At 33.4% G+C, this 144,179-nt stretch overlaps 4 protein-coding genes across 20 annotated transcripts; 2 read left to right on the top strand and 2 right to left on the bottom strand.

Moving 5' to 3' along the window:
- Positions 1-35,737: 35,737 nt before the first annotated feature.
- Positions 35,738-52,849, top strand: LOC143223590 (SET domain-containing protein 4). 6 transcript variants are annotated; one of them, XM_076451737.1, is made up of 8 exons: positions 35,738-35,952; positions 38,783-38,972; positions 39,132-39,258; positions 44,224-44,641; positions 45,759-45,933; positions 47,236-47,323; positions 51,219-51,299; positions 52,017-52,849. In XM_076451737.1, exons 2-8 carry the CDS (start codon positions 38,825-38,827, stop codon positions 52,252-52,254), a joined length of 1,275 nt encoding a protein of 424 aa, XP_076307852.1. In that variant the 5' UTR covers positions 35,738-35,952; positions 38,783-38,824; the 3' UTR covers positions 52,255-52,849. The 6 variants fall into 6 exon arrangements, with proteins under 6 accessions (XP_076307852.1, XP_076307853.1, XP_076307848.1 ...); XM_076451738.1 differs by lacking the exon at positions 35,738-35,952 and adding an exon at positions 36,593-36,611; XM_076451733.1 differs by lacking the exon at positions 35,738-35,952 and adding an exon at positions 36,810-37,031.
- A 2,495-nt stretch (positions 52,850-55,344) lies between these two features.
- LOC143223591 (superoxide dismutase [Mn], mitochondrial-like) lies at positions 55,345-71,391 on the bottom strand. The gene is made up of 5 exons (XM_076451740.1): positions 71,232-71,391; positions 66,161-66,357; positions 62,621-62,737; positions 61,477-61,656; positions 55,345-55,719 (listed from the first exon to the last, which is right to left on the bottom strand). Exons 1-5 carry the CDS (start codon positions 71,264-71,266, stop codon positions 55,577-55,579), a joined length of 672 nt encoding a protein of 223 aa, XP_076307855.1. The 5' UTR covers positions 71,267-71,391; the 3' UTR covers positions 55,345-55,576.
- A 10,378-nt stretch (positions 71,392-81,769) lies between these two features.
- LOC143223589 (uncharacterized) lies at positions 81,770-124,014 on the bottom strand. 11 transcript variants are annotated; one of them, XM_076451723.1, is made up of 7 exons: positions 123,778-124,014; positions 121,868-122,364; positions 120,241-120,523; positions 118,208-118,332; positions 99,248-99,348; positions 93,845-93,968; positions 81,770-82,822 (listed from the first exon to the last, which is right to left on the bottom strand). In XM_076451723.1, the coding sequence occupies exons 3-7, from the start codon at positions 120,309-120,311 to the stop codon at positions 81,855-81,857; spliced, it is 1,389 nt and encodes a 462-aa protein (XP_076307838.1). In that variant the 5' UTR covers positions 120,312-120,523; positions 121,868-122,364; positions 123,778-124,014; the 3' UTR covers positions 81,770-81,854. The 11 variants fall into 11 exon arrangements, with proteins under 11 accessions (XP_076307838.1, XP_076307843.1, XP_076307847.1 ...); XM_076451728.1 differs by lacking the exons at positions 121,868-122,364; positions 123,778-124,014 and adding exons at positions 107,749-107,887; positions 123,534-123,757; XM_076451732.1 differs by lacking the exons at positions 121,868-122,364; positions 123,778-124,014 and adding exons at positions 107,749-107,887; positions 123,534-123,755 and having other exon boundaries at positions 81,770-82,819.
- Positions 124,015-126,516: 2,502 nt separating this feature from the next.
- LOC143223588 (uncharacterized) lies at positions 126,517-142,672 on the top strand. 2 transcript variants are annotated; one of them, XM_076451719.1, is made up of 6 exons: positions 126,518-126,829; positions 130,300-131,202; positions 134,148-134,358; positions 135,876-135,997; positions 138,239-138,445; positions 141,731-142,672. In XM_076451719.1, exons 1-6 carry the CDS (start codon positions 126,675-126,677, stop codon positions 141,945-141,947), a joined length of 1,815 nt encoding a protein of 604 aa, XP_076307834.1. In that variant the 5' UTR covers positions 126,518-126,674; the 3' UTR covers positions 141,948-142,672. The 2 variants fall into 2 exon arrangements, with proteins under 2 accessions (XP_076307835.1, XP_076307834.1); XM_076451720.1 differs by lacking the exons at positions 134,148-134,358; positions 135,876-135,997 and having other exon boundaries at positions 126,517-126,829.
- Positions 142,673-144,179: the final 1,507 nt, after the last annotated feature.

The raw sequence follows: 144,179 nt of genomic DNA, 5'->3' as shown, positions 1-144,179 counted from the left end.
CGTAGGGACGTTATAATGTGATGGTCATTCTCACTATTCCTTGGTAAAAGAGAAACCAAAGAGTTGGCGGTGATGACTAGCTGCCTTCTCTCTAGTTTTCCACTGCTAAATTAGGGACGGCTAGCGCAGATAGCCCTCGTACAGCTTTGCACGAAATTCAAAACAAACCAAAGCAATTCCAAAATGTCACTTCCCAAAGCTCTAGGGGTATATACGAAAATTTGTAACAACGTATCCAGCGGTTTGTCAGTTATTATAAGTGAAAACAATGCAAGGAGACATAAGAGAATGCGAACCTTCACTCTCAAATTACTTCTCAGTAGTCCTATAGTTACATGCTATTGTTTGGTGATAATCGATTCAGCCGTTCTCCAGCTATTGAACAAATAATTGTTTAGATTATAACCACACTGACTTTGACCAAAAGTAAGGTCACAATCGAAGTTTAAAAAACGTTTATTTTAAATAGCTTAGAAGTTATCAACTTACACTTCTTGTCATTTAAAAAGTATTTCAAGTAAGTGAGCTAATTCATTAACGCGTGAAATCTTTCTTATGTTTATAAACCACTAAAACTTGTCAAGAATTTAACCAAATTATACCAACCGAAGTAGTTGCAACCGATTTCGTTTTCCATGTGTGTGTGTGTGAAAAATATCGCTCAGAGATACAGTTTATTTCTTTACAAATTTATAGACCTTTTTTCGAGATATCATGAGCTCTCAGTGCTCCACTAATTCCTAAAATGCACTTCGAAGTATCGTTCTAATGGCGACAGCTTATTTTGTAGACCTTAAATACAAATATTTCTGAGATGGAGACGTCGAGCCAGCAGGAGGAAGTGATTTATACTTCGAATAAATTATTGAGTTCGCTGCTAACATTATTCTCCGGGATATTTTTTTTCCTTTTCAAAATACGTTTCTGAATATGTATGTACAGGTTTTGCTTCATATCTAGGGCCCGGCATGGCCAAGCGTGTTAAGGCGTTCGACTCGTAATCCGAGGGTCGCGGGTTCGAATCCCCGTCGCGCCGAACATGCTCGCCCTTTCAGCCGTGTGGGCGTTATAATGTAACGGTCAATCCCATTATTCATTGGTAAAAGAGTAGCCCAAGAATTGGCGATGGATGGTGATGACTAGCTGCCTTCCTACTAGTCTTACACTGCTAAATTAGGGACGGCTAGCGCAGATAGCCCTCAAGTAGCTTTGCGCGAAATTCAAAACAAACTAAATCAAACTCTCGCTGTGTTATTATTCTGTCACGAGTTTTATTTTTTGATAAGTACAAAGCTACACAATTGGTTATCTGTGCTCTGCCCACCACAGATATCGTAACCGGTGTTTAGAGGTGTGAGTCCGCAGACATACCGCTGTGCCACTGGGATGGGGTTCTAAGAGTTTCACTTATTGACTATAAGTTTAGATGAACAACCTTCTCCATTAAATTACGAGATCCACTTCACAGATCAACTAAAATTTATAATATTTTAAATATTGTAACTCAAAACCACTGTTATAAAATAATTCCAATCTCTGTCCACCAATTCATTTATATACTACAGATGAGACATTTCATACTTCGTCCAAATAAATGTTCTTCCAATTTACAGCCATAGATTAACATCTGGTAGAGATGGCTTTGCATCTTTACAGTTAATGGCGTTTCACTTCAACTTGGAACAAGCGCACACCAAAGGGGAAGAGTTGCCTTATGGAAGCATTTGTTAAAACCAGATTGTCGATATGTTCCTGGGTCAACATCGACTCCTCCTCTGAAAGAAACGTTTCCAGGACATTTTTAGTTGCTGGAGTCACTTAATATAGTATGGCGCATTTGTCAAGAGCATTTCATATATGCTCGATGTCACTGAGGTCTGTATGCCACATACTAATGTGATTGATCCTAACTTCAACTAGTGGGATGATAATACTTATTTCCATCTTGACAAACTGGTCAATATATTAAAAAATAAGGGAGTGACTTCCATTAACGTAAAACATTAATGGTACTATTTCGAAAGATGTAAGGGTCGGCATGTTCACAAGTGCTTATTCCTATCCACAAAATATTTCCACCACGTGCCTATATAAAGGATGTTACATTATAACGCCCCCACGGCTTAAAGGGCGAGCATATTTGGTGTGACGGGGATTCGAACCCGCGACCTTCGGATTACGAGTACAGTGCCTCAACCCACCTGGCCACGCCGAGCCCTAAACGCGTAAGAAAGATATTGGAATCCCAAGGGAGCTAAACCTGAATTCCAATTCCCAAGGCCCGGCAAGTTTTGCGCGAAATTATAAAAACAAAACAAACAAACAGATCTTATGTTTTCAATGAATACGCAGCTGGTTTTCTTTAAGCTGAGTTTTATGTTCCAGTGAAGCTTACACAGATAACTTTTGAGTATCTGTGGTTGGATAATTTGTGTGGTCCTGTTACAATCTTACTTTTGGTAAAATATTTTTGGAACTATTATACCATGAATGGGATCGAGTGCTTCTTGTGGATCCTAAATAGATGACTTCCTGGTCGTAAAAAGCGTAAAATTTATTAATTTCTTGGGGTTATTTCTTGTACTTTCGCAGTGAAACTTAAAACTCTGGTAGGAGGTTCCTTGAGAAAAAATTATTGGTTAGAGCGACGTTACTTGCACGAGCAAAAATAGGAACACCAATTTGAATTTCAGGGTCTATTTCCTCCTAAAAGAAACGAGTATAGACTATGTGTGTGTGTGTGTGTGCGTGCTACGTCTTCGGTTATTCTAATGGAAAGACTGTTTTGTTTTTTTTTCAAATAACGTTATTCTCTAAAGACGACGATTTGAGTCTTTGATTATCACCATTTCTCCAATAATCACTCGATAACGGCCATTATTTACTCGTGTATGAAGTCTTTTGTTTAAACGCAGAGAACATCTGGAAGTTCCAAATATTCTTGATTAAAAACTTCATCAAATACAGTCAAGTAAATATTGAAACTGTTTTCTTTGCTTGCGGAATTATAACTCTAAGATAAATAGATGCAGGATGTTTCTCATGGTGGTATCCTCACTATAGAAATTGGCTACCTTTTCTTGTGAGATTTAATATTCCCTATAGGAATTACGCAGACACTCATTCTATTGTTATTACCACAAAAAACAAATAATGAACTTAGATTGCCCACTGTGTAGCTTAACAACAGCTTCCAAACTATTCTATTATTTAACATTTATTATGGTAATCCTATATTTTTGAATCCATGGTTATTAATTAGCAGTGTTAAATGATTTTTTTATTAGAAATTTAGCCCCCTAGTGGCACAGCGGTATGTCTGCGGACTTACAACGCTAAAAACCGGGTTTCGATACCCGTGGTGGGTAGAGCACAGATAGCCCACTGTGTAGCTTTGTGCTTAATTCCAAACAATAACAAATTAAAAAATTAACAAGGAGACACCCGTGCTGTAATTGCTTTTGACGTTAAATTGTTATACGCTTTATATTGCGCCCCAGTGATACAGGGGCATGGCTGCGGACAACACCACGAGAAATATGGTTTCGATACCTGCGGTGGGCAAAGCAAAGATAGCCCATTTTGTAGCTATGTGTTTAATTCCAAACAAACACTTTATATTTTTCACTAAGGAGTTTACATGAAATTTTGTGACAGACAAAAACAGAAAATTACTCAAAGTGATGTAATACGTTTAACACTCCTACGAAAAGACGTTTCTTGTCCTGATTTCTCCAAGCCCGTTCCCCTGGCTGTGGTTTCGCTAGATAGTAGATAGGGACAGTGGGAATCTCGTTAATCCATTCATTGATGGATTTAAATGGCAATTTCATTTAAATACAAAATTATTAGCCTAATATTAATAACCTTTCAAGTTGCTCTGGGGCCTATTAGGCCCCACTTTTCGTAGGAGTGTTAATTCACGTTTGTGCACGAGACGTAAACAAGTCGATTTTACGAGGGTTGAGAATTTCATAAAATATCAACGAGTTGGGTACAAGTAATTAAACTGCTGTTTCGTTTGGAACGTAGTTTAATTTTTAATGTCTTGCTGTGAAACAGACAAAAGTAAATTGGTTTCATTTGCATTTTGAATATATTATTTAACACCAAGCTTGGTGTATACAAATAAGTGAATAAACAAACGAAATAATATAATTGAAAAATAAAAACACAGCCACAAAACAGATATCCAACACCGGGACACAAATTATAGGGTGAGTCGTAATGTACTGTGGCCTGTTTTGTTTTTGTTATACCCTGTTATTAAATATACTTTATAAACTAAAATAAATTATTATTGCTACCTCATATTTTACCCTAAGCCTAAACCACCATTTATAGGCAACGTAAGTTTCATTTCTCGTGGCTCGACTGACTGAAAGCATAATGGAATAAAAGAACTGATAAGTGTGATATATATATATCATTTTGCACATTCACATGGAAATCAGACTTACCGACTTTGATCACTTCTGGTAAGGAGTTACTACCAAGAAAGAAGGATATCCAGAGAGAGAACGCAGCTACCAAGTTAGCACACATGTTAGTTGGGACATTTGACACTGGTCTTGTTAGTTACAGAAACAACTCGAAGCTTCAGCGTGGCATTCTCAGCCTCACTTTGGCCCTCTGACGTTTAAACGCTGTAGTTTTGTTCTACTGCTTTTGCCATTATTTGTAGGTATATCACGTGGATGGAACTGCGCACCAGGAACGATAGTACGGTAGAGATCGGTGTTGTTCAACAGCAGCCGAACAATAAATTTCACGTGCATGCGAGGCACGCGAGTTCTTTGCCCCAACTGCGCGAGAAACGAACCGCGAGTCAGCACAGCAGTCACTTTCAACACGCGCGGAAAACTGAAACGTGGATTCGTGCAGACTTCACATCCGAAAAGGAAAGCGGCAAAGAATGACGGTAAACTGGGGCATTCCGTTTATACTGTCTGTGAAAACTGAAAAAATATTAGCATGCTTATACAAATTGAATTTGTAATTCAAAAATGTAAACAAAGTTTATTGATGTATTATAGAACATTCTTTTCTCACACATTTAGTTCTACTTTACATTTCTTCTAATTTTTGCAAGTAGAATTACACGTTTCTTTTCTTTGATTTTGTAGCAATATAATTTAAAATAACAGCAACAAACCATTTCATTGACGTGACAGAAAAAAAAATGCGTCGGTTATCATGGTAATATAATAATTTTCATCTCAAAGTTTGTTTGTTTGTAATTAGTCATAAAGCTACAGCTAAGTATATTTTTGATAATATTAGTTTCATTCTAAACAGCCACGTTTTTACACCGTTACTGGAAAATCATTTATCGTGTTTGTATCAAAATCATACTTGATTGGGTTAGGCCTCGTAATAATAATTGTTTGTTTTTGAATTTCGCGCAAAGTTACACGAGGGCTATCTGCGCTAGCCGTCCCTAATTTAGCAGTGTAAGACTAGAGGGAAGGCAGCTAGTCATCACCACCCACCGTCAACTCTTGGGTTACTCTTTTACCAACAAATAGTTGGGATTGACCGTCAAATTATAACGTCCCCACGACTGAAAATGCGAGCATGTTTGGCGCGGCGGGGATACGAACCCGCGACCCTCAGATTATGAGTCGCACGCCTTAACACACCTGGCCATGCCGGGCCTTTACTAACAAATAGAGGGATTGAGCATCACTTTATAACGCACCCACGGCTGAAAGGGCGAGCATATTTGGTATGACACGGATTACAAGTCATGCGCCCTAAGTACCTGGCTAATAAAAATAATAATAAACTAATAAGAAAATTAAACATTTTCCCTCATGCATCAATCAGATTTTCCTACTGTTTTTGCTGTAATTTTCTCACCCTTCTCGTGGCGCTTAGCTTATTGTGATAAAGAAACTCTGCACTCAAAAGTGAGACATGCCTACAAAGACATTAATTTTGTCACTAAACACTTAACAAGTCCCACTTACATGTATAACATAACAGCTGGCGACAGTGTAATGAAATCAGTTTCTCATTACAAAGTAAACTGGTATTTATTAATCTCTGTCAATCCCATACAATTGAGAATCATAGTCTTCCATGGTGATGTTATCTGATGGTTGAAGAAGCCGATCTGAGATCGACAGACTCAGTTTCCAAGTGTAATTAGTAATCTGATCAACGACACGCTGTTTCTGTCGATCGCGATTTTTCTTCTCCGTTTGTCGTCGTGCGGTTTTGAAATTCTTAGATCCTTGCAACAGACTCTTCCCCTTATACAATTCGACTCTGAGCAACAGTTTTTCCAATTTTCCCCATGTAATACAACCCAAGACAGCAGTAGTCTCCCAAAAATTAATGTCGGTCTTATCTGTGTGTCTGTTTTTCTTATAGCAAACCCACATCGGGATATCTGCTGAGTCCATCGAAGGGAATCGAACCCCTGATTTTAGCATTGTAAACCCGTAGGTTTACCGCGGTAATCGCGTGGGACCAGTCTTATGTGACCACAAAGCTAAAAACAGAGAACAGAGCCCATCACAACAACTGTGTTGTTAGAGTAAGGAACGAGTAATAAGATAAAGTCCCTCGCTGGTAGAGCGGTAAGTCTATGGATTTACAATGCTAAAATGAGGAGTTCAATTCCCCTCGGTGGACACAGCAGATAGCCCCCTATAGCTTTACTGTAAGAGAACACAAACAAAAAACGAAGAAAAATAAAATACTGTTTGTATTATTAGGTTTTCCAGAATCTTTAGCAATTGAGGGATGCTAAAACAGAAATGTTACGTATGTTTGGTTTGTTTTGAATTTCGCGCAAAGCTACTAGAGGGCTATCTGCGCTAGCCGTCTCTAATTTAGCAGTGTAAGACAAGATGGAAGGCAACTAGTTATCACCGCCCGCCGTAAAATTTTGGGCTACTCTTTCATCAACGAATAGTGGGATTGACTGTCACATTATGACACCCCCACAGCTGAAAGGGCGAGCGCGTTTGGTGTGACGGGGATTCGAACCCTCGATCCTCGGATAACGAGTCGAATTCGTTAACCATCTTCCCGTCCCAGGCCTGTTGCATATGTATAAATCTGCAATTCTATAAAACATTTCACCCATACCTAGAGCCATTTTGTTTTGTGTTGACACAGATTAATTATAATTTATGTAACCCAAAGTAAAATCACACCTTATGCTCCTTATGAGACCAATCAGAACGTTGCTAAACATAAACAATTTGTCCACTGCCTTAAGAGACCAATCAGAACATTGCTGAGAACAAACAATTAGTCTACTGTCCTAACAAACCAATGAAAATGTTGCTGAAGACAAACAAAACAATTAGTCCACTGCTTTAAGAGACCGATCAGAACATTGCTGAGTAAAACAATCAGGCCACTGCTCTAACAGACCAATCATAACGTTGCTGAAGACAAGCAATGAGTTCAATGCCCTAACAGAACAATCAGAACGTTGCTGAAAACAAACAATTTAGGTCACTTGTCCAATAAACAGCCTAAGTCACCGTTTATAAGTATACAGGGCGGAAAAATTACAAACTTCTAACCTGAAACACTACGAATATCAAGGATTATATTCATACCAACAATCTGAGATTAGCTCACTACAATCAGTCAGACAGTTTTAATAGATACTAGTAGTACTTTTATTGGCACTGACCAATAAAAACCTGAGATCCTGCTCAATGCAAAAAAAGAAAAAAAAACAACTGAGGCCCTGGTGCGCTGCTCAATGAAACAAACCTAGGATCAGGACAAAAGCCAACAGTAATTAGATATTAATGGCCAATGTTCAATTGTATTTAGAGTTATTTGTTTATACTTAGAAAACATCTGTAAGTTTTAGATTCTCGGTTGACAACTTCTTTGAACATAATTAAACAAATGTCACAATCATGTTCATTTCCTTCTTCTGATAGAATCATAACTCTGACTAACACAGATACAAGACTTCATTTTTTCTTCAGCATTATGTACAGAAAGGCAGTTTATTGTGATTTCTACAAATAACCTCAAATTTTTAAATATTTATTGTTTTATTCTAATCCTGTGATTACAGATTAGCTTGTGAGAAGCTTTTCTTGAACTGTGGGCCTATTTTATGCAGCAAATTAGTGTTTTAACGGATTATTTTCGGTCACTTCTTTGTGAATTTTTTCAATATGATGCAGAACGCGGACCTGGTGTACAGCTCAATACAAAAAAAAATCTGGGATAATGTTTAATAGAAATAATTTGAAACATTTCAGAGTACAATAAATCTGAGGTAATGTTTAATACGAATAATCTGAAACACTTCGTAGTACAAGAAATCTGAGATAACGTTTAATACAGATAATTTGGAACAGTTTGTAGTACAAGAAATCTGAAATAATGTTTAATAGAAATAATATGGAACATTTCATAATACAAGAAATCTGAGATAACGTTTAATACAAATAATTTAGAACGGTGCTCAATACAAAAGGTTTGGGATCACGTTAAATGCAATTAATTTGGGAAACTTCTTGGTATACGAAATGTGAAATCTTGCTCAGTTAACACAGTATATATATACATATATATACTTTGAAAAAATATAAAATAATACATCTTTTTTAATGAATCAAGGAATGAGGTGCATCTGTATAAATACAATAAGGAGACACTAACGTAGTAGTATTTTAATGTATTAGTATGATTAAGTGTAAGATGGTTTTGATACCACCCCTGTGTATCAAACTTTAATGACATAAAAGAACAAGAAAAGAAACACTGATTTAGTGCGTCAGATAAAAGATTGTGAATGCTAGAAAGAGCATCTGACATAATCTAAAAATTCATGATGTAGATGTAGAGAAAATAGAAAGAAGGAAAAAGAAAAGGCTTTTTAAGATAACAGACGTTGCTGATTTATGATTGGTTCAATCTGTAATTAATAGCGGAAGAAAGATGTGACCCTTAACAACATTCAACGATAACTGACGAGCACAAAGATCTGATAGCTCATTTCTTTTACCTTTATAATATTTCTTTTGATTAAGTTAAATTACAAAATCAAAGAATAGAATTTTAATGGTTTTCAACATATTTATCTAGCACTAGATGGTGCTTAAAACTAAAATTAAATAGAGTTTATTTTTGAATTTCGCACAAAGCTACTCGAGGACTATCTGTGCTAGCCGTCCCTAATTTTGTAGTGTAAGACTAGTGGGAAGGCAGTTAGTCATCCCCACCCACCGCCAACTCTTGGGCTACTCTTTTACCAACGAATAATGGGATTGACCGTCACATTATAATGCCCCCACGGCTGAAAGGGTGAGCATGTTTGGCGCGACGGGGATGCGAACCCGCGACCCTCGGATTACGAGTCGCACGTCTTAACGCGCTTGGCCATGCCGGGCCTATTAAATAGAGAAGGTAGGGTCAATTATTTGTATGTTGTTAAGCACAAATATACATAATGAGCTATCTGTGTTCTTCCTATAGCAGAAATAGAAACCCGATTAGTAGTGCTATACGCCCTCTGACACATCGCCGAGATACCAAGGAGGGGCATTTATTAATTTATTTGAAGTTATTAAAACTGTCATTTTCTTTTAGTGTGTGGACACAAAAGGCAAAAAAAATCACAATAAAGGTTATTATGAGACACGATTTAACTAAGTTAACCAGGAAATATAAATCAAGTATTAAAATGTCAACTGCCCTATAACTAGATCAATATTTAAGCCAAAGTACAAATATTTTTCATATGACAGATATTTTATAATTACGTCGCTGAATTTTCAAACTAAATAATCTTACTTGAGGTGTTAGGACTAGCTTAACTGAACATTACCTAACTAAATTTCTCGTTGAAATTTTTTGTTGTTTTGAATTAAGCACAAAGCTACACAATAGGCTATCTGTGCCTTCTCGTTGAAACATACAAGCTCCTTGTCTCTCATATTTCAATAAGAACAGGTGTTGTTACTTATAATTTAATTCACCTTGAAAACACTAAGATGTTAAAACGTTTCACACGATCCACATGCAAAAACCATAGCATTTCATGTGTGCCCAACAGTCTGCACAGAGAACCCTGGAAGTCAGTATATAGCCATCACTAATTGTGAACTATTGGCCAGAGATAAAACAACCACTTATTATCACCTGCCACTACAAGAGCTTCGTCGATTTATTGAACTGACTGTTGAAAGTGCGAAATCATGTTCTGTCAATAGCTCTAAACCTCACGATCAGCAGCCTAAAACGTAAACCACCAGACCACACCCATTCTCATGTTATCAAGCTCTCCGATATGTAAGTGCGTGTATAAACTAACTTCTTAATGTCACTTAACAAAAACAAAAACTGTGTGTGATAATCAAATATATATTTATTTAACCGTAGCTCATTGAAGGACTTCACACCCCTAACAAAAAAATTCGACATGGATCATTAAGTTAAGCTAACCTACATGTCGTCATAATATTGTAACATGTTAAGCTAAATACTTCTGTCGTTTTTGTTTATCGATCATATAATGATGATTTAATAGTTGTAATTCAGTAAAAATTTACCACTTTTCAGCAGTTGTAAAGTTCATGTTAATAAATATCACTGAAAACAAAACGGCTGAACAAACACGTGATTCAGACATTAATCATTAATTTTTGTGGAGCTAATAAAGTACAAACAGTGAAGAAAACAATTCAACAAATACACAGTTTACAAATAAATGATTCTTTTTGTGGGTATAATAAAATTTAAAGTTGTAAAATCAAAACCTGTTTTTATACTTTTATCAACATTTTATATAACATTTTGCTGGGCGTGTGATCCCACAGTATTAAGTAGTTTCTTAATATTCTATACATAATACCCACACACACACAGACACCCAGGGGCTAAGCGGCAAGCCTGAAGACTTCCAACGCGTGGCTTTGCTCAACAACAACAGAAGATACGAACAAAACACGCCATTGGCTGTAAAGCTTCTGTGAAGAACCTAAAACACGATTTTAAAAAATCAAAAGAAGGCGCAACTTCATATGTTGTTTTTGGTTTTTGAATTAAGCATAAAGCTACACAATGGGCTATCTGTGCTCTGCCCACCACGGGTACCGAAACCCGGATTTTAGCGTGTAAGTCCGCAGACATACCGCTGAGCCACTGGGGGGGCGCAGGTTCATATGCGAATCTCGTTTGAAAGATTAGATATTTAGCTATTTGCACGTGAATACATTTAATACCTGGAATGTATTATGCTGCCAGAAACTTGTGACGAGCTACAAAATACAGTAGAGTATAATCACAGTATTGCTCCGAACTGAATTAATTAAAACTATGAACCTTAATGTTTCTTTCACTGCGAAAGTTGATTATTTCATTTCGTTAACTTACCACAAATGGCATTTGTTTGCTATTAGGTATTCGTTACTATAACTGTAAACGTTCATTGCTGGTAACATTTATTTTATTTTCCCAGACTAATGAAACTCGGAATAAGTTATACAGAAAATATTAATACTGAGGGGAAGATGTTATGAATGTCCAGCGTTAAGCTAACTGGGTCGGTCATGGCCGAATGGTTGCATCTTTCACTGCGCATTCAAGTGTCCATGGATCGTGTCACATTGTCGTGAAATCTCGCACTACATTATGAGGCACTGGTGCATTATACCAATGACAGTCAAATCTCGCTTAAGGTCTGTTTGTTTGAATTTCGCGCAAAGCTGCACGAGGGCTATCTGCGCTAGCCATCCCTAATTTAGCAGTGTAAGACTAGAGGGAAGGCAACTAGTCATCCCCACCCACCGCCAACTCTTGGGATACTTTTTCACCAACGAATAGTGGGATTGACCGTCACATAATAAGGCACCCATGGTTGAAAGGGCATGTTTGGTGTTATTGTGATTCGAACCCGCGGCCCTCAGATTACGAGTCGAGTGCTTTAACCACCTGGCCATGCCAAACCTCTTTGGGTCTGAGTAGCTCAACTGTTGTGAGTGGGTGCCGCTAACTAGCTACCTTTTCTCTAGTCTATTAGTTCAAAACTGGAGACGGCTATGTGAGATATCAGTTGTGAAGCTATGCGCGAAAAACAGCAACAAGTTACCTTAATTTATTACTTATTTTGTTTGGTTTGTTTGGAATTTCGCGCAAAGCTATACGAGAACTATCCGTGTTAGCCGTCCCTAATTTAGCAGTGTAAGACTAGAGAGAAGAGAGTTAGTCATCACCACTCACTTCAAACTCTTGGGTTACTCTTTTACCATCGAATAGTGAGATCGGCTACACAATATAACGCCCCCAGGGCTGAAAGGGCGAGCATGTTTGGTGAGACGGGAATTTGAAACCTGCAACCCTAAGATTGCCTGTCAAACGTTCTAATAACCTGCTCGTAATTGCTTCCTTAAAGGATTCAAGAAATACGTTAATTTCCGATTCTTAGATCTAACTGTTCACCTGGTTCTTTTCTAAAGCTTGAAGAATATTTATCTCGGATAATATATATAGTTCCATTTTCTTACACTACGTCACTGTTTTAAACGCCTGTTATTTAAACACATAGTGCTGTATACTTACATTAAAACGATCTTGAATATATAAATCAGACAGTCACATGACAGCTAAAGTTCATGTGGAGTCTCGGTGGACCGGTGTGTTTTATAACTACATTTTGACAGGGTTTTATATTACGTGAGACGTGTAATGCCCCCGTAAAACTAATCGTTTTTTTGTAGGGATTTGTAACAGTTCTTTTCAAAGTAAAATATCATAAAAGATCAGATCATAAAAATGTATTCAGATTGAGGATTTAGAATTTTTGAGACAGCTATATCCGTTGTACTTAATAGCACTGTTGAACAAAAGAATATGAATCAACTTCGGTCACTATAACCACCCAGAACGAGACTTGCAACAAGTCATAACCTTAGCCATGGTAAGCAAAATGTGGTATTCTCTAACGTGTGAAAATCCACGAACACAGAAGCAAGTTTCGAAATCCTGCCATGCGCCATAGGCAATGGTATGTAACATGATCGAGAACTGTTTCCATCTGGAAACAAAAAGAAGTCTGTTCAATCATTCCAAACCTAAAGCAGCTGGAGAATGAAACAGGTATTTGCGCTATTCCATATGACGACACACTGGTGAACTGTTAGATAGCATCACATAGATTTCTATGCTATTGTACTGTTGAAATGAATGCTAGGAACCGTCATCCTCGTACACTAGATGGTTAGTGGAAAGCAAGCAAGGAGAAACGGGGTGCTTTGGACATGCCAGGCTTACGACGGAGCTTTCTGTAGTACAAGCTGTTCTGCACGCTTGTTGTTCGGTCGTCAGACAGAGCATCGTCGGTCGCGGTAACATGAATAATAACGACACGGTTAGGCTTCAAAAGAGTTCCAATACCACGTAATCAAATTTGTTGCGATAACGAACATTAAAAACTCCCTTTAATTTGTTAATTGTTCATACGAGATTTAAGTAATTCTCTGTATAAGGACCAAAACTGTTTACCACTTTTGTTATACGGGTTCTGCTGTTATTACAACTACCGGGTAGAACATATCATTCTTTCAAGACCGTATATTTTAATTTGCCTCTAGGCATAAAATAAAACTGTTCAATTATACCCTTCTTATTTCTATCATTAATGCCCCTGCTAATATAAGTCTCCAAATTTACAACGCTAAAATCAGAGGTTCGATTCCCCTCGGTGGGCTCAGCAGATAGCCAGATGTGACTTTGCTATAAGAAAAATACACGCACAATCATTAAAACAAAAACAATACCAGGTTTTTTTTCTGACTATTTAGTGATAACGAAACGGATTCTTGTTAAAAATTTAAATAAACACTGACAATTTCCTTTGAAACTTATCTTTCAGGGCTAAAATCCGTGATCTTTGTAAACGTACGATATTTATTTCAACAAATATAGGTAGAGAAATGAAAATGTTTTACTTTTTTTGAGGTATTACTAATAATATAGTTAAGTTTTTTTTTACCAAATCCCTTGAAATATTAACTTTTTTTAAAAATATATTTTTAATGATCTGCAAAAGGAATAAGACTGTAATTACTTCGTTTTTTGTCAAACTTTCAAATATAAGTTTTGGTTTGTTTTGAATTTCGCGCAGAGCTACGCGAGGGCTATCTGCGCTAGCCGTCCCTAATTTAGCAGTGTAAGACTAGAGGGAAGGCAGCTAATCATCACCACCCACCGCCAGCTCTTGGGCTACTCTTTTACCAACGAATAGTGGGATTGACCGTAACATTATAACGCCCCCATGACTGAAAGGGTGAGCATGTTTGGTGCGACCTGGATTCGAACCCGCAACCCTCGGATTACGAGTCGAACTCCTTAACGCAGTTGGTCATGCCGGGCCCTTTTTGTTAATCTCAAACGCCGTATTGTTTATTACTTGTGCTAAAACCATCACTAGGGTTAAAATGTAAATTTCAATATTGAAAGAAAAATCCCTTCAGCCTACCTTAAAACCAAGAACGGCACAAATTATGCTAACTTTAAAGACAGTAGTTGCCTGTTGTTGACAATTTAATTAATCTAACGTTATGAATTATCTTACAATAAAGAGAAATAATTTTATAGGAATAACAGCAAATGTAATCTAATACAATTTGATTATTTAATCTTAAAATGAATGGAAATTCAACCTAGTTTTTCATGTTTTTCTGTAACAGTATATCTTACGAAGAAATTAGCTGCGAATACATGGGCCTCTATACGATATAATTAAACAAGCCACATTATTTATGTATAGGTTAGAACTTCAGTTCTTGTTTACTGCCCTTCGCTATACAGCGGTAAATCTACGGATTTACAACCCTAAAATCAGGGATTTGAGTCCCCTTCGGTGCGCTCAGCAGGTAGCCCAATGTGGCTTTGCTTTAAGAAAACACACACACTGTTGCTTACTTCCTCGCTGATATAGAAGTGTAATTGTCCAACTTCGAATCTGCTCATTACCACGTTGATTTATCGATGTTCCAAATTACATTTAATGTCTTTCAAAGTAACAGAAAATCAAAGTTGTTATTATGAACCCAATATAAATTATTCTGTGAAGTATATTATACAAATTAAATTTTAAAATATCCGGGTTAAAGAGGTGTGATAAACTTTAATATAAATATTTGGAATAATTTCAAAATCGTGGTTCGAAAACATCATATTATCATGATTACAATAACGAGGCTAATCAAAGGTTATAAAAAATATTTATTTTAGGTTAACTGATTTACTTCTGTATAAATCCGAGGAACTGCGGGTTCGAATCCCCGTCAGCTATCCGGGCGTTATAATGTGACGATCAATCTCACTATTCGTTGGTAAAAGAGTAGCCTAAGAGTGTGAAGTGTGTGATGATGACTAGCTGTCTTCTCTCTAGTCTTACACTGCTAAATTAGGGACGGCTAGCGCAGACAGCCCTCGTGTAGCTGCGCGCGAAATTTGAAAACCAAACCAATCTGTATAACTATATGTGTGTGTGTGTTTTACGTAGTGAAATATTTTATTATTGAGTTAAACATTTAGCTTTCAAAGAAAATCTCCAATAATAACTTAGAATACATTTCCGAACGAAATAAAATATAAACCAAGAACTATTCCCTAAGTCCTGGCAGGACAAGATTAAGGCGTTTGACCTGCGACCTAAGAGTTGAGGATTCAAATCCCCGTCGCACCAAACATGTTCTGCTGTAGGGACATTCTAACGTTACCGTCAATTCCACTATTCGTTAGTAAAAAAATATCACGAGAGTTGGTGACGGCTGATGATGGCCTGCTGTCTTTCCTCTCGTCATTCGCTGATAAATTCGGGACAATTAGTGCAGATAGGCCTCGTGTAACTTTGCGCGAAATAAAAACAACAAAAACAAAACAAACCACTCCCACAATAGTTAAGTAAGTGTTTTTAAATGAAATCTTCTCAAATTGTTGGAATACGTATTTTAAAGTACAACAAGCCCAAAATGATTAAGTAATTGGTTTTAAGTGAAACATATACAAAGTTGTACATAATCAATGATGTTGAGAAAACCCACTTGTAGAGAAATATTTATGCAAAAACGGTTCGTTTGGGTTGAGAAAATATTTTACATCGAACAACGTTTCGATCTTCTTCGGTTATGTACTTGTAAATGTATTTAGTTCTTTTTTTTTCGCCAGGTAGGTTAAAGTTTTCGACACGTAATCTGAGGGTCTCGGTTCGAATCCCAGTCGCATCAAACATGCTCGCTCTTTCAGCCGTAGGGGCGTTATAATGTGACGGTCAATCCTACTAGTCGTTGGTAAAAAGAGTAGCCCAAGAGTTGGCGGTAGGTGGTGATAACTAGCTGCCTTCCCTCTAGTCTTACAGTGCTAAATTAGCGCAGATAGCCCTCGAGTAGCATTGCGCGAAATTCAAAAACAAAACTTTTTTTTTAACTATGTGCACTAACTAGTAAAATACATTTATCAAACATGAATCATTATTCGCATCAAACGTCTCACGACAATCTCAATTTCTCGTCTAATATTTTAGTAAATAGATATATTTTTCCTTACTCAGATCGAGTATAGGATCAGACTGTCACTCTTATAACGTACAAACGACCTCAAAGGTAGAAGAACGACTACTCTTGATACCTCAAGCGGGAATCACATAGCATGGGATACCTACATCAGTGCGCCCTCACTGTAAACCTAATGATTCATGTTTTATGTCGCGTTGTGTATTCAATAATTCTTTATTGTTTTTATATGGGCAAAAATGTTTAAGTGTAAAACAAAACGTATTCATGGATGTAATTTTCTGTTAAGCTGACAATAGTTAAATCAGATTTTAGAATAAGAATAGTTTGTGGTTGGTAATAATTTCCTTATTTCTCATTATTTATGTTGATGTTTCCAATCTTAATGGCGCCTTATATTGACATATATTTAAGCTGAACGACCTGGTTGGAGATACAGTTCAGCTATAACCATCTCTGATTTAGTACTGCTGATCAGAGTAAGAAAGAGCACACAACGTTTATCGTTGTCTATAAAATAACTGTTAACAGAATAGTGGAATCAGCTGTCACAGTTGTAACAAACCGGACACTGTTTCTGTAAAGCATACTGAGCGATATATTTTTAATAGAACCTTCGACCTTCTAGTAGGTAGCCCGAACCACTCTTGACCCTTTATTGTATTTAGAACATTCGATACTAGAATAATTTAACTGGCTTTTTTTTTTTTTCAGGGGGTGGGGATACTTGTTTGTTTTGAATTTCGCACAAAGCTACTCGAGGGCTATCTGCGCTAGGCGCCCCTAATTTAGCAGTGTAAGACTAGAGAGAAGGCAGCTAGTCATCATCACTCACCACCAACTCTTGGGCTACTCTTTCACCAACGAATAGTGGGATTGACCGTCATATTATAACGCCCCACGGCTGAAAGGGCGAGCATGTTTGGTGAGACCGCGATTCGAACCCGCGACCCTCGGATTACGAGTCAAACGCCTTAACCCACGTGGCTATGCCAGGGCAGGGGGGATACAGTACATGTTTAACTGTGTAACTGTTAAAATAAACTGCAAGACTAATCTAAATTAAATTGAAAGGTTAGACATGTTATTGAATTGCACGATGCCAAGACATTCTTCGGTTATCTATCTTACAGTAAGTAAAATAAGGGTTGAATATACTTTGGGATATATTACAAGAAACTACACAGAAAAAAAATCCAAAAACCTCAACTAGACCCATACTCTTTTTATTCAAGTCGGTAAACAACACTTGTGTGTGTTTTTCTCATAGCAAAGCGACATCGGGCTATCTGCTCAGCCCACCGAGGGGAATCGAATCCCTGATTTTAGCGTTGTAATCCGGAGACATACCGCTGTACTAGCGGGGGGCAAACATAATTTTCATAGTGTTACGAAAGTTCTAAAAGCAATAAAAATGAACCTAGACTTCAGTTAATACGTGTTATTCACAAGATTATATTGATACTTTGTGGCTTGAAATTGTTTTAAATCAGCTAGAAAGAGAGCCTAGGTAACGCCACTGAACTGACGTAAAAAACAAGAAAAATATTAAAAATCCAATAGACTATTCAGTAGTAAAAGGTGAGGCTAGAAGCGAGAATGAGGTGTATACAAGCTAAGGAATAATTCCTGCAGTCAGACCTTAAACTTAAACCTATTGCCGTTCGTATTTTCCCAGCGATAGGCAGTGAGCAGATAGTCGTTTGTGTAAAACAACAACAAAAATTGTATTTTCTTGCTTATTAAGACAAATTTGTCTCAGGTTTGTCGTTGTGACCTTTATATTTTCTCTTTAAGAGTCCTTGGCTCTTCAAAGCGAGAATCTAAATTATACTTTTTTCCAGTTCATAATAACATTAACGATGTGGATTTCATTCAACCACTTTTTTAAAAAGAATACAAGGTCATAATAAATACAGGTGAGAGAGAAGAAAATAACCAATAACATCCTTATTTTAACAATTAACAAGGTTTTAAGTTCAAATTTATCTAACTGTTAGCGCCATCTCTATTCATTTTTTACTGATGATGACGTCACATTCAATTTAAGGTAACAAAGCTCAATTAATGGAAGGGAAGTTTTGGTATCGTTTTGTTTTGTTTTTTATTCAATCTGCAGTTTGCCGGTTGATGTCTCAGTTCCCATTGTATTTGCTCTCATTTCAACCCTAGTGATAAGTAAAGCGACATCTCTTAGCAATATCTATCATTATCATAGTGAAAATTATAAAGTACAATCTATGTTTCATTTTCCCTAGCGGGAGAGAATATTTGCATTTTAAATTAAAGTTACGCTACTATAAACTTATACCTATCTCCTAATAGTTTTAACTATCGTTTCTTTAAAATAAGTTAAAATGTTTTATTTGCAAATTGATGTGTTTTTGTTGGGTTTTTTTGGCTATTTAAATAAAATGACGTATTATTAGTAACAATTGACATGACAACTGGCTAACAAATTTTAAACTTAACATGCTTTATCCTATTTACAAATGTGGATGTTTTAATAAAAAAAAAAACAGTTTCATATCAGTCGGTAACTCATGCACAATATGTTATATAAAATCAATGCAGGAAATCGAAGGCTTAAAGTTAAAGATCGGTTACAGTTAATCATGATTTAGCTATCAATATTACAATACAAGAAATCTATACAATGAAATCTGACATAAGTAATTTATTGCAATGAATTTAGGCTGCACAGTGGCCATTTTCCAGCGGAATGAAAACAACAGTTGCAACGAATTACTTCGAATACATTACTTTAAATAAATTATTGACAGTTTAATCACACTCAGTTAAAGTTCTCTATCGCTAGACAGTCTATTTAGTTCTGGCTTTAAATTTCTCATAGCAAAAATCTCTGTAATTCGTAATGATAAATCATTTTCTGCTGTACCAATCATTTCAAACTACCCAACAGTTACAGGATTGTTACTACAAATGCATGTTTTAAAACATCTGATCCTTCCATAAACCTCTTTAAGCTATGGTTTTTTACTCTAATCGCCAGTCTTCTAAATATATGTACTTTAGAACAATCAGTTGGTTTGCAACATCTACAAAGTACAGTCATAGTTCTAAGGATATTTTAAACCAGATATGTGAATTGCATCTGGTTGAATTATATTTAAACTGGGGGTTTATCAAATAGGGAAAGCTTATCATTATATAATTATGTCTCTGCTGAGAGCCATACTAGTTTTCTACTGTTTTTTTTTCTTCTCCTTCGAAGCACGTTTAAATCGACTACCATTCTATCATTTTCAACGGATTAACTTAAAGCTTGGTAGGTTATACTGTGGTCCAATTTACTTATACAGTTATTTTTTTAAATTTAAGACTTTTCAACTATTTTCTGGGATCAGGGGTCAAATAAACCAAAAATGTATAGTTTGGACTCATGTGCGACTACATTTACAGTAATCAAAAAGAAAACTGCCACAAATATAAATTTTCATGCGCTCAACACAATGGCGTACAAAAACAAAGCTGTATTTGCCCATGTGGAGTCTTTCTAAATTTTTAGGGGAGCTCAGAGCTCATACAAATGATATGATTGAGGGTTTTCATCAATTATTTCTCCCCGTTGGTACAGCGGTAAGTCTACAGATTTACAACGCTAAAATCAGGGATTCGATTCCCCTCAGTGGACTCAGCAGATAGCCCGATGTGAGTTTGCTATAACAAAACACACACACACTCGTTAAATATTCAGATATATTTCGATGAATTTACATGGGATTTATTATAAATGGTGTACATGTACATTTTCAGTAATTGCAGTGAATAAAATGTTATAAAAAAGAATGATTTTTAGGTTTAGGAAATTTCGTTTAATTTATATCGTGTTTAGTAAAAAGACATTTTTTACACGTCCCATATACATAACCATAAAAATATAGCGTATGCTTAATTTTTAATCATTTTAGTATGTCAATAAATTAAACAAACTCGTAATTTTAAGGGTTAGGGTTAATTTCTTAGTCTTGTTTCAAAGAGCTTATATGGAATTTGATACAAATATACGTTTTTTTAAAGGCAACACAATCTGACAAACAAAAATGTTGAACTTACTCATTTTTAGTATTTACAGGGGATACCACAAAAGGCATAATTTTCGTGTTTTTTTGTTTGACAATTACTTCACCGTATTTCGGTCAACTAACTTACTTAATATTTGGTCCCAAGTAGTGATACACTTTTCAATTTTTCTGCGTTTTCTTCAAGATATTTCTGGTGTTCAAACTGTCCATGTTGGAACTGCTTGGAAGATAAATATTCCATTCGCCCAGAAGTGTTAGCCTCTTCAATCAATATTTAAATTCTTATCTAATTTGAGATTTCGAAAAACAAATCTGTAATTAGTGTTATCAATGATAAATATGGTAAAATATATTAAAGGGATTTTGGAGATGATGAAAATCTACATTAATTTTTTAAGAATGTAACGAAGTTTAAATGTTTTGTTTTGAATTTCTTTACATACAGGGTGGGCCGTAAGTCCCTTCCCATCCATATATCTTATGTATCCAGTGCATCTGTGTGCTGTCCCTCATTCTCGCTGCATAATATTATGCGACACCATGTCACAATACGCTCTTCAAATGTAAATGGGCTTACATTGGCCATATTTCTCTGAAAAAAAAAAACAAATTTATAATACATGCGTAATTTAATATAACATAATAACATATGGATGGGTAGGGACTTTCGGCCGCCCTGTATATATAAGAAAAGTTTTGTTTCTAATTTTGAACTGTTCAATAGATCAAACTTGGAAAACTTAATTTTAAATAGTGAAATAAATGATAAAGCAAATATAATTTGCCGTATCTTAGATAAAACACATTCGAGTTTGTAATTACACATTTTATTATTATTGTTATTTACCGATAAGACGGTATTTCCTGTATACGTTTTGTGAAATGTTGTTTAGCCTAACAAAATATTTCTACGTGAAACTACGCACACTCACACACAAGGCATCGCAGCAGTACAATTTTGGATAAGTGATATTATTATGATCATATTACATTGTTCTAATTTTATTCTTTCGTTTGCACATTATTTAAAACTATCTGGTGAACATAATTTGCAGGAAATTTCTACAGAAATGATAACATATTAGTTCATTTCGTCCTTGAACTTTATACAAGTACACTGTTGAAACTTGTGTTAGGCCTTCTAAATTTACAAATGTCTCCAACTAAATTACAGTAAAGTGTAAACCAACTCTTGCATTTCCCAACTGGGAACAAACTCTGGATGGTTCACTCTGTAATCTTTCTATCTCTCTGTCTCTCTTAACTATCTCTCAGTTACTTTCTTAATGCTTCGCTGATTCCGAATTTATAATCTACACTCAAATGTACAAGAAAATCTGACGTCAATATTTAGAGATTTCTAGGCCTAATTTAACTTCATCATTATGATACGCATTTTCCTCGAGTTAACTAATTAACCAACAAATTACAACATTAAAAGTTTAGTTCATAACAATACATTGCCATTTGATAATAGATATAAAGTATTTAGGTTTAACTGAAATATTTCTCTAAGTTTTTATATAGGTCTTCTGTACGCAGTTAGTGTTTCCTTAGTGAATGGGATATACAAAGTCATAGAATTGTACTAATCCTATTGTCCTTTATGGAACAGTTTTATATATATATATATATTATAGTAGTCATTCTGTAGAATCTTACTCTTACTTGTCCCTGTTTCTGTATCTTTCCTCTGATATAATGTAAGTTAATTTAAAGAGTAATACGAATCTCGTACATCTTAGTATATCCAATGAGGTTTTGTGTGTTTGAGTGTTTACTGGGAACAACCGTTAATACCGTAAAGAACAGTGGGATACTGCACTGGTACTACTAGCTGACATAAACATTAAAGTAGAATATATGTTGTTCTTAGTTCACTCTTGGTCTTGCTTTTCGTTCTTCCTCTGACATAGTGAGAAGTTCACAGCAAAATGTATAAGGCAGCTAGAGAGTTGATTTGCACTGTGAATAGGTAGTGTTTATTTGTTATCTTGTGCTTTTGTTTTCAGACCCGGCATGGCCAGGTGATTAAGGCATTCAACTCATAATCTGAGGATCGCGGGTTCGTATTAACGTCACACCAAACAAGCTCACCCTTTCAGCCGTGGGGGCGTTATAATGTGATGGTCAATTACAATTCGTTGGTAAAAGAGTAGCCCAATAGTTGACGGTGGGTGATGATGAATAGCTGTAATCCCTTTAGTCTAACACTGCTAATTTAGTGACGGCTAGCGCAGATAGCTCTCGTGTAGCTTTGCGCGATTCAAAACAATCCAAACCAAACCAAATCAATTATTGTTTTTGCTATGTTTACAGCAACATTACGTCAGCATCAACCACTGTATGTTGATTAATATTTTTATTGTCTTTAGGTCTTGACTTACCAACTTTAATCTTACGTTTCTTTGCTCTTCAAAGGCTGGGTAACGAATTCATAAGTCATGCTGGATCGTGCAGAAGAGCTGTTTTTCTCCAGAACTGTGAACGTTTTGTGAATCCAGGTGTAAAGTTTAGTAACACATTTTAATTCGATTTGTGATAAAGCCTAAACATAATTGCATTCAGTTTTTTTTCTGACTTGTATGTAACGAACGCTAATATCTGGTAGAGTATTGTTGTAAACAATGGAATATTTTCGAGATTACGCTTAACTGTGAAATAGTAGAATGTTGTTTTACAATTTTCTCAGCATGAGATTTGATAAACATTTCGTAAAACAACTTATTTTCAAAACTGATGTTAAGTTATTCCTTTCTTGTTGGAAAAGCTCAAAGTGTTGGTAATATTGTAAGCACCGTGTACAAGACATCTGATTAACCCTTATGATGAAAACCTTAGTATGAAGCTATTGAAATGTGAGCAAAATCCATTGAAAGTTTATGATACATTCATATGTTAAACTTCCTACGTTTGTTAAAAACAAACAAAATTGCAAAATGTATCATGTTGATAATGTATATCATGGACAACCATTATCAAATGCTTTTCATTTTAAACACAGTAAATATCATTTACATAACGTGGTAAACAAGTGGTTTAAAAGGAAAAGACATTAAACATATTTCCCTTTATAGGAGATAACCAAGAAACTACAGTCATGTGAAAAAGTTAGGACACCCTATGAAAGCCTGTGTATTTTTGTAATATTTTTGGATATATAGATATATAATCTCAATTTTAACAATACTGAGAGATTATAGGAATATAACTAAACAAATAAAGCTGAAGAAAAGACTTCAAGATTTTCTGTAAATGTAATTCTACAAAAATGCATATTCTAACTGAGGAAAAAGTTAGAACACCCCCACATTTATTCCCACTTAAAATGGCTCAACTCACACACAGGTGTATCACACCAGGTGCACATGATTAGAAGATCGTTACTCAGCATTTTGAATGAGGCTTGCCCTATTTAAACCTCAGACATTTAGTTTGGTGTGCTCCTGACTGTTGAAGTGAGAGTGAGCACCATGATGAGAGCAAAAGAGCTGTCTGAGGCCTTCAGAAAGAAAATTGTAGCAGCTTATGAGTCTGGTAAGGGATTTAAAAATATCTCAAAAGATTTTGAAATCAGCCATTCCACTGTCCGGAAAATAGTTAACAAGTGGAGGGCTTTCAAAACAACTGCCAACATGTCCAGATCTGGTCGTCCAAGCAAGTTCACCCCGAGAGCAGACCGCAAGATGCTAAATGAGGTCTCCAAAAACCATAAAATGTTATCACGGGACCTACAGCAGGTTTTGACTACTGTTGATGTGAAAGTGCATGCCTCTACAATCAGAAAGATACTGCACAAGTGTAACTTGCACAGGAGGTGTGCAAGGAGGAAACCTTTGCTCTCTAAGAGAAACACCAAGGCCAGACTGAAATTTGCCAGAAAGAATGTAGACAAAGACCAAGACTTCTGCAATTATGTTCTTTGGACAGATGAGTCCAAAATTGAATTATTTGGACACCAGAACAGAGGACATGTTTGGCATAAACCAAATACAGCATTCCAGGAAAAGAACCTCATACTAACTGTGAAGCATGGAGGTGGAAGTGTCATGGTTTGGGGCTGCTTTGCTTCAGCAGGACCTGGACAGCTCATAATCATAGAATCCACCATGAATTCTACTGTGTATCAGAGGGTGTTTGAGGATCATGTGAGACCATCTGTAAGAAAATTAAAGCTGAAGCGGAACTGGAACCTGCAAAACGACAATGACCCAAAACATACCAGTAAATCCACCAAGGACTAGCTGAAAACTAAGAAATGGAGAGTCCTGGAATGGCCGAGTCAAAGTCCATATCTTAATCCCATTGAGATGATGTGGGGTGACTTGAAACGGGCTGTACATGCAAGAAACCCCTGAAACATCTCACAGCTGAAAGAATTCTGCATTGAGGAGTGTGGCAAACTTCCTTCAGACCGATGTCAGAGACTGGTAGATGGCTACAAGAAGCGTCTCACTGCAGTTATTTCAGCCAAAGTGGGAACACTAGCTATTAGAGGGTAGGGTGTCCTAACTTTTTCCTCAGTTAGAATATGCATTTTTGTAGAATTATATTTGCAGAAGATCTTGAAAGGTCTTTTCTTCAGCTTTAATTGTTTAGTTATATTTCTATAATCTCTCAGTATTGTTGAAATTGAGGTTATATATCTATATATCCAAAAATGTTACAAAAATACACAGGCTTTCATAAGGTGTCCTAACATGTATATATGTATATATAGTTGAGAATTCGATTAATTTCTTAAACGTATGCCTATTTAGTTCAGTTTTTGATTAATTGATTTTGGTCAAATATAGTTTCCAGATATTGATCTATAGTTTTATGCACGTTCGTTAATAAAGACACGGTATCTAGGTTAGCTATATGCTTTCTTAAATATTTATTAACCATTTTCTCTGAAAATTCTAACAAGCTGTCTCGTAATGTTTAAATGATAAAAGCGAATTCATTAAAAAAAATTTCGTGAGAATTTGGCTAAATTAATGTTGGAACGGTATGTATTTAATACAATGAGTGGAACATCACAAATAGGTTTGTGAATCTTTGTAAATCCGTAGAGAAGCCCTGTGCGAGACACAAGTGGTATAATATTGTCGTATGTTCTGTTATCAACGCAGAATTTTAAAAGTTTTACAAATATCAAATTAACTAATTTTCTTTTGTGAATGCAAGATCATTAGTTAATTTTAAGAACTTAAATGTCACTGACAATACGTTTAACCTTTTCAACAGTCTCTTTACAACACTGTTACCTTTATCCGGATTACAATCTGTTTGTTAGGTTATAAGTTATCCAAAGCTTATTTCTCCTTCTTCCTGATGTTGATAGCTTTCATTTTTTCAAAATTGTACTGGTACAGATAACTAGCTCCCCAGAGGCACAGTTGTATATCCGTGAGCTTACAACAATAGAAACCGAGTTTCGATATCTATGGTGCGCAGAGCAAAGATAGCCCTTTATGTAGCTTTGGGCTTAACTCCAAGAAACCAAACATGTATGTGAAGCCAGTGCTATTTATATGGGCTTTTATATTGCTAAAAGTTTCACCACTAAGCAGTAGTTGAAATGAAGTGAGGTAATGATAAGATTTTATTTCTTAGAGGTTAAAGGAAACTTAAGATCTTTGATAATACTCTCCGTGTTGACATAAATCTACACAATTTAATAACAACTTTGTCAGGTATTGTTCCCTTTGGTGTGATTTTCTGTGATGGTTAAGTCTGCATTTTTTAATTTTTTTTTTTTTTATGGTTACCCTCAATAAACCAAACCAAACATATAAAATCCACATGAATAACAACTACTCGTAGCTCATCGTAGTTGTGAAATATTCTTTATGCAAATCTTTTCTAAGTTATATTGGATAGACATTTCAGCTTTAAGAAATCTAAATTGAGTTTTGAGACAATGCGTATTGTTCTTTAAGCCTAACTCTGTCAATTGTTAAATTGAAAAGTATTGGAACAATATCGAACTTTTGTAAGTATTGGAACAATATCGATGCTCGCCCTCCCAGCCGTGGGGTGTATAAATGACGGTCAATCCCACTATTTTAAAGAGTATTGGCCTTTAGAAAAGATTGTTTGTTTGTTTGTTTTTGAATTTCGCACAAAGCTACTCGAGGGCTATCTGTGCTAGCCGTCCCTAATTTAGCAGTGTAAGCACAAAGAGGGAAGGCAGCTAGTCATCACCACCCACCGCCAACTCTTGGGCAATTCTTTTACCAACAAATAGTGGGATTGACCGTCACATTATACCGCCCCCACGGCTGGGAGGGCGAGCATGTTTGGCGCGACGGGGATGCGAACCCGCGACCCTCAGATTACGAGTCGCACGCCCTAACACGCTTGGCCATGCTGGGCCTTTAAGAAAGAAGGATGAGGTTTAATGTTTTGTTGCTACATATGCTCAATTTAACTTGCGGAAAATCCCAAAAGCGTGAATTCGATATCTGTCTTTTAAAGTAGTAACAGCTGGTTTGTGTTTGGGGAATCTTCATAAAATCAAGGCCCTGAAACCAAACAAATAATAGTCAATATGAAGGCTAAAGTGTAAATTTACGGAACATGATAAAACATTTTTTTCTTTCTTTCTAATCAATAATACAATAATGAAGATTTATACAATAGAGCAACAAATATTTTATTAAGCTCATATAATTGTTTAACTTAAGGTGTTGAGAGATGAGGATTCTTTAAAATACTACTTAAAAGTAAGCCTAAACTTTTCTTATGGTGTGAACCTCTTTCCAACTTGGCAAATCATGATTATAATAAGTTTATACTTTTTTAAAAGACATTAATTAGCATTAGGCCTATTATATTTTACCTCTAGTTTTTATCCGTTCCCTTAAGGATTTTGAAGAATTAAAAGAGTGTATAATAATAGTATTTCAACCACACTATGTACGTCATATCCATTGCCAACGGGGCCCGGCATGGCCAAGCGCGTTAAGGTGTGCGACTCGTAATCTGAGGGTCGCGGGTTCGCATTCCCGTCGCGCCAAACATGCTTGCCCTTTCAGTCGTGGAGGCGTTATAATGTGACGGTCAATCCCACTATTCGTTGGTAAAAGAGTAGCCCAAGAGTTGGCGGTGGGTGGTGATGACTAGCTGCCTTCCCTCTAGTCTTACACTGCTAAATTAGGGACGGCTAGCACAGATAGCCCTCGAGTAGCTTTGTGCGAAGTTCAAAAACAAACAAACAAAAATATAGTGCGGTTGAAATACTATTATTAGACACTTTTTATTTCTTAAAGATCCCTAAGAGAATCGAGAAAGAAAGTAGTGTTAAAAATATAATCGGCTAAACACTGAAGTATTAAAACAAATATTATTAGGCACAAGCTTGAACATTGTCACACGTCAAGCGTGTATAGTTATTAAATAGAGAAATAAAATAATTTTTATCACAATATTCCTCCTTCTAAAATATTATGTATTAGGATTCCATGTATAGTCGTTGTGGTCGAATGTTTTTATTTATATCTTTATTTCACTTTATGGATATTACTTAGCTAGTATAATTAATTGCAATTTTGTTTTGTTTTAGTTTACTTACTGAGAATAACTATTTTTATAACTTATAATTTTACAATGGATTTTACTTTTCAAAGTTTTCGTAATACTATGATTTTTACGCTTAACAAGAAGCCCCCATATATGAGGAATTATAGTACAGGATCGTACGAAGTGAGTTCTACCCCCTTAGTTAGAGGTAATTTTTGGAAATTATTGTGCTTTTTTTTCTGTACTCCCAGTTTGAAAGTAGAGAACTATCCAAGAAACATTTTATTTTTTATTGTTTTGGGTTCATACAATATGTGTCTTCACTAATTGACAATTAGCTGACTATCTTGCAAGGAAGACTGCATATAACATCCAGAAAGAGAAAGCTGTATTTCCTATTGGTGAAACAAATAAGAATCAGTGAACAACACCCTAAAATTTCACCCCTACAGAATATAGATAATAGGTGCGAGGTGCGTTCGTGAGCAAATCTGACTTTGTTAATTTGTTCATATAAAGAAGAATGTGTCCCAGGGAATTAGATTCTAGTTCATTATATTTTGTGATTTTGTTGGTAGTTTTGTTTGTTTTGGAATTAAGCACAAAGCTCCACAATGGACATTCTGTGCTCTGCTCATCACAGGTATCGAAACCTGGTTTCTAACAGTTTGAGTTCGCAGACATACCGATAAGAGTTTTATAATAAAGGTTTATCCATCACAATGTTGATTCGATATACAACACCAGACATTTGTCTTTGAATTAGTTGTTTCTTTGTTTGTATTATGTTGTTATTTTGAATCCACGAACAACAATTCCTCGTTCGTCTATCAATATTGAGCCTTTCTTTTAGAGAATCTGAGTAGAAGAGCTGGAATACCAGTTAAACTACATGGTGTGTATTTGCAGAACCTCCACTTAGTGTGCTTAACTGACTGCTCTGTGGAAAAATTGTTGCATAGAATATAACACTGCAACAAAAGGATTAGATCCAGCTTTGGTACCACTGTCTGTTTTACATATGTATTAAAGTTAAGAAGGAATTTCTTTTCAAACGAAATAAAACTGGGGTCGTCGCGGTTCCTTTTCCTCTAGATGGCGTTTTTCCTATACCCATAAATATGCCCCCATTTCTAAAATATCAGAACAAGTAGTTTCAGTTTCGTTACGTATGTTTTAAGAGTAATTAAGAACATTATTTTAAAACAAAATAAAATCGGTGTTACCATAGTCCTTTATCTTCAAGAGAGCATTTTGTCCATGCCGATAGATAAGCCCCTATAATAGGCATCAAAACGAGTATCTCTCTAAATAAGTTATTCTTTCTCAAAAGGTCCGGCACGGCCAGGTGGGTTAAGACGTTCGACTCGTAATCGAGGGTCGCGGGTTCGAATCCCGGTCGCACCAAACATGTTCGCCCTTTTAGCCTTGGGGACGTTATAATGTGACGGTCAATCCCACTATTCGTTGGTAAAAGAGTAGCCCAAGAGTTGGCGGTGGGTGGTGATGATTAGCTGTCTTCCCTCTAGTCTTACACTGCTAAATTAGGAACGGCTAGCGCAGATAGCCCTCGAGTAGCTTTGCGCGAAATTCAAAAAATAAAACAGACAAACTTTCTCAAAATATACTATTAAAGCTGTAATTTATAAACATTGCCTGAAACTTGCCCTTTATTGATTCTCCTGTTTGTTATAAGTTTTGTGATATTCAGGTTATGTCCCGAGGTGCCAGTGTTTTGTATTGGGATGCAATTTTTTCTAACGTTGAATTTATTGTGCTTATTACCTCAGCCACCGAAAGTGAATGATGGTTATGTTTTACCTTTGTGTGTGTTTATTTGTGTGCTTACCAGCAATATTTCTCAAAAACTACAAAACTGGTATTCATTTGGACTACGACTCAACTTAGAAGTTTGGATGATAAAAGTCAACGTCACAAAACTAATAAAATAAATCCCTATCTGGTAACACGAGGACCTATTTTTCCCACTACGTTTACTCTGTAACTCACTCAAAAACGATCGGGTTCTGATGAAACATAGTGGACATATGGTTCTCGTGAGGACTAAAACTAAAGAGAAAGATAACAGTATCGAGGAAGCGCAGAATTGAGAGAAAAGGAAAAAAAAAAACGGAAAGAACTCTTTCATACGTTTGGTTTGAGCTTTGCACATAGCTTGTGAAGGGTTATTTGTATTAGCTGTCCATAATTTAGCAGAGTAAGACTACAGGGAAGGCAGTTAATGAACACTATCTACCTCCAAGTTTATGGACTACTCTTACTAACGAATTCTTGGATTGATCATATATTATAAACCCCCAAAGCGAACACATGACGCCCAGATTATGAGTCGAAAGCCCATACAATCAGGTATCTTAGTGATGATAAAACGGAGAAATAAAAAAGGTGATGAGTTAATAAAGGAAAAACCACATGAAATTCAGTGATAAGTAAATAAGTGAGAAAGAATAACGATATGAGTTCAGGGTTGAGGTGACGGAGAAATAGCAAAACCAAAACTTACTCCAGTAAAATAAGATGTTGGGGTATCATTTCCTATTAAAAAAACACATACTGGAAAAACACGACGTATAAATGCGTGTAAAGAAGGGATAATTTTCGAAAGGTTAAATTTGACAAAAAATCCTCACAGAAAACTGGACCAGCGTATTATAGGACTAGTGCAAAAAAATATAATACGAGGTTTTCACTGAACCTCAAATAAAATGGTGTTGAGAATTATGAATAAAGTAGACCTAGCCACTTATCTTAGTATCTTTTTGTTTGGTTTGTTTTGAATTTTGCGCATTGTTACACGAAGGCTATCTGCGCTAGCCGTCCCTAAATTAGCAGTGTTAGACTAAAGGGATTACAGCTACTCATCACCACCCACCGCCAACTCGGGGATTTTCGAAAGGTGGATTTTATACTTCTGTGGGAAAATAGGAATGACCGTGTAAAACAAAGAGCGAGTTAAAGTGACGTCATATAGAACGGCTGGTATGGGTATTAACACTTTTACTAATAAAGCAGAGAACAACGTTTCGACCTTGCTAGGCCTCTCTTTGTTAACCTGAAGATGACCTAGGAAGGTCGAAACGTTGTTCTCTACTTTATTAGTAAAAGTGTTAATACCCATACCAGCCGTTCTGAGATACGTTTTTATTTCAAATGGGTTTCTCGTCATCAAGAATGACGTCATATACGTTACCATGGAAACAGTAAGTGTTTTCTGTAGCTTTTAATCAATTGTTATAAGAGTTTGTTATTTTTGGTGCAAGACTAACGGAAACAAAAACGTTTGGTGTAAACAAGTGTTAGGTGTAAACAAGTTGAATGTTTGGTGTAAACAAATTGAATGATTGGTGTAAACAAGTTGAATGTTAGGTGTAAACAAGTTGATGGCTGTTTTACAAATGCTCAAGAAAAAAATACACTGAGTAAATAAAGTAACCTAAAAGCGAAGTATGAACATTAATTAAAAAAGAAAACTTAAACAGATATAATTAAAAAATAATTGTTGTTTATAATTAACCACAAAGCTATCCAATGTGATTTCCATACTCTGCCCACCACGGGTAGCAAAACCCATATTCTACTTAGTCCGTAGAATACCGTTGTGCCAGAGGGGATCTTAAAAATAATTCACAAATTATTATAAATAGATAATAGGTATTATTAAGATTATGGGTATAACAGAAGGATGCAGATAACATAAACAAGAAGTTTTATTTTCCTGACAAAGAACAAACTAATGATCGGATATCACTGATTCCAAATTTACCTCATTAGGTTCAACAGTGTTTAAAGTTATAATCCGTTAAACTTCTTTTATCTCCCTATGACCTTTAGGTTTCAATCCGGTTTCAGTGTTAATGAGGGTAGTATCGTTAATGGAATGTTCTGGTTGGTTAGAGTTGAGCAACAGGAAAATTCTTTTTTTTTGCGATGTTAATGGAACTCGTGTGGTTCTTGAAACGTTCTCTACGAATCGTTTGGGTCTGTTTCGCATACTCATAATTCCATTTTTTAGACTGTATGAGGTAAATGGTGTTGTGTGCTGTGCAAGTAGTTTATTTAGAAAATTTAAATTGTTTATTGTCATACGTGTTATAAAAATAGTCGGTGGTTTTCACAATTAGACTCGTAATCCGAGGGTCTCGGGTTCGAATCGCCGTCACACCAAAAATGCTCGCCCTTTCAGCCGTGGGGACGTTATAACGTCGATCAACCCCATTATTCATTGGTAAAAGAGTAGTCCAAGAGTTGACGGTAGGTGGTGATGACTAGCTGCCTTCTCTCTAGTCTTAGATAGCTCTCGTGTAGCATTACGTGAAATTCAAAACAACCCAAACCAGTCTAGGTTTTGCTTGCGTTTTTCTCTTCTCTTAATCGGTGTTTAGTTCTTACAGGCTTGGGAGGGTCAGGTGCAGATGACCTCTACTCCCGCCCCGTTAGATAGTATCTGTTCCAGGTAAATACAAATTTAACTACTACATAAGAGTCAGAGTATTTCGTACTTACTCATGTAATAATTGATAAAGAACTTTTGACATTTTTTGAAAAGATTATTCCTAATGTAGATGACACTATGAGTGCAAATTTTGTGTATCTGGGTTTTAAAAAAGCTTTGACAAGGTGTCATATAAAAGACCTGTAACAATGTTATCTCTACACGCGTGCGGGATAAGTTAGCTGAAAATTAAATCAGACTGGATTAATGTTACAAGTAGTGTACCTCAGGGCTCAGTCTTAGAACATTTGCTCTTTTTTATTTATATCAACGACATAGATGAAGAAACGGCCAATAAGTTACTTACATTTCCTGATGACATTAAGGTTGTGGGTGTTGATAGCTGTGAAGAGAGTGCTGCTGTTTTTCAAACGGGTCTAGATCATTTATTGAGTTGAGAAAATAAATGACAGATGGGTTTTAATTTAATAAGTGAAAGATAATGGATTTGGGTTATTATAATTTGGATGGAAATAACCTTAACAGTGTCCTAAAAGAAAGGAATCTTGATGTAATGGTTGATCATTCTCGTAAACCATCCAAGCAGTGTGGTGTTGATAGTGATAGGGCAAATAGGATTTTACATTTTATCTGCAGAAATGTTTAAGACAAGTCTAAAGAGTTTATAATTTTATTCTATAGGTGGCTGGTTTGACGACATTAGCCTGGCATGGCCAGGTGGGTTAAGGCGGTTGACTCGTCATCTGAGGGTTGCGGGTTCGAATTCCCATCACTCCAAAAATGCTTGCCCTTTAAAAGTGGGGACGTTATAATGTACGATCAATCCCATTATTCGTTGGTAAAAGAGTAGCCCAAGATTTGGCAGTGGGTGGTGATGACTAGCTACCTTCCCTCTAGCCTTACACTGCTAAATTAGGGACAGCTAGCGCAGATAACCCTCGTGTAGCTTTGAGCGAAATTCAAAAAATCATAGTTTGATCACATTTGGACTATTTTATTCAGGCTTAAGCTCTTTACCTTAGAAAGGACATTAAACTGTTGGAAAGGGTTTAGAGAAGAGTTACTTGTATAGTTCCTGGAATGGATGGGTTGCCACACGAGGAAAAGGTGAGATCGCTGACAATTTATTTCGAAAAAAAAAAAAAAAAAGATAGATAGGCAATGATTAAGATGTTTAAGATTTTAAAATAAATTGATAATGTTGATACATCTTTTACCATATTTAACGGCTGAAATCAAATGGGCTTTCTTTGTTCATTTTTAGTGACAAGTTTTGAAGTAAAGATCATGTTTCGGATGATCGTACTTTAGTTCTACAAAGATCAATCCTGATGAAGTGAAAAACGCCATCTAATAGACAAGAAACTGCGAAAATACGTATGCTGTTGTATATGTATGTATCCATAGATTATGTTTGTTTTATTCAAAACATGTATAGTCTCAATATTTTTCACACTAGAGAACTCAGTCAAATTTTCAAATACAGACTACTCCATAGAGTTGCTGATTTGCCTCGCTTTTATCCATGGATCAATTTGATACTTATGTAGAAATCAGTTTCATCTGAAAATTTCGTAAGAAATGGAAAATTTATGAAGGTTAAAAATTGAGATTTTTAGTGATATCTGGAAAGAAAGTGTAGTATAAATGAGAGAATCAATGAGTGATTTAGTTCGGTGTTGATAATGAAATTTATTGTGTCTATTTAGTTATCCAGAGAGAGTTAGAATGTTTGTTTATTAATCGAGTAATTTTGTGATATAATTTTAAAAGCAAGATAAACATACGTACCATTAGTCTTATAATTCCAAGTGGAATTGTGTTTGAAGTTAATCATATATTATCCTTGGAATTTTTGTTGAAACGTTTAATTATAAAATTATTCCCACAAGTAAATGTAGCTGTAATAAACATTTATTGAAGAAATAAATTAATTCGTTGCTGTTAGATATACCAAATTTTGCATTATTTTCACCTAATAATATAAAAAAAAAACCAACCAAATGATACATATATTACAACACTCTGCAGTTTTGGTATAAATATATAGTCCATAAAACAGATGCAGTTGCCTTGTTTATTTTCTCTTTATAGCAGGAAATATATATTCTACCTGTGGAGATGTTGTAGTCTACATCACTTAAGTGTTAGAAGTGTCAAGAGTACAATATACTCTGTTGCCCAAATGGATCATATCCGTCTAATAAACCCAGGAAATTCTGTTTGAAAACAACAGTTATGTGTAGACAATCTTGCAAACAAAAAACAAGGAAACGAATAAAACGCTCGATAGCTGCGGAACGTGAAATTACTTTAGGCGGGATTAGAGTAAATTTATCAGAGAGACATGTTTCTTCTATTTTGTTAGCTATATTTTTGTGTGCCAGGAATATCAAAGGTAGGGCATTAATCAGAATTAATATTCCTAATTCGATGTTATTATTCATCTAGATCTCTACTGTAACGGACTCACTGATATACATTGTATTTTATAAATACCTATTTATTTATTTATATACCTATAAATACCTATTTATTTATTTATAAAATACAATGTAATAACTGTCACGACTTCTATATCGGAGAAGCAAGTAGAAAAACGGAAATCACTGTTATATATTTATTTTAATATCTGCGTTTGCTTCAATTTGACGCATCTGACGTATATTATTGGATGTGTAGTGCACAAGTCCCGTCTGTTGTCTAAGTTTGTAGAAGATTCTCGAGTGTAAGAATCAGCAATATATGTTTAACGAAAGCACTAGCTATATTTGAATATTGTTGAACGTTTGAGAACCTCGTCTTAAAGTATATAAACCGACGCGCCAAGACACAGATTATTGTTGGTTAGCTACAGTCGGTATATTATAAACCTCAGGAGCTTTGATTGTGATTAACGCTTTATTAATCGGAAAACGACATAATTTGATCAGCAAACTGTTCAACTTCAGTGAATTAATTTCGGACGTTAGTATTTATATAAGGATATTAAATATCTTCGCTGTAAAAAGTCAGCTTATAAACAATGTGAGGCCAGCCAATCTTGATAGTTTAAGCGAGATGTAACAATATCAACTCAGAATTAAATTGCTCGTCGTGGACCTGGACCATCGATAAAATATTCAGTTCTAGTCTGTTTTTTTTTGTTTTTTTTAATTTTGCGCAAAGATACACTAGCCGTCTGTGCTAGCCGCTACTAATTTAGCAGCGTAAGACAAGAGGAAAGGCGTCTAGTTATTACCACTCATCGCCAACTCTTGGGCTACTCTTTTACCAACGAATAGTATGAGTGAGCATGTTTGGTGTGACGGGGACTCAAAACCGTGACTCTCAGATTACGAATCGAGTGTCTTAACCACCTGGCCATGCCAGGCCTTCAGTTCTAAACCAGATATAAGAATCAGTATTGTCTGTAAGTTTGTAAAACTTGTATGTAAACCATCATTTGTAATGACCGTCATAATAAATTATGTTTGCATATTAAAATATATTTATGTTTAGGTAGAAAATTGTATCAATCTTGTTGGTAAATATCATAAATTTGATACATATTAACATTTGATGAACTTCTAAATGAAAACTAAAATTTCCGGATATACTTGAAATATTATTACCTAGTGTACGTAACATAATAAATCTGAAACTCGTCCGAGATAAATTATAATACGTAACACTACCAGCCTAACCTCAAATTATAACTTATTTTGGCAGAATTAGAGTAAGTAATCTACGGAGACCTTGAGTATGGTCAAATACATATACCAAAAAGCTTTATTCACCTGAGTCCAAAACTTAAATTAGATTTTAAGTTGGTCAAGAGATGACGGAACTATGAGCTAAAAGTTTGTACTTGAAAAAACCCAAAAGAACTCAGAGACGTTTTATTAACCGTTATGCTGTGGTTACAAACATGTTTTGTTTTGTTTTTCAAATTAGAAGCAGCTATTCCTTCCCAGTTCTTCAATATTTTGATCGCGACTAGTTCGCCACAAATTTATCTTGAAAGACAAATAGCTGACGAGTTAGTCAACGATCGCACAGAATCAAGTGACAGTTTGTTTGTCCAAGCATGTATGCTGTATTTTATTTTTAAGTGTAATAAAAATTTTATTAATTTTATATAAATCGTTTAGTCATTTCTTAGTTTGTTGGGTTTTGTTTTCACAAAGAAAATTTAGCCGAGTTCTCAAATTCGGATCATTAATAAATTTCATGATTATTTAATACTTGTGTGGAATTAAGTTTTACCTTAAAATATCACATATCCATAAGGAAAACGTCCTCTGTAGAAGGAATGGACCCTCTGAGCACAAAACATAAGATTATTTTGTTTTGAAATACCTTCTATAGTTATTTTTACATGTATAAAACAGATAGTGGCACAAAATTTTTTAACACGTTTATTCATTTTTTTAATTTAATTTATATTTCCATATATTGTAGTCTGAAGTACCAGTAAATAATATAAATTTAAGAAAAAAATATGTTCAGGTACGTGAGGCGTATAGTTAGGGGATTCTTTTTTTCACTCTTTATTTCTTGAAACAACGTGTTTGTTCTCATCGTAATTAGGGTTTGGGATGTATACAAATATAGTGAAAATCGCGAAGTTTTAAGCATATCTTAACCCTCATTTTTCGTTTAATGACAATCTGAGAGTATTACAGTTGTTTGGCAAATTGGCATTTGTTCTATTCTAATGTTTAATATTTACAAATCTTACCGTAATGACACAGTTGCATAATTTGTATTGATAATAAAAAGATATATTGATGACATTAAAATTTCATGTTAAAATAACTTGCAGAGCGTAAACTAGGGCTGTACTGCTTTGTTTATTGTGAGTATAAAAATAGTGAAAAGGTGCCTACTGTTAGTATTAATGTTGGTAATGTGATAAAGGATTATTGGTCTTTCTTCGATATTAACATACAACTGTATTAAGGTAACCTTCAAGCAACTTATCTACTGATAAGTAAAATATCACAATCATTTGTAAGTTACTGTCTCTGCTACAATTATTATGAATTTCACATCATACTGTTCAAATATTTCATGTGTAACTTAATATATTATTTACCTAATTTATGAACAGGATGAGAAGTTATATTATGCATTCTCATAAAGTCAGTCATTAAAATGGTTTGTCCCATAATGTAACAGTAATAATAACATAATTGTTAATTCTTATCTGCTGGTCGATAGAGTTGATTCCTTCTTTTGAAAAAAAGGAGATAAAAGAGAGATTATACAGCTAACATGATTTATGTTTGCATCTGTTATTTGAATAACATGTTAGTGAAGTTCTGTGTAGAATAAGTAACCTGATGATTGATGTGCGATTACTATTAGGTGCTAGACAAAAATATATCAGTCATAATGAAAAATATGACTTGTGCCAAAAGTACCAGTACAAAACGTATGTGCATTGTAACAATAGACAATGGGTTACTAGAACTTGAGTCTATACATTTCCAATTTTGTTTGTCATTTAAAGAGATTGTTTAGTAAGAGATTTTTTTTTAAAATGCTAAAACTTTTAAACATCTGAATCAAGTTTTCATTAATCATATATTTATGTTCCACAAATTTTATAAAACATAGGTAAACAAGTATACCTTCTTATTAGGCAAGGTATACAGTAATATGTGTATTACTAGTATCATTCAATACTGTACATTACCCATAAATTTTTCTTGTGTTGGATTGCAAATCAGTGCCTGCAAATTGTACTGTTTAGTCAATTCTCCCTCATCAGTTAGGAGACCGGTAGAATGAAGAATAGCAAAATACAAATAATCTAATTGGCTCACCAGGGCATATTAGAATTTTAATAATTTTTCCTATTTTATTTTGTCATCAAACATTTACTTCTACACTTTTTCCTAAAACCATAGTTGCATTTTCTTCTCCTAAACGTTTTTTATATCCATTTATTAAATAAAGTATCTAGCTTGGAATCTCAGGCTTATTTTATAAACATTATGGGAAATCTCTGTGATGTCTGATATGAAAAGGAGTTTGCTGAAATATGGGAAGGGTAGGGTTGATCCAAAAGAAGTTGATGAATATTAATATCTTAATGGGAAATAAGTATCTTAATTTTTAGTTAGCACTAAAACAAATAGCAATGTCATCGCATATTTGTATGTGCGTGCGTTAGTATTTTGAATAATATAAAGATTATGTGCATTCCATGTGTGAAAAGGTTAAAGTAAATAATTTCATGTTTTCATTTGCAGGCTGGATCTTATATAATAAATATCAGCTTGGCTTGGTTCTTAATGGGAAGGACTTTAAGAAGAAGGAAACAATTAAAAGCCCACCAGTCCTGTACAGGTCAACACAAGAAGTCATATCACCAACTTTTCAGCTGGTTAGGGTCAAATGGATTTACCATGATAACAAAACTAAAACCAGCAATTTTTAAAGGTAAAATATAAAGGTGCTTGTTTACTTTGCAAGTAATAAGAATTTGTCACTCATTATCAAGCAGATCTGATCTGAATAGGTGGAGGTGCCTATAATTTTAAAATGCTCATTGTTGTAATAACTACCAACACCATTTATTTTTTTGGTTTCCTGTATTAGATACTGGGCGAGGATTAATGGCATGTGAGTCTGTAAGTGCTGGCCAAGTGATTGTTTCTCTTCCAAGTAACTTGCTTATAACATCAGAGACAGTAAAAAGAAGTTACCTTCTTCCATTTCTTCAGTTGTGAGTATTTCACCATAAAAATGTATGTTATGTTAGAATTGTGAACAGTTTGGAGATTACAAAACAGTTCTTTTTTACATGTTATTGCTGTTATGCCAGAAACATGCAAGTTCAAAAGCCCAATTTTAAAGATTCATAGATACATGTTTTCAAAACTACAAAGAAACTAGTTGCGTGAACTGTAAGGTTTTGATGATACCAGTTTTAATTGGAAGACATACACAGTTTTGACAAAATGTGGAGAGATATATTCTGAGAACACTTTCACATGAAACATCGACTGAAAAAAAAATGGACTTGATGTTGTTTTTATATGACTGTGGTGATATGCAGTGATTTAAGTGTTTTAAAAAAACAATTACAGTCATTTTCTGAGGTGACTTTGTAAAATTATAATTAATTTTATAAAATTTATGACTTGTATAATATGAGTAAATGACAGTATGTTGTTCTATATATTTTTACAGGTGGAAAGTTAGTGGAATTTGGTAATTGTCTAAATGTTGGGCTCTAATTTATTACATTCATATAATAATTATTTTTGGTACAAGTAAAAAAAACAAACGACTAAAATGGTATGGGTTAACAAAACTTATAACATGTTTTGATACCTGCAGTGGGCAAAAGCAGAGATAGCTTGCTGTGTAAATCTACAGTTAGCAGCAAACAAATGTAATGTTTGTATTACAATTACTGGATAGTTAGTGTAATAAGTAACATTAATTTAAATTAATTTATTATTTCTGTGGCATTAATTGTCCTTTAAATTATTCGATAGTTTGAATAATTAGAAACATCTTAGTATTTTTATGAAATTAATTGGTTTAATCATAATTTTGATTAATTGATAACTTTATGTGATACTAATCAATGTAATAGATGCTCAAATGTAATTGATCATTTGAATCAATTACCCAGCTGTATACACTTTGTTCTAAACTTGAAATGGAACATCTGAAATTGTCAAAATTTATAAAAATTGTATGTGAATAATCTTAAATACACTGCCTAAGTTTTGTTCTGTCATTGAATATTTGTTTAGTTGTTTGCAGCAGGGGTGTAGATCCTGGGGTTGGGGGATATATCCCCCTTCATTTTAGGTGGGGGGTATGGTGCATACATTCATTTCCCCCTACAGTTTGGTCTGATGAATTGTTTTATTGCATCACAGGCCTACAAATTGTGTGTTTGTTCTTGTGATTCTCGTGTTCTTACCAGTTGAATTACATAATTACGCCTTAGATGTAGGCTTCTTCAGTAGCCGAAATGTACAGCTTTAATATAGGTGTGATTTTAAGCTTTTCGATCTAAGCAATAGTTTGTAAGTATCAGTCAGTAGGCCTAAGTATACATGCAAGGCTTGCAAGAACTATCACAGAATCTACCTACGTCTTGTACGTAGTGTAAGATTAAGTAAAATTTTCATCATAACAGATTGAACAGAGCATGAAATTCGAAAATATTAATCCTAAGTGTAAACTCCTGTGATCTACATCTGGCAGGCCATTTGTAGCTTGTAGCTGCATCAATCTTATGTATATATTGTGTGGTTTTCTGACACCATTTGTTCTTATGTATGTCTAGCCGGTTTTATTGTTGAATGCCTTACTCTCCGTAGCTGCTGAATCTGCTGACCAAAGTGTTCGTTTAGTGTACAGTTAATGACAGGTTTGGGCCACTCGGATCCAGACGTGCCCTACATCACCCCCCTCCACTCCCTTTAGTCTGAGCCTCAAAAGGAGTGATTTCAATGGCCTGAAGCCTCTACTAGAATTGTATTGCTAGTTTTTGTTTAGGTGTTTTTATTTAATAGAGGTGCTTACAGACATTATATCACAACGTGTTTGCCTTTTGATGAGCTTTAACAGGAATATAATACATTTGTGATTGTTTAAGTATTTTTCAAGAAACTTGCAATTACTTGTGTTGTAACTAGCACACATTATTGTCCCAGCGATGCCCAGGTGGTCAGTCGGCTAGGTAGTCACTGTGAGGTTCGCATGTTTAACTTAAATACATTGTACAGTTCAGTCTTACTTCCATTCTGTTCTTTCAATAAAGACTGTATTTTAGCCTGTTGAGTCATCTGGGAAACAGATTCCAATTATGACAAGCAAGCATCTGAAACTTTCCGATATCAGACAGTTCTGCAAGCCAGTTACTGGTACTAAGTGACAATGCAGATGCAGATAATCCAACAGCCTAAAGCAAAGGAATAGAAACTTGCCATACAGAGGAAATACTATGTTCATTAGAGAGACGAGTCTGAAAATGCTTGTGCAACTATTGCACATCATGAACCACCAGATAGTTGTGAAACAAGTTTGTGCAGTAATGAAAAATCTGACACTCTAAGGATACAGTGTGGAAAGCCATATCATCCAGACGCACAACTAATACCACTATAGAAAGCAAAATATCAAAATATCAACTTCCAGGGCAAGTGGTTTGATGAGTTCCCATGGCTGCACTTCGACAATCAGACTCAAAAAGTCATATGCTTTCATTGTGCCAAGGTGGAAAATACAGTCCTTTTTACAGGAAATTTGGAGAGGCCAGTGGAGTATACCTTCACATCCACCAGTTTTTGCAACTGGAAAAAGGCAAAACAGAAATTCAATGAACACCAGTCCTCTCTCAGCATAGATTCACTATATCTCTAGAAGGTTCACTTGATGTAACTCCAGTGACTGTCCAGCTACATGATGGGAAAAAGAAGCAGCTGGAAGAATGCAAAAGAAGTCTAGCCAAAATATTCAGAAACTTACTTTTCTTACTGCGTCAAGGTTTAGCATTACGTGGACAAACTGATACGGAGGGGAACTTCCTGAGTTGATGGCCTACTTGTCAAAGAAAACCACATTCACATCACTCCAGGCTCAGAATGAAATAATGATGTTCAGCCATCGAATACTGAGGAACATAGCACATGAAGTGCAGCAAAGTAAAATCTTTGCATTAATGGTTGATGACACTCAAGATGTTACAGGTGCCGAACAGGAAGCAATATGTGTACGGTACATAGATGAGAACCTTGACATCTATGAGACATTTCTTGGTTTTTACAGTGTTTCCAATACAACTGGTGAAACAATATCCTCGACTATACTTGATGTACTGACTAGACTCAATTTAACACTGTCAGGATTAAGAGTACAAACTTATGATGGAGCCACTAACATGAGTGGTGCGTACAGTGGGTGCCAGGCAAAAATAAAAGAGAAGCAACCATGAGCTTTGTTTTTTCACTGCGGAGCACACAAGGCCAATTTAATAATGCAACATCGAGTTGAAACTTGTGAATGTGTTCGAGATTCTATACAGTGGGTACATGAACTTGGTGTCTTACTTCAGAGGTAAGACAAATACATGACAATCTTTGAAAATATTGTATCATCAGACAGCCACAATGGTCCAGGTAAATACATCTGCCCACTGTGTCCAACACACTGGTTGTGCTGCCTATCTGCAATTATATGTGCTAATGATAACTACAGTGACATTGTTGATTCTTTGTCTGAATTAGGAAATGAAAAATCAAATGTAGCAGTGAAAGCTCGAGGTCTGCTGGACAGATTTGACAAAGAAATCTCTGCACAACGGCTCGAGTTTCAGTTGCCCATGTTCAAAGGAACAACAAAAGCAGTATCTCTGTAAGATGCTAAGGATGCTTACTGTAAAATGCATGAAACAAGCCAGCAGATGTTTAGTGAAGTGTTTTTTCTCATGAAACTTTTGTTTGTATGTCCAGTATCCAGCTGCGGATGTGAATGCATCTTATCTGCATTAAGACGGTTGAAGACGTGGTTAAGGTCAACTATGTCTCAGTGCCGACCCAACCATGTAACAGTTTGTTACACTCACAAAGATGAGGTCGATGAGATAAATATAGAAGTGCTTATGAAAGAATTCACAAAGGAGGTCTACGTTTGGGAACATGTAGACTAGAGGACTAAATGAATCTTACTTCAATGAAAAGTATGAATAATTATGTGCTACATTGTATTGATGTGTAATTTTCAATAGTTCGTAAAGACATTTTAATTATTTTTTATCATACAACATGAACAGTTTTTCAGTATATATAAACTTATCAAGAGTAGTTACTAATTTTATTAATACTTGAAAATGTAATTCATGCAATGAAAGTTATTAGTAACCTTGTCAAGTATAATGGCCATCTTTTATACTGTGCAGTGTGCAGGAATGAATTCATATGGCAGTTAATTTATGACACATTTGTCTTTATTCTATGAACATTTTGAAAACTGTTCACAACACCTCACTTATACAAACCTACATGGAAACCTTGAAGTATTGTGGCAACAAGATTACTCTGTGACTGCATGTTTACAGCTTTCAGGTTCATGTAATCAGAGATTACTAATTTGCAAAATTGAACAGTCCACATAAGTGGTTGCAGAAATCATCTCCCCCATCGGGTGAAAAAAGTCTATGCCCCTGGTTTGCAATTATGATTATATAGTTTGAAAGTTTGTAATTTATCTGAGATGTTGGTTTCTGTATGCTTGAGTTTACAGAATAAAGAGAGTATTGTAATTATTTGATATGTAGAATTTCTGTTAGAACAGTGTTTATTAGGCAAACAAATGTTTATATGCAAGTGCTATTGTTAGAAATTTTATTATGTGTTATACTCTGAAAAAAACATATATACATGCACTTAAACAATAATAAGCAATACCAGTAAATAAACAATACCAAAAGAAAAAAAAAGAACATTGTCTTATTTGTTTTCAGTTTTAACATGTAAAATCTAAAAACAGTCCTTATAAGTAACACATAGATGCATTGATTATAAAAGAAGTGTATTGTATCAGACATACTTCTATGACCTGATATATAATGTAGCATTTTTCTCTTGGAAATGTTATTTCTTTAACTATGAGTAAGTTGTGTTTTTCCTACTTGCATAAAATTTTAACACTTTGGGTTCAATGTTAGGTATAACCAGGAACTAACACCTGAAGAAACCTTGTCTGTTTTTGTAATGTGTGAAAAGGCCAGAGGACAAAAGTCACCATGGCTACCGTACATTGATATTATCCCAGAGATTTATTCAACTCCAGTGTACTTCAACCAAGAAGCTATCAAAGAACTTCCACACAGTCTTCAAGAAAACGTCCAAATACAGATGTGCTGCTTGCAAAAGTCTTACCAGAAACTAAAGGGATTGTTGTTACAGATAGAAAATTGCTTTCCAGACATGAAGGGACATCTGACATTTAAAGATTACAAGTGGGCATGGTTCACAGTAAACACAAGGTGCGTGTATCTGAGGGCTGCTGACAAGGCTGCAAATGAAGGAAACTTTGCCTTAGCTCCATTTCTTGATTTGCTAAATCACTCCAGTCATGTTCAGGTAGATGTAACTTTATGATGACATTGAAAATTAGGCTAAGTCATTCCAACCATGTGTTGGTAGATGTACCTTTATGGTGACGTTGAGAATTAGGCTAAATCACTCCATTCATGTTCAGGTAGATGACAGAATTTGTCTTATGATACAATTTACCAACTCACCTAATTAAATGTTCTATACATGAATTTGTATTTCTTGTTCATCAAGTATATGAGTCATGCAGGCTTTCTTAACTCACAATTAAAACTTAAATTTTCTGTGAACAATGATTCAATACACATAATTCTAATTTGCTCACACTGGTTAAGTAGTAAATAGAGTTTAACAAAATTTAAATTCTGATGGTGCAGACTGGAGTGTTTCTGGTGCAACAGGTTATATATATTTTTTTTAATGGTGAATGGAATGTTTAAAAGTCATTTGGTAATTTCTGTAATCTGAATGGCATTTGGTCCCTTATTAGGTACTGTATAGTTCTTAACTTTATGTTGTTATGAAAATCTGTTAATGATATATGAATTTATTGTTAAAATAAGTACTGAGTAATAAATTTGTAAAGTTTTCTGTAGTTCCTACAGTGGGCTTTTTATTATTATCAGAAAAAATTATCAAATATAGAAGAAAACTTTGGTAAACAAGGTAGTTTTAAAAGAAATTCAAACATAAAATTAGTATCATTTTATGTAATGTGTCTTTCAGTCTCTCAATCAGTACAGCTTGTGTCACATTTAGATTGGGCCACTGTATACAGTGGGATAAGATTAAAAACAAGGTAAACTTTTAAATGCAAAATAAGTACCTGAAGTAGATCTTAGTACATGACTACTGGTTGAATTGGTATATTTTTCTTTGTGAAAGTATTTTCAAGTTTCAGTTCTTTCAGGCAAAATTAAATTATATGTTATGTGTAAATGAGTTACTATAATCACATGGTTCTTAAAGATTTGTAGTAATCTGAGTACATAGAAATGGGTAAAAGTTCATACATTATGGGAAGTTCATGTATATTTTTTGAGTCTTTATTTTAAGAGGAAAATTGCAATTGAGAAACTTTTTGCAACATCATCACAGTTTTTTATAAATTTGAAATATTTATAATTGTTTTAACTTTTGACAGGTTAAGGCAGGTATGAATCAAGGAAACAACTGCTATGAGATTGTGACTTTAACACCAGTTAACAAGTACAGTCAAGTGTTTATTAACTATGGTAACCATGACAACAGACGATTGTTATTAGAGTATGGTTTTATTGTCCCGTCAAATCCAAATGACATAATCCAGATTTCTTCAGGTAGGTATAAAATGAAGCCAATTTACAAATTCAGGTATTTTCAAGATAGACAATCTAGAACTGCATACATAGAATATATACAAGTAGCATATACTTTTTATTTTCTCAAAAATGCTACTTTAGGAACTGTTTTTTAATTCTTAAATAAATCTAATGAAAATTACACACAAATATTGGTTTTCTCTTCTCTCATTATCAAAATAAAAGATCTCAGTGAAATTTAAAATATGGTATTGAAATAAGAAAATCAAAAAAATAAGTACAAGTGCAGTATTATATTTACTACTATAAAAGCTTGTCAAAAGTGATGGGCAAACAATGCCTACAAAATTTGAAAACACTAAAATATGAATCTGTAACTTCACCACCCATAAACAGACATAATAAAAATAAGGACATTCTAACGTTGGGAAATTAAAACCTATATGGGTGATATCTTTTTTACCTGAAGAGTCTCTCAAATGGGGACATTGCAAGAAGTATTATAGGAGAGAACAACTGATTGACAGACAGGCTTTTATGATTACACTATGTAACAAAATTTTTACTTGTTTCTTTTTTTTAAGCAGAGAATGTTATTTCTCAATTGCTTATGCCTAAAGTAAATGGAAAAGACCTATTTTTTCTTCAAACTTTGCTTTTGTGACCTGGGAGTGTATAACGAAAACATTGTTGTATAACTTTAATATAAATACATGTAAATCTTGATTCATATGTTGTTTTATTCACACCTTATGTAAATGAAAACTTGCAAATTTGCCTGTTTTTACATAGAAAATAGGTTAATTTCTAAGTTTCATTATCCAGGTCACAAAAGCAAAGTTTGAAGGGAATAATGGCCATTTTCTATACTTTTACAACATAAGCAATTAAGAAATAACACATACTATCCAGGAACAAAATTTGTGTTACATAGTGTTATTGCAATAAAAATGATACTTTAAGAGAGACTTTATCATATAGTTTAGATTTATTAAACATGTGGGTTTTAAGGCTTACTAATTTTTGTATTGACAAAAAATGTGATTTGTAAATTGTAGCCAGTGTTTCTTTGTCCCATATCAACATGCTGTGTGTATTTGTTACTCAATTTGCATTCAATATTTCACTGTCTTTATAATACTTTAAATGAAGTGAACAAACAGAACTTGTGTTAGCTTTTGGATTGATGAAGTATACTAATAGATTTCAAATTTCATTCATTTATTTCATGTATTATGTAACTACTTGAACTATGTTGTTGTGGATGAATCATATGCTGAGTTTATTTTTTGTTTTGCTTACTGATTTGCTCTCTTCTAGAGGAAATCAAATGTGCCTTTGAAAAATATGACCAAGTCTCTGTTACTGATGAAAAATTGTCATTTCTAAGGAAGAAGAGACTACTCAGGTATAACTGTGAAGCCCATAAGATAAAAAAAAAATTTTTTTTGTTGATATGCTCAGTTAAAAATGGATAATTATATAATACACAGCAACTCTTCTTGTTAAGAATTAGTAAATAAGCGTAAATATGTTTAAATTTTTCCATACAGTACCTTTCATTTGTTTGTCTTCAAGTCAGTTTTTGTTTGGTTTGTTTTAAATATTGTGCAAAGTTACATGAGGATAATATTTGAAAGGTATATAACAAAAAAATCCTCACAGAAAATTGGACTGGCATATTATAGGACTAGTGCAAAAAATATAATACAAGGTTTACACTGAAGCTCCTATATAATGGTGTTGAGAAATATGAATATAGTAGATCCATTCACTTATCTTAATATCTTTATGTTTGGTTTGTTTTGAAGAAATTCTTGGGATGAAATCAAATGAGAGAAAATTGTGTAGACAAATATATTTTTGTATGTTTTCATTTTGGTTTTTAATTTTGCTGAAAGCTTCACGAGGGCTATCTAGGCAAGCCATCCCTAATTTAGCAGTGTATGACTAGAGGGAAGGCAGCTAGTCATCACCACCCACTGCCAACTCTTGGATTACTCTTTTACCAACAAATAGTGGGATAGATCATCACATTATAACACCTCCACGGCTGAAAGTGCAAGCATGTTTCAAGTGATGGGGATTCAAACCCGTGACCCTCAGACTACAAGTTGAGTGCTTTAACCACCTGGCCACGTGTCTTCAACTCAGAGTTCAAAACATAACTCATTATTGTGTATTACAGTTTATCTTGGATGAGCCTCAAATGTTATTATATCACATTGTATAATTTAAATTTAGAAGTGAATTAAAAGTAGAGATGTGTAAAATTATTTATGTTTGCCAACAGGATTGATACACAGTTTTTTTTTTTAACAGAAGTATATTTTAATATACACATAATAATAAAATTTATAGTAATAGTTATTACAAATAATGATTTATACATAAAAGTTTTACAAAAATTACATACAATATTGAGCCTGCTATCTGATCCAGAACTTACTTGGCATTTTATTGAGAGTTCATGATGATCATATTAATTCTGAGTTGATGTCAGTACAGTCACTCGATGGGAAACTAGCTGGCCCTTTGCTGATCACACATGAACTGTTATCACTGAAGTTAAATGATTTATAATGTTTAAAAACTATAAATGATCTTGCTCAAATGTCTGTACTTTCCTGATCAATAAATATTAATCACAGTTATAGCTTCAGAGATTTTTAGCATACCAGCAGTAATACACCAACAATATATACTGTCTCTTAGCTCATTTGTTTATAAACGTTAGGCCTGGTTCTTGAAATTTCAGCTAGCAACAGTAGTGACAATCACTATTATTTACATACACAAATAGTACATTGTTGATTCTCACACTCAAGAATCTTCTACAGTTTAGTGAATAGGCAGAAGTTCACAATACTGATTTAATAGTACAAGTTGCATGCATTCATAAACATATTTAACTGCAACAGACACTGATGTTAAAATAAGTACATAATAGTAAATCTATAACACTGGGTAATGAATAACAACTAATGTTTGTGATCATTAATTATCAGGTTTCTTTACATTATGCATGATAGGTTTTCTTGGATTTCTTTTTGTCCCTAAGGCTGTTGTTGTAAAATAATTTATAGATACATGTAGAAGTGCTTAAAATAACAACTGTCATGCAAAGATGTTAATCAACACAAGTTATTGGGCACATAACACTGCTCATGTTAACAATTATTAATGCTGCTGTATATCTGGAATATTTAATTTCCAACTAAAATTGATTTAAAACTTACTTTATAACATGAAAACATGACTAAACCCTTGCAGTAAGTATATGTTTTAGCAGTTTTTGAAATACAGAAAATGTTGACGTGTATATTAACCCTTTCACAACAGTTCATTGGTCAAATCCATGTGATCATGTTTGTTGACTTGCATTCAAAGTTTTATTGAACTACTATTTTATGAATTTATGTCAGTAAGTTTGGAATCAAATTGTAGATTATAATTCAAATTTTAATATTGTATGTGACATAAGTTCTTAATTTAAAAGTAAATATTAAAAGAATACATCTAAATATAGATTTTAGTGAGTCATGTGGTATGTTAAATTCAGCAGTTTAAAATTAGATGTTTGTGACGACCTGTAGTTTCATACAAATTAGGAATTCGAATTACTAACATTTACAATCTAGGATATAAAATAAAAACCTTGTTTTGTTTTGTTTTTTTAATTGTGCTGAAATATGGCACTGAATCAAACATGGGGCCCCATTCAACTCTCCATTTTCTGAAACAGCTCCTCATATACTCTTACTACAGTATATGATGTGTAAATAATCGGTAAATGGTTTAGAATGTCTCTAGAGTAGTTTCCAGCCATTTTAGTCTGTCAAAAGGCTACCATATTTGTTCAATCCAAGATTTCAAGGAGGTAGCTTGTGTTTTTAGTCTGCTCGAAATTTCATATTTTTAAAAATCTAAATACATCTTAGTTACTAAGCTTAATAAATTATAGTGAAACTCTAAGGTATCAATATAGTTATTTATTATTTATATAAAACCAAACAAATTTTTTTCTTTGATATCCTCCACATGTGAAATTTTAAAAAGTTTAACAATCTATGTCCAGCAACAACCAAGTACAAAAGTCATAGTGAAAAGAGATAATTGTTTGCTTTACTTCTTGATTCACCATTCTATATCTTAAAAAAAAAAATAAGTTCAATAATTTATTTCTAAATAGTAATAATCTATACACATATATACAATATAAAATAACTTAAATGTGACTAAAACATAGCCAAGACAGGGAAGACTAATGGTCAGTTTCATGTTACTGGATATGTAACAATGGGTGCATGTGCACCTCATCAGTGCAAGTTATGTAATGTTAGCTAGGCATGACTAGAAGGTCAATATAGTGATAGATATATATGTAAATATATAGTGTTATGAAGCTTAAGCTACTTAGACTAAACATACATATTTTCATGTTATAATATGTAGTCATTCTAGCATGAAAAAACATAATTTATATTTAATTTTTGTTTTATGATGGTTACAAAGTTGGTCAAAATGACAGACTCTACACAGAGTATAGAAAATAACAAAATATAAAGTCTTACTGAAAACAAATGTTTAAAATGTATTTAGGAAGTCATATAGATTACGTAAAAATAATTTTTGGGATTAAGAACGGTTTTTTAGGTCATAACATGAAATCACTTTCATGCATTCAGTAATGAAACAGACTCTGTTTTTACAAACAAATCTTTAATAAAAAAATTTCATTAAAAACCTGATTTTGTTTATACAAAATACTTGTAATTTTTACTAAAGGTTTACAAAATTTTTTGAAGATACACATGTTGTGTTAAAAGTTGTAGTGTAAATACACATGTAAATGTGGAGACGAACTTGTGTATGTCATACTGAGTCTGTAACAAGAGAGTTAATGCTAAAGTGAACTGATGTAAAGTAATCAATAAACTTCTGTGATTGACTGAATACAGAAATAGTCCCAATATCACTCTATCAACAAAAAATACATACTTGTAAGTTTCTGTATGTGTGTTTATATTAACATAGAGCATTTTGTAAGGTAATTAACATTTGTCAGTTTTTGTGAAGTCACAATGTAATTGTCCAGAAAAAAAATGTAACTTAAATTGGCATAGTTTTATATTTGTCATAAAGAATTGCTACCAGTGTTTTTTCAGGTTACTTGTATACAAATGTTCTGTATCAATGAATAAAAAAAGTATGAAAAAATGTTTTACAGTTTTTAAGAGTAATAAGTGTTATTTCAGTAACTAATTTTTAAAGTATTGTTATTCATGTTGTTTTTTTTTCAGCAATATCGGATGTTCTCAAGAAGGAATGACATGGAATCTTGTAGTTGCCTTGAAACTTCTGAGTGTATGTAAACTTAGCAGGTATGTATTTAGATGTACTACTTATATTGAGTGATAATTTAAAAATAGTGTAATGACTGATATGGTTTCACTCTTACAATCTTAGATGGTTTAAATATTGGTGACTTTATCTTCTTTATAAAAGCCATATAAAAGGATTGGTACATCAAACATTGTAAATCACTCTCATTAATACGATTTGCTTAAATGTAATTAATGCAATGGAATCTAACTTTGATAAATATAACAAGTGGTTAACTTTTACAATAACTCGCATTTTACAGGAAAATTCAACTAATACATTTGTTTCATACAAAGATATGTTATAAAAAATCGTAAAATGTTCCATAGGAGAAGTATGATGACAAATTCAACTTTGTTTTTAATAAAATAATTTAGGCTTAGTTGTGTGTTGAAACTTCACAAGATGTGATTCTAATGTGAAACAGGTTTTACTGGTTCCTTTGAAATCTCAATTTCTTGCATGTATCAGTCTTCAGATTGGAACCAGAACTTAGACCTATAAACACACTGAAATATGCCTTTAATGAATCTGTAGAAACTGTGTGTGGAAACATTTTTATAAAATACTCTGTAAATATACACATGGATGCCATATTTCATCTGTCTCATAAATACAGTTATAATACATGTTTTGGTTTTTACAGTGATAATAGTCTTTGATACAAATCCTGGTGTTTCTATATTTACTATCTTAATTAGTTTTCATATTTCTAGGGAATTCTGGGACCTGGTAGTATATGAGGAGGTTGAACTCTCTCGGCAAGAACAGAAGAAAGTTGCAGAATGTGCCAGATTTATATTAGTTAAAAAACTTAAAGAGTATGAAAAAAAAGCCATTACAAACAAAAAAGGTTACGAAAATCTGAGAGAAAGTTTTCACGTCAGAGTGGCTCAAGCTCTGTGTTGGGAGGAACAAAGCATCCTTCTGAAAACACTGAAGGAACTGGATTGAAGGACCAATAAGGCCATTGATGAGATAATGTGTTAATTGTAATATTGGTCCTGTTGTGAAATCAAGTATTTTCTTCATGCTAAAGTGGGAGCTTGTTGTTATTTTATGTATTAAAGATAGGCATATTCTATTAGCAACTGTTTTAAGCAACTTTAAGTGAAGTATCCATACGAAACTTGTTGCAGTATCAATTAATGGCAATAACATAAATATGGTGCTTTCAGTACTGAACTAGTGGTCTTCTTTTACTGGAGTGGTGTACAAGTTTATAAATAATGTTTCTTAGCATTTTGTAAAGATAACATAGTTGAATTAACACAGTATTATGGACCGTACAAACACTGAGTTCAGAAATTGAAGTATACAGTTGTTTCTTTTAATTGTTTGTGTTGTTATACAAGTTTTTAAGAAACAGCAGTATATAGAATACAGGGACAAACCACCACAGTATGTCTTCAGAATACATATAGATAAGGATAATGTGATTTCTCAAATAACTAATTAGTTCTCAGTTTTTTTGTGCATGTATGCAGAATAGCAGAAAAGGTGACTGATGTACATATATTTTAAAACTTGAAATAAAATTAGAGACTGACTTCTGGTTCATACAGTTTTTTGATTAATGTAATAATAAAAAAATATGACTGAAAAATGATTTGTTAAATTCTTTTACAGTGAAAGATTGAGCTGCTTTAATGATTTGAGAAAATTGCAAAGTTCTGTTTAAAAAGTGACTTGAAGCCATGCAGTATCCAACATTTACCTACCAGTATTAAGTCTTCTTTTGACTGTTTATGGTGTTAGAAAATTTTAGTATTCAATTGTTATATTAAATTCAATTAAAATGACAGTTTAGAAATAGTGAGATACGTTGAAAGCACTTTACAACATAATTACTTGTATAAAGTAAACCAGTCTGCAGTCTGTAAAAACATCAGTTATTGTGAGATGCCAGATGGTACTGCACCCAAGTCATTGTTACATAGTGGATATCTACCAAAGTTGTGAATTTAAAACATTTAATTTGAATGTACTAGTCAAATTATGAAGGTCAACAAATGCTATTTTGACTAAAGAAAAGCAACATGGTATAGCCACACTGGCTAACAAGTACCTACAAAATGTTTATTTTACAAGCATATTTAAGTTAGTTTAGAAAATGCAAAACAATAACTGAAGTAGTTTTGGTAAACAAGTACCTGCAATTTTTGTCTCATTTTGACAACAATACTGCTAGTTTAAAATATACAGTGTGCTGTTCAATTAAAGAAGTTGCTATATTGGTTAATTATAGGTGAAGTGTATCTAATGGATGTGTGCAAACTGATAACTAGGGTTGTTTACTTTCAGTGGAGAAACTTAATACAAGGAATTGTTTATTTCAAGGACCATCATAATAACTTTAGCTTCTTGAAATTATATATAAAACAAAAACTGCTACTTTATGGAGTTAGAAAGGCTGGAAATTAATTTTTGGAAGAGAAAGACCACTGGTGGGACTCTGTATCTGTAAAGCCCAGGAGTAAGACGTGTAAACAGTCTCTTAACATCCATAATGCAGTTCCAAGATAGACTGCAACAAATATTTTCACATCTAGGAACCAGTCCAATAACTAAGGTCAAGCACATATCTACCAACTTCACTTCTGTCTGTACTGGGAACAGGGGGCTGCACTAGTAACTTGATTATATGCACCTCCATTATCTGAAGGTTTTTTCTTTTCACCAGATGTTCTCAAAATAATTGTGCCACCACAATTCTAAAGGATAATTTACACTTTTTGGAGAAATGGTCCCTCAGAAATTAATCTAGATTATAAAAGTTCATGTGTTGCTTGATAATCTGGGTTTTTCATGTACAGAATTTGGAGGACATTTAAATCATAAGTTAGCTGGTGTGAGCCTAGCCTTGCTTCTGTTATCTCTAGCTGTTAAAACAGGAATACAAAATATTTGTAGCTTTATTAACTTCATTTGATTTGTGATTAAATCACACAAAATACACATTAAGATGTCTTAAAAGGTTTCACTCAACTTCAGTCATTGTCCACCATTTTACAATTCACAGTGGGCATTCTTTAACCACAGGTGCATGGAGTGTCGCCCGAGTTATGCATATCTTCTTCCCTTGAGGTAATTGGTGTCTTCAGTCTGTTTCAACAAAAGCTTTTCCTGTGATAATTCCCAAGCATATATTTGTGCTAGTTTTTTAGATATTTTACAAAGTCAATGATAGGGTAATATATACAACTAGTTTGTAATATTGTCTGAACTAATTGCCTTTAGCCCCATATAGATCTCAATACATGCACCAATTGAGAAAAAAGTGCTAAATCTATGCCTCTAAAATCCTGGAAACATAGTTTGATTCAGGACTCAAAGGATGTGAAAATAGTTTTGGACTTTGAAGAGTCCAGAACTGTTCTAGGTCCAAGTTCTATTTAGCAAAGCCCAATGCACAAATCCCAGGCACCATGGTGCCCTGAATTTGTTGAGCCCTGTTGTAAGAAGAAGCTTTTTTTTTTTACTATAGAAGCCATATGATTGTTGCTTATATTACATTGATGATTTAAATATTTATTACTGAAGATACTTGGGCTCAGCAGTTCTTGTGGGCTTCATGTGCACGAGGAACAAAATGTGAACACTAAGACATGGCAGCAGAGGCAAATTGATATGACTGTCATAACAATAAACATGTTTTAGAATCTTTCTATGGCATGCCCAAAAATCTCTGAATGTCTTGATGATGATTTGAAGTTCAGGAGTTGCAAATTTTTTATCATGTACAGATAAATGTTGGAAAATGCTCCCTTGTTAGATTTCTTTATATTTCATAATTTGTGAAACCTTCACAATTTTGAAAAACTATAATCCATCTGAGTAGGAATGTATATTACTTACAAATCAGAAACTGCAATTCCACTGTCTGAAATACGAGCGACACGATATGAACTCCTATTTAACGAGAACATGGAGGCACACAGAATCCAGCAAATATCTTCATGTTGTCAAAATATCCTGGTAATTTGTTAATGTTCTTGTTTCAGTGAAAATTCCTTTTTAACATTCATGACACAACACACACTATAAGCGTTCACAAACAAAACTGATTTATTTACGTAGCTCAAGAAAAAAAAACGATTGTTTAGTCCTGTTAAAAAACTACCTCTCAAAATTTGGAAATTTCATTCGACTTACAAGGCTATAATGATCATCATATATTCAGCAGCAGTATTAGACAGAAGAATAAATCTACATTCAACAATCTGAAAAATACTGATATCTAAATTTCTTGTTTATGTTTTCACGTCTCACTACTTTATTTGGCTGCTTCCAACCTTTCAGACACATCCTTCCAATTAACAATATTCCACACAGCTTTCACATAATCAGGTCTCACATTCTTATACTGCAGGTAGTAAGCATGTTCCCATACGTCTATCCCAAGTAGAGGGATTAGGCCTAGAAAATAAAATGTAAGTATTTTACTCATCTTCTGAAACACACATTTTCACACTTAAGGTAGTTCAACATATATAACTATAAAAACTTGTATAACAAGGTATTAAAAATGTCAAATTGAGTTCCAGATTTAACGTTTAACAAAATTGTGCTGGTTAATGAAGAAAACTAAACAGTATATAAATTCTAGGGTTTCCCTTATACAAAAATACAATATAGCAAAACTTTCAGATATATGTCAACTCTTATATACAAACCAACAAGATAAGTGAGAGATGTCAGTTCTAGTTTATAAGATATAGAAGTTTAAGTAAAAATAAAGACTTTCAAATCTGAAAACTTTGCAAGTTTAATTACAACTGTTTATCTATATTATATTTTAATTCTGAAAAAATTCAGTAACTGGAACATATCAAAATTAACATTTTCTGAAACTGAAAATGTATTTTTGATAAATAGGTACCTCACTTTTTTTTTTTTACTTATACTGCCCTCTATTGGTGCAAACGTTTGCTAAAACTAGCCCTTATACTTCCACTTATCTCCCCACAGTAACATGCAAATGATTATGCAGCAGTCCACCACCAACACAAAAAAACACTACCTCTGTTATAACTAGTGCTATCTCTTAATCTTGCAGCTGTTAATCACTTCAAGATTTGTCAGATCACACCACGTCAGAGCATGGAGGATGAGTGGGAAATGTGTGAAGAGGTAGGAAAGTATGTATTAGAAATACAGTTTCAGTTTAACAAAATGTTAATTTCCTATACAATATTTTACATCTTCTCACAAAAATCTAAAATCCCCTTGAGAACACACCTAAAGAAAAACCATGTAAGAAAGAACTGAAAACAGCATACGCACAGGAAACCACTTCTGAGCCAAATATACTTGTACACATTATTAGTATATTACTAAAAGGGTGACAAAAAAGGAAGAACCCCAAGAAAAGTTGCAGGAATAATGATACCTCCCCAGTGTAGAATGGCTAGGATGCAACAGACTGTTAGAATATGACAACAACCAACAATTGGTGGTATCTGAAATTGTGCATCAATTCTGTAGTAGGAAGAGGGTCCTCTACCTATCACTTCAGGAACAGGTACCAAGAAGGAAGAGGAATTTCTGTAACAAGAACCCACCTCCACAGGTATGCACCTCTGACACAAGCAACAGAAAATCCACCACGAAGTTGGAGAGCTCAGGTGGGTGTACATCCCCAGTCCAAACCTTGGCAGCATTGGGGATTTATTATCAAGTCTGTAGTAGGAGGAGGGTAGCCACCGAAATACATGTGAGGACTTATGATGCTGGTCTAGCTCTAACCAACATCTAATTCTGGAAATTGACATCTAACATATGGTACAAGAACCACACAGAGGTGCTAATCAGGAAGGAAAGCAGAAGCAACAAAAAACAATATGTACATGACTGGCAACTGAGACACACAAATAAAATTGGGAAAATGAAACATGACACATAACACCACCCTACAGCCCACAACAGAAACTGAAAGACCTGTCCAAAAAGCCAATGTGAGGAATCCCAGGATGAGAAGGATAATAACCCCCTAGAGAGACCAACAGTGGTATATATATATATATATATATATATATATATACATACCACATACACTGGTAAATTGCCAAGAAAGAAGGATAAATAGAACAGGAAACAAAGGAAGTTAAATGCAAAAGTCTGACCTTCACACAAGGGACTGGATGAAGCCACATGTGAAGACAGAGAACAGGTATGGATGGATGATGCACATCAGTGTGTGGCAATTGGGGAGTGTTGGAGATAAAGGAATAGAAAGGGAGGCAACACCAAAAGCCAGTGCTGCAGTGGATTTTACCTGTAAGCCAGCCAACACAGTCACCAGCAGAAAACTACATGGAGTGACCTGAAATATGGCAAGGACTTGTAGACAAAAAGGAGGATATACAAACAGATAACAGCAGACTGAAAGCATTGACTGCTTATGCTAAAGGATGAAGAACAAGATATCAAAATTTGAAAAGAATGGCAAAAATGTCAAAATCTGGAACACCCCACAGATCACATAAAACCCAAAAAACATAAGGATCTGAAGACCACTCCATAAAGAGAATCTTGTTAAGACAGAATAATCAACCTGTGGCCAGGATTCAGGGCACTCAGAGTATAACATACCAACATAAATATCAGAGTGTACCATCACCAGTCAGCCCCAAAGAGACCACTGGAAGTGATGGAGAGACTAGAAAACATAAAAAGTTCCAATAGATTGACCTGGAGGGAGGACATTGAAAGAGATCACCATCCCACAACCCCTCAAGTGTTGAGATGCACCCTCCAGCCAGAAAAAGAGGCATCTGTGAAGTATTAAATTCAGACAAGAAGGAGGAAGAGAAAATAATATCCACAGTAGTACAGTGGAGCACCGTTAAGCCACGGTATTTGGGGGGTCAACCTGCTTAACCGCGGCTTAAACCTTTGTGACTGAAAAGCCGAAGTCGCCAACAGCTCCACCGAAGAGCCTCATCCAGGCCATTGCGTGATCATTATAATATTAATGTATAGACTATTCAGATACAATTGAAAAGTGCCATTTTAACACAAACAAGCAATGCATTGCGATGGTTCGCTTTTCCCCTCTTTTACTTGCAATATGCCATGTCGCTGTTTCCACCTTCTTAACCAACCACTTGAAACAGTAAACTCTGGATCTGCATCCATGAAGTTCCTTGTGTAGTTTCTCTGCTTGAATAACTGGTCCAGATATGGGAATTCCATTGTTTCTGGCTTCACAAAATGCATTGAACATTGCCTTGTCTAACTCAGGATCTTGTGCTGCTCTAGCTCTTTTGCGTTTCAAACCACCCTCATCAAGTTCATCAAGAAATGCTCTTAATTTATTCTCATCTTTAATCCACCCACGCAATGTAAACTCAGGTATGCCTAACTCTCTACTAACTTCAGCACGAGTTTCGCTGTTTCGTATTCTTTCTATGACATTTAGCTTTTGCTGAATGTCATACGATGCATGTTTACGTTTGGTACTCATGGGGTAGGAATTTGTCAATATGATATGCTCACTATTAATTCAGAAACTGAAGTGATTTCTATTGGATTTGTGGCCAATATTTATACAATTCCATAAAAATATCGGATTATTGAATTAAAAATAATACTTTAATTATTTATCACTTTTTTCACGGATTTACCGCGGATTAACTTTAATGTATGGAGAGGTGTGATTCGGTAACAATGGCGACCTCCAAAAAGCTGACATAGAGAGCAGATAAGGTAGATTAACGGTCAATTTCTATTGTAATATATTTTATTTATTTCCTATATTAAAGCAAATCCTTTTTAAATATCCCCTTGAAGTTATAGAGCCAGGATTAAATTCGTAAGCCGCGTTTTTACCCGTTCTTAAATTAAAGGTGAGCAGCGATAATCCTCGCTCACAAGAATTGCTACAGCGGCTTAAGCGACTTCGCGGTTTACTGGTCTGCGGCTTAATGGCGCTCCACTGTATTGTTCTGCTGCAATTGCCAACTGAAATTGGTTTGTAAGGGAGGTGGAAGGGTAAGAGGGGAATCTAAAGGGTCCTGAAAAAGGCTTCATTAGGCTATCAAAACCAACTGACTATAAGGCATGAGAGCTTGATAAAGATAAATAAAAGCATCAAGAGAAGTTCATGTCCCAAAAAAAGAAATATCCTCTCATACAGTAGGATAAGTAGAGGATGAGGTGCTACATATGAAACATTCCATGTCTCACAACTGAAGTGGAGCAGGTAGGGTCTGATGGAGGAGAGAGTTTCAAACACTCTGATATGGACCACACATTATGTGGGTGTGAGTAAAGACCTTTTCACTTGTAAAGCCAACCCACAATGACAACATCTTGGAGAAAAAAATGAGCATTTACTGAGTTATCTTGTAAGGAGACAAAAGGCAGCCAGATGTCCATGATGGAAACAAAAGCCCCTGGAATGATATAGGTAGGGAAAAATAAATGGGACCCCAAGGATAAACAAAAGAAATGGGATTGCAAACAACAGGGAAGACAAATGGAAGTAGAGGATCAGACTTACTAAAACAACTGTCAAAAGCCTTAGATTAACAGTCAAGGTCCTCAAAACACAAGACAAATTGAAGGAATCTGGTCACCACTTGCCTTGATGCAAGAAGTTTGGTAAGAGTAAGACGAATATGGGAAAAGCCTAACAAATTACTGAGGTCTGATTCCCACTAAGGGAGAAGCAACATCAAATCAGGAAAGTTGGAATTATGATAAGCAAAAGCACGATAATTCACAATACGTGAGGGTCAAGGCATACTGACCCACATATGAAAATGCTCAAAGTGACTTGCCTGAACCCCAATAACTGGGGAAGTAAGAAAACTAAACAATGACCCAAAGGTTTGTTCCTGACAAAAGTAGAGATGAAACATAAGAAACAGGAAATAAAGATAGAACATGAAATACCTGAATAATCTAATCCACTACAAGAGAAAGAGGTGTGGGCATAATGAAATGTAACAGGTAGGCATAATCAGAAAGGGGGTGGAAAAATGGTTATCCAAATCCAAAACTTCCTGGTCACTGAAAACCATGACAAACAGTTATCATTTTGTCCTGATTGTCACATGAAACAGGTCAGCTCTTGATGGTCTAGAGCCATTACACTGTGGCTAAAACCCAATGGATGTGGTCAGTAATTCCACTGCCACAGTAACAGAAGTTATAGTCATGACCACCCAAAAATGTGAGTGCATAACTCACAAAATTGAAAGAGGGTAGTTGATAAATAACTCATAACTTTTCACAAAAGTTAATAAAAATGGTAAAGAACAATTTCACCAAGGCAGTGAAATTAAGAAGGTAAAGCTTGTGAACAAGTGAATCAAATGCATAAAACGAAAACACGTCTGTTCAGTAAGGCTGCTAATGAGGTAGTTAACAGCTGAAACATTATAGAGGGCACTAGTTATGACATGGGTAACATCCTACTCCTGTTGGTGGAGGGTTGCTGCATAGTCATTTGCATGTTATTATGCTCAGATAAGTAAGAGTATCAAGGTTATTGGCATGCAGAAAATTGCACCAATAGAGGGCAGTATAATTCAAGAAAGCTTTTTGTAAGAGGATGTATAATATCATATCGGAATTTGTAATTATCATCCTCTCCACACAGGTAAATACAATTAAAACTTTCCCACAAAGCACATAAAAGCATTACTTTACGGTATCGATTAAACCTAAAAACAGTTCTCTTTCAGAAACATGAAAGTGTGCTGTTATATATTTCACTCTTATAGTTTGACTTTAGATGCAGATTTGTCACAATAAACATATCAAAAACTCAACTACAATATTTTTGTAATGTAGTGAGTTTGATGGACACTGTTAGTTGAAAAAAAAAGTCTGACAATCACAACTAGAGATGTTTTATTAAAACTTAAATTTCCTACACCACAAATAAACTAGCATGTGACGTGTCATTATCAGCAAATAATAAATTACTTTGATGATCCAAGTAAGAATTTCACAATCATTACAAGTTAAGCAAAAAATCTTTAAGCCTCACTAACATTATACACATAGTTTTAATAATTTTGAACTCTATTCTTTTCTGATGTTTAACTATTTAAATTATTTTATATTTTACAGATTCATGTATAAAATGAATGTCAACTACAAGGATATGCAATTTTAAATTTGCTGAGTGCAACTGTGCATTTCTAAAACTTCACACCCTACCAAAGGTAGCCTCAAGTGGATCTTGATTAGCACAAGTTGCAACTTGTAACCTGTTAGTTGTTCTGTTGAAGCCGAGCCAAGCCCATCCTGACCCTTGAACACCCACAGCTGCAGTAGACAGCTGGGTCTTCATGTTTTCAAAACTTCCAAAATCAGCCTTTATTAACTGCATTAAATCACCTAAAAAAATCACCGAGAACAACAGAAAGTAATACATCATGTTGGCGGTTAGAACTACAGTTACTAATCATAATATTCTGAAGTATTTAACATTTAATTTTGAAAATTATTTGCATCAAACAATTTTTGTTTTTACCTCAGAAATACATTAATACACCTATTAAACATATTTTCAGACAGGGTGAGTTATATCATAAGTGATATTCAAAAACCATTGCAACATATAGCTCTACTTGAAAAGGTGGATTTCTTACAGAACTAATCAAATCATTATTGTGGTTATATTCTTTTACCCAATAATACAAGGTGGTTTAAATGGGTGAAAACATTACAAAAAATTTAGATAATGTTTTATTTACACTTGTAGATTATTACTACAAAATTAACAATAAAAGGATATGCTTTGTTTAAAGTAAATGTTGATATAACAGCAACTTCTGACTGAAGTAAAACGAGAAATCAACCTAGCAATCAGTAAAGCTAATTATATATACATTTCTACTTGTAAATATTAGAAGAAAGTGTTTTATCAATTAGATATCCTTGCTGTAAACCTAATACAATTTCACATGGATTGCAAGGGACTTGGGTTAATCCCAAACAAAAAGTTAAAGTTAGAAAAGCACAACAACCTTTAAAAAAGGTTTAATAATAAATAAATGAAAATATAATAACAGTTGATATATTAACTAGTATAAACATTATAATTAAGGAAAGCTATAATAAAGAAAACAGCATACTAAACTTATAAAAATGTACAAACATTAGTTCTTGTCTTGAATCAGTCATTCATATTAGTTTGGACTCTTTTCTCTCTAACTCTGCACTTTACCAAAGAAAACACATTAGAAAATAGTGGAAACAAACAGAGAAAACTTTTTCTTATCAAACTCACAACTTGCATTTGAGACACAAATTAGGAAATTATGTATCTGCTGTATATATATGAAATAAACACCCTCACCATCTGGTTCACCTCCTCCATCTGGTGACAAATTTTTCCAGAAGATGGAGTGGTTTATGTGTCCTCCTCCATTAAATTTCAAAGCAGGTTGTAAAGCAATTATACTCGATATATCATCTACAAGACAAAAAATATTACCATTAATATGCAACTTCTTTTGTTCCTACATGTAAAGTTTTAACCAAAATTACATGGAACTGTCAGAAGTTTATTATATACATTTTAAAGTGAAGGCTTCATCATTATCAATAGACAAAAAATAAATAGCAGCACCTATGATAAAAATAGAGTATTTTAAAACATGAGGTGCATTATATGTACAAAAGTTAATTTATGTATATAAAGTAACTAAACACAATCACCGGAAATTTTTTTTCCAAAAACCACAGATTTTTAACATCCATTCAACAATCTTAAAAATTCTTCCCTAACTTTTCCCCATCTGACCAACTGACAACAGTGTCATTGTAGCTAGGCTTTAATTACAAACCCTAACAGTTATTTCAGTTTCTCTTCCTTATTTGTTTATTTTCCATTTTAATTCCTTTCCAGTTTTTATCCTGTTCCTTTTGTATCTTTTTTCATAACCCAAAATTTCTTACAAATTTCAATATTTCAAACATTTGTTTAGACAAAAGGTTTACTCCCTCAGGATGTGAATCCAAAGTTGAAATGATGATCAAAGATAGAAAAATGACAATAAACATACAAGCAAATCTTCATCACATATTACAGTCATATAAGAAAATAATCATACTTTATTCCCTAACACTTACCACATAAAAGTGTAAGATGCACAAACTTAATTGCTTCAGTAAAGTTTAGTTTCAACAGTTTAATTTCAGTTAAATATTGTGAAACGTTAAACAAAAAACATGAGAAGTTGGTCTAAATCTTAAAACCATGTTCTATAAGTTTTGATATCAAGTTTACAGCATACTTTTATAAGTTACCATAATGAAGATACTCAAGAAAATTTTATAAATCTCGTATATCACTGGATGCTTGCTCTGTGAGATTGCCATGTTTAAAAAGAGAAATACAGGGATGATGGAAATTGATCAGCCTAATAGTTTATTCTATGTTGGAATCTATCATCTTAAGAAAAGCAACTGGAAAATTGGCAAAACATTTCAGTAAATGTTTAACACCAACAATTTGTTAGGATTTTCATACTTTGTAAGACTCTGTTTTTGTTCTTGGATGAGAAAGCAGTTAGATTTGTGCATTGAAACTTCCAGCCTGTCTCTGATAAGGTGTCACATAAAAAAATTAATTAGAAAGTATTATGCAATTTATTTTCTTATAGTGATTCAAAAATGTGGTTTGGGGTAAAGAAGGTAATATCTTTTTTCAGAAGAAATTAATTTTGATACCTTTCTCATACATTTGCTAAGTTGATGAACTAAATGTGTCCTTGAGTATATTATTTTAAAATACACTTATCATACTGAAATGCAAAGGAAGACAGATTCTATGAAAAATATTTAATCAAGTACTTAGTCTAGAGTAAGCACTAATATGAAAAGGAATTTCAAAATTGAGAATGCAAAATACTGAACTTGTTTGCTGTAACCTGACCAACTGACTGAAACTGGGGCTAAGAGATTTTTTTTGACATTATGACTTGGTAAATTTTTATTTTTACCAGTTTCTGCCACATTATGGTTAGAATATTTTTTCTTTGAAATTTATGTAGCCTACAAAAATTTGAGGGGATATCTTTCGATTACCAATTGACAGCCCAATGCTGATTGGCTGATGCATTGAAGTTTGATAACATGGCTTATCTAATGCCCAGAATGCCTCATGCTAAACTAATAAATATGTGACCCAGCAGAGGAGAATTTACTACTGATGGGCATGTACCACAACATGGTTAAAAAAGTCAGTTCAGTGTATCTGTCTCCAAAAAATGTTTTTAAGGATTACGATAAAAAAAAAGACAGTTTTCACTGGAAACTTATCCAGATTGGGGAAGCACTTGTAGATTTATTTGACAGATGAGATGAACAGAAGAACCAATCATAAAACTGTGAGTAACAGTAAATTCAACTTTGTCTATCAAGGTTGTGAAATAATTTGTAATTCTCTTCATAGAACAAATGTTGCTATTAATTATATATGTGGTTTAACACATTATGTTTTAGGTGCTAACAGAACTAGTGGAATTTCCAAAATATATTTTTTGCCAATCCATTTGATGAAAAAAACAACAGAAAAACAAAACCTTCCTTCCTATCAAAATTTTAAATGAGTTTAGGTTTAGAGAAATAAAAATACTTTAGAGGCTGGCCTTAAGTGTTATGTAGAACAAAAACATACAAATGTAATTCTTTGTAAACATCTCTAAAGTTACTCTGAACAATTGGCTGCAGTAAAAAAAATGTTAAAATGTTTATGATTTATCTATAAAATCGTAACTTATAAACAGCAAAATCAAATTAATTTAAAGTGAGTTTATGAATGTCACAAATAATACTCAGTGAACCAGTATGATTAGTTTATATAGTTTATAATGAAAAGAAGTAAAAAAAAAAGACTGAATTTGTTTACTCTGAATTGTTAACAACTAGAAGAGACTTGGTTCAGTTGTTTAACTCCTTAAACCTGAGCAGACACTGCCAGCATCTGGCCAAAAATCCTAATTTACCCATAAGACAAGACAGTGACAATGTCCAATGATGTTTGTTTCTTTAGCTTAAAGCTAGTCAAAATTATGTAATTATCCATAAAATGAGTAAACATTTTCTAAGGTATGAGGATAATTATCAGGAAATAATGAAATTAATTTCAATTGAAGGAACCAAACATTCTGGGTTTAATAGGAGTTAAAACTGTCAGAGACTCAACACACCACCTGAGTATGATCTATTGAGTGATGGTTGAAAGTGGACACTCAAAAATTTGGGTAACAAGGTTAAGCTTTAAGATTTCCTCTTTTGAAAAACTATTTCTGTGTTAATTGTAAACTTGTGAAATGGTTTATATGATGAAGCAAGTTAGTTCCTATAGGCTTGCTTCACTATTTAAAGAACTAACAACAATAATGTAACAATGTGTCTTTTTGATTTCCCAATCAGCATCATCTGTGGTCTGTAGCCAAACAAACAAATCACTAAGATCCTGTTAAAATGATTTTTTATATTACATAAGTACTTTATATTGTATTTACCTATTGACAATTCATCATAAATTCAGTTACTTTTTTTATCTCAACATCCTACAAGTAGCCTTTAGTGCATATGGAACACTTTTAAATAAAAATCTTGCATGTGTCTAATATTAGACCTAATGACTCACAACTGCACCATTTTATTTGAAACATACCAATTATTTATGTAGTGAATGTTATGAAAAGAACCATTTCAGTTGATATGTGGCAAAAAAACTGTTTTGATTGGATGTTGCAATTAGTTGCTTTGATGGCCTTCTGACACTTTGTTTATTCTTGCAAAAATGAACACATATTTCTATTAGACCAACAAGAAACTACAAATATATAATTATTTTGAATTAATATTCAAAACAACTGCTTACTTTTAGCCTGAGCTTCAGCCAGTTTCTCCTCTGCTGCATTAAAATTGTTTACATATGTTGCATGATGCTTTCGATGATGAAGCTGCATTATTTCAGCAGAAATCACTGGCTCCAGTGCATTGTAGTCATATGGAAGATCTGGAAGTGTGTGTTTTGCACATTGTTGACTACAGCCAGTTGCTACCAATCGAAAGCCACTGAGAAATAAAACATTCACAAAGTATATGATTGACAAGATATGTTTCAGCGAGTTTCTAGTTTGAAAGTGTGTTTTGATACTCATAGCTCAATAAATTAGAGTACTCCAATGAGAACACTTATTCTCCACATCTAGAGCAATAATGTTTTTAAATAAGTTATTCTGTGGCAGTTTCTCATGTGCATCCTGAAAGTCAATATATATCAAATCCACCCCTCTATATTCATAACGTAAGCAACAACCTTTTCAAAAAAAGTTTAAAACATTAGTTAGCAAAGATTTTGCTATACTGAAACGATGTTAATTATCCAACAAAACTTTATATGTATTTTCAAAGCATTTTTATGAGACTTTCAAATAATTTCCCACCTCTGATTTAAAACTAGCCAATAATTACCAGAACAATTCTGATCATTTCATTTAAGAAGTGATATAAAACAACTTCTAATCTTTCGTCACTGTCCACTATTCAAGGACTTATAAAATAATTATTAGCAAATGAGTCATGCCTGATGTTTAACCTCCTTGTAATCAATGTGATTATCTTAGTTCCATCTTGCAGTTCCTTAACACTCCTACGAAAAGTGGGGCCTAATAGGCCCCAGAGCAACTTGAAAGGTTATTAATATTAGGCTAATAATTTTGTATTTAAATGAAATTGCCATTTAAATCCATTAATGAATGGATTAACGAGATTCCCACTGTCCCTATCTACTATCTAGCAAAACCACAGCCAGGGAAATGGGCTTGGAGAAATCAGGACTAGAAACGTCTTTTCGTAGGAGTGTTAAGATGAAGAACCTTGCTTAAATCTTTGTTGCTGAAAAAAAAAAGTAAAACTTAGTCAACCAGCCATCTCATAATTACCTTGAATCAGCTTCCATTTATCAATCCAATTCTCACCCTAACATTTTCTTTATTTGTGTATTCATAAAAAATCCTTGTTGTTAATTTTTACATTTTCAACCAATGTTTTCTTTCTACACATTTTTGTTTGTATCTTTTTAGCAAAGCTATCAGCTGTGTCCAGCTTTAGAAAATGAACCCCAAATTTTAGCATCATAAGTCAGTAGAGTTGCAACTATCCTGCTGGGAGACATTTTTCGATTATCCAATGTCTTGTTTGACTAACTCTTACCCTTCCATAATCTTCCTGTCTCCCATCAAAACAGACACTTTCCACTTCATTATTTTGTAATGGTTCTCTTTAATTTTATCCTCAATAATATTTCTGAGCCAACTTGGTCTTTTATTTGTAGCTAATCTTTCTTTTATCTAAGTGACCTCTTTAATCTTTAAAACTTATCTGCATTTGAATTCCAATTTATTCAGTTGCCCAATTCAAAACATAAAACTGATGTTGCACCCCTTCAAAGTTAGCTTTTTTTCTGAAAATTTTATTATTCTTGGTTCCCATATGCAGTAAAACATCACATCTAATTTAGCAAATGTCCCTTTTGCCAAGATCTTCTCCAATCCCAATCTCTTAAGCATTTCCATATTAGTAATTAATGATACATAAAAAAATAAATTGCTCACAGTACATTTCCTGATCAATAAAACCATCCTAGACAGTTCTTAAAAACCTGTCTCCCTTATGATTTGTCTCTGGAAACCTCCTACTTGATGCAATTAAAATGAAAATCCCTCACTGTTGAATTGCATCAGTTTTATGTAGTAATCTATAACAAATTTCTACTCAAAGCTATCTCTCACTATATCCTAGAACCCTAACACATTCAACCTCCTTGCTATTACCCTGAATTTCAACAGGATATAATTCAAAATCTACAAGATCCTCTCTCTTCCTTTCTTCAGTAATCTACTCGATACAATCTATCTAAAGAACCTACAATGCTATACTTCAAAGAAATTTCTGCCAACAAAACTGTCTACATCTAACCATGTTTTAGTTATTTCCAAGGTTTCCATTGTGAACACACTAGTTATCTAATTCATTTCTTATACTTATATCACTAAAACAGTAATAAAAACTACTTTCAAAATTATTTTTGTACTTTGTTCCTATACTACATTTTACTCTATATCTAACTTTGTTCACTCTGGTCCTCAACATTTTTTGTTCCCAGTTTAATTGTGACTGGGACATATATTTCTCAGTGCTCCCAACCCCACACACTGCAACTGGGACAAATGTTTCCCACTGTCAACAGTGTTTATCCCTTCGTTTGCTGGACCCAGCTTCATCTTTATGACCATCATTGCTAGATGGAGAGTTTTTGTTTGTTTGTTTTGAATTTCGCACAAAGCTATTCGACGGCTATATGTGCTACCGTCCCTAATTTAGCAGTGTAAGACTAGAGGGAAGGCAGCTAGTCATCACCACCCACTGCCAACTCTTTTACCAACGAATAGTGGGATTGACCATCACGTTTTAACGCCCCCAAGGCTGAAAGGGCGAGCATGTTTGGCATGAAGGGGATTCGAACCCACGACCCTCGGATTATGAGTCGAGCACCTTAACCTCCTGACCATGCCGGGCCCAGATGCAGAGTTAGCATTCTCATTTCTAATGACATCATCACACATTTAAACACTACTTGTCTCACTTTCATTCTCTTCTAGGCTATCTGAGTGAAAGGCATCAAGTATATTTACATAATAGTCAGGGTTATTACTCACCATTTCAGTGATGCAGGCACAGTAAGCATACAAATATACTTAGACATCTCGTTGACTACTGAAGGGTTGAATGAAAATGTTGAGGAAAAACCATATATGAAGATTAGGTAGGATGACAATAAATACTTTTCAATTCATTTTACTCTCACAAGTCACCCAACAATTTACAACAATAATGGGAAATATTGGTCCCAGTTGTAATCTAAGGGGGTGGGAACATGGACAAATATACATCTCAGCCACAGTGAAAAGATTAAATATACTTTAGAATCTGTTTCCACTAAAAAAGACTAACTGGCTTATAACTTCCATTGTAATTTTTCTCTTTCTTTAAAAATAACGGTAAAATTAGCATTTCTCCAATCTTCAGACCATTGTTTATTGATTTGTCCATATAATTCCTATCTGTCAATTTAAAGTATTTATCCCTGATTTTCTTTTTTTGTTCTTAAAATGGATTATAGAGCTTAGCAATTAGTGGAATTTTATCATCAACTTTTGGGTTAAATCATTAGTATCATCTAACAAATTAATTATTCTTATATGATAGGACCATCACTTTCTGCATTTGTTACCATCATAATCTGTCACATTTTGTTTCCAATCATATAACCAGTCCTTAAACCAACAGTACATAAACTGTGCAGTCTTTCTTATTTCCAAAATTACTTATGTTAATGAGAACATAGTGGACCCACTAGAATGTGTACATAGACATTTCCAGTAAATTTAACAGCTTTTCATCCAAATATTTGATTTGTTTTCAAATAATGGTAGTATTATATTAGTGTATGAAGTTATACAATTTATTTTCTTTAGAACTGTAATCTTTATGAATACTAAGTTTCAAATATCTACAAGTCTATGGTAATGACTTGTACACAATTACGTACCTGTGCCATTTCCAGATGTAATACATTTTTGAATTTCAAAGAAAATTTGGAATATATTAAGACTGGTTAAATGCAAATTATGAAACATAATGTTTCAATGTAGGTGTAGTTTATTTAATAAACGTCATAAAAATAATGAATATAGGAGGAACCCGCTAAAGGACTCTTAAAGTTTCAATCTTCAGACAATTGCCTAATTAAGTACTATCTTTAATAGGCTAATTTAAGATTCACTCAACTGTTACAAATATCATAACTTCTTGCACTTTTTGTGCTTTATAACAGTTCAATATTTTCTTTGAAATTTAGAATATTTAGTAGTCTTTACTGATAAGACTGATTTTTATTTCTAAAATAGTTTTTTTTTAAAAACATTTTCAAACTATCCTTTATTCAGAAAAAGACATCTTCAGGTACAATAATTTAAAAATATTATTTTTAAATCCCAAATTGTTGTACATGAAAATATACAAACAACATAATCAAAACAAACTGAAATCGATTACTGTTTTGTGTGAATCCTGGGAATGTTCACAGTACTACTGAATATTTGTTGCTGAAAATTAGCATTACTTCAACGACATTCATTGTAAGTAAGAAAATTATTAATTATATCAGTTAGTAATGCCAAAAAAGAACTAAGGTTTTTATAAAAAAAACAACAACACTAGAATATTTATTACTACATAAATTAACTAATCATTAAAAGTGACTAAAGCATAACATTGCAGCAAAGAACTGGGATATATGACATTGGCACATTATTAATAATAAACTAATTTTTAATTAAAACCAACCGTCATTATATTTGATGTGAAAAAAAGTGCTGAGATTTTTGTTACAATGCGTTATAAATATGTTGTTTGTGGAAGACATACTCATTCTGATCCTGATAAAACATACAGTATTTAGTATCTGGCTAGAGAACCTATGTTGATACTAGGCAAAACTTTATGTACAATACAATAATTCTAGGATATTGTACAAATTACGTAAAGATAGAAATTTGTATTATACACTAGCTAAAGCGGTTTTAAGTTTTAAATACCAACTGATCTAATTACAAAGGGTGTCCTTGCAATTAGACTTACTACTTAATTTACTGACAATTATTTAAATAGAGTAATAATGCATAATACTTTCTTTGACTGTTAGAATATCTAATTCTTAACTTTTAGTCATTTTAGTTTAAATTAAAGTTTAACTTTAGAACTTGTGATTTACTCTACTGTTTTATTTATTCAACAGTAAAGTAATAATAACATCATGATACAAATTATTTACTATATATATCTATTAAGTCCATTTATATATATTACCAAAATGGTAATTATACCATTTAAATATTTGCGAACTTCTATTTAGCATCATCGCTATTTCCTTTCTGCTTTTCCTTTTTCGAAACCACAAACCTCTAAGTGACCCGTTGATTTCACTTACTGACGAAAAACTTTAACATAAAAACAATAGATGTCGCTATTAAAACCAATAATTTTAAGATCCGAAAATGTTAACAGTCAAGATCCCAATGTATAAATACACTTTTGTTTTTGGAACAGTATACTTATTTCATATTTTTTTAATCTTTAGATAAATGAATCTAAAACAAAAAACTCGTGTTTAGATGATTTGATCAACATTTAACCAAAAATAATCCTTTGTGTTGTTTGACCACTTAACAGATGACAAAACTTAATGAAAGAATTATTAATAATGCAACTGATATCATCATATGTCTCTGTCAATAAACTTTATCCCCAACAATGTTACAAGATTGCAAGAAGTTTTATAAAATGAAAATCAATATCTGTCTTTATATGGAAGAAGATGGCCAACTGTAATGTGTTTAATCTAGGCTAATTACAGCTCACATGTCACTCGTGATGTCCGAATATAAACAACTGTTTTTCTTATGGACGATTCTCTTCCTCTATGATCATATAGGACCAAGATCCTTCTTATTGGCCTTATATGAAGGCTAGAGTTGGGAAAACTTAAGTTGTTTGCTTGGTCGATTTTCCATCTTAAACAAAGCTGGAAAAAAAATGAGAGATACTTTACAAAATACCTAATAGGACATAAAACACGTTTAGCATCCTACAGAACAACTATTTATCAAATGATAAATTTAATACGGATGGTAAAGAAAACAAGCAAATACAAATGAAGTTTGAAACATAAAAAAGTGTTTTAATTTGCAAACACAATACTACGTTATACGAACTGTCTAGATTTCTTCTTTTCTGGTGTTTGACTTTTGAGATCGAAGGTAGATAAAGAACCAGTGGCACAGATCAAGACATAACTAAGAAAGATATAAAGAAATGCAGTACGTTTTGGATGGAAGTTCCTTTTTGTTCACCCACGAATGTTACTTGGAGTGAATGGAATTGAAGTTTCGACGTACATTAGAGTTCGATATTTTTCTGCATAGGCGTGAAATAAAATAAATTGAGACTGCCTGGCTTAGGCCGATAAATTGTAGCTACTAGTGACTCGTGGAAGAAGAGGACGAGTAAAGATGAACTGATGGTGATAAGTTGCCTGTTCTTGATAGGTTGCTACTCATGGTTGAAATGTATTTGAATTTCTTTTTTTTTTTATGGCTGTCTGATTTCTATAAGTAAGTTGAGATAAAGTTTTGAAATGCAGATGAGCGAGTAGGCACTTATAATGTTGATCTAGGTAGGGTGATATTTATATTTAGGGAAGTAAGTGACCAAATTAAAGATAAGTAATAAGTCGCTTCTTTAAAATTCATTAAAGAGACAAAACTATAGAAATGCCTGACTTAATCGCTTAATTAAAACAAAGAAAGTCAGGTATTAGACAAGTCCACAGGATACGTACTTTAACCAATGGTGTAAATGTAATATTAAGCCAAAGCATTTGTACAAGTTTCTATATTGCTCGTTTGAATATCCCACATCCCAAGAAATTCATACACAGAACCACCCATACTAGCTTCAAAATCAAGAGTGAAGATTGCAACTTGTAACCTTCGGAACAAGGACAAATGGATGTGATAAGCTTTTCCAGTTCATACTTTATCTCATCAATAGTTTAGAATGAGGGGTATTAGAATTCGAGCCTCCTCTGTTGATTTGAACATCTTGGGTGATTGCTACTGATCGAGTTGTGGCCACTATAGAGGTCCATCCATTTCACTTTTTATGCTGCTAGTTCATTGCTCAGGAGTAAGGTGTGCTGTTCTTTGTGATATGGATGCTACTGTAGTTTGGTAAGTGCCTTGTATCTGTCTCCCTAGCGTCAAATCAACCCTCCAATTGACCTTAACTCTCTAAAAGTGTTTGAGAGCTTCACAATGTGAACACACATTTGATGTAGGAGCTCCTAATTTCGAGAAGTTTCTTCTTCTTCATTCTTGAGCTGAATAGCATTAATGGTTGTTCCACAAGAATATGTTTTGATGGCTTGCAGGGAGTGAGAATTAGTTCATCCATTTATGGATCCAATACTATATCTATAAAGCCGAAATACAGGAATTTCAGTTGTTTTGAGCGAGACAACACAGTTTCTGAAGCTTAAAGTGCTCACTCGACAACTGATTTGGTGAGGTACCCAACGTCTGATGTATTGGTCAGCAACGCATCTTCATCCTTGTATTCTACTGAAAAAGCAGTAAGACTCGCTCCAGTAGTCTTTGAGTTAGTTTAAAAGTATAACTCTTCATCAAACAGAGAGTTCCAGTCATGAAAATAATTCTCCATAATAAGATTTTTAGATTTTGGCACACACAAACAAGAATGGAAGTGGGTACCAGCTATCTGAAGAAAATCAATCTGATCAAGATCTTAATCCTAAAGATTAAAGGCCCAGAGTGATAAAGATGTTTAGCTTGGTAAGTAGGTTGAATATGGTTCATAACCATATGGTTATGGTCATAACTTTCCTCTTAAACTTTCCATAAAAACTGAGTAATACTTTAGAAACCTTAGCAAAGTTACAACTCTCAGACGTTTGTAGGCCTATTAGGTCTTGTTCAATGCCTATTTAACCATGCTATTACATACTGAAATTCCAGTGATAATGAACAGTATACCCACTGTGAAACCGAATCCTACACGCACGCACACGTACACTGACCTAGATTAGGTTTGTTTCTTTGTAGAATTTTGTGCAAAACCACCCGCACTTTTCATCCACAATTTAGAAGTAGTAGACTAGAGGGAAAGTAACTTGTCAACACTACTCAATAACAACTCTTTTATTGACGGAAAGTGGGAATAACCATAACATTCTCAAGACTGAAAGGGTGAAAATGTTTGGTGGTGGAATTCAAACTTGCAACTAGCGGTTTGCTTGAGAGTTGGGTGTCCAGAATCGGTAAAACTAACCTTCACTATTGACATTGACCGGTGTTTCCATTATCCTTCCCCAGAGACTTTCAGTTATAAGTTTAGTTTGTTTTGAATTTCGCGCAAAGCTACTCGAGGGTTATCTGCGCTAGCCGTCCCTAAGTTAGCAGTGTAAGACTAGAGGGAAGGTAACTAATCATCACCACCCACCGCCAACTCTTGGGCTACTCTTTACCAACGAATAGTGGGATTGACCGCTGAAAGAGCGAGCATGTTTGGTGTGACCGGGATTCGAACCTGCGGCTCTCGGATTACGAGTTGCACGCCTTAACACGCTTGGCCATGCCGGGCCCTTTTAGTTTAGTACTAATGATGATGCAATTTACAAAGTTTCGTCTCTTGGGTGCTACTTTCCACCTCGCCATAATACATTTACACCCTACATTTTCACGCAGCTTAAGCTGGTTCGTATACTAAAACAAATGTTAAACAATATTCTGAAAACTGTGTACTTGGTTAAGTATTTCAAATTTATATTTTATGACTTTTAAGCCACTGTCTGCGAATTTCATAAACTACTGATAATTTCACCTATTCAAAATATTTTGCACTACACTTAACATAAAACCACAGGCAATTTTGTATTTTCTCTCAGATACAGATCTGTATTAAACTTACCAAAAAAAAAAAAGATAAACTGTATTTTCTTTTCGAAATGTTATAAACTTTACTGCACTCAACACTTTATTACATGTCAAACATTTATACGTTGAAATTGAGGCATTCTTTTGTGTTTTATAAATATAACAGGCACAGTATTTTTAAACAATACTTTACAGGTCAATGATCACAATTAACTTCACAACGTTTAGTATCTAGATTTGCACTTGTTTCCAATCATATGTGGCTTAATAATTGTGTTCATTATGTAATTTACTTATTTGTGTTATATAACACTTACCAGTGACTTTATATAATGTTCCTAAATTCATGTTGAGCCACATACATATATTTGCTTATTCATGGTGTTACTATAGGAACAATATCAGCATATGATGAGACAAAACAAAACTTCTCCACTGCACGTTGAAAAGTTATGTATTTTTCAGATGTAACGGTACACATCTAGCTAGGGCTGTACGATATTCTCTATAAAATTCTCACACTCATCTAGATAATATGAGATTTTATTGCAAAAAAAAATTCACCTCAAAAATCACTTAGTAGTTTGGAAAGCAAGGGTTGTAAAGCCCCATTATTTGAGTTTTCCAGTTCATAAATATTAACTTCAATCATGTAAACTGTTGATGTACTAGATATTTCATCTACTGGGAATAGCCATCCCAAACTTTGTCAATCAAGCATCTATCATGTGATATCTTATAGATAACTCTCATAACGAAACAGTTTGCTATTAGATCTGGCACTCTTTAATCTGATTCACCCTGGACAACAACATAGGTACTCTCAGCTTTCTTCTGCTCATTTGCAAAGTCAGAATGGAATGAAATAATGATTTCATCTTCATCTGACTCGACCACTTTCTCTTATGATTGATTCTTGGTCAAGCTAGTTCATGTATGAGATGTAGCTGGCTGATGTTTACTATGAATTTCATTCTACTATAGGCTGCTACAGCTCCTATGGATATTTTGTGTAACTTCTGCTCAATATCTCAAAAAATAAAACTCTTTCATTGCATTAAAAAAAATTGGTAAAGTATACAGAGTATCTTACAACACTACCTGGTAGCTCAAAACCAAGAGTTGCAATACCCTTTTAGCTAGACTTTCTAAATCCTTGTTCCCATTTTCAGTTATACAAAGTGGTGGTGTACCAGTCATCCTAAATTTATTGTAATGAAATGATCCTACCTTATCTTGTTGCATGGCAAGAATCATCCACATTAGATGCGAGTCCTTCTCTTACTTTCCTGAGAACTAGAAAAGCATAATTTACAGCACTTATTCACTAATAGAATCTCCTATTCTATGACTAGTCATCAGGAATTGTCTAAATCTCTATACTGTGTCCACGATCCAGATGTTTAATGAATGGACAAGGCCTAACCCTTTTGGCAAGACAACCCATGTTGCATAGGCAAGTAATAATGTATAATTAAATAGTATTTCTACAATGCTATTACCTAGTGTTCTGTCATACCTTTGAGGAGTTATTAAGTTAATCAACCACTGCAGCTAAATGTACAGTCATATAAGTAGTACCAAGATTGTTTATCAAAGACAACTACTTCAAATAGTTATTTTTTAACTGCATTGCATAGCATATGCATTTAGGAGCCACAAACTTGAACAGTGATTTCCCAAGCTCTTTTAGTTCGAAGCCTATATGATGTGAATAAAAACGTTTGAGGCCACCTCAGTCTGTAACTTTAGCAAGGTAATTGATTGAAATACAGTGCCATAGTAAAAACAATAACATCTCCTTTAGACACACTCTATCATTAAATTAATTCAACAAAACTTTTATTGGTTTGTTGTTTACTTAGAACTAAAATTAATTAAGCATCTTTGTTTTTGGCTCATTTTTGATGGCCCCAAGAAAAACCTTCACGGTGTCTGGGGGAAGACTCTCACTTTGAGAAACACTGAGCTAGGTTACGTGATTACACTTTCTATTCCATAACGTAACTGCAATAACACCACTTATATTATCATTGTGTAGCAGAAATTTGTAACTCTGTCCTTAGTAAAAACTAATAATAGCAAATAGATTTTGAAGAAACTGACAACATACGACAGGTAGTGGACTCAGGAAACTGTATTATTACCTTTTTAGCAGAATTTGTGGATTTCTTCTATATCTCCAATATGAACTATAATTTCACATCAATGCATTTTTCTGGTGTCAGTTTTAGGCTTGTCTTTTAAATACACTTAAACCCCATTTTCAAGTTATTGAATGTGCATTCAAAAGTATCATGAAACACTAAGACATTACTGACATACATCAGATACTTCTGTTATTGATTCCTTCAGTCTAAAATCCATCAGCCTATGAAAGGGTTGTTACATGAAAAATCACGCAGGCCACCCCTTGTGCTAAAAGCATTCTTAGGTCTGTTATTGCTGTCCAGTTTGACTTGCCAGTATTCAGGTGCTGGGTCTTAAGTAGTAAACCAATAGGCCCTTTCTGTAATGTTCAGGCATTCATCCATTGTAGTTAATGTAGGACTTGAGTGTACCATCCATTTTCCTGACAATCACAACTAGAGATGATCAAACATTCTCAAAAGGTAGGAAAATTCCATCATTTAAGATTCAATATAATTCAATGCTGGCAACATTCTAGTGCTTCATGGAGGCCTGGCTCCAGCTGAGTTTTCACAGTTATGCATCATTTCTATTTATACAATGCTGTGTGATTGTTTGACCCCCCCAGACATCTGGGCTCATAAATACATTGGCAAGTTCTGCTAACAAGTCACTGAGTTCCTGCCATTGTGCTGAGTCTAAACTCTCATCACAATCCCCAATTATACGATGTCAAATGTGTAGGTACATACGTATTTACTTTTGAACTGGGTATGATAGATGGAACACCAGCATTACCACTACCATTACTTGCATTTCACTTACTTAGTCGAACACCATTAAAACATGCAGCTGGATAACCAATCATACACATAATTGAAAAACAACACTTGGACTTTAACCTCCTTCATTCACATGATTCCCCTAGCTGAATGTGAAACAGCTTATTTCATGTTTGAGCTGTATAATGATATTATAAGACAACTACACACTATACAGTAAACTGTAGAACATCACCAGTGAAAATGGAAGTACTGTGACTTCCTCTCTCACATAAACTAATGCAGTCCACTGTCATTGGGTTCAGTCTGGCAAAAATCAGGTAACTCTACTTATTGACCACTATGCCTGTACTACTGATAAACTGGTCACTAAGCTCAACAGTAATACCAGGCTTTGCTATAAGAAAACACACACACTACTTGCATGAAGACACTTTTTATATTGACACACACAAATGTATTATTCTCTTTTCAAACAATAGTTTCCATCTTCCTTGATACATGACTGTGATCAATGAATTTGACCAGAATTGAACCTCAGAAACTGTTTGGACAGGTCAACAAAATATGTATGCTACAACTCTTTAGTGTGTGAAAAGGTACAGCAGTTACTATAGATCAGACTAAATTATTTAAGTTTATCCTGTTACGTATACAAATATTACTAATTAGATTTTTCAATAAGAAATCCCACGCAAGTTAAACTCTTGTTAATATATTGAGATATTTTAGTTTCCTTTTCACTTGGTAAATAGCTAAATGTCACAATATTCTTTATGGTGTCTATTTCATATTTTAAACACTGAGTATTTACATATTTCTTGCAATATTTAAGCTTGTTAAATTTTCATTGTATTGTGAGAACTTCTGTAGTACACTTCTTTTTTACCAGATGGTGTATCTTATTAAATTACTTGCATTTGACTTCTATATATCTTGTGATTCTATTTAGCTTTTTAGACTAATTATACAACCCAATTCTTTACCCTATTATTTCTTTGGTCTGTCATCTTTCGCATGGTTCTTTATAACATAAATACCTGTTATATTTATATTTGCAAAATGTTTTGTTATATTTTATTTCTTAATTTCCAACTAGACAAAATTTTCAACAATAAGCGTGTGTATCTTCTCATGTTTCTATATTTTATTGTAAATTTTTTGCCCCCCACAATAACTGTTTTTTCTGCATTGTGTATAAAGTGGCGTTGCCTTTAAAGAAGAACACTGTAAATTCCTTGCCACAGATATTACAACATGATTTCTCTCCAGTAAGGGCATTATCATGTCTTTTTAAAATATGAGTGATACATACAGTCTTTTCAACAAACATTGGTAGAGCTCCCCTCTAAGTGAATTCACTGATGTTGTTGCAAGTTATCATACATTGTAAAAATTATTTTCACAAATATGAGAAGTGTATAGGTTTATTCTAGTGTTTCTCACTGATGAAGTTTTAAATCCTACTTTCTATGAATTTCATGCCATAGATATGAATATAATCTCCACTGACATTGTTTTAAATCCAGGTTTAATATGAATACATTACCAGAAACATGACGTGTATATGTCTTCAAACTTGTATGTCTCAACTTATGTTAAGTCCTGCTTGAGTGTGAATCCTCTGCTATAGTCTCCACTGATTGGTTTAACTTCTTTACTATGAATCCCTTGCTACAAAAATTAATTTTATACAGCTTTATACTACTGTTTATTAATTGATGTTGGTTTAAGTTCTACTTTTTATGAATATTTTACCACACACATCACAGTTTTAAGATTTTCATTTTGTGGTGTTCAGAACTCTCTATTACACTTACAACTAACAGTAACCATAATTTTCTAGACTCTAGATGATGTTCAGACTGGCTCTTTCAACTTCATTTTAAGACTTCACAAACTACTGGTTTTTATTTCTACACCAGAAAATCTCTTGAAAATTACCTCTATGCTGTGCTGTCTTCATTGTGGTTCCTCTCACACTTTATTAGGTGTTGTTCCTGAACATGAATCACACCTGTACATGGACTTCACTTTTAGGAAGTAAGATCTGAATTAATATAAGCAATTATAATAGTTGGTAATTAGCTTGGTAACTTCCACAAACATATTTTTAGATGCATTCAAAATTAAAAAAGCTAGTATTACAATAAATCAATAAGAATCTTATATTTCCTCACACCAAATTACAAACATTTGTAAAATAATGTTGTGTTTCATTTTCTTTCTGCTTATATCAGGGCTTGATATGAGAGAGGAGTGAACTGGAGCACCATTTCCGTTGTAATAAGTTGATGAGAAAATGCTCCGTTGTAAGAAATGTTTACAAAAACGTTCCTGTTGTAGAATGTTCCAGAATATACATAAATTTAAAGGTACGTTATTACAGTGTAACCAGTTCATATTTTTATATGGTCTACTTCACTGTATCTAAAACTCTAGAGCTTCATGGGCTATAAGCAGCTCCCAAATCATACACACACACACATATAGGGGCTGTGAGACTCAGCTCCACTTGATAACTTATGCTTAACGAACTTGAACTTTTAAAGTATTTTTGACAAAGGAAATACAGCAAGAATTAGGTTATTATAAAGTCAGTATGAGTATACAGAATTATGTGGTTATAGAGTCAGTACAGGTAAACAAGATGAACAGCGAAACAAACTTATAAAATATTTTTCCATATATACGTAAGGAACAACGAGAAGTGCATTCCAGTGTTTCCTGGAAATAACAAAGATATATATTATTATGTTTGGAACAAATGATCATATCAGTGAAGGTATGTAATTGACATGGCTGCAATGCTTAGCTAGTACTCATGAAAAACTACTGAAGAAGTGGTCACACAACCATTTCTGTCGACAAATTGGTTAAAAGTTTCTCATTAACTATTTCCATTATACCAAACTTCTCCACAGCTGACTGCAAGAATTTTTTTAAAATACTTACCTATTGCTGTATCTCAGCAGCTATTCCTCAACTGATGGATGCCACTATGACAAAGGTTTGGGCATTTCCAGCATGGAATAGTACAAATAACTATTTCATTCCCCAGCTTGTTGGAGTATGCTATTGTTGAACAGATGTGTTGCAGAAGCAGCTTGTGTGTACGTGAACTGTATCACTTCCTCTGTCAAGATTCATCATCACTACATCTGTTACAGTTTCCTAGGACATGTGGATGGCTTTTGTCACAGACCTTTGATAGTTTATGTTTATTATTTTTCTCTACTGTTACAAAATGTCTCACCTTGATTACAATAGTTATGATATGACTTGTAGCAGGCATCTTTTTAAATGGTCCTCTTTCTCCAAATTATAATATTTTTCTTTCTGATTTCATGAAGTAATAGATATATCTCCATTTTGAAAATCCTAAACCTTGTATGATCCATGTGTATGAATATTTTGCATTGGAAAGGAGTATTGTATAGCTTTTCCAAAAGCAACCAATTTTTGGTTATGTCACACTACCTATGTAACTAAAAAAAATGGTCCAAATATAATTCTTATAAACTGTTCTACCACAACTTTATACTAACAATGTTTATCATGCAACTTTCTGGCTTTTACATTCAGTATACTCAAAATACATTAAATACAGTATAATCAATCCTCCATGTACTGAGGTTATTCTAAGCTTCTATGTTTTACACATGATTTGAGTGTAAATATTTTATCAACTGGGGAATATGTATATTTTCTAAACACTTTGAATTAACCTTGTTTTTTGGGACATTTTAATTTCTACACCAAGTGTTACAAGTATCACAAATATCAGTTTTGTTTTATTTAATATAGGTGTTTCTGTAAAGTGGTTTGGCACACACAACTCAGATAAACAGTTTACATCAACTGCATGTGAATTCATGTTGTTGTTTTTTATAATTAAATATTTGGGTGTACAAAGTTAACAATAATAAAGCATATCTTAAGTAAGAATTATCTAATGTTTTTCCAATTTTAGCTTTATCATAAACATTTTTTCACACATAACATGTTAATGTTGCTTTTATTATTGTGCATACTTTGATGTCTTTCCTCAGATTAACTCTGTGTAAATTCTCTGTGGCAGACATTACAATAACATAGGTTTTTTTTCATTGTGAATTTTCTGATGTCTCTTCAACGAAAATTTTCTAGTAAAATCTTTGCCACACATGCTACATCTGTATGGTTTATCTCCACTGTGACTAAATTGATGTATTTTTAGAGATGAATTTCTTGTAAATTCCTTGCCACAAACATCACAACTATATGGTTTTTCTCCAGTATGGATTACCTCATGTTCTTCTAAGTATTTTTCTCTTCCAAACGTCTTACCGCACACAACACAACTGAACGGTTTCTCTCCGGTGTGGGTTATCTGATGTCTTTTTAAAGACGAGCCTTGTGCAAACTCCTTTCCACAGATATCACAGCTGTATAGTTTTTCACCAGTATGGATCCACTGATGTTGTTTTAAGTTCTTCTTGGTTGTAAGGTCCTTGCTACATACCCAACAAGTGTAAGGTTTCACTCCAGTGTGTCTCCACTGATGTTGTTTTAAGTTTTGTCTAGCATTGAACCCCTTTCCACAGACACTACAAGTATATGGTCTCATTCCATTATGTAAGGACTGGTGCTGTTTTAGCTTATACCTCATTGTAAATATTTTACCACATATACCACAGCTGAAATATCTCTTTTCTTTTTGCACTGTTTCATCAGTTCGGAACTCTGAATTATCCACGAAACTTTTAACAGAAACATTATAATTGTCTATTTGGTGTTCAGGCTTGGTCTTCTGATTTTCTTCAAAGTTTTTATACTCTGATGTTTTCTGACAGACATCAAACTTACCTTTTGCTCTCCTATTCCAAGAACTCTCTTTTGAGTTACTTCCACAGGCCAATCTGTCTTCAACGAGTCTTCTTTCATGCTCTGTTAGGTGTTCTTTCTGATTATAGCTTTCTCTGCACACATCAAACCCATACAAGGATATATGGATGTTACATGAAGTATCAATTTCAGGTTCTCTGTCTTCTTCACCTCCACAGGAATCTTCTTGTGCAGAAATAAAATAAGAACAGGGTTACTTCTCAAATTTTTGTTTAAACAGATGCTTGCATCTACAGCAAAAAAAAACAAAAAAAAACTGTCATAATTAATTATAATAATTGATAGTTAGCTTGGTAAGTTAGATGCTCAAATGTACAAAAATACTGAAAAATCCAAAATAACATAAATCACAAAAACCAAAAAATATCTTCACATTAAACAACAGTGACATTTTTCAGTTTTTTTTCATTTCATATTCACTGTGATATTTGGAAAGTAGTTTTTATGTGAGAAACAGAACAAATAAATTTGGTACAGATATATGGAACAGTATTTAAGGTTAATTTATCATTTTCTGTAGATTAATAATCTCTAACAGAAATGTTAACTGAAGGCAGCATCAGGTATACAAGTACAATAACTGCTATTCTGTTGATATAAGTGGAAGTTACAGCATTATGCTTAGCTGCAATGCTAGAGCAACAGTTCAGAAAACCAATTGCAAGACCAACACAAGATATTAATCAGATGCAGATACTGTTGTCAACAGACTAATTAAAATGGCTCTATAACCACTTCCTTCAATATGAGCAACATCAAATGGATGGCAACTACCTGTTGTAAAAAACACAAGAGGACAACATTTCCAAAGTCTTCTGTCTTTTGCCTGAACCTGAAAATGGAAGACATTGTCCGTTACTTTTGTTTGTTTTTTTCACAACAGGCAGTTACCATCCATTCCAGCTTACCCAATATGGATACTCTGCCTAAACAATGCATCAAACAACACTTTCTTCATGTTTAACCACCACAATTCCTAAATCTCAAATATGTTTGACTAATTGTTACTGGAATTTGTAAAGACAGATAGACCTGTTGCCCTGTTTCTGAACTAGAGAAAGCAAATATGACAGATATTCAGGGGATTCAAGGAGGGATATGTAATAAGTAATTTTCAACCTGTCTCATAAAATACACATCAAAATTAGGAAAATTACTCTCAGTAAAAGCAGAAGAATGCATAACATTTAATTTAGAATGCAAGAGTTTTTTGGGAGCCAAAGGTGAGCTATGGATTCAAGCTGTAATGATTGCCTCTGTGGTGTATATTTCATTGCTTTACTTGGTCAAATAATCCTTGGGAATCCATGTTTTTTTGCCTCATACACCATTGTAATGTAATATTTAATATGTTTACAGAATGGATGTAACAATCCAAATTGATGATGACAACCCTGAAAAATTGTTCATAATGATGCTTCCTCTGTAAGATTTCTGGAAATATATGGAATGTAGTGCTAAGTTTTTTTTTTTAAGGATGTATTCAAAGCATTTCAACCACATGTTAAATGTTACATACTAAGTAATGTTTCTTTTATTCACATGCACTTTATAGCTAATCTATAATTTAACTTGAGCCTAAAAAGCATTTAATATCATGTTGTCATGTCTCATCACATGTACAGAAGCAACTTTAAAATAATTAGCAACCTAGAGTGGACACTATTAGAAATCATATAAAAAAATGTGCAAGGTAAGGTAGGTGGCATAAACATGTCTGGAAAGGAGATTCAGTTTGTACAGTGAGTAGAGTAAAAACATATATATATATATATATGTGTTGTTATAAATGTGTTTATTGTTTTAGGCATAATTCCAAATCCTATAACAGACTTAGGCAGAGTAGAAAACAGTCCCCATTTACCATGTAAAAATATACTTTCAGAGTTGAAAGAAAATAAATCCAGTTGTTACCTAACATAAAAATATGAAATAAAATGTAAAAATTTCAATCATTACAACTGATTTCTGTAGCTTTCTATAAATGTTGATCCAGAAAGAAAAATAATTTGTTTATACAAAATATTCTAATTTTAGAGAGAATGCTATTCACTTTGCATTGTCTGTTGAGTAATGGGATAACACTATCACAAGCAAATCTCTTGAATGCTGGAATTATTGTTAATAGATATTTGGATTAAGATCAGAGAAACTTTTTCAAATCAATTAAAGTACTCTTTTCAATATACAGACATAATGACAAAAGAATGTTTATTTTCACTATCCAAATTTGACAACACAGGTGTTTGAGTCTATTCATAAAGAATTGTTACAGATAACATGTAGCAAGATCTAGTTCCCATGAATATTAGTACTATCTCAGAGATGCCAACTATTTCAGATGACTGAGCATAATGATTGTAGACAGAGCTCTTTCACAGTTTTAGTCCTTTTAGATTTGCCAGAAACAAGACAATCCGATGAACGAGGCCTCTTTTTTCCATTTTGTGAACGATCACATTGGTGTTTCTATGCCGCTTAGAAAACGAGAAATACCCATCGACACGAGAGCTGATTGGCTGACAAGCACTGATAACATAACTATGGATTTCCCCACATACCCAGTATGGAGAAGCACCGCACTCAAAATATTGGTAGATGTCTGAGATACAAATATTTTTTATTATTTCAAGCACAAACATGATTATTGCAAGCAGCCCTTTGGACTATGTCTTTTATTTATTATCAAAATTTATTTGTATCTCACTAGAAATTTTCTTTTCACCCTTTTCAAGCCCTGGGGGAACAACTTATCACTTTATTGTATAGGTCTATATAATATATAATAATTTGGGAGTTTCAACAAGTCATAATATTTGTCTGTACGAGCGTATAGTCGTAATGTATATAACAAAATCGTAATGATTACATTTAAATCGTAATGGTTGGCATCTCTGCTATCTTGTACTCACATATCACTGATAACAATTACTGTTACAAATATATGTTCACCAACATTTCATTTGATTGTCAATAATGAAGGCATCTGAAATTCAAGGCTTCATTTAAGAAAGTTGATTTGGTCCTGTATAATCAACACCATTCTCTTCCCTCAAGTATACAAGATAGGGTTAACTCTGTACTAATATTAGTTAATAATAAAGCCAAACATATTAAAAAACTTATTTTCCTACTGTGAATAATACAATAATTACTGAAAAAACTTTTCATTCTCTAATAACACTACCAAGCCTTAAATACTTTATATATCAATTTTGTTCTGAATACAACCTTTGGCATATTTTTTACAATATACAAGTAAAACTGAAAATAATAATTTGTAAACTATTAATAACACTACAAGCAATTAACAAAAAATAAAATGTTTATGTACAGATATTTACTCGTAAAAATTATCTGTATCTGCACTCAGAAATAAATCACTTATGCAGTGATACAGAAAGTTTTAACTTGAAAGAGGTCAGAAAAGTTTATTTATGTATAGTAGAATGCCAAAGGTTATCAATTTTTTTGTGATTTTATAAATTCAAAATCATAAAAAAATAATGAAATGGTGTTTCCCAGATTATATCATCTGATAATATAAGAAAATGAATAAGAATCTAACCTGCTTTTAAATAAACTAAAGCATTGAATACATCAGTTATGAAAGCATAAAATGGTTTAAGCATGCACATCTACCATAAAAGCATTTATTGAAAGATAGAGTGAACTTAATTTAAAACTAATTGTAGCAGTAAATGAGTTAAGTACAGGTTCACGTACTTTTCCTGTTATCTTCAAGCAACATTTATTACATTACTATAAGACTCATGGAAAATTTAAATTATAGAGAATTACATATTTTATATATACTGATCACAGCACTTTAGTCAAGTGAATTTTTTCAGTGATCAAATCCTGAGTTACACAACATATTTATGTAAGTATTATGCAATGTATATTGAGTAATTCTGTATGAGAATTATGAGCTTTCTTCATATGTTACAAACTTATAATCTACTTTCCTTATTTCTCAGATATTAACTTTAAATAGTCTGTATTCTCTATGTTTGGAACTAGGCTTATGTTTTTTTTTTACTTGATTGTGTGTAAATTCCTTGTCACATATAACACAACTGTAGTTTTCAAACACCTTGAAGCACTACACTTTTTCAGACAGTTTTCCTTCCAAATTCTTTACTGTACACACATCACAAGTTTGAAGTTTCTCTGAACTGTGGGTATTTTTCTGGAACACAGCACACATGAAAATTTACCTTGTTTAATTTTTCTGGGTAGCTACAAGTTTGTTTACTGATGATCTGTGTGCAAATGTTTTACCACAAAGTACATCAAAACTGTGTAGCGTTTCTCAGGAATGAACACTCAATTTTTTTCTAGGTTATCTTTCTTCTAAATCATTTGCTGTGTTGTTATTTTCTACTTTGAGTAACTTTATGTCTTTTCAGAGGAAAACTTTGTGTAACTTCCTTGCCACAAATATTACAACAATATGGTTCTTTATTCCCACTGTGAATATTCTGATGTTTTAAGGAAACATTTTCTGCCATACACACTACAATTTTATGGTTTTTCTCCACTGTGTCTAACTCAATGTACTTTTAAAAATGAACTCTAAGTAAATTCCTGCCACAGACATCACAAAAGTATGAATCAACTAGTGTTCCTTTATATAATATTTTCTTAGAAACATCACAGTTGTGCAGATTTTTCACCTGTATGAATCCACTAATGTCATTTCAAGTTCTTGTTTGTAGTTAACTCTGCAACTTATCAGACAACTGTACAACTTTTCTCCAGAATGAATCCTCTGATGCTGTGTAAGGCTATATTTCCTGGCAAACAATTTGTCACAGATGCATAGTTTTTTGTACAGTTTCATCAGTTTGGAACTATGTATTACACCTACAGTTAACAGAAACATTATATTTGTTCATCTGGTGTTCAGATTGTGTTTTTGTATTTTCACACCATACTGTTTTCTGGTAAAAATTAAACTTTATATTTTCACACCCAGCTCTAAGTTGAAAGTTATTTCCATAGTGAATTTTCTTGTATTTCTTTACATATTCATCTTGAACTAAACATTTTCCATACATGCCAAGCCCGTTCAAGGATTTATTGGTGTCACCCAATAATTCAGCTTGGATTTCCCCCATCTTCTGCATATTCAAAAGAAAACTGATGTAAAACAATTCCAAGTTACAATAGCTTGTTGAACTTTCTTGGATGTATTTTAAAATGTTTAAATGCAATAAGATATTTAAAACAAAAAATAGTAGCGAGCTTTATAACGAAAATTAGAAAAACATACAACAAAAAGACACAAAAAGTAATGAACTGTTCAACATCATAACATGTGTAATATTGAAGAAAGCGAAAAGGTGACAGGATATAACAACTATAGACATTAAGTGTCATTGAAAACAACTTGTAGAAATAACTAATATTGTCAGAAACCATACACATGGCTATTAAAAGATGTCATCTACATGAGAGTGTATATAACAGTTGTATACCCATTTCACTTTATTAATCTTACAATAAAACTTAAAGGCTTATAAAAAAACAATTTGCTCCAGTTAAAAGTAATCCCTTTATTCATAGCAAAAAATAAGAATTGTTTCCATAACTTGTGTTCAATTTAATTAACCATGAATATTGCACCATTCCAAAAGTAATTTATTTACATAAAATCTTAATTTGATAGAAATGTTCACACCATACAGGTGAGAGGAACATATAGATAGAGACTTGAACTTAATACATATAGGAAGAAGGAAGAAAATATGATAAAATGAGGATTGTATACTAGGACTGTTTTGTACAACGTAACCAACACCAACACAAGAAATATGAAGTGGATTTTTTGTTCTATATTCAGTGCACTGACTCATTACTAGACCGTATGATAGAGGGCTAAAAAATGAAGTCTGATTCACTAATACATAAAAGCAGAGTGAAATTTAACAATCGTCATCAGACAAGCTTCTAATCAACAGTATCCCTTGATTGTTATATTGTATCTATATTTAGTGTAGTAAAATAGGTTTTTCCAATTTATAGCAAGGAAGTAAGACTAAATACAATTAAAAAAACTCCAATGTTAAAAGTTAGTAACATAGGGAGGTATTTAAACTTAAACTGCAATAAAAAATTACTTCTCTTGTTCCTTTTATATATTTTTGGCAATAAAGCCTCAGCTGTATAGTAGTCTTTAGTCTGCATGGTAAGAATTAAAGACTTAAATTACTAGTAAAGTATTTACCAAAAAAAATAAAAGTTTATATAGTTCCCAGATTAGACTTTCTAATCCTCTTCTAAAAAAAAAAAACAGCTACTAGAAATTCTTTAGCTCAGATAGAACAAAAACTTTAAACATCTTTTAATTTGTGTCGTTTTTGAGAAGCTGAAAAGATTTTAATCTCTGAGATCAAGCCATATATTTACCAAACATACAACTAAAGCAAACAGTAGATTATTGTTCTTGAAAAAGATGATGAAAGATAAGGTATTAATTAGTCATTACACTCACGTATTAACATTAACACAGCTGTCATCACAAAAGCTTGAAAATGCTAACTGTGTTTCTTAAACTAATTAGCTGAGACAACTAGTAAATATTTTATTGTGTTAAAACGTTATGTTTGCTTATTACTTTTAATAAACAGTAACACTATTTGCCTCAAATATATTAAAACATTCTGTATTGATAACAATTATATAGTCAAATGGGACTGATTTTATTTCAGTTTTCACACAATTTTCTCAAAAAAATATCTGCTTATTCCAGTGTATGGATAGAAGTTTGTGAAGATTTAGGCTTCTTAACTACCACTAACTTCAAATTCTTGTTTATTATCATGTTGTTAATATTATTAAAGAATACACCCAGCTACGTGTATTGGCTTTGTGCATTGAAAGGTTTTTCTCCTGAACATCACAGCTTTCACTCTGTAGATGACAATATTCTAAAAGGTCAGTTTCTGGGTGTTATTTCAGAATCACAAAGCTATCCTAAATGGTAGCTCTACAGATGAAAGTACTCATTCTGATTGGTTTATGGTTTCAGGTCACAGAGCTGTTCTTAACACACTGTTGCTTTGCAAACTTTTCTCCTTCTGTGAAATACATTCTTTTGGCCTGACTTTGTTTAAGGAGCATTTTAAGAGCCTGGTAAACACAATTTGCTTTTATGTGCAAGCCAAAAGATAACTTATCACACAAATATAATTCTAAAACCATTTTGGTATGCCCTGGGAAGGAGTAGTTATTTACATGTTTTGTTAATGTGTAAATGACCTTATGTATGTCATTTCTACCAGTTGCAAACAAGTACATATACTCTCATTAAATACTTTTAAGACACAAATTACAGATAAACAGCTTAGAAACATTGTGAATAAATCAATGACTTTTCACAAAGGTGTTCTACGCATTATCTATTCATGAAAAAATGTATTGAAAAATAACTGAAAAAACCCTTTAATCTCTTTGAATTACACATACGACTGTCAACAGAATCTATAATATTTGTTTGTCTTGTATGCATAAATATATTATATACTAATATCATTCTGAATGATTATACAAATAGATAACATGCAATTTACAGCCATATCTCTATTCTGGTAAAACATAGGGAGAAAAACACTATGATATCACCCTAGTTTCTCAGTCATCAGCAATACTTACTATTTATTATACCAATGAATAATTTTTTTACTTTAATAACATGGAATGCATATGAAAATCTTTATAAGTACGTAAAATAGCATTACTGATGACACTTTTAATTACTCTATTCAAAATGTTTTTTATAGTAGCATACATTTCCAAAGCAAGCTTAATGTTTTCTTCAATGGAAACACTGTAAAATAACAACATATACAACTTTTACACAACTTACCTTGTGCAGAATAATTGATGTTCAAACCTTGATGAATTTAAATTCAAATAGAAAGAACATGATGTTGTTGAAAAGAACTATGTATAATTGTGGTTGTCAGAGTAGATACTGGAACAGGTATAAGGGCAGAAGGTATCACTCCAGTAAGGGCCAGACCACAGGGAACTGCAGCTAAAGGGGTGAAATCAGAAACCAAAAGAAAGGAATTCTGGTTTGGAAATGAATGGTAAACACATCTATATGTGATGTTCCCAGCTGAGAACACACCCAAGAAAATACCAGTGGAAAAAGAGACTACTCTGTGGGAAGAACCTGGTTGAGTCAAGATCAGCCACCAGATTCATAACATGAGGAATATGACACATCAAGATTGCCACATAGTGAAAATGAATCAGAGACAGAAAACACAGAGATCTGAGTTTGGTTCCTCCTTATTTGATTATGCCCCAAACAACAGTGGAATAGCTGGAATGAACCATAACCACTCACCCCCTCAGAAGTAGGAGAGAATGATATAGAGTCTGACAAACTGCTAAAAGTTCCTTGATTTTGAAAAGAGAAAGTAACCTCCTCAATGAACCATCAACCAGAATTTTCTGGCAAATCAAGAACCCCCAGAACCCACCAAGAAAGCATTGGTAAACAGAGGAATGAGAACCCCACACAAGGCCAGTCCTAATTCCAAAGGAAATGGTAATGAAATGACCCACAGGATCATTGGAGAAGTTCAATAAGCCAAGAAGATCCACTGAATGGAATGCATGTGAGCTCAATCCAAGGTAATGAGAATTTACAAGGAAGCCTATTTTGTAAAAAGGAAGAAAATCTTTGTGCAGTGAGAAAAGGAAGGTAGAGCCATTCAAACTGTCTACCCCATATTCCTGAACTGAAGAAGAGAAGGCTGTGCACAACAGAAACAGGAATTAAAGGACCCCCTACCCTCACTGGAATAATATATTTAGTAGAGTTAAGGATGGACTTCTCCAACAAAATCAGAGTACCCTATCTGATTAACTTCCTGAAAATGCATGCAGATTGATTGGTTGGTTGTTTAGTATTTATTGGCACAAAGCAACTGGACTATCTATGCCAAAAAACAGGTGAATAGTAAAAAAGTAAAATCATTAAAATATGTAAAAGGGATTCATGCTACAACAAAACATAGTCCAATTTTCAAATTAAAATCTTAAATAGAGTAAAAAAGACCAATGGCCCTTAAAAATTTAAGAATGCAACTGAGGTAGACAGTGTCACCATCACCAATGGCACTGTCCAATGTCAAGGGTGAACCCACGGTAAATATATGTTTAAAATGGTGCCATCACTCTCGATCGTAATGACAGCATAACAGTAAAATGTGGGCTACTGTGACTGAATGTCACACAGACCACATACTGGTGCATCAGTAAAAGATAAAAGAAAGAAATGAGTTAAAAAACTGTGACAATGCATAGCCTAGCCTAGCCTAGTATCCAGAAAAACTGAATAGAAGTAGATGATAGAGAGAAATGGGCCAGCTGGTTTTAAATATTGACAAGAACAGAGTGAGAACTAACGTGAAGCAATTCCAGGGCCGATAGTGAGCTGAAGCAAGTCATAATAAATAGTACAGTTTGTGTACTGCATAGCTTCTATGTGATACAAGGCAAGAGAAATGACATACAATTCAGCAGTGAACATTGAAACTGTAGAGGGGATTCTGCATGCAACAACTGAATCACAACAAACCATGGCAAAGCCCACAGAGTCACCTGATTTCAAACCATCTGTATAAATGGAAATGGAAGGATGGTTTGAAAGATGTTTGGCAAATAGAAGGCAATACTTCCAATTGGGAATATCTGTTGCTAGTATTTTCTTTTGGTTATATTTCTACTGTTGTGTTCAATCTTGGGCTTCTTATTTTAGGAAGGACACTGAATTGTTGGAAAGGGTTTAGGAGGAATAGTAGCATGATACCTTGGATGAAAAGATTGTAATATGAGGAGAGGTTAAGATCTCTGAATTGCCTTCAAATATGGTGAAGACAGTAAGTTTAATGGATGAATTTATAAATATATGAATGATATGGGCTGTCTTTGAAAGCTTCTGTTTGTTTCTGTTAGCAGTTTTAGTTTAATTCACCTCATGAGACAGCTTGGATGGACCAACATGTCTACTGTTGTCCCTGAATATTATCTTATGTTTTTGAAATCCTGTGCAGAAAGACAATAGATCACACTTAACAATTTTACAAATATGTGTACATGCATTCTTTTATTCTTGAATACAATTTCTAAATAACTGGGATTTACAAATGAGGTCAGGTATTTATTATACTAAAATATGTTCTGTACTGTTCTTTCTCATTGTATATTAATGTGTATCAGTGTCTACTTTAGTGAAGTTCAGAAGAGATGTAAAAGAGGTAGTAGCTTTAAATTGGGGAGTGTACCAAGCTTAACCATATTACAGAAATTGAGCCAATTGTTTATCATTGGCTGAACCCGAAACACTAATAAAACTTAAAAACTAAGAAATATTTTGGCAGGAATTAAAACGTTTCTGTTTACTAGACAGGAAGTAAGAGATCATTAATTCTTATGTACACAAACATATGTAGGTATATGAATTACAAATTTGTCAACTTCAAAAGTTCACAAACTAATTTTATTTTTAACTTGCCCCCTTATGTACACACAAAATATTAATACTGAAGAGTTAGGTAAAATAAAGTAAACAAAATCAAAAGAATGGACTGTGTTAAAAACAGCAAACCCAAACCTCTGACAGATGTTAATTTGTTATAAAAAAAAAAAACAAAAAAATGCTGCACCAATTGAAGGGATCCCCTGGTGAACAGGCTACAATATGGGATATAAAATGACTCTAGGTTTCGGAGGTGACTGAAGAAGTAGGACCTACATTGTGGTGGGGATACACCATCTATCAGTCTTAACCTTAAAGAATAATTAAATATTGAAGTAAAATAAAGGAATTGAAATAGAAATTTTGGGATGTTGTGGACTTGAACACCCACATTTTGCTCTCCTAATTTACATATGTATATATTCCATCTGTGTATTCCAGCCTTATACTTCTGGTCAGACAGTCTTTACATACAGGCTTGAATGAATTATGACAAGTTGTAACAATAAAGCTTGTTAAATGATATAAGGAAGTTATTCGGTATTATAAATTATTATGATACCAAAATGTAACTCAGATTTCAATAACTAACTTTGATAAACATGAAAACAAGACATTAGTAATCAAATCAACAACTTATAGTCATTATGAGTCAATAAAGAATTGTTGGTATTAATATTATGTACCTTTTCTATCAGTGTAACTACTAGCATTAATTTCAATGATTGAATCACAATCGTGTTGATGCAACTGTTCTGCAGGTTCTCTTTCCTCTTTCTTCATAATAACAGCTTCAGGTGAGACACCTACCTAAAACAATAAAATGGTTCAGAACTAATATTAATCATATTTAAATAACTAAAGTATTAAAAAGAGTAACGAAAATACAGTTCACATTGTAATCAGACACATACATTAGGAAGAGAAATTTGAGAATAATATATCATGAAATAACATTACTTCAGATGCTTGTCAGTCAATTTACACAATTACAAATACACTTTAATTTTGTACAAAATACTAAAAATTAATTTGGTTGAAAACTTTGCAAAGGATACAATTTAGGGCAAAAATTATTTAATATAAAATTTACTGCCAAATGCAGATCTTGAAACCATTTTCAATATTTCAAGTGTGAAAGAAGTTACTGAACACAAACTTAATTCAAAACCAGTTAACATAGGTTAATAAGACAACAATAATCAAGTACTCTAGTGTATAAAATTATCAGTTTACAATAGTGAGTTGTTCTATAATAAAGCCTTAAATGCAGTGAGTAATGTAATCTAAAGAACTAACATAAGATACAGCAAGTTACAAGTATAAACTATTTTCACAGTATAAATTTCATTTGGTATAATTAGGCTCTCCTTATATATAAAGAACAGGATCTTCAAAACAGTTCTTTTTTTATGCAGATGTACATTATTATATGTACCTCAAACTAAGTTATTTAACTTGAAACTGTGCTCCTAACCTATTCTATCAATAGCATTCACTTACATAAATATCCTCTTTCTTTTTTAATGTTGTTGATATTTATAAAAGCATAATGGATATTTATAACAAATCAAAACAACATTATTTACTAGCTTCAGCTCAAAGATGGTGCATTCACGGTAATATAGCCATGACTGACTTACACACTACACGAGAGTTTAACAGACTTCACTATTAAACTTTCAACCTTAAAACACAGGAAAATTTGTAAATTATCAAAACCATTTATGTGCATTAAAAATAGTTTTTAATCACAATAATGAAACACAAAATGAAATAATTATTCAAAGATAATTTTTGCAATCACATATTTTTCAGTCATGAGTAAGTGCTATGAAATTATAAAGTACTTATATTAATTTAACAGAAATAGCTCAGAGAGTTTTAGCTTTTGCCTTTCATTCATTTAATTACTTACATATTTGTGTGCGTAAGCTACAGAGATGACGCTGAAAGAATAAACTGTTATATAGTTGTAGATTTTTGAGTATTATTTTGTATTAATATTAACCTTTCTAGTGATTTGGGTTGAATAATGAAAGAATAACTAGATTTAGTAGCATTGATAATGAAATTGTAGGGTTAAAGTTTTAAATCAGAAATGAGTGGTGTAATCTGAACAACAATGATAAAGTAAGTTTAAGATCTGTAACAGTACTTTTAGGCTTAGCTGTAATTCATCTTATTGGTAAATCATAAAAGAGGTTCATCATATTGTTTTATTAAACATGTACAATCTGAAGACTAATTAATTGTATCTTTGTGTTTCTATATTGTTTCTCCAATATAGAAGTCGTGGCAGTTATCACATTGTATTTTATAACTAATGTTGGTGTGATGTTTGTCAGTGTAGTTTTTACATAGTATAGACCTCAGTTTTATGCCTGGTTTTTGAATAAATTAGGTATTAACTGGAATGTCATATTTTGTTACCAGTTTTTGCCAAATGTTGGTTATTTTTCTGCTGATGTTGAGAATATATGGTATGCTGCATACCATATGATAGAGTATTATATATATAGAGAGGAGTGGCTTTATATGTAAAATGTGAGTTATATCCTGTTGAAGTTTAGGACATTAAAGATAACAACAAGGAGATTGAATTAATTTGGGTTTATATTAGTAAATATAAAGGGTGAAGGCTTTTAATGGAAATTTATTACAGACCACAAGATAATACAGAGAAAATTAATGAGAAACTTCACAATAAGATAAAGATTTCAGCTGTTAAAGAAGTCATAATTGTGGGTGATTTCAATTTCAGGCTTATAGGGTTGGGGAATGCTGGAGTCAAACCATGAGGGAGAAAGGTTTTCAGATAATGTTCAAGATGGTTTTCTTCATGAATTAGTCAAAGAACATACTAGAAATAATGCCTTCTAGATTTATTTTTAACTTCCAATTAAGAATGGTTGAGAGGGTGGAAACTGGGAAATACCTAGCTGCAAGTTATCATTGCTCCATTATGTTAATAATTTGCTGCATTTAAAGATAATGAATAAGGATGTATTGTTTCACATTTCAAAAAGCAAATTTTGAAAGATGACACAAGAACTATCTTTGTGAACTGGGCAGTTGAATATTTGGAGACACTGATCAATTGTAGAAAGTTTTTTAAATATTCAAGATTAACATGTTTCTTACAGAAAGAAAAGGGTAGCTGCAAGTAAAAACCACGATGGCTCACAAACGATAAGAGAGAGAAAACTGACAAAATGCATCACAAATTTAATTTAAAAATTTAAATTGACTGGTATGACAGAAGATATGGTATGACTGGTAAATTGACTGGTATGATAGGAGATATGGTATGACTGGTAAATTGACTGGTATGACAAAAGATATGGTATGACTGGTATGACATAAGATATGGTATGATTGGTAAATTGACTGGTATGACAGGAGATATGGTATGACTGGTAAATTGACTGGTATGACAGAAGATTTAGAAGAGTACAGAAGGTCAAGAATGTTGGTCAAACAGGAAATGAAGATAACAAAAAGATGTATGGGAAAAAATTGGCTGAAATGTAAAAAAATAACAGTAAGGATTTCTCTAAATACATTAAGATCAACAAAATGTCAGAATGGAGCAGGATTCTTGAAGGATAAAGGGAGGCTTGTATCTGAGGATTATGAGATGGCTGGATAATTAAATCATACTTTTCTTCAGTCTCTAATAATGAAGATATAAGCATTATTCCTCAACTTGAATAGCTAATAGATGGAAACAAGAATGGACAATATGATTGCACTAATTCTAAGCTTGTTAAGAAAAAATTAGAAAGTTTAGAAAATGATAAGGCAGCCTTGATCAGATAATGTTTCCACAGGGGATTTGAAAAAGGTTATAAAAATGGATATGTGAGCCATTTACTACTATTTGAATAGTGGGCAAGTGTCAAAGGATTAGAAGTTAACTAAATTAGCTCCTCTTTTCAAGGGGTGTAATAAACATTGTCCTAGTAACTATAAGCCTGTTAGTTTTACATCTGTTGCAGGAAAAGTTATGTAGTCTTTGGAAAATCTGATAAAAAGTGCTTTGCAAAGTCATTGAACAAAGTTAAGAATTTTATTGGATAGTCAACATGGTTTCGTTGAGGGAAAATCTTTCCTTCCATATCTTGACATTCTTTGAAAAGGTTACTGCTTATGTAGGTTAGGTTAAGGGTGTAAATTTGGTATATCTGGTTTTTGGAAAGCCTTAGACAAGGTGCTGCAAAAAATGTTGTAAAAATGTTATCTCTGAAGGTGAGGGTGATACGTTAGCTAAATGGATAGAATAATGGCTGTGTGGGAAAAAAGCAGAAGGTTGTTAAAAAACCGAGTTCAATCACACTGGATTAACGTCAAGTTGGGTATCTTATGGTACAATCTTAAGATCTTTGCTCTTTTTGATTTACACCAGTGACATAGATTAAGGAATAGTCAATAAATTACTTGAATTTTGCTGATGATATTAAGATCTTTGGTGTTTCCAGCTGTGAAGAGGATGCTGCTGATTTACAAAAGGACTTAGATCATTCAGTGAGTTGGGCAAATAGGTTTCAAATATAATGAATGTGAGAGAATTCACATGGGTTATCATAATTTGAATAATAAGTATAATTTGGATGAGAATAATCTTTACAGAAAACAAAGGGATCTTGGTGTAATGGTTGATCAGTCTCTTATGCCATCCAAGCAGTGTGCTGTTGCTAGTGGAAGGACAAATGAGATTTTAAGTTGTATCTACAGGAATACTGAACATTTGGAATACTGTGTTCATTCTTTGGCTCCTTATCTCAGAAAGGGTTCAGAGGAGGATAACTAGTGGTTTTTGGGATGAAGAAGTTACCATGTGAGGAGATATTAAGATCTTTAAAACTGTTTTCTCTTGAAGAAAAAAAGAAGAGTTAGAGGTGATCTGATTGAGAGGTTTAAGATTGTAAAAAAACTTGATAGTGTTGGTGTATAATCTTTCTTTCATACTTAGTGGCAATAACAGTAGGGAAGACATAAATATAGATTCTGGCAAGGTAGGAGTCATCTTCAGCTAAGACAGCATTATTTTCTAACAGGGTGCATTGACCCTGGAATGAACTGCCTTTGGATACTGTGGAGGTAATAAATTTAAATGTGTTTATAAGAGAAAGTCTGATGGCTATATGAATGACATGGACTGGCTTTAAGTTGATTTTTTTTTCAGTTTATAATAGTTTAGTTTAAAGGATGGTATAGTCAAGATGGACAAGCAAGTCCTCTGTTGTTCCTAAACATTATGCTAAGTCCACTTTAACTACAAAATTACTCATACTTATATCGCAATTCTCCTTTCTTTTCCCCTAACAAGAACAATGACAGGAAATTTCTGTTCTTTGTATTATTATTTACTTTATTGTTTTTTTAATATCCTACAATTTCTACTGTGGTTTTGTCATTCATACACTTTTATATCAAGTTTTTGTTGTTGAATTTATTTTTACTTTATTATTAGTTTGTTTTTTAAAACAATCTCCAGGTTCTTTATTTGGATATTATTTGCTAAAACATTTAGTAATGTAAGTGTTTTCATTTGTAATTTTTTTAACTATTATCAATTTTCAGACTAACTAGTTAATAACTAAGTCTGTTCCATCTGTTTCACTAATCATCCAAAAATATACATTTAAGTTTATTTTCATACTGTACTGCAAATATTTGTGATATACACTTCTGATAATCAACCAATATTGGTAAATCATTACAGGATATTAACCACAGAAAAATGCTTAATAGAAACCACTATATTAGACCAAATAATTACAACAAAGCAAAATTTAGCCCAAATGCTCATAATTTTCTCTTTTATTTCTTATTAATTTACAAATAACACATTATTACCAAAAAGAAGACAAGGACAGGATAATAAACAGTCATCTTAACATATTTCTCATTAATCAGCTTTCTTGAAAGTAGCAGTTGAGATTGATTAGAAACCAAACAGAAGTATGGATTGGAACTAGTATAAAACATAATTAAAAAACACAACAAAAACAGTCTGTATGGAAGAACTATATTTCTTATGAAAGATATGAAAATTACAAGATAAAACAAAGTCTACATCCTACCTTAGTTTTATCATATTCTTCTTTTTCTATTTTAACTTCTTCAAATTCAATAATGGATTGTGGAAATTCTTCTTTTAAGAAATTAACTTCTCCAACAAATTCTGGTGTAAAGAAGGAAAGACTATATTTGCATCAACAAAGAACATAGTGGTGTTGTCTGTGCAGCTCTATATTACAATATTGGCCAAACTCTAAAATGCAGCAAGGCAACATTATGTAATACATACAGTACAAACAACTGTAAAATTCTAAATAACTTTTTGCAGAGTGAAGTGAATTGAATGACTATAATTAAAATACACACTAATACATTTGAAGTTTCATCTTGACCTGTGAAATGAACTAAATGACTATAGTTAAAATACACACTAATACATTTGAAGTTTCATCTTGACCTGTGAAGTTAATTAAATGACTATAGTTAAAATACACACTAATACATTTAAAGTTTCATCTTGACCTGCTTACACATTACCACACTCCTAATTCTTATAATTACTTGTTTCCCTCTTCAATGACACAAAAGAAATAAGCCAGCACCAGATATGGCAGTAGACTAATCTATTTACAATATCAAGTAAACAGATACGAGTCCCCGTTTCAGTATAATGTTGAAGCTAGAGTACAGAACAACAGAATGTTTTGTCTACTCCCTTAGTTGACAAGTAAATTCTTCAAAATTTCTGTATTTGTTTTTCAGTTTAGTTAGGGAACAGAAAGTTGAAGAAAGAAACACGTATAAATTTTCCGATTCTAAGTCTGCCCAAGACCTTGATTACCTAATTTGCAATACACTGCATTTTCTTACAGGAAATATTGTATCTGATGTTACAGAATAACAGATTATCTTTTCTGCCATCAAACCATGTTATGGCACTGAGTTCCTCTGTCCTTCCACTTGAGTCATATTGGATGAAGGCAACATGCTTGAGCGATACAATCTGCATTGTAGCTTTGTCCAATGTCACTGCATTTTGAGCATTAAAACCCAGTTTCACTTTTGTTTAGCAGATTGAGATATTTTCTGATATTTTGTTTTACTGAGATATAAGCCAGAAAGTTAAATCTACATGCAAGACTCCTCCCTGTCACATCCTGCATTTCATTAGCTATCAGTTTATTTAGAACAAATCTGACACCATGTGAATCACAATTGTTTGTGTGAATCATAAAACTTGATTAATTTGCCATCAAAGCTAGATAGATTTAGACAAAGATGTTGATTTCAGAAGCATTGAAATTTATAAGTCAATTAGAAAACCAAACAGTTTCAGAAAATTTAATTTAAAAAGTGATATGTTTTTAATTTCTAAGATTGACACAAGAAAATTGTAAGAATTATACTTTAGACTCAACACAGTTGGAAAAAGAGAAGTATTATGAAAGCAGGAACTTACTACAAATTGGCTTAAAACTAAGTTTTAACTCTTTCAGCACAGAACTGGTTCTTAGTACTGACCTCATAACCATTTTGCACATGCTATAACTTTTAAATTAGTAAGCTTACCTTCACACCTTCAGCAGATTATCAATAAATACTGCCATGCTTTCATACATGAAATATCAGATTTATTTATTAAATCTTAAGGTTTGTTAAGCAATGTTTTTCTCATGCATTTTTTTATTTCTGACTGTTACCTGCCCAACATCCAAAGTAATTTCATTTTAAGATCAAAAATATTTTCAAGCATCAGAAAATTTTCAAACTTTGCATGCAAAATCCTAACAATGTCCAGATAACCAGATAATTATCAAATGTTTCTACGGTAAGTACTGTATCTGTTATTTTCACTAATAAATCTCTTTTTAGATCTGGTTAGTTTGAGTCATTTTGTAACCACCATAAAAAATTAGGAGTTAAACATAAGTTATGCCTTTTTTGTTCTTGAATGACTACAAATTATAAATGTCTAAACTGAATAGCTTAAATCTCATGTTATACATTTATATACATAAATTATTTTTATTTTATTCATCTTTCAATCTTGCCTGACTAACATTACAGAAGTTGCTATGATGAGGTTATTGTGCACTCATGTTACCATATCCAATAATATAAAACTGACCTTTACAAAATAACCTACCTCGGCTTTTTTCTAGTGGGCCAGGATTTTGTAACATATAGCTACATTTCAATTATTATACATTACACATGTATATAGATTATCAATGTTAACAAATAACTTATTAAATTTATTTTTTGTAAAACAAAGAGTAAATAAATAAGTAAAGCAAACAATTATCTCTTCTTGTTACGACCCTTGTACTTGTTTGGTGCTTCTCAAAGGTTGCTGAGCCTTAAGAAATTTTGCACATGAAGAATGTGAAACAAAATTTTTCTTAGGTTTTATAAATTCATTTGAATAACCAAAAAAATCATAAATTACTATTACAATACCATACTGATAATAGCACAAAGGTTTGTCTCAAAAGAAAGACATAATGTTGTTATATTTAAGAATGGCTACATAGTCACTTAGAGACATTTAGAGCTTTTGACTGGCAACTCACATGTAACATATAAAGGTAAGTGTGTATAAAGAACTGTTTCCAAAAACAGAAAGAGGTGATCAGGGTCACCTAATTTCTACAAAACTATAGACTTTGTATTTTGACACCAGAAATATCTAATCTGAACCAGTGCTGCATTCAGCATACTACATAACACACAAAAATTGATGCTTAGGTGCATTTATTTAATATTCACCTTTAAATTAATAAACTAAATAATGTGTAACAGTAGAATTTGAATTATAATTTACAGTTTGATACCAAACTTAATAATATAAACTAACAACAGTAGTTCAATAAAATTTTGAATGTGAGTCAACAAATGGGATGACATGGCCTCTGGTCTGGAAAAGACTAAAGTTAATATTTTCTCCTATATTGAAAAATATATTTCTAAATAATAGCTTCTCTTGTTCAGTACTTTTCTGTATAAGATAAATTTGTTTCACTCACTACTAACCTTGAAGCTCTAACTTTCTCCATGTTTAATGTGGTTCTACTACATCTTTGCATGGAAATAAGCTTGTGGCAACCTTCCATCAATAGGAGCTCAACATACTCTCCTGACTCTCCTCCATACTATTAAGCCTAACCTTCTTCACTTCAAGATTAGGCACAAAAAGGCACCAGATGTGTGAAAAAAGGTAAGCACTTATCAAAAATATATTTTCAGTGCAGGAAAATATTAACTCTGATGTGGTATCTTACCTCCACATTGATAAGGTGGAATAACCAGTGCAAAGTTACCTAGATGAGCATCCAAAGAATGTTCATGGTGTGGAACCTCTGTTGAGAGAGGAATGCATCTATGGGAGACTGCTCCACATCTGTACCAGGTATACCTTTCATCCAATGAAGTGGTAAATGTTGCATAAATTCACAGAAATGAGTTGGAACACATCCATAAATGTAGACATATAGATTAGTCCAGCTAAGCACAAGCATACAGGAATCCCGAGATGGCAGGGTAGTTCTCAACCAAGTATATTGATGGTGTGAAAAATGAAATGGATGCACCCCACAGTGTAGAGTAGCTACATCATGCCAGACCGTATTTGTTGAACAAACTCCAGTCTATATCCATGCAGCCTCAGTTATTTATCATCCCTTCTGTGGTAGGAGGACGATATCAATGGAACTTACATCAAGCCCATGAGATGGAAGGGAATAGACGTGTGCACAAATCCTCAACTATCACCAGTTACTTGGGAAACTGGAACCCATAACATGGTAGGAGAGGAAATGCCTACATGGCAGTCCATTCAAATTAAAAACCAACCAAACTTATGGTTCCTGGTCAAGCTCAATGCACTATCAGAACTTACAAGCCAACTAGAGTGCCTGTCAGCTTATCCAGCTCCTTGTAATACCAAATTCAAAAGGACTCTTGACAAACACATGCACAAGGGCTTATGTTACCTTTTCAGCTCTAACCCAATATCTTATATCCTATTTACTATCTTGCAGTTCTATTAAGTTATCTTTTTCTAAAGGTGAAAGCTGGGAGTTTAATTAGTAGGAATTTTATGGTGGCTGAGAGAATCCTGACTGAAAGAATCCACATCACAATCTGTGGATGAGGTACCAGAGACAAGAACAGAGGCAACTTGGAGTTGTGCAGTGTGTCAAGTGCATATAAATGAGGAGTATCCCCAAGTGAGTGCAAAACCACTTGAAAAGCTGAGGGTAACCAGACTGAAGGTATCCAGGACATAACATACAATGAGACGTGCAAAAAGTATGCCTCATCTACCCCCAAAAAATGGCTACAACGTTCAGAAACCTAGTGAAAGTGCCATACTGGTGGTTGATGTATGAGATAACAGTCAAATTGTTGAAATTGATAAAGACAAGTTTGACCCAAATTGAAGGAAAGAAATGATCCAAACCTCAATGAATAACCAGCAGTTCCAAGATGTTGATATGTAAAGTTACCTTGATGAGAGACCAATAACCAGAAACTTCCTGACACTCTAAACATGCTTTCCAACCCCTGTGGGAAACAGTTGTGAACAAATGCAACTTGGGAAAAGTAGGAGGAAGAGGAACACCCACCATGGTGTTGTCTCTCTGTAGCCACCATGTGAAATCACCAAGGAAGGGGCTGGATAATGGAGTTTAAGGAATCCCTAGCAAGGTTCCATTGGTCCTGTAGCATCCATTGAATGTGAGAACTTGAGCATGACCTAAGGGAATAAGCACTTTGATGGAATCTTGTGTTGTCAAAAATGAAAGAGCCTTGTATGCAGTGAGAGTAGGTGGGGTAAAACACTTGATTATCAAAAGCTCCACTAACCATTAATGATGGAGAGAAGGTTAGGCTTCATTGAGGTAGGAGTTTAAAAATACTCTCAAGTGGAGAAGATATTGGGTAGGTACAAGAAAAGACTTCACCTTGGTGATCCAACCAACATAAGTTGTTTTCTAAGAAGCAAACATGTGTGTTCTTATGCTACCAGTCATTCATGGAACGATGGAAGTGCAAGCCATGAGTATAGAGTAACTTGTTCCCTGTGAACAAACCAAAGATACTATCTGGACTGTTGGGCAATGGGGATGTGGAGATAAATATCCAAAACATCAGCATTGATCATCCACAGACCTAGAGTGAATGTTGACCACAGAGGGAGAAAAGACTTCATGGTAAAATGAGAAAGGTCTATGAAATGGTTGAACCCTGACAAATTTATCACTGTACACCAGTCCTCAGTCTTTTGAGGAATTACAAACAACCTGGAGAAGTTTGGCTGATTGGTTCTATAGCATCATATGTTATAAGAGTCTGGACTGCCTTATAGAGAAACCAGCAAGTTGCAGAATCCTGAGGAAGAGAAGGAGAAAAGGGAAGTGGAACCAGTGACAAAGAATGAGGTTATAAAGTGGATTCATAATCTTTTGAACAACACTTGAAGAATCCAAGAATTGAAAGTGAACTAATTGGAAGAAGTGTGCACCTACTCTGCTAAAACTTACCAGTTAGCCACTAGTAACATTGGCTGCAAGTGTTCCTGAAGAAAGAAATAAGACAAATCACCAGTAAAACCAAAGAAAGAGAAAAAGGTAATGGTTGAAAAGGAGTGGGATGGGAAATGGAAGAAAGAGCAGAGGCAGATGAAAGCTGGAAACCAAACAAGAAATGAAGAAATCTTGTCTCACAGATTTTACCTGTAACTTCAGAGAAATCTCCAAAATGGGTAGGCATATGTGAGACAAAAATGCATCTTTACCTATAAAATTACATGTTTGGAGAGCAAGGACAGAAGAAAATAAACATGCCAACATGGAAAAAATATGGGTGTGGGTCTCCTCTGGAACCCCTCAAGAGAGCCTCATGGTAGACAGGTACCTAAAAATAAAGGTTAGGGTCAGCCAGAAGCTGGAAAACTGGGCCTGGAAGAAACTAACTGGAAAAAGAGGGTTGGGTCCCCACACTTGCATCAAAGACTCAAAGCATTGTCAGTCCAGGAGAAGAAAGTCTACATGATGATGAGTAAAATGATGATATCAAATACCCTGATATATGGAGAAGCAGAGGGTCACACAAGGAGATAGACATAGACAAATTGAATCATACCTATTGAAATTATGTCTAGGGAAAGCCTTGAAGCATCCATAGGTAACACAAGAAATTGCATGGCATAGTATAGGGGAAAAAAAAGCCTCTCTAAATTCTTGCCTGAAAGTGGAAGATTTTGTCCAGGTTCCGGAAAAGCTAGTTGTGTCATGTATTATTCAAGCTCCTGTTGAAGTAAAACTGAGACCTCCTTAGCTGAGATTGTTAAACCTTGAGCCTATGAAATTACATTTTAAGTGGTAATAGTCATGCTAGTAACAGTCATGACACTAAGTTCCAAATTCCTGGCTTAGCAAATATCAATTCACAAAATTAAATAATAAAGATAAACAAATAAAAAAATAAAATTAAGCTAGCTTCAACACAAACTGTAATTAAAATGTTAAACTATATGAACTTACTATGTCAAGAAAAAAAAAAAAAAAATTAAATGAATGCAAATGTGAAAAAATAACCCAAGCAACATTCAAAATATCTGAAAACAACAGTGCCTAAACAAGAATTGGAGGTTAGGCTTAACAACATATAGATAATAACTCATAACAGTAGAATGTGTTGCACTCCTTTTGGTGGAGAGTTATTACATGCTTATTTGTAAGTGAAGACACAGTAGAACCATGTTATACATGGGGTAGGTGGGAGTTTCGAGGCAAGGAGCGAGTAAAAAAAACAACCTAATACCTTATCAGAATTTCTTGTTTTTATGTATATTTTTTACTTATTATTACGTATCTTTTTCAAAAAATAACTAAAATGTAAAAATTAATAACTTCTCACTTTAGATAAAAATATATAATTTTTGCACTGTGTAACGCACAAGGAACATGAGTAGTTGAAGATTTCACGTGATGAAATGTGAGACTTCCTTTACACTAAACTCTCTGTACTATTGCCCTTTGTAGTAGTTAGACGCAGTTAATAAAACAATAAAAGTAAATCATGAACACCCACTAATGTTTGCCGTAGGTGATCTTACAACAGTTAGTGTTAAGGTAAAATAAGAAATAAAGTACAAATTTGTATTAAAGAAGAACCTACAATATTAAGTTAGGAAGTTCCAGAGGTTATGCAAATAGAACATGAAAATTGTATTTTTATCGTTAGCATGAAAAAAAATCACTTTTCCCCTCAGAGTAACTCAATAAATGTTTTATAAATTCAATAAAAATTGTTAGTAAAAATAATAATTTAAAAATATGCTGCTTTTTTAATAATACAGTAGATTTAATGTTTAATAAAAGCTTTTGATGATGCATTTATTACATTCAAAGTTATTGTATGTAAGATCAGTTACAATGAGTGAGCCGTGTATAGAGACTGAATAAGCCCTACAATTCACCAATAAACAGTCCACTAAATGTCTGGCTAAACTGAATTGCATGAATAATGAAAAATATTAATAATCAAAAATGTTAATTTTTACAGTTAATTATTTTTGTGACATTTATTATAATTTTTATTACAGCATAATTATAATAACTGAAAACAGTCACAATTGGTAACACTAAATTTTAGTTAATTATTATTTTAGTCACATTAATTGATCTAATTATAATTTCAATTAACTGACCATTTAAATGACACTACTAAATATAATTAATTGTACTGATTAATGAAGTCAGTAACCCAGCATTGATTTCCTCTAAATATTTCTATAAAATGGCACTTTTTGATCTCTTTAAATGCAAGTGGCTGTTTCCAGGATCCAGCTGAAAACCCCAATTTACCTATCAGGTAGTGATAGCATCCAATAGCATTTGTTTCTTTGGCTGAAAACTAATCCAAATAACATTATTATCCATAAAATTAAGAAAATTGAAGCTTTACAGGGTATGGTGATAAATATTAGGAAATGATGAAATTAACTGTGGCAAAATATGCAAATAATTACAAGTTTTAAGAGTTAATTATTCAGTTCAATAAAGAAGACATGATTCTTTAAAAAAATGTAACTTTAGCTTTTGTTAGGGCTGTAAGTTACTCTGTTTCACTGAGGGCAAATTTTGCATGGATTGAAGCATATGTGATGTAAATGTCTCAGTCATATCTTGTTAATATCTTGTACTGTATCTCAACTGAGACTGATGAAACTACTTGACTAGTTCATGCTTTCTATTAATTATTCCTTACAGATGAGTTTCCTGTTACTGTTTGCTATTTATATCTTAGAAGTCACTACTTAGTAGGTTTTAGTTACTTACAGGATAAATAGTATCTTGAAGAGAAAATGCTTCTTTGCTTTGTAACCTGCATAGTTGTTTTGTATTAATTGTAAGTTAATCTGATCTTGCTTTCCCTGCATTTGTACATCAGTGTTATCCTTAACATTACAGATTCATTATATAAGTAATTGAAATGTCAAGGGAGAATACAAAAAACTATATGAGACAGTTGCAAACTGAAAACATAGACTTACCAGGTAATGTTTCAGTAATTTCTGTTTTGTTTGGAAACCCAATATCCAATAAATTACCATGCTCCTCATAGGATGTGGGTTCAGCTTTAACTTTTAATACATTCATGGTTATGTTTGCTTCAACACCTTCATATATTATCTAAACAAATAAGCAAAGAAACAAACTGAATGTGGAAAGTTCAATAAAGTCTAAAAAAAAAAACAGGTAAATTCCAGTATGTGTGTTAATTATCCTTAATTTAAACATGTCAATTTGTAATACTGATGCTTCAAATGCTATCTTTAATGTTTAATTTTCACACCACACTGTTATAACTGAAAATTTTCCAAAAATATATGTACTGTTAATTAGAAGTATAAACATCTACTACAGGGTGTTCAAAAAGTCACTGTGCACTTATATATTTATTAACAGACAAAACTGCACAATGACTTTCCAAACACCCTGCATAATATGTGTTTGAAGTTATTTCTTAGATTTCTATATTATAATACCTTGTGCTAATATGTTAGGAACAATATTTTTATACTAAAGGAAAATTTAATACTTTTTCAGAAATAGTTTTATTGTTTTGTTCACAAGATAAAATATAATGTTACAAATGAGAAAAATATGTGCAGTGGATAAGGGCTGCACTAAATGGCAAGCATGAATTTGCACATCAACAGCTAGAAATAGCTGTATTACAAAATATGAGGTATTACAATATGAAGATGAAAGAACAGTTGAACTAAAATGGAGACTGAGTTTGGTGTTGCTAAGTTCCATTACCATGAAAGACTCTTTGCTCTGGTTGGACTAAATCCCCATTTTGTGACATGATATGTTGATCCTTTGATACAGAAGGTACAGCAGTTGAAGAATATATGCAAGCTTGTCACGCAAACTGGTCAGCTGCATCCTTACATGACCGATGAACCTCTGGTGAACTGGTTTCATAAAGAACCAGAAGGAGAAGCAGTCATGCAGATTATGATAAGACTACTGTTTTACTCACCTACAATCCTTATGGCAGTAGGAAAAAGTTAAAAATACTTATCCATCTCTTCTGGATGAATCAGATAATAAAATCTGACATTTAGAGGTGAGATGCAGTTCTAATGGTGCATGAAACAATAGCCATGGCCAATCAGTTGGAATAGTACACTGTAAGGGTGTTGTAACTCTTAATTTCTCAGCCCTTGAGTAGTGACATAAAATACAGTGTAGTACTACACAATGTACTTGTTACTCGTATGTGAAGCTAGGAAGATCACTGAATTGAGCACCTGAAGAATGAAATGAATAGCACTTGAATGAAGTGATGCTCATCTTTGAGTGCATACTTTGCACTGCGTAATTTCCACCTGATTATGACACAGTTAATAATGGCTATTTCTACAAGGAACTATACTTTTTCTATTTGAAAATGTATTTCCAATAGCTATTTTTCTTTCACATGTATAATTATTCTCCTTTAGTGCTGCCCTCTATTTGCAATTTTTTTTACACACAAGCTTCGTATTGCTGTGTACCTCATAATCATCATGGTTCAATTGCATTTTGTACATATATCATCATGTGACAATCCTCCACCAATAGGAATATGTCACACCTTCCTGACACATGTGACTACTTTCTATTCAATTCTGTTAAACTATTGCTTCAAGTTTTGGCAGAAAATGGAAGCACCAGGTTTCAGTGGAGGGGAAGTGTGGGAATTGTGAGAGGAGGTAAGTAGGTATGGAAATACATTTTTCGTATATGAAAATTATAACATCTCATAAGGTACATTATATCCATTCACATAAATAGCTAGAATTCTACACTGAATAGGTAAAGGAACCAATGCAAGGGAAAAAAAGAAGCATCCTTCTGAAGCATTTGAAAAACATCATAAAAGAGAAGATCCTCACAGTAGAGGATCATACAAGGGAGATGTGTGCACCACTTTTGTACAAAGTATACTCTATGCCCAGTGCAAAAAGCGGTGATGCAGAAATAAGCAGAAAAAGAGAGACATACATTCAAAAAGGAGAGAATAATGGTTGGATAGAAAGCCAAGCCATCCAATACTTGAATCTCAATTCCACAGGTAACAGTAATGTGGATAAAAGTAAAAAAAATGTGCAAGAACATGTTTAGTGGCTGGTGCATGATGGACAGTACAAGGGAAGTCAACTACATCCAAAATTCAGCCACTGGAAAATGGCATCTGCACATATGTAAGATAAAAATAATACCATCATTTAGCCAACTACAATCCAAAATCTATCCATCAGGAACCAATATTCAAGTGGGAGTAGTAAAGAGGATCATAATGGTGGCAAGTCAACTGCAACTGAAAATTCAGCCATTGGGTAGAGGAAGCAAAAAGGATCATACCATCTAGTTCTGCAGAAGAGAAGGAAATATCATACTCATTAATCTGTGAACAGGAACCCAACATCCACATGATGTGAATAATAAAGATGTCCCTGTACTGTAAAATATTCCACTAAAAGCCAATGAGACAGCAACCACCCCCCAGCACTGTAACCTCCTCAGTATATGAAAACTTCCAACAGATAGCGCAAGATAAAGAACTGTAGTAACGTGCATGATCATGCACTATGACCCACAATATGGTAGTATTTCATATGAATCTGAGTAAGGAAACAGAAATACTAGTAATAGATGTGTGAGAACTTATACTGATTGATCCAACTCTTAACCCAAAACCCAGCCATCAGAAACGGACATCCATGTAGAGTAGGATGAGTGATCTCAACTGATGGGGTGAAGTGCAATTTTGATTGTACACTACAAACCTACAATTTTCACTTAGTTGTACCCATTCAGAGAAGGAACATAAGGTTGAAGGAAATCTCATCATCTACACTAGCAGAACACCACCACCCTACACTCAACTGAATGGATTAATTACTGTTTGTATCATACATTACTATCACATTCAGGAGGATACCTTCATGGTCCACCATCAGCAGCTTAGAACAGGAAAGTGGTAAGAGCATCCATACTCCACCAGAAGAAAAAAGGAGAGTCAACAATGGAGTCAGAGCAATGGGAGACCATGAAACTATTTTGAAAGGTAGACCATTCCTAATTTATACAATCGAAGGGATGGGAAGCTATCCCCTTCTACTTCACCCATGAAGTCTATGGGTTAGAGTGATCCAGAATGCATGTTTGAATGAAATAAATATATCTCAAGGAAAGCCCGTAAACAATCTTGTGGAGCAACCCTATCTAAACAATGTGCATTTATTAGCCACAGAAATTTATTTCTTGAGTCATCATGGCCTTACCATGTAGAATTGACTATTTATACCTGGCAAGGCACCAATTGCTAAAGAGTGAGATCCATAAAGACAGAAAGGGATATGTCCTTGATAAATAAGAGATATCTCTACAAAAGTTAATATTTACCTAACTAAAATTGTATTTGCAAAAATACTTACTACACTGACACTATAGCTATATCTCAATCTCTATGGTTTCCATTTTTTTGTCCATCTAATGCCCAACTAGAATGCTTTAGGCAAATTGTAATTTGCAGATTTCTCCATCAACTTCAATGCACCCTCTGTCTAGGTATTGTATATGAGCACTTCTCTTAGATAATGTAATCGCTTTTTCACGACATACACCAGCTCTTAATGGGGAGGCAGGGCAGGAGAGTGTCAGTGAGGAGTAGGTATTATTGGAAATACATTTTCAGTTTAGGAAAATGCTAAGTTCCAAAACATACTTACCATCTGTTGACACTATAGCTAGAGCCCCATACTGAGAAGGTAGAGGATTCAATACAGCCATGATCCATACAGAAAGTATTTGTACAGAACAGGAGTGTATCAAGAGAAAAATGGTTCAAGGGTAGTGGAACTATACTGCATCCAGAGCAGGTATTCTCTTCACCTGGAACTTAGTTCCTACATCAAAGGTGGAATAGAATATGAGTAATCATCAAAATAAGCCAGCCCCATACAGATAGCCAGAACCTGAAACAGCTATCAGAGGAAAGGTATACAGATACTCTCATATTAAAGCCAGAAAGGCAAGAAGCCAATTATGATAAAGAAAAATGTAAATGGACTTTATCAGTTTGAAATTATAACATCTCTGGAACTCCAGCAAATAGCATAAGATGGACAAAATGAGCTTCCTGTAACTCCCTAAGAGCAGAGGATGGTAAATGAACCCTTTCTAACAAAGCATCTTTACCCAACAAATCTCAGCAAGAATCCTGCTAGGAAACCAAGGAAAGAATGGAAAAAGAAGATCTGACTGAGGTAGATGTCAGGGAAATCCTCAAATTGTTGAGGAAAATGCTGAAAGATTTCACACAAAAGTTGAATGGAAGATAAATATCTCACAACAGTTATGAAATTAAGATAGATTTCAATCTATACTCCTGTAGGTGAAAAAGGAGGGTCATTCATTGAGAATCTACAACAAGAGGAGGAAAAAACCAAAACCAAGAGGTCATTTGCCATGCTTTCTGTTGACAAGAAATGAGTAGAGTGTAAAGTAATACCCCAAAACCTCATAAACCAAAGTAATCAACTAAAGAAAAGGGGCTTGCAGTGACTGATCAAAATGATCCTCTGTTGAGGTTATCCTGGTGAAAGAAGGAGACAGAAAAATGAGTCTGAATTCTTACTAGTCATTCCAGATCATTTAAAATAGTCACTTCAGAACCCCTAAAAGAGACACTGTCTATCTGCATTTATGTCTCCATTTCCCAACAGATCTTATCACAGAGAGCTTTGACTGTGAGTAACCCCCTTCCCTGACTACAGACAAACATCAAATAGCAGAAGTGGAAGAAGTCTCTCTCTTTTTTTTTTCATTTATAAATATAAATGAAAAGATAACCATAGAAATGCAAAACTACATTCAAAATCACAATGTAAATAATAAATAATTGCAACACTCCTGTTGATAGTAGCTTTGTTGAGAAAAAGTGATTACCTTATCTGAATGACGTGTTTATATACAGTACGTAGATAGAGTGTGCATCATAGTTGGTGGAGAAATTTGCAAATTAGAATTTGCCTAAGACATTTGAGTGGGGTACAAAAACTGGAGCAAGCATTCTCATTGCTTAGAGTGAAAACCCTAGAAATCAAGAAATGGCTATAGTGTCAGCAGATGGTAAGTATGTTTTGGGAAGGTAACTTACCTAGTCACTGTCTCATCAAAAAATTAGATGCAGGTTATAGGGAAGGTGCCTGATTGAAGTAAAATCACCAGGAATTGATTACAGGAAAAAGAGGCAAAGAATAAAAAGCCAATCAAATCAAGAAACAAATCGAAAGGGTAAGGAAGGAAGAAAAAATAAAAAACACAGGAATGGTGCCAGAGAATGAAACAGTATGAAAAGTAATCAACAGAAAGAAACCTTGAAGTCAATGAAGCAACCCAGAGTGTATACAGGACATAGAAGGCCATCCATATCTTACTAGGAATAAATGTGAGAGAAGGAAGAAAACAAAAATGAAAAAGGGAATAACACACCACAAGAGTCACCAAAATGAAGGATGGAAAAAAAATCAATCCAAAGCAAAAAGAACAAATTGAACTGAAGAAGTTGAGAAAACCAGATGTATCAGCCAGGAAGGAGTAATCAGAAAAAACTTATACTGAATGGCAAGGATGAACCAAATCACCAAGGGAAGATGACAAATGGGATGAGAAATAAAGGTGTAAACAAGTCTTAATCTTGCCTGAATACACTGACAGCCAAAGTAAGTGGAACAAGAGATGGAGACATACAGACCTGAAACAAGCTGGAAGGGCAAAGTATAAAACCAGTTCCCAATCTCACATTGAGCAAACCTGACACAGCACCATGAGGGACAAAAAATTGGAATGTGAACATAAGAATACAAAACACTGACCTTGGGCATCTATGGTCCTGGAGAAATGGTCCATCTGTGTGTCATAAAAGACAATATGGTAAAAAATGGAAATAACCAAAAAAATAGACCATAAGTCATGACTAAAGGTGAAAAAGAAATAAACTCAAGACAAGTGAATGCCACACCCCAGTAGATCTACAAAATGAAGAAGTTATGTGTGTAAGGAAAGAACTGAAGATGGCAACTGCATAAACTTGAAGGTAAGAAGGAGGAAGATATCACATGAAACAGATAAAACACATCAGAAAGAAGATGCATTGCAGTTAATACCAGTAACAGAGGCAATAGGTGAAGACATTGTTTAGAAAATTTGGCTGGAGAGAAAGGGATAAGACAGAGATTTGAAATACAATGAAGTGCAATAAACAATGTGCCTGATGGTAAGCTAAGACAAAATGAACCAAAAAAGTCCAGCATGAACCGAAATGTCTGGAGAAAAATTAGTATAAAAAAGTGCTGAGGTAGATCTAGCAGACTATGCAATAGAGGCCTGAAAGAAGACTGTGCTGACACCAGATCCAATGATTCTCATAAACAAAATTTATTGTAAGAGGTATAAAATATAACTAATTACAAAATTAAAAAGTTATTATATTTTAAAATTAAGTTAGTTATATTGACAATAGAAATTTTGGTGGATAGTATTTGTTGAAGAAACAATATATTTAAACTAAAATTTATGATTTAACAGTAAGATGAATGACAGATGAGTCAAAAATAACAAAGACACAAGTTAAGCCTAATGTGACATTGTAGGGCAAAAGGTATTATTAAATGTTAATTTTAAAAACCATAACCTAATAAGAAGTAGGTACAAATCTAACTAAACATATGTTATTGAAACCAAAGTACTATAAATAATAATATTAATATCAAAATTATTCAAAAAGCAATAACAGTATAACAAGCTTATCTGACCAACACCAGCATACCATATTCCAAACATGTGTGCCCCAAACTTGAGCCCTGATGAAGATCAACTCCTATAATGATTAATCTCATAAAAGTATTAAAGCTGACAATTCTTTAGTCAGTTACCACCAACTGAAGCCTGAGTAACTGTGCTGAAAATAAATTATAACATTTTCAAAGAGGAAATGTAAGCTTTGATGAAAACCAAAAAACTGTGAAGAACAATGAAGTTACCGCTTGAAATAAAGTACAAAAAAAATATATTTACCAGAAGATGAAAGAACTTCTAAACAAGAAGTGATAGTTTGATAGAATTGAGTCAAGAGTGTCACACCCCTACTAGTGAAGACTTGTTGGATGATGGCTTATATGCTATATGCAGCAGAACCATGTTCATTGTGGGCTAGATGAGAGCTCAAGAATTGTGGCATGGAAAAAAAAAATTGAATACAGAACAAGAATAGATATTTATGCAAGCAGAGGTAATGGACCTTATAAAAGTACAAAGTTTCCCTTTCCAAATTTCTTATAATTTCTGAAAGTCAGTTTTCCTAAATGTTCATGGACATGACTATCAAGTTTGCAACTAATTTCTACACAAGTACCAAATTTAGTAACTATGACTGTACAGCTGTAATACCAAACATATCCTCAGAATCTTTATCTATCTGCTTCATGCTATCTAAAATCCATGACGTTTTCTGTATTGTCAAAATGTTTTTTCACTTTTATCATAATTAGTAAACATTCTTAAAATAATAACTAAAAATCAACTATGCCTTTTTTTTTAAACTATGGTCATCAACATATTGCAAGGCCTTACAAGTAACATATTTGCCTACCAATGACAAAACAAAGCAACAAAACCAAACATTAAAATATTCATAAAGACATTCATATTCTAATAGACATGATGGAGATAATCTACTTTGAGCTTTTATCATGGTAGCTTAAATTGGGTTTGGAATATGAATCCTGACACCAACTAATCCTATTACTTAGATATTTTTGTTACACCATCACCCATTTGACATTATCCAAATCCTTAACAATTCTAAATGCTTGATTTGCAAAATTCTATTTCTTCTTTACAACAAAGAAGTGTTCAAGATTTTAAGCCTTTCTCCGTGAATATCTTTTTAATAAGAACTCCACCTCTGATGCAACTATTTAAATGTGTGTTTCTGATTAACCTACTCAACCATATGTATTAGTCAAGGAAGGTAATATGTAACATCAACACTATAATCTGACAATAAATTTACAATTGTACATTGCTGCATGTTCCACACAGGCTGTGCTCTAGTTTGTGATGTACAAATACCAATAGCCTACTCATCCATTTCTCTGCATATGAATTTACAAGCAAGGAGAAGCAACTTTTATTTAATAGCAAAGAAGCAAACTTTTCATTGTTGTTTAATCACCACAAGGCAGGGCCACAATATACCATTCTTTTCTGAAATTGAAAAGATAAATTGCTCCTTGCATACTTCCACTAACTGTCATTGAAATAAAATGAATGCTTATACTGGACAGAGCTATTCCTTACATGTCCTTTAAATTATCTCACAATAATAACAGTCCAAAATACCTTTTTATTTCTCCTAGTCTTCAGTTGTTTCTCTCTCTCTTTACCTTCTGGAAGGAGGGATGCTTGAAAAGTGTTGGCACAGCTCCTTCTACTAGATATTGTCCAGGTTTTGTACTCATAAACTCAGCTTGTAAATTCACTTTGAAATAGTCTGGGGTGAAACATTTCTCACACACAATACTATTTCTACCAAAAGAAATTGTCTTAATTCTATGTCCCATATCTAAGTTATGTAGCCATTTCTTTGTTAATTCAATGTTTTTCTTGATTCTTCCTGGGATCTAATGGTGGCTTATGAACTTGGTGAAAATGTAATCCCTTGTTATTGCACTAGTTATTAGTACAACAGTATACCTTACACTCAGCCATGTTTCTTGACAGATGTTAAGACTTTGAGCTAAAGTGGCCTGTACAAGAATGTCACACATTAAGGAAGTTTAGATTCTGTGACAATGGAAATCCTAAGAAATCACAAAATATATTGGCTTTTGCAGTATTGTTAATAACTTCTAGGGTTATATTTTCTCTTAAAGAAACTTCTGAAGAGCAGCAGATAGTGCCAATTTCTCAAATCCTGGTTTATGGTAACATTCGACACGTTTCACCTGTCTTCTTTCCCAGGAACTATTTGCATGATGATTATGGTTCTAAGTTTTTGGTGTTTGTTTCTTGCTAGCCAGGGTAACTGCTTTTAAAGTTGTACGGAACAGTAATTAAACCATATACATGATGTGAACCAGTCGTGGAACAGTAATTAAACCATATACATGATGTGAACAGTAATTAAACCATATACATGATGTGAACCAGTCGTGAAAGGAAATGAAATTCTTTGTGTTACATAACTTAAACAAGATTTGTTTTGTCAATTTCATTAGAGTTTCTGGATAAAAAAGTAAAATTTCTGTGCTTAGGTTCCCATTATTAAAGTGATAAAAATAAATGAATAAAATCAATCTAAAAATAATTAGAGATGGTGGCTTTGTTTAAAACAGGCACAAATACACTAGTAATATCCGAATAACAGTTTTTCTCATATTCACTTACAAAAGAAAACCAGTTAAGAATCTGTTAAAGACAGGTAAATTAATGAAAAGCAAAAAAATGAAAATGAGAACATAAATCATGAGCTCTTACTACATAAACAGAATAAAAACTGTAAAACTGGCTAGATCCACTGTTATATAAATCCACATGTTCTACTTGATATTTGACTAGTGTGTGTCAAAAGGCAGCAAGAGTATACCAAAATAATAAAGTTCAGTAAAGAGTGTGTTATACACAAGATTAGAAGGAAAACTGGTTAGCTGTGGAGGTACAGATAACAAATGACAATCAGATGGCTTATACATGATGGTCAAGCAAGGTGAGTTCATAGAGTTGTATCTTTAACACTAGAACTTGCACTCCAATTTTAGCCAATGAGAGATGTAATGCCATCACTGGGAATCCAAGATAGCATCCAAAATGAGCACTAAAGCAAGAAACAAACACGCATCCACAAAAGTACTGTACAACTGCCATAAGCCTTTTCATGAATTTGACTGTTAAACATTTACTCATAAAATAAATATAAGCAATTCTTATCTCAAAATCATCAGTCTACTGATGCATATTCCTGATTTTGAGGTTCTGTTCTTTAACAATGTGTAAAAGGTTTGACACTGTTGCACCTTTTCTCTTCACTTTCTGTCTTTTATGTGCATCTTTAGGTTTCTGTTGTGAAACACTCAGTCTGCTTACAATAGAGGCAAGGTTAGCACAGTAATCATGATTTGGTGACCTTTGCTTGGTCCACAAGCAACATGGGATTGTTTAGCTTTTGTTGGCCCACCACCATCTAAATTACTTTGTAGCAGTTGCTCCATTTTCTGTTTGTGTAGCAGATACAAAGAAAACACAGTGGACACAGCAGACTAATGAAGAGCAAGTTTACTGACATTGGTATCATCTCTGGAATGAATGCCTGAAACATCAGTTGCAATTCATTACTCTAAAATCATTAGCAAACAAACATGGTTACTTGCACGCAGAATATGGTAAACTTACCTATGATATGATCGTTCTTCAGAAAGTGTTCATCACATACCCTGTGGTTTACAGTAGGCTTGTAATTGTCTCTACTGATATTCACCAACCATTCTGTGAGAAGGTCACGATTGTCTAGAGAAAACCTGATAAAAAATGCCAGTTGTTAAAGTATATAATTTTGTTTATTTTTCAGTTAATGTTATCTTTTAAATGTAAATTTCATTACCTAACTAGCTTGATAGAGTTATGTCAATATTTACCAGGATAATTTAATTAATCAACACTGGAGAAAGGTATTTGAAACAATTAAAAGTATTTTCAGAGTATGGGCTAGCTTACTTAAAGGTCTGTCTCTAACTATGGATATGTTAGGTGACTTTCACATTCAACTTTTTTCTCACAAATATGATGTTGCAATTATAATCATGACATTGTACATGGGTACAAGGTAGCTCTTACTAGACAATGTACAAAGAGCTCACCAGTTTGTAGTAGCTTTATAACCATTGTTAACACCTATAAAAGTAATAATTGGTACTATACACTACAGTCATTGAATATTGGATTAAGAAATGAGAACTGACATCTTAACAAACAGATATTCTTGTCAATAATATTGAGCAGTCTAAGCTTTAACATTTTGTTTAACATCAATAAAACCTCTATTATTAAGACTTTAGGATCCTATATAACTGGTCAAATACCACTTGAAGTTTACAGAGAGCTTGAACAGGTTAATTATAAATATACAACACTTCAATAAGCTTATGTCATCATCAGGAATAGTGTTTTACACAGACACAAGAATATATAAACAGTATGGAATAAAGAGGCCACATAAGTGGAGACTGTTTAACAGCTAAGTAAAGGTATCTTAATATCCTGAGGTGTTGGTTTAGAGTAAATGTTTGGTTCAATTAAGATAGCTTCTTTTCTTTTATGTTTGATTCTTCATTTAAAATTAGTATGTTATATAGATTTATTGTTTTTATTTTTTAATTGCAATGATGATAACGTGGGAAAATTTATTACATTCAGTGAACCTGGTTTACAGTTTCTTCAAGTTTCTATGATATAGAACCTGGACAGTTATTGCATGTTATTTTATAAACAACATTAGTACTAGATGATTCCACATCATATTTACTTAACAATGATTTTTGTTTAGGGTTGGGTTTTTGAGTGAATTTAAAGTCAAAAGGAGTTTTATGCTTAACGGTAAGTTTTCTCCAAGCATTGATTATTTTTGAACTGATATGATCAATGAACAGTAAACAGTAAGGTTGTGCTGTCTGGTATATTACTGTCATATCTGTTTGTGAGTTATGTTTTGAGGTTTTTTTGTTCTCATAATTGTGTGAAGTTTTTAGTAGAAATTTGTTTGTGTGAATGAAGGAACACCTTATAAAGCTTATTTCTTTATTTTTGTAATCAGCTGAACAAAGTTTTAAAGCTATATTAATAAGATTTCTAGTATACTTGGTTTTGTTTGGATTCATGGGCAGAAATCCAGGGGATGTAGAGGCCTGTGTAAGTGATGACTTTGGTGAATTTTGAACTTTGTGTTGGATATAATTATCTCAAGGTCAAGAAATGACAAATATTTTATATGAATAATACTCAAAACCATTGGTTCATGTAATAACGTTTCTTTCACTATCTACTCAAGCTACCACCAAAATGACAGTAAAAAAAGGCAAAGAAAATAAAAATCAATTTGAAAAAACAACAACAACAAAAACACAAAACAAATTACTCAAACAGGTAAAGTAAAAGTCCTCCATTTTAGGAATGGTATAAAATGACAAATTCTGAAACAATATTAATAACAACTTAATCATGAACTCAATGGGTTTAAATGATTTCAATAACTGATTTAAGCTCACACTAAAATAGAAACCCTTATAACCGGAAGGCTTTCGAAAGGTGGATTTTTTTAACCTTGTTTTTACTACCTAGATTCATATACTAAAAAAAGACAGTACATTTGCAAAGCATTTGTAGTTTTATTTGAAATTACAGTCAATAAATTGGTGAAAAAATATACTCACTTGTGAAAAGAGGCAGCCTTCCCCTTCTTCTGATGATTTGAACAGCCGTAACAGACGCAGCTCTCTGGCATTTCGCTTTTTTTCCCACATGGTTAATTGTAAGCAGCACAGCAGAAATCTTTTGACACATATCTGTTTTGGTAATGGTGCTGAATTATCTTTGCCACAACAGGGTCACATGACAAGTGTGCACTCTAGTGTTGAAGGCATAACTCTGTCGGTCAGTTGTGCTAGTTTTTTTTTCCACAAGAGAAGTAAGTGTGTGAATGGCAGACAGGGTGAGCTAATAAGCAATACAGATAGTAAACCACTCATATGATTTATGATACAAGTTTGTTTTTGTAAAGTTAAAGAACAAAAATACAAGAAAGGGACTTAAATAATTTCTAAATCAAACTTGTGAACTTTAATGTCTATTCATGATGACAAGAAACCTATTTGAAGTAAACATGTATTTTCAAGATGGTTGGTTTGGGTATAGCACTGTAATTGAAATAAAAGTACAGAACAATGTTTCAACCTTCTTAGGTCATCTTCAGGTTAACAAAGGTTAATGTCTATTGTTTGTCACAGAATTGAAGAGAATTTGTAATATACAGTTAAACTACAATTCTGTATTTTTGTTTTTGTTTTACCAACAAAATGCCTCAATACCTTACGTTTATTTTGCAATAAACTGTTTAAAATAGTTAGGTCTAGTTGATTTACATTTTTATAACCCATTACAACTATAAATATTAAACACAGAAAATAACTCCACAAATTTTCCAAATTATTCTCCAGGTTTTTGGACTACCTTTAGTTACAGCATTCTTCAACAAATATTAAAGTGCATGAGCACAGGGTGTGTCTCATTATGTCAATAATATGCATGTGCATTACTGCACACTTCTACATCACAACAGAGGATGAATGGAAATGGTGGTATCCATAATCTACCATTATGTGAAGGTAAACTACAAGCATTTAACTGGAGAATTTTGATAATGAATTTTTAAACATCATTAACTGAACTTTTAGCATCCATTTACAGCTTTCATTTGTTGTTGTGCCAACTTCGGAGTTCCTCTTTAAACTAGAAAATGTTCTTAAAGTAGATGCACATCTTTATGTATTTTTGTACAATTTTATACCATCAATAAATTTAACATTGTAATGCCCATAAAGTTATTAAAACTGATGAAGACAAAATGTCTCAAATCTTCCAAGAAACCCCTCAGATACATCCACCTAATTCAAAAATATTCAGTTATCATAATGCTTCATGAATTCTATTTAGAAAGTAATTAACTATCTACTACCCATAATTACACAAAATTCCATGAATAAAGAGCCCATAGAACATTATCACTTAATTACAATATACCCATTTTCACAAACTCTTACTGAATTTTGTCAAAGAAAAAGCTATTTTTCCCCTGTTCAAATAACAGTATTATCCAGAAATTTTCAACTTACTTAAATATTTAAACTGTTAACCTTTTCATATCTGTTTTAAGTTTATTGTTTTTATATAGGCTGAAGTTAGGGCCAAATATACCAACATATAGCAGAGTATGGCATCACAGGTAATTGCAACTATATTGTATGATACATTAACAGTTACTAGTCAAAAGGGTAAGTATACCTAACAACGGTTCTTCCTGCTTGGATCAATCTTCCACCACTGCTGTACAAATCATGTTCCTGTATAAGAATTAATAGTGCTAAACGATAGACTGGCCCATCAAACATGCCCTTACTACCACTGATGGTAAGGCATTTTATGTACTGCTGTGTGTAGAATGAGCCTTTTGGGTTTACAAAACACAAGCTAGGTTTGTTACGTGTTTCTATCTTTTGGTACGTTTGTATGGTGTTCAGATGCAACTGTGAGCACTGATTCAGCCGTAAAGGAGGTTATAAGATTGCAATGAGCTAGAACTGTGAGGAAGAAGTGGTGTTGTTGCACTGAATGATAGTCTATCGTGTCCTGGTGTCCAAGCAACTAGCACTGATCCAAAAATGGTAGTGACACTTCTAGGCAACTTGCAATGACCTGATTATTTCTTAGTCTTATGCAAAGTGTGTAAATAGATGATAAATTGTTACAGAAGTTACGACTAGAAATGCTGAGATCTGCACCTAACCAGAGTTTAAGAAAGGATTTAGTTAATTTCCAAATATGTTACAGACACTAAACATGATTTTTACAATTCTTTTATAGTGTATATGCATATCTTGATATTTATTGAACATGTAATACATGAACATTTCAGTAATTCTTAGAAAACTGGGATGCTTTACTAAATAACTTTCATTTATTCCTCCAATAAGTTCCACAATGCATTTAATTCAAACTTTTCAAGTATAATTATTATTATTACTATACTTGTTATCATCATAATTTATGGTGTGCATGAATTTTAGCAGTCAGAAAATTATTGAGCAATAAGTTTCATAAATATAAGCAATAAAACAATGATATAGGCATTTGTATAAAGTGTAGAGAATAGGCTATGGTTTATTACCATTGTACGCTATGGAAAATATTTACCTGCTTCTCATGAAATGAAATAAACATGAAAATATTAATAATAAAAAAATCAGTATTTCATATTTTATTTAAAAGCTTAAGATACAACGAATCATGCAATTTCAAAAATAAATTGTACTAATTATAAATCTTGTACAAAAACGGCAAAAAAGCAACAAAAAAACAACTAATTAACAAAAACGTCAAAAACGTAGGCCACCTGTAAAGCAGAACCCTATAAATTTGACTTCTCAGTATTGCTATTAGTAGGAAACCAATTAATAAGTTCGCTGATTACAAACGCAACAAATACGATTAAAAATTATCAGTAAAAACATTCAACACGGTACATCACGATTAAACATTACCAAACTGAAATGTGAACGATAGTTTGCACATAATGTTGCAAACGTATACAATACGCTAAATAGTGTACGATATAACAACTAATTAGGCCTATAAAATGCCATCAGGGTAATTAAAATTCAAGAGTAATAATGAAAAACTCTAACACAGCATATTCTTGCATTTCTAATAATTTATTTACATCTTTTTCTAATTTGTTTTAATATTTTTAAACACAAAGCTATACAATATACTATCCATGTATATTGAAACCCAGATGTTTGCACTTATTAACCATCCGACTTTCCGTTGAATCACTGGTGGGCTTATTTATACCATGGTTAAAAATAAATATAACATTATTTCCTACGATATTACTTTATGGTATACACATATCTCACGTTCAAATATTAAAAATATAAAACAATGTTACCTGTCATCTCTGTCAAAGTATATTTAGCCTTAATCTAACGTGAGGTGATCACACACATTACAGTGAAATATTTATTAAGTAATTATAACAAAGGTATACAGAACACTACAAATAAGTGCGATATATCAGTTAATATTGGCACTATAATAATAAGCAATTTGCAATTTAATTCGTATTTGAACATGGAGGATTTGTTTGAAGTCAAGCAAGAAGGTATATTGTAAGATATCTGTGCTCTGCCTACCATGAGTATTGAATTCGATTTTAAGTATTTAAGTCCGCAGATATACCGCTGTGCAACTGAGGGTTCAATACGGAGTAAATAACAGACGTAATTTATCTGCATTAAGAAACGTAATTGTTCATTTTAAAAGATCTCTGAAAAAAAAAACGTTTTAGAGGATAATATATTTAAACCATAGAGAATTAGTTTATCAAATGTGTGCTTTCTTATAGCAAAACCATATCAAGCCCCAGATTTCAGCGTTGTAAGTCCGTAGACTTACCGCTGAACTAGCGGGTTACCAGTTTATTAAATGTGAGCCAAAACTTAAATGGTTATTTGTTAAACAATGTGCTAATATTTATTTAAAACTGAACTATATTGTAGCTTGTCAGCATTTTCGTTTGCCATGCGTTTCTATCATTTTATATCATTATAATACTATTGTTTTATTACAAATTTTAAATTTATTCATCTGTATGTTGCTGTAAATTATTTTTTTAATGTTTCATTGTTTTGTTAGCTAGAAGAAGCTGCATCTTAAGAGGTTTGATAATATAGGCCCACAACACCTAGAGGGAAGGCAGCTAGTCATCACCCCCCACTGCCAACTTTTGAGCTACTATTTTACCAACGAATAGTGGGATTGACAGAAACATTATAACGCCCCCGGCTGAAATGGCAAGCATGTTTGGTGTGACGAGGATTCGAACCCGCCACTTTCGGATTAGGAGTCTAGTGCTGAACTCTCTGGCCGATACTAAAAGGACAGTAAATAGATTGTGCTTGTATCACATGTGCATATTTATATAAATATAACACTACTGTCTGCAGTCTATTATTATATGCCCGTGTAACTACTTTTCAGGGTGAAGATGTGGTAAGGACGTTTCTTACGCCCGTACGGGAGTACAAAGAAATTTTTAATTTTGTGGTTTCTTTGTGCGTTTATGTGTTTTTTACCACTACTTCGCTCCCTGTTGATAGATCTTCACTGAATTTGGTATAGAGTTTCTTTGATAGATGGAAACTTGCGATTTCCCTTTTTTGTGGCTTTTTTTTATAGCAGATAGCCCAATGTGGCTTTGCTGTATGAAAACACATCCATCCACACTGTTCATTTTTAAATTTTAGCCTGGTTTTTGTCACTGATTCCTTTCTTTAATTTTAACCTATAAACATTTTATGAGCCAACCTGTTTTTTACTTGCAGACACCATTTCCTTTATATAAAGAATACGTTTATCTTGAATATTAAAAAAAAACTTATCTTTAAAATATTTACATCTTTGATCAGTCTCTCGAATTAACTCAGTTACACAATGCACAATTTTTGTTGTGTCCATTCAAAATTTGCTTTTCTGAAAATTGTTACCAAAATATTATTATTCCTAGTTTCAATACGCAGCAAAATATCAAACCTAATAGAGCAATAATAACTTGCAAAAACGGCTCGTTTGGGTTGAGAAAATATTTTACATAGAAAAGCGAAGAACGTTTCGACCTTCTATGTAAAATATATTCTCAACCCAAACAAGCCGTTTTTGCATATATATTTCTCTACAAGTGGGTTTTCTCGACATCACTGAATAATAACTTGCATTCAGATGTTTCTTATTTTCAATCCTCTTAAACATTATATTTAGAAGTTAATTAATTTAAAATGACATTTTTTCTAGTAAATTTCTTGACCAACTGGTAAAAAAATCCATCTTAAACAGTTTCCAAAATCTTTCTTCGTCATGATTTGCTTTAACATTTCTTAGTCTAAAGGTCTGAAATTAAAATTGCACATAATTATAACCTTATTGACAACTAAAACTTTAATATCAATATAAAGGTTCTTACTAGTTTCTTTAGTATCATCTGATGGTCTGTAACATATTTTACTTATCTAATACTTAAATGGAAATCAAGTCATATAAAAATATTACATACGTTCTACATCATGCTGCAACTGTGATGACACTTTTCCAATTACACTTTTGCTAGCATCAGTGTCTAGCAAAAATTCTAATTCTTGTCGTGGATACAATAACACTGAGGTTTCTACTAAATACATATCACACATTAAAATGCTTGCTCACATTCCCCACTCCATCTAGGGTGCATATTCACCTTAGTAAAAGTAAATAAAGGAGAGGAAAAGGTGGAGAAATTAGCGATTAACTGTCGGTAGTACTATACGAGAAAATGGAATTAGGGATTTATTGTTTGGTCATTTATTGACACCAATTTCGAACAAATTCTATGTTTGCGTGATCCACGGAATTTCCTTCTTTACATACAATATGACCGAGAAATTCCACTTTCGTACACATAAGCACACACTTTAGAGGTTTGATTTTAAATACTGTCTTTCTATCCACTAAAATATTATTTTCAGTCTCATGGCACTGCTGTAGACATCCTTACATAACGTTGTATTATGGAATATTCTTCAGTAGTGGTAACAGGTATCACCAGTTTTGAGAACAATAAAGAAATAAAGTTAGCTGTTTAAAAACAAGATTAAATTAACAGTTTTCTGGACCAAAAGTTATGCGAAATCTGCACACATTCGAAATAAATAATAAATTCAACTTGGTTGCTAGAGTGAAATGAAGTAAAATAAAGTTTAAATATAAACATTTCACAAATTTGTATACATGAACATGATTTTTATTTACTGGTTGAGGCTGTAATTTTCAAAGTTGTCCAATTGAGAAAAATATTTATCAAAGTTAATAATAATGCCTTTAAAATGTAATGTAGTACTTCAGGTATGAAACAGAGGATGGCGGTACAGCTTCAACCAACAGAAATAATATGTTTATTCTATTAGTGAAGTAAATAGTGGTTGCTTAGTTATTTTAACGGATGTTTTAAGATGGATTGGTCTGGGGTTATTGTTATTTAAACCGATTTAGTAAATTTAATATGGATGGTATAGATAGAGAAACGACTACAAACTTGTTAACACTGTCAAATGAGTTAATAAATAAATTACTCTTGTTTTGTTCGGTTAATGATATTTCTTCATTGAGTCAAACTTGTAAAAGATTACGGGAGTGCACTCGTTCAGAATACTTGTGGTAAGATAGCTTAGTATTTCACTGTTTGGTTTATAATAATAATACTAACAAAATGAAAAAAATTAAGAAAATATGAACGAACATTAACACAATAATTTTTAATAATTTAAATGATGGGAAGGAAACTATTCAGTCCAACATTAATGTTATTGGTAGTGTGGACAGACTAGAAATTAAATGTAATCCTGAAGTGTGGCTTTAGACCTTACGGTTTTTAACCTTTAAATATTTCTCAGATGACTTAGCATAGTAGTAATTGATACACGATAATTTTTATATAAAATATACTCATAAGTTATTTTGGTTTAAAAGTCGCTCTTGTTTGAAGGGAAATTGACTAGAAAGGAAATGGCCGACTTCACAAGAATTTCAAGCCATATGCTGCATACACTTCACTAATATTACAGTGAAATGTTAAATCCACAAATATTTGAGTTTTTTTATTTTTTTGTTCAAATATTATATTATGTAATGAACCAGGCGTCGTATATTTGCTGTGCCATCTGAAAACGTTTAGTGACAAGCAGCATATATCGTGTTTCAGTACATAGTATTGTGAAGGAAAACATAATTGTTCAGTGACTGTTTTTTTAAGTAATTATTTTTCACTATTAAATTTTATGATGCAGTGTTTTGCTAATGCGTATACATTTGTATAAAAAATAAGTATGTGAGATTTATTTTTATAATAAAATTCAACTCCTGTGTATCCACTTTATGCATATATATACTAAATAGTTTTGCTTCAATCACAATGATAAATAGTTAAAAGCAATAATTATTAAAACTAATAATACCACCTTCTGACAAAACATCAAGACTAGAAAATGCTTTCCATGTGGTATCAAAGGAGGTGAAAGGTCAGAAATGTTCCTCTTTAATTTATACTAGATCAACAGCTGGTGAGGAACTACCTGAAGATAAAGGAATTACTGATGTTACTCCTATTTTTAAAAGGGTTTAGTAAGACTGCTCTGGAGGTGACAGATCAGTTAGTCATACATGTATAGTGGTAAAAAATGTAGACCAATAAAAGAAGCTTTGAAAAAGTATCAAGTGAAATATAATATTTAAAAGGAAAATAAATAAAGGTTTACTAACAAGAAATTTTCTGTAACTAACATGTTAAACATTTTTAAGGATGTGACTTGTGTTTTGAGTGATAGGAAGGGTGTGTATTTATTGTACTTGGCGTTTCCAAAGTTAAGTAAATCACATCTCTGGATAGTTGGAAGAAAAAAAAAAGTGTTATTCATGGAATTTTGTCATTTTGAATCCTTATTAATTATGGACTGTTTTAGAGGTGAATGCTTCAAATTTTGCTTTTTATTATTATTAATTTGGTTATTTATTTAGTACAGTTTTTTTGGTTGCATAAAACATTACGATAATTTTACCTATACTGTAGACATTGAAGAGCTACAGAATGACTGGTTAGTTGCTAACTTTGACAGATATTTGGCAAATGTTTTCTATCTTGATATAATAAGTGCAAGGTGTTGCATTCAGGTTAGCCTAATTTGAATTCCATGTTTAATAGGTTGCTGATGAAGATGATTTTGAGAATCAGCTGAAGAATCATCACCCCAGACCTTGACAGGATTTTAATTCTTCAGGTGGACAACCTGGGGTGACTATTCTTTAGGTGATTACAATAAATATTGTGAATTTTGAAATATTGTTGATATTATTTTTGTATCTTATCTTAATAATGTGTAATCAATGATTATGTATATTAATCTTGTATTTTCTGTAAACCCATTAATAAAGGTCTATGAAACACAAGGTTTAAATTTTTCATTTCTAGTACCCTAATTATAGAGCTTATATTAATTATGGGTTGGGGTGACGATTCTTTAGGTGAAGTGGGCTGGGATAATGATTTTGTCCAGTGGAAAATCTGAGATGATTATTCAGGTGATCCAATCTACAGGGTGGCCCGTAAGTCCCTACCCATCCATATGTTGTGTCTAAACAACGTTATAATACTAATGATGAGATGAAGGCAGCTGTTACTGCGGCATTTGGAACAATAACCCCTGCTATGTTGAGGAAAATGTCTCACAGAACATGGCATTGCATAATATCATGCAGCGAGAATGAGGGACAGCACATGGATACACTGGATGTATAAGATATATGGATGGGTAGAGACTTACGGGCCACCCTGTAGTTCTAGTTGTAGCTGAGTTGGTCAAGCTATTGAGGAAATACTTTGTACCTGGTAATAAAGCTGCTGGAATTGTATAGAAATTGTCATTTAAATGCTTTTAAGAAAATTTATATTAAAGTTTGGAAATGACGTATGGTTTTTCATTCATCTTGTTGATATAATGTTGTACATTATGATAAAGACATGGAAAACCAAAGTTTTGATTAAACAGAAATTAAAGAATTAGTATGAAAATATTAAAATTGTCAAAATATGCTTGATTATGAAGTTGTTTTTTTAAAATAAGCCAACCTCACATTTGGTTTGTTTTGGGTTTCTACTCTGTGTATAAGGCAGATTTAGAATGTAAGACAGTTCTAAGCTTAGTACAGCATATTCCTTTTGTTAACACTACAACAAATCTTTGTTAGGCCTAAAGTTAATTTTAGAAAAATATTAGCACTGACTGTTGATATATATGTATGTAAGATTGAAGACTTGTAGTGTTATTCTAGTAAGAAAGAAGGAATCCATAAAACTGAAAATGTTAACATATGGTCTTCTTTATTTTATAAAAGTTTCTAGTATTCTTGCATTTTCAATGTATAACAGATATAGTTTATTTTACTTCATTTATATTTATTTTTTCTCTATCCAGTTTATCATTAGTTCATTCAAAGTCCTTATTAATATTAATCATTTTTACATTTTTAAATCCAAACTTAAATTGCTTTGAAAATGAGGGTTTTCTATAGTATGTATGTGTGTGTTCATGCATACACACTACAGTGGTTTACAGCTTATCTTGATTAGTAAGTAGTGCTAGATAAAAACAGACATTTTGTACATGTGCAACTTTTTGAGAAATTTACTTGATGTTAATTGACTTTTCTTTGCAATCCCTAACTTTTGATAATTAACCCAATGTACACGTGAGAGTTGTATGCAAATCTAGTAAAATATTGGATTTATTAAATAATTTATTTACATGCAGTGCATTTATTAGTTAAATAGTTAGATATGGTTTAACACTTAAACAGCAGGAATGTTTGGCTGCTGTTTAAGGGTTAAAACTTTTCATGGTAGAGTTATATGAAATTATCTTTAATTTCTTGGCAGAAAGAATGAAATACTGAAATTTTAGATGATTTTATAGATGTATTAATTATTTTTTTGTGTGTTCTAGTAATATGACTTCAATCAAGTAGTTTGGAATTGAATGTGTGGCTTGTATATCTGTAAAAACATTTATGAAAGCTGTACTGTTCATAAATCATCATATTAATAAACATGTATATATCTTTTCATTGTACCATAGGTATCACAAATGGATAAAGCTGTTGGATTCATGTGGATTAAAGATTTTAGCAGAAGAAATACCTGTATGTGAAACTTTAGAATTTTATGATGATAAACAAAACAGAAGGGATACAGTAACATATAGCTATTTTAAACAGTGTCAACGTCTCTGGAAAGTATGCTACAGACATGGTAAGGGTTTACCAACATGTTCACATTGTGGTAAAAAAACTTGTTCAACAGAGTGCTTAAGCCTGCAAGAACACAAGATGTCTCTGGACATAGGCAGCAAAATAACATGGCTTTTAACTACAAAGTTTTCAATAGAAAGACATCCGTCTGTTTTAATGAGCTCAAGAGAGATATCTTATTTTTCCCACTTTAGAAGTGCAGATGCAGATAGACAGTGTGTGAATAATCAAAGTAGATCAGACTTCAGCTGTTATATTTGTGACCGGGCTGATAAGGGTAAAAGATATGATCATGGTAGTTCACAAATAGGCTGTGGTAACACAGTGGACTCCAGCGTATGTGAGTGCTTTATGTCAGAGATGAGCAATCTGAGCTATCGAGAGAAATATTCCTGTGAAAACCTGTCTGTTGGTTCAAAGAAAACTCAGAGTCGTGACTTAGCAGCTGCTTCCAAAGCAGTGGTACAAACATCATTATGGAGTGATCTTCCTTCTGTTTTGAAAGACACTTATCCTGACTGTGATATTCAATCTCCTCTTCAGTGTTTTTTAAATGGTGAGAATTTTTGTTATCTAGAATACTACCTTCAACATATATTACAAAGATATGTGATGCTGGATGAAGTAAAGAAACCAAGTGTTTCATTTGTATTTTGTGAACCTTACAACACAACTACTGATGTACGAAGGAAAATTGCAAGGTACTTGTTTGAAGAACTTCAAGTTGCAAGGTATGTTAGTTACTGTTATAATTCACTCAAATATTTGTGCAACTTACATTAATGTTGATCTAGCGTGGCCTGTTGCTTAGGGCACTCAATTCACATTGTGCAAGTTGCACGATCAAATCCCATTGTCAAACAACCTCACTCTTTGAACTGCACAGTTGTTATAATGTGATAGTCAATTCCACTCTTTGTTGGTAAATAATAGCCCAGTAAGTAGTGGCCGGTGGTGTTGACTAGCCACCTTCCTTCTAGTCTGTCACTTCACTAGTTCAGATAGCCCTCGAGTAGCTTTGCATGAAATTCAGATTTATTAATATTTTGAATAAAATGATACACATATAAGAAATATGTATTACTGAATGTATGTTTATAGTATTTTTTGAAATTCAAGTGTGTAAAAAATATTTTCAATAATTTTACAATTTTTATTGATGTACTAAAAAATAAAGAATATTATTATTTAAAAACATAGTAGAAATTCATTACGTTCAAAACCAGTACAGTGAATAGAAGTTACTCTAAACTAATGCATATTAATTTTCAGTCAGTGAAATAAAACAGGTTTGTTTTTTTTGTAAGTTTTACCAAATAAAAATTATTAATTTGACTATTCTGAAGTTTAAAACAAATATCATATGTTTCAAGCAGTGAGAAGAAGTATGGCATGATTTTTTTTATGAAATGTCACTTGAAACTTTTAGAAAATACATAAAAATGAATTATATTTCCAGAGTAAAGCATTGTTTCAATTAAATCATCAGGTTGTTAATAAATATACGTTACTTGAAATACTGTCTGTATTTTATCTTCTCTGTTGCTGTTTTAAGAACATTTGTGCTTTTAAATAGTATCATGATTTTCTATGTATTTCTATGTAAAGACCTGATGATTACTGTATTGAAGATTCTGTAATATACATTATTTTTGAACATTGATAAAAAGTGCATGATGGTAAACTAATTATGAATGTATCTTCAAATTATATATTTTTGTAATTTTCCAAACCATTCTTTCTTCTACTTATTGTTTCAAAACTTTATTTTTGGACAAAACTTGGATGAGTGATATCTGTTGAATATGAAAGTTGAGTTTATTATCTTAAAATTATTTTGGAGCCTCACCATGTGTGTCACACTCTTTGTGATGGCCATGCATTTTGACTGAACTGTACACTTTTGTTTCCATTGAAAAAGGCTCTGTCTTAATATTGTTATATTCAAAACTCACCATTACTCTGATAGTAATGCATAATCCATTTCATTTGTTAGTGCTTGTTTTAACAGCCTAAACACAAAGAAATCCATATGTGCTATATTTAGTGACCCGAAAGATATGTCTATATATGGAGCAGCAAGAATAGCTATTTCATTCTCTTGTTGATCAAGGTGTATTATGCTTAAACACATATTTCTTTGAAGCAACTTGCTTTTTTGGGTTACGTTATTTCTTGATTATGCTGTGCATTGTTGTTTAGGGCATGTGAACAGCTTTTGCTACTGACCTTTGTGTTTATGGTTCTCATTTGTTACAAAATTGTAAATGTTGCTTTCCAGGGCTAGGACATAACTTATTGGTGGTCTCTCTCTGAATAATCCTGGTGTCTCAAGATGATTCATATTCCTTTGCTTTCTAATACTGTTGTGTATAAGGCATACCCCTCTCTAGGAAATTCTAAATCCACAACATTAGCTCATCATTTTGCACTTGAAAGTACTATTACATATCCTTTCCTGACGTTTTGGTGAAATAGCATTACCTGTGAAATGCCAATGTTACAACGTAGCTCTAAAGTTACTATTCCACTGCAACTTCACATCAACCGTGGTTGTCATGTCAGCTGTTGATTTGCTTATTAAAAGCAATTTTGCTATGATTAGCTAGGGTACTTGTACCCTGAATGGAAGTTATGTAAATTCATGATTAATGAAAGGTTATCTTGGGACATGAAAAGTTGTTTCCTTTATGTATAATTAAAAAAATGAACAAACCAAAATGCCCATAAAAACAGCAAAACACAAAATGTGAAACTATAAATTTATTTGTACCTCATTGTGGACCCAACAAACTTTTATGTGAAATATGGTGAAGATCAATCAACAGGGGCAAAGTAGTGGTGAAATAAAACCTGTAAAAACACTCATAAAAATCACAAAATGCAGAATTGAAAACTTGTATCTCCCCATGGACCTAATGAACTTCCATACCAATTTTGGTGAAGATCCATCCACACCCTGTGAAGTATTTACATGGACATACAACAGACAGTACTGTTATGTTTGTATAGATGGCACCAGTGCATTAGGTCCATGTGTGACATATTCATAACATCATATCTGCACTCTGAGAATGGAAAAAATAAAGTTCCCTATGATAGGAAACAGAGGTGAAACAGGAAAATCGTGGCCTTTATTGGAAATCTACATGCACACAGGATAAAATTTTGCAAAGTTGGAAGTTGCACATCACATAATACATACATTTTTCCAGTATCATATAAGCAAGAGTTCCATTATAGTATGATGTACTGAACCTGCTTTTTATGGGCTACTGTTATTTTAATGCAGTTTCATTTGATTATATGTAAATGATATTATTTTTCTATATATGTATATCATTGTCTTTTCTTTAAGCATTCTTAAAAATTAAGTCGATATATTTGGGGGGGGGAATGAAAAAAAATTCTGGTTCTTGATATTTTTGTTTTTGTGCAATTTTTATTTGTAACAGGAAGCTGAATTTTAAATTAAAGTATGCCTATTTTCCATTTCCAGGATATGTTTGTTTTTTCTTGAAATGCAGTATGTACATTGAGTAAGGACCTTTTCTTGATTAAAATTTACATCATTTTTGTCATAATTAAATTAACTTGGTTATAGAATTTGTATGTATTTTATATGGAGATAAACTGATATATGTATGTTTAATTTTCTATTTCACGTGTTATCTAGGATATGTTTCCTTAACAAGGCTCTTTCTGCAGCATACTTAGTTGACCTTGACACTTGTTTAGTGATAGACAGCGGGGCATCCAACACAGTAGTGACCTTAGTTATTCAAGGAAAAGTTCAGGTTGAGCGAACTAGGTCTTCTCCTGTTGGGGGCTTAGCTATTGCACATTTCTGTGCTGAGGCTATAAAGATAAAGGGTTTGATGGACAATGTAAGACAATTTTTTCTACTAAGTAGTTTTAGTTACAGAAGTCAACTGGTGTGATGAATTTAACAGCAATTTGTCTGAATATATTTTGTAGTTTTTTTATAGTTGAATTACAATTTATAAAAATCTGTATAAAATGCACATGCAACTGGTTGACTTTAGTATGGTTATGAGACCAGAACGAATTCATTCTACTATTTGTTTAAGAACTTTAGGATAAGTTCACCTTCTCTTGCACTAATGCAAACTAAATATAACCCTTTGCATTTGTGTGTGTGCGTATATATATATACACACACACACAAATAAAAGTTTTTAAGGTATAACATTACTTTCTGTATGCATGCATATAATGTTATCAGTTGTACAAGAGGCATGATAAGAAACTGCAACAAATTATATTTATGATGGTGACATACACTACATGGCCAATAGTATGTGGACACCTGACCATCACACCAATATGTGCTTGTTGAACATCTCATTTCAAAACCATGGGCACTAATATGGAGGTGGTTGCCTTTTTACTGCTGTAACAGCCTCCACTGTTCTGGGAAGGCTTTTCAGTAGATTTTGGAACATGGCTGCAGGGATTTGCTCATATTCAGTCACAAGAGCATCAGTGAGGTCAGGCATTGATGTTTTGCAAGAAGGCCTAGTTGACAGTCGGCATTCCAGTTCATTCCAAAGGTGTTTGATGGGGTTGAGGTTAGGGCTCTATGCAAGCCAATCAAGTTCTTTCATACCGACCTTGGAAAACCATGTCTTTATGGACCTCGCTTTGTGCACGGGTGCATTATCATTGCCAAACCAAAAAAGGGTCTTCCCCAAACTTTTGCCACAAAGTTTGAATCACACAATTCTCTAGAATGTCATTGTAAGCTGTAGCATTAAAATTTCTCTTCATTGGAACTAAAGAGCCTAGCCCAAACCATGAAAAACAGCCCCAGACCATTATTCCTCCTCCACAAAACTTTGCAGTTGGTACCATGCATTCAGGCAGGTAGCATTCTCTTGGCATCTGCCAATTCCAGATTCATCCATTAGACTGCCAGATAGTGAAGCATGATCCATCACTCCAGAGAATGTGTTTCCAATGCTCCAGAGTCCAATGGCGGTATGCTTTACAGCTGATGCTTGGCATTGCACAGGTGACATTAGGCTTACGTGTGGCTGCTTGACCATGGAAATCCATTTCATGAAGCTTCTGATGAACAGTTCTTGTGCTGACATTGTTTCCAGAAGCAGTTTGGAACCTGGAAGTGAGTGTTGCAACTGTAGACAGACATTGCCACATTGAAAGCCACTGAGTTCTTCAATACGACTCATTCTACTGCCAGTGTTTGTCTATGGAGATTACATTGCTGTATGCTTGATTTTATGCATCTGTTAACACTGGGTGTGGCTGAAATAACCAAACCCACTAATTAGAAGGGGTGTCCACATACCTTTGGCCATGTAGTGTATGTTGTAAGTACAGAAATAAGATAGTCTGGCTTATTGTTGATTTCTGGTATTAGGTCAGTGTCCCTAGTTTGGACAACAGCCGAGTGAAGTCTTCTTGTTACTTGTCCTACAACATTGCTGTTGAAGAAAGGAAGAAAACGCCCAGAAGAAGTGGTATTTTTGTTCGACCTAAGAGGTAGAGGTTAAACTTCTGATGTAACAGTACACTAAACACTGATACTATTAACATGTAATTATGAATCAGTATGATACTGATAGGCACCAAATTACACCATTAAATGCAGAAGTATTGTTGAAATTCTTTAGTATTGAACTATTATTGTATAATAAATTATCTTACATTAATTAAGTTTTATTGTGAAAATAAATGAGCTTGAAATAATAAACACACCTCAGTATAGTGTGAGTGATTACTGTTAATTATTTATTGGTTCATTGATGCCCTTAGTAACTGATTATATTTCATTAATTGATTAGTAAAGTGTTCCACAAATCATGGTATTTGCAAGCAAACAAAATTGGCAACAAGTGCTCCCAGTCAGTTGTCATTTCATTGGTAGTTAAAAAAAATAAGAAAAAATACATTTACAGTGGATGCTGCCTTCCATCTAGTCAGCAACTCAAAGGAAAACAAAAATGTTGACACCAGATGCTTTTAGCCAGTTTCCTTTCTTCTAGTCAGAAGAGTAAAATCAATAATAGGATGGCCCAAGTAGCTCTGCCATAACAAACACAGGGTAATCAAGTTTAGTGGCATTGAGGATTGAATATGAGAGCCATGAATCAGGAGGAACCAACACCTCCTTCCATACTTCCCCAAAGCAGTCCCTAAAATCACCAAAGCTAAACAAACTTTAAGTTAATAAACAACTGAAACTACTTGAAGCTGAAACTGGGCTGAGCAAAAAAGAAACATAACAACAATATTTTGTGCTTTTCAATAACTGCAATTAAGACTGTTGGATCTTACAAGAAAGAAATATGGTTATAATTAGAAACACTGATTTTGATTAGTTGATTATTTTTGTGGCAGTTTATATAATCAGAATTTAGGTTAACTCCATATGCTCAATATTAGTTCTGTGCACACATCCTTATTTCTGTGAGTATAATTCTGTACTTACAAAGTGTATCTTCATGAAATTTCTTAAGAAATAGTAAATACCAAAGGTATATTAAACAAAGAATATAAATCTTTAATCATATTTCTATTAATGATTTGCATGTGAATTTACAGATTCAGTCAAACTCTGACTTCTCTAAGTGCAAGGTGATTCTAATACTTAGAATAAAATGTATCTTTTCAATTTAAATTTTGTCTTTCATGTGCATAACATCGAGAATATTCTAAATGAATCTCAAAAGTTTGTTGGTTTTCTCTGTAAAAGATTAGATTTTAATTTCTGTTTGTCATTTGCTATACTGTAACTCTAACTGTAATTGAATCAGGGGTGTAGATCCTGGGGGGGATACATCCCCTCCTTCATTTTAGGTGGGGGTATGGTGCATACAATCATCCCTCTACAGTTTGGTCTGTTGAATTATTTTATTGCATCACAGGCCTACAAATTGTGTGTTTGTTCTTGTGATTCTCATGTTCTTACCAATCGAATCACATAATTAGGCCTAGATGTAGGCCTTTTCAGTAGCCAAAATGTACGTCTTTAATATAGGCGTGCTTTTAAGCTTTTTGATCTAAGTGATAGTTCATAAGTATCAGTCAGTAGGTCTGAGTATACATGCAAGTATTGTGGCAACAAGATTACTCTGTGACTGCATGTTTTCAGCTTTCAGGTTCATGTAATCAGAGATTACCAATTTGCAAATTGAACAGTCTACATAAGTGGTTGCAAAAATCATCCCCCCCCCATCAGGTGTAAAAAGTCTACGCCCCTGAATTGAATCATCAATGTACGTTAAAATAAAATTATGAAATGAATAGTACTTTTTTCTTCTTTTCTACATTGAAAATTTCATGTTTCTGGAAAGCAACACATCACGTTAATGGATTCTTGTAAACTGACGTACTGGATGTACGTAATTCTACACTTTTGAGCACTTTTCCTCTCTTGCTCTACTTTTTTACTGTAAGTTCATTATCAAAATAAAAAATCCACGAAGGTTTTAAGTAATATATTTTAAATAAGTGATAGATAAATCACTAAATTAGAATGTTCAAAAACAACGTAAAGATGACCTAAGAAGGTTGAAATGTTGTTTTATGATTTATTTTGGTAAAAGTATTAATACCTATATTAGCTGTTCTGAGATACATTTTTATTTCAAGTGGGTTTCTCAAGAAAGCAACTACTTGTATAGGCCTATTATTATTTTTAAAATTCCAATTAATTAATTTATTAATAATGTACTGATTTCAAAGCAAGAATGTTAATTAGCATTTTTATTTTTCTCTTAGCCAAGCAGGCTGTGATATAGCAAAACTGGAGAAAGTGGAGCTTGGAGCAGAGTTATACCTTGCACCAGAAGTTATGTATTCTGCCATGAGAGTTCCAGAGTTAGTGCAGGAAGTTTTGAAAGGTTTGGAACCATCTCTCATACAAGAAATCATGTCACGGATCCTTCTCACTGGATGTAATACAGAACTGAATGGATTTACTACAAGGTCAGACATTTGATTTTGGGTACAACACAGAACTATATGGATTTACTGCAAGGTCAAACAGGCACTTTAGGTTATTCTTTTCATAGGGTGCAACACAGAACTATATGGATTTACTGCAAGGTCAAACAGGCACTTTAGGTTATTCTTTTCATAGGGTGCAACACAACTATATGGATTTGCTGCAAGGTCAGACAGGTAGTTCAGGTTATTCTTGTTGTCGGGTGTAATACAAAATTAAGTGAATTTATTACAGGCTCAAACACTTCAGGCTATTATTATCATATGGTGTAATACAAAATTTAATCAGTTTATTGCAGGCTTAAGTTCTTCAGGTTGTTCTTGTAAGGTTGTAATGCAGAACTAAATGAATTTACTTCAAGCTATTTTTATCAAAGAGTGTAGCACAGAACTAAACAGATTTACTACAGTGTTAGCTTTAACCTTAGGCTATTTTAGCAGGGTTTAATACAGAACTAAATGGATGCACAACAAGGGCAGTTTTTTACCTTAGGTTATTTTTTTCTATAGGGTGTAACACAAAATAATTAGCTTTACCAAAAGGTCAGATTTTAGTCTCAGAATAATCTTGCAAATTTAAACAAGTTTACTGCAAAGCTAGTTTATAACAGTATGGGAAGTGGCTCAGAGATTATCAGACTATTGTTTATAGTTTACCTGAAAATGATACATCAGAGGCAAACCAGAATGTTCAAGAAGACCAGTATTTGTTACTTTATATGCTAGGTTTAAAAACAAATTTTAGTGTAAACATATCTGAAATCTGTTGACCTTCTTTGTTGGACATAAAAGGTAAATCTAACTGACCACTTCTAACTTTACATTCTACCACAGTGGAAACTTGTATGAAACTTGCTGATGTTGTTTGTAGAACATGAGCTGAATCTAATTAAATATATCTGATTTTGCTTTTTTCCACAATGTGGACCTATTTGAAGTTTGCTCAGTTTATTTCCAGTAATAAAAGAATTGCACGGCTGAACAAATTACAAAATGTGAAAAAAAATAGTAATTGGGAGAAACTTGCCAGTTTGAAATTACTTTATTGGTGAACTCAAAAACAATGTTTCAGATAGCAGCCCTTCATCAGGTTTTCAGTGGAAATGAAGCCTTCGATAGAAGAGTTAGGGTGAAAGAAAAGAAACAAATAGCACGTGGATGGAATGTTCGAGGTCAAATTTGTAAGCTACAAATGAGTTCAGAGAAGTGACCTACAAAGATACAAATAATAATGCAGTCAATAAATTATTTGGTAAATCATGAAAAATATAGTAAATAGAAAGTAGAATGTGAATAGAAACAATAATGTTAAAAAATGAACTCAGTGAAGTAATGAATTCCTGCATCGAATAGCGTTATTCAAAAAGATACAACAATAAAACATATGGGAATTTAATAGAAAAAAAAGCATAGAGAAGGGCAGTGAATAGAAACCAATAAAATAAATAGGTATAAATGTTGAAAATACTAAAGTGATAAGGCCAATAAAGAAAACAAAATGGAAAGGATGAAGTCATAGGAAAGAAAAGTCTTCATTTGTTTCAAAGAGATTAATAGTGTTTAATTTCTGAATCAAATGTTTGTCCAGGCATTCACTCTCTCTACACATATATATGCATATATACGAGAGAGAAAGAGAAAGAATGTTTTCTTTACAAATACCGTATTGCTGATTATGTTGGTGTGTCCAGACACACCACTGTGTGCAATTTAAATAATTTTAACAATTTGTTTCTTCCTTTTACCCCAGACTTCCTCTCATATAGACAGAAAACTTTTTAGACTTTCTCATTTCCTTTGAAAACTATTATTTATCTACACCAGTACATCACAAATCCCATGATTCCTAACTTTACCTTCACAAATCCCATGATTCCTAACCCTACCTTCACAAATCCCATGATTCCTAACCCTTACCTCCACAAATCCCATGATTCCTAACCCTTACCTCCACAAATCCCATGATTCCTAACCTTACCTTCACAAATCCCATGATTCCTAACCTTACCTTCACAAATCCCATGATTCCTAACCCTTACCTTCACAAATCCCATGATTCCTAACCCTTACCTTCACAAATCCCATGATTCCTAACCCTTACCTTCACAAATCCCATGATTCCTAACCCTTACCTCCACAAATCCCATGATTCCTAACCTTACCTCCACCATGACTCTTTTTATACATGTCATATATTCAGTTGTTTCCATATTCTCAATTCCTAAGCTATGTAGTGAACAAATAGATTAATTACAAGTTAAGATCTGAAGGTATAAAAGATTTCTTTATCAGTTTCTTGTATCTTAAGTATTTGATAGAAAACACACACTCCATTATGTAGCTTGCAAGCTCTTAAATATCACTTACCTTTACTTACCATTCTAATTTCTGAAGCTGCCATGGTCACCAGACAAAACTTTAGTACCTCACCGATGACAATATAATTTCCAGAATTTCTGAAGAACATTCACTTGTCATTTATAAATCTAATAAAAATACCAAAAATATTTTATTCCACAGTATCATCCAACAATCTGCTCCTAGTATAGACCCTGATGTATATCATTGTCTCAGAAAGAGCTGCATTATCTACAAATATGTAAACACAACATCCATATTTAGCCCTAACAGAAAATTGTGAGTACAGCAGTCATTGACATGTATTTCAACAAAGTTGATTACTCTGTGATCTGCGAGTTAAAAAAAGAGGCATTCTGTACCTTGATCAGACAGATCACTATTTAAAGAAGAATCTGGAGAGTTTTAGTTTTGTACTTAATATGAAATGAAAGCACATAAAAAAAAATGTTTATAGTCCACTGTGTACTTTAGCATTGATACATACTTCATAGAGTGTGTAACCTGTGTGTATGTGTGTTAACAATCATTTTGAGATCTGTGAAATTACAATAATAGTTAACTAACTGGGAATTTCTTTATAACAAAGCATCAACATTTCATTCATTTTTGAAGTTACAAAAAAATACGCTTTTAGAAAAGTGTTTACGAAGTAATATTTACGTTCAGTGTAAATAGCTTTGAAAAACGTGTTTTTTTTACCTCTTACTTAAAAAACTTCTTTCAGAGATATAAATTATTCTATTGTTCCTCCTCAGGATATACAGAAAATACAAATCTATCTTGCATAAAAGACTAATGTGATTTTCCCTATTTTTTTAAAAACAAATATTACATCTTAACTGTGTGCACAGATGTATATCTGTATATGTCTGTCTATTTAAAAGCACTGATTCTTGTGTTGGACAGGTTGATCAGAGACTTGCAAATGGTGTTACCAGAGTACAGTCATGCAATCAACATTCACTCCAGTTCTGGTTGCCAGAGTTGGGATGCTGTTATGGGATCATCTCGAGTTAGTGTACCTCTACCACCTTCAAGAATGTCATCAGATCAAGTTCCTGGTTCCCTGGTGTGGGTTACTCGAGAACAGTATATTTTATTTGGCGATAATTCTCTCTGCTGATAATTATTTCTTATTGGCTCTAAATTTATTTCATCAGTTATTATAAAAGATAACATGATTAAAAAAAAAGTTAATTATAACATGTTGTCACTGACGAACTGAAATTCTGTCATTCTTTTTACTTTAATGGGGAAATTATAATATTTGTTCCTGAGAAGAAAGACTTTGAAAGAATGGATATTAATATCTAGTTAATATTTTGTTTCCATTCATATTTATCTGTAATCCTGAGCTGAAGTGAAGCAGGTGATGTTATCAGGTCCTATTTAAGCAGTGACTTTATTTCAGGTTAATACTGTTCTGATGTAATTTAATCATACATTTAAGTATGGTAAAGATTTAACTGTGAAATAGTTGGAAATTTACCTGTAAGAAAATACATTTAACGCACAATGAACATAGTGCAGAGTTTAAAGATTTATGTGAAATATGATTGCTTTATTAGCATTAATGGACAGCTAATAACCTAACATACTGTGATTCATATAATGGGACATTTAATGTCTCCCACTTAGGGTCACGTTGAATCAGTGATAGTAATTTTCTTCGACTAGAATTGTATAGAATTATTGTCTATAGTTTTGGCTCATTGTGTAAGTGCTATATGTTGTATTTCATAAAATAAGTACTATGCGTCATTACTTATTGACTTCATGTATTCTCACCTATTTTTTAGCCTTGATAAAAGCTCATTCTTTGAGCAGCAATAAATTTTGTGAAAGAAATAGTTGTGCCTAATTTCTTACCTTGAAGATTCTTGTATGATACTTCCCTCACAAGATTAGTTATTCTCATTCAGTGCTGCCCTCTATATGTGAACTTTTCTATGCACAAGACATAAGTCTTCCACTTCAACTGTTGCTCATGCAAATCAGCATATATCACCTTTTAACCAATAGGAGCATTATATGTTCATGTAATGCATGTGGCTCCCCCTATACTCCTCTACTCAATATTCACTTCTTTTTTGGCAGCATTCAAGTTTGAACATGCTCTTTTGTTTTGATATTCCTGCATATTCGACTTTGGTTTCTTCCAGAAGTGGTTAATTTTCAACTTGATCAATTCAACTCAGTTATTATATTCGTTTTTATCAATTAATTCAAGTTGATTTCTTTTTACACTTATATTTGGTATAAACTTTCAGTGCTATGAATTCCAAAATTCACGTTACTGCTTCAGGGGCTGGAGGCCTTAGGTGCAGGTGACCAATGATGGATTCCTTTGCTTTATGTTAAAGGTCAATACTTTAGCCTCACCCTTTCACACAGCTTTTACTAATATTTTTGAGCCTTTGCTTGTTAATGAGGAATTTGTTTGTTGTTTTCCGTATCCAAAATTTTCAATTATTATCATTTCCATCTTGTGGGGGTCTTCTAGGCCTAATTCAATCTTTACAGAATTACGTTGCAGGTTTGTGGTGTTATCTCTGTCAATTATTATTCAACTAATTCTTACTTACTACTTTTTGTTTTTCTTCCCTCCCTGATAATTTAGCTTTGCTGTCCCTCCCATACCCCAAAGACTGATGCTTCTAAGGTTTCTTGTTATCTATTTCAGGGATAATTTCTAAATTATGTGTTTCTCTTGGTTTTACATACATGGCTCCTTTTAGTTGGGGCATTAGAGGTTATGATATTGTATTGACTTCAATCCCATTTACCTTCGATATAGCTGAGATTTTCAGTGTGGCTTCCCTTTCATTGACTTTGCCTTTGATACAGTCTTGGAAATTATTGGGCCTTGGGTGTCATTTGTCCACTAACATTTCACTCTTATAAATGTTGTAGCTGTTCTCCTCCGGAGCTCTTCATTTGCTTTTTCATTTTTCAGAAGCAGTTCAGTAATTGCTCTGGCATTGAGCTATTGAACCTGTTCCCTTTCCTTTCTGGGGTTTTGGTTCCCATTTTTTCATTCTCCCCAAGACAACATTAGATTGGCAACCTATAATCGATTGTTCTTGCTTCAACCTCTCCATTTCAATATCAAAGTTCACCTTGGAGTTCTTCTTTCCCATAGATAGGTGTTTTCTCTTGGGTTGTGGATATCGTGTAGATCCGTACCATGTTTATCTCGTATGATGATTTTACCATATTCTCTTCATTGTCTTCAATTTGTTCCTCTCAGGTTGGTTAATTCAGGCTTTCCCTTTTGTAGTTTCTTTGACACCTTGCATGTTCAGTTGAATTGTTATGACTTTTGCACATCATTTTCATGGTCAGGCACTGCAAT

This window comes from Tachypleus tridentatus, chromosome 8 (genome assembly GCF_004210375.1).
Source record: "Tachypleus tridentatus isolate NWPU-2018 chromosome 8, ASM421037v1, whole genome shotgun sequence".
Classification (NCBI taxonomy): domain Eukaryota; kingdom Metazoa; phylum Arthropoda; class Merostomata; order Xiphosura; family Limulidae; genus Tachypleus; species Tachypleus tridentatus.
Note: the sequence above shows the minus strand (reverse complement) of the source record. Positions and strands in the feature narration are given on the sequence as shown.

Excerpts from the sequence above, each read along its gene's own strand:
- LOC143223590 (XM_076451737.1), top strand. The coding sequence starts at position 38,825 with ATGGGAAGGACTTTAAGAAGAAGGAAACAATTAAAAGCCCACCAGTCC. Across the intron at positions 45,934-47,235 it reads CATAATCCAGATTTCTTCAG|AGGAAATCAAATGTGCCTTT; the intron begins GTAGGTATAAAA and ends GCTCTCTTCTAG. Across the intron at positions 47,324-51,218 it reads AGGAAGAAGAGACTACTCAG|CAATATCGGATGTTCTCAAG; the intron begins GTATAACTGTGA and ends TTTTTTTTTCAG.
- LOC143223591 (XM_076451740.1), bottom strand. The coding sequence starts at position 71,266 with ATGATGCTAAATAGAAGTTCGCAAATATTTAAATG. Across the intron at positions 66,358-71,231 it reads AGTTCGCAAATATTTAAATG|TGGCTTTCGATTGGTAGCAA; the intron begins GTATAATTACCA and ends TTTATTTCTCAG. Across the intron at positions 55,720-61,476 it reads TCCACTTGAGGCTACCTTTG|GCCTAATCCCTCTACTTGGG; the intron begins GTAGGGTGTGAA and ends TTTATTTTCTAG.
- LOC143223589 (XM_076451723.1), bottom strand. The coding sequence starts at position 120,311 with ATGCCAGAGAGCTGCGTCTGTTACGGCTGTTCAAATCATCAGAAGAAG. Across the intron at positions 118,333-120,240 it reads AAGGCTGCCTCTTTTCACAA|GTTTTCTCTAGACAATCGTG; the intron begins GTGAGTATATTT and ends ATTTTTTATCAG. Across the intron at positions 93,969-99,247 it reads AAGAATATGATAAAACTAAG|GTAGGTGTCTCACCTGAAGC; the intron begins GTAGGATGTAGA and ends TTATTGTTTTAG.
- LOC143223588 (XM_076451719.1), top strand. The coding sequence starts at position 126,675 with ATGGATGGTATAGATAGAGAAACGACTACAAACTTGTTAACACTGTCA. Across the intron at positions 135,998-138,238 it reads ATTTTTGTTCGACCTAAGAG|CCAAGCAGGCTGTGATATAG; the intron begins GTAGAGGTTAAA and ends TTTTTCTCTTAG. Across the intron at positions 138,446-141,730 it reads CTGAATGGATTTACTACAAG|GTTGATCAGAGACTTGCAAA; the intron begins GTCAGACATTTG and ends TGTGTTGGACAG.